This window comes from Cuculus canorus, chromosome 23 (genome assembly GCF_017976375.1).
Source record: "Cuculus canorus isolate bCucCan1 chromosome 23, bCucCan1.pri, whole genome shotgun sequence".
In the NCBI taxonomy this organism is placed as follows: Eukaryota; Metazoa; Chordata; class Aves; order Cuculiformes; family Cuculidae; genus Cuculus; species Cuculus canorus.
Genome location: NC_071423.1, coordinates 1,216,312 through 1,357,835, shown reverse-complemented (window position 1 = coordinate 1,357,835; position 141,524 = coordinate 1,216,312). Strand labels below are relative to the sequence as shown.

At 50.3% G+C, this 141,524-nt stretch overlaps 1 protein-coding gene across 2 annotated transcripts; it reads left to right on the top strand.

The window, feature by feature from the left end:
* Positions 1-25,997: 25,997 nt before the first annotated feature.
* On the top strand, positions 25,998-104,698 carry ETS1 (ETS proto-oncogene 1, transcription factor). 2 transcript variants are annotated; one of them, XM_054086856.1, is made up of 9 exons: positions 25,998-26,080; positions 28,602-28,743; positions 77,096-77,215; positions 77,824-78,024; positions 82,782-82,859; positions 83,908-84,156; positions 87,805-88,065; positions 98,000-98,118; positions 99,752-104,698. In XM_054086856.1, exons 1-9 carry the CDS (start codon positions 26,009-26,011, stop codon positions 99,965-99,967), a joined length of 1,458 nt encoding a protein of 485 aa, XP_053942831.1. In that variant the 5' UTR covers positions 25,998-26,008; the 3' UTR covers positions 99,968-104,698. The 2 variants fall into 2 exon arrangements, with proteins under 2 accessions (XP_053942831.1, XP_053942830.1); XM_054086855.1 differs by lacking the exons at positions 25,998-26,080; positions 28,602-28,743 and adding an exon at positions 51,835-52,054 and having other exon boundaries at positions 99,752-104,697.
* The last annotated feature ends 36,826 nt before the right edge of the window (positions 104,699-141,524 follow it).

The window sequence follows — 141,524 nt, the reverse complement described above, 5'->3', positions numbered from 1 at the left end:
CACAAACCTCCCAACAGTGCAGGGATTTTTGCCAGAACAAGGATTTGCCTGTGCACAATAACCTTTTTTTTTTTTTTTTTTATCAGAAGATGTGGGTCCCCGTGCTCTGCGCCTCGAGATGCTCATGGGGCTGTGGGGGACCCCGGGTGATGACTGCCTTCAGGAGGCGTGCTTGTGCTTTCTTAGGCGAGAAGGGAGAGGCAAAGCAGAGATAAAATCCCTCCTGTTCATAGCCAAGTGTCTCTTGAAAACAGAAAGCCTTCACTGCAGGAGATGCCGCTTTCTGGGAAGGTGCTGGAGATGCGGCTTTCTGGGAAGGTCCTGGAGATGTGGCTTTCTGGGAAGGTGCTGCTTGCCACCACCATGAATTGAAAAAAGAAAACAAACCGCTTTTAATGGTGAGCTACAAAGGTTTGGAGTTTTGAAGAAGAAAAACCAACTTCTTGGATGCTGAAGTGTGGGGAAACTATGGGTTTTGGTGTTACAAATAATTGCATTGATGAAGAGGCTTGTTGCCTGTAAGATGTGGAGACACTATGAACCCCAGCGTGGGTCTTAGGTGGGAAGGTGTCCCTTGATAGGCGCTCCTTTCTAGGTCGGGTGGAGGCTGCTGTCATCTCTGCTTCCCATGTGGGGTAGTTTGCCAGTGCTCTTGGTCACACTGTGTGTGCCCCAGAAGTGGCTGCCCTGTCCTAACCTGTGCCGTGGCCTCCGCAGAGGAAGAAATACAGTGGTCTGAGTGGTGGGAGTGGGAATGGGGAGTTCCTGAGCAGAACTAGAGGAAAAATAAAAATAATCTGCTGAAAATAAAGTCTCAGTTGCAAATCCTCTTATTCCTCCCCACCAGGGGTTGCATCCCTACTTTGTATATCCTTCTCCAGTTGGGAACTGGCTCCAACAGCGCTTGCTCCCTGCTTAAGCCTGGCAAACCTAGGTGGTTCAGAGCAGGATCACCATAAAAGCACGCAGACGAAGGCAAGGGGATGCGGCTTCTTGTTGAGAGTCTCCTCTTGATGAAAGCCAGTGGAGTTTTTCACCAACAAGGCAGGAGCAAAAGCAGGGCCTCAGCATTTGGCTCCTTGTTATTAAATTGCTTGTAATTCTAGGCAGTGTCCCAAGCCTTGGTGCAAGGGCTGTGTTCATCATACAACAAAATAATAGCCATCATAATTAATAAACTCTAATGGGAAAACACAGAAGCCAGAGCGCAGGTAGATGATGGGGCAGAGGATTCTTTTAATAGCCTACAGGACCAATCCTTTGTGCTTCCCTCACCACCAAATGCCCTTCAAGTATTTTCCAATTATTCTTTGTTTATAACTCTCATCACATCCCTTCCCAAACACAACAGCTGAAGTTTCCAGGGCTGCAGTGCTTGGGGCACCCATGGGTTTGCTGTTCCTGGTTAGCCTGGAGCGGACTACAACTCACTGTGGTCCCAGTTGTCCTCTCCTTTCCCTGCCAGCCCTGAGAACATCTGGCCTCTGTGGGAGAAGACGGAGAAGATGGGAAGGTTGGCAGGTGCTGGGGCTGGGAGAAAAATTAGGGAGCACGGGTGCTTAAAATAAACCCAATCTGCACGAGTGGTATTGCAGCTGTGCCGGGTAAGGCAGGGCTGTGTCCTCCCGCGAGGAGTGCTGGTGGCCAGCAGAAATCCTCTTAACAACAATTAATGGCATCTAATTACTCTTTCTTTTGTCTTCTATTTAGCAATGGGGCTCAGCCCAGGAAGTCCTGGCTTCCACTGTTGGAGTGTTTTCACTCTAGGACTGCAAATGGCCTCATTTCTTCGACAAACATGACCATGAAGGTCTCCCCAAACTCCTGCTGTTTCTCTCCCACCCACCCTGTATGCCTGAAGGACCCGGGTGTGATGGGGAGAAGACTGCACCATCATCGTCCCCTCCACTCTGTCACATCTGAGCATGGCTTGAGATGGAAAAATATCCCTGCTTCCCTCCTTGAGTCCCTTTTTCTCCACCGTCCACTTGGGGCTGTGTCTGTCCTGGGGAAGAAAGCCACCAGCTTGGAGGTGTGTGATTAAACAGTTGCATTTAACTAGATCAATTACCCCACTGTTGGCTCCTACTGGCAGCCAGGAGGGGAAGTAGAAGAAAAGTGCCTGATCCTTCCCCGGTATCCTCTCTGAGAGCCACAGCGCTGGGATTTCCTGACCCAAAAGTGGTTTCTTTAGTGGCCCTCAATGGATTTTCCTTGAATTTCTTGAGCTGGTTCTTGACCCCGTGTCAGCCTTTCATCTCTTCTGGCACTTTCTGATGGCATCCATTTCATTGTCCTCCTGAGGCGGACAAAGGGGCTGGAAGGTAGGATGTAGGAGCACTCGGGTCCTGGCCCAGCATCTCCACAGATGCAGGAGATCAAAGAGTGGGACCATTTCCGCAGGGGGACAGGCGAGTTTGAGGGACCACAGGGATCAATTTGAACTGCTTGAAAAGAGCATCCCTCTGCTGAGCGGTGCTGAGTATAGCTGGCATGAGTGGCCATTGGTGTCTGGGATGCAGAAGCAGCTCATGAAGACAGGGACCTTTTGGGACATGGTGGGGGATAACCACAAGCCAGTCCCTGCAGGAGTAAAAGGCAGCAGAGACTCCTGTGCATGCGTCGAGGCAGGTTCAGATCAGACATAAGGAAATATTTCTTCAGAAAAAGGGTTCTCAGGCACTCACAAAGGCTGCTCAGGGCAGTGGTGGAGTCTCCGTCCCTGGAAGCATCTAAAAGATGGGAAGATGAAGTGCTTAGGGACATGATTTAGTAGTGAAGAGGTACAGTTGAGCTTGATGATCTCAAAGGTCTTTTCCAGCCTAGTGATTCTGTATGAAAGGGGACAGGAGGTTCTGTTCCTGAATAGGGATGTTGGAGTGAAGCCACCTTTGGGGACAAAGGGATGCAGCAGGATGGCAGGCTGGGGATTCACCTCTATTGTTTGAAAGGCATGAAAATGGGGCAAAACTCTGCCCCTGAGCTGAGGGAGGGGAGTGAACCCTTTCTTCCACAGAAGGGGCATGGGAGGGACCAGCTCAGGGCAGTAGCTACTGGTGTGGGCAGGAAGAGGCAGCTAAAATAAGCAGCTGGGTGGAAAAGGGAGGAGAAAGCATTAAGGAGATAACATAAAGGTTAGAGAGGAAAGTCAGGAAGTGAGCCAAAACCAGCCTGAATGTCATGAAAAGGTGACACTGAGCCTCACGACCGGCACAGAGCAGCGAGATTAGCAAAGTCGTGTCGTGATGCACAAGGCTGTGTCGAGATAGACTGAAAGCTGCTTCCCTGCATCCTCCTCCCTCCAGTACCGACCCAGGGGTCACTAAGAAACCATCCCTAAGGTCCTGTGTGGGCTCCCGTGGGCAGCGTGCAGGCAGTGGCATCCTGGATGGTTTGTAACGTGCAATACATCACTGGCTTTTGGGAATGAAGCCCGAAGAAATGATCAGCGCTGATCATTTCTATCATAGGATGGTTTTTATCTCAATGGCTTGTCCCTATGTGGGAACAGAGCCGCCGTAACACTTTGCTGCTGCTTCAACCTTATCGTGAGCCAGACTGAAATACTCGGGGGCTTTGTGCTTTCCAAATGCAGAGCGAGTTTACGACTAAGCCCCCAGGTGCCATTACCTCATGTTTGTTTGCACAGGCTGGGAATAACACCAGCAGCATTTGGTGTCAAAGCCCTGCCAGACACCTTTTTGCTTGATGTAATTCCTGCGGCAGCCACCCCAGCACCGAGGATGCTCTTTGGCCCTTACAGTTTACTCCCATTTCCTGACTGCCAATCTTCATTTAACTCCTTGAGCTCCACATCACGACACAGCCAAAAGGATGAGCCCCGTGGCCTCAGCAGAGGAGCTGAGCTGTGGCAGCTGGAGAAATAGGAAGAGGAGAGGACTGGGGAGATAAAGCCCCCTCTCCAGCAAGCCTGCACTGCAGCTGATAAGAGCCCTCACGGGTTGTAATAGGAGCCTTGGCTGCCTGTTTCCTCACAAAGTCATGACTCAGGGATAATGTTCACATCCTCTGAACGGCGAGGGAGCTAAAAATACAGCCAGGAAAATGAGAATGAGTGAGCGAGCATGAATGAGAGCGTGAGTGAGAAATGCACTGGGGAAAAGAGAGAGGAAGCATGAATGAAAGAGCCTGGGAGAGAGAGTGAAAATAACCGGACCCTTCCAAGTTTCCAAGCTGCAAATCTTTGCTTGCAATCAACGCTCTGGCAAAGGCATGCTTGCAAGAATATAAACCTGTCCCATGACTTTGTCTTAGCAAGCATCTCTCCTGGCATCACCCCTGAGAGCAGGAGGACAGGATGCCCTGTTCTGGAGGGGCTGCAGCCCTTAGGGCACCACGGGGGCTTCCCCAATGCCACCCACTGTCTGCAAAGGAGGGCACCCTGCCTACGTGGGCAAACACGAAGCCGTGCTTGTGCCTGCCCACACACAGACCCAAACGCACAATGCTGTGTCTGCCCACATCTTTGCAGGCTCCCATGGAAGGAGGGATGTGCCTCTGCTCTTGGTGTGGTTCCTCGCCAGGGTGGAGTGGGTTTGGGGACCCATTCCGCTTCTTCAGGCTCCATTTCCCCTGAATTTCCCAGCGTTACTTTTAATGGGCTGGGAGTTACTGCCTTCCCCCTCTCCGAGCCCCAGGCACCTGCATGTACACAAGAGCTCATTCTGCTGAAAAGACAAATGTTTTCTACCTCCCTTGTTTCACAAACACCCTCTGGAGCTGAAATATGTTTTACGCGTTTATCACAGTGCCGAGATTGCGCCTGCAGCCCTCTTGGCTCTGGGTGCTGTACCAGCACATGGGAAAGGATGCTTCTTGTCCTTCATCCTCTACAGCTCCTCTTCTGCAAAGCCTGGGTCGATAAATGGAATTTAGAGCAGGTCTCTAAGGTTAGGAGACTCTCTCTGCCCTGGGTAGAAGGTGTATCCCAGAACAAGATTTTAAGAAGTGGATCTGGGTGCTTAGGAAGCTTCAACGACATTTTCTTTCTGGGTTTGGCAAGATTGAAGGGAACCTCCTGTAGAAAGCAAAGCCCCTTTTGTGCAGACTGCAGGAGTTCAATTACAGAGAGGTTTTTCTACCAAAATGCCATTTTCTGATGTCTCTTGTCTCTCTATCTCTACTGGCAATGCCAAACACATTGGGTAAGGCCAGTAAGCGACTGGTCCCTGCCCGCAGCACCCAGAGAGGGCTGGTGAGGAGCAATCTCCCGGACACATCCCATCTCCGGGCACGTGCCAGAGCCTTGTTTCAATTATTTCCTCCTGGGGATCCAGCTGATCTGACATAGGTCCTCGCCTGCCACATCCTGGCTCCTGGTTTTTGTTCCAAATTGCTTTTGAACCAGGTTTCCTCCAAGGGGTTGGATGGGAAGAGGGATGCTGCTGCGTGGAGCAGGGAGCAGTGAGTCTGTGCAGCCCCTGGGGAGCCTGTAAGAGCCATTAGATAAGCACTGATCGCGTTTAATGCATCCCCTGGAGCAGTTCTGGAGAATGCAGGTGCTGTGGGGGTGCTGGGATCAGGGGGATGCCAGGGCCAAGCCATGGGATAAAGGAAGGAGAAGGAGGTTCATGGCTGGATTTGGACACATCATCATCTCAGCCCTTGGTGCTCACAGCAGGGCCTTTGTGGCAGAAGACCCTGCTGCCGAGGAGCAAAGGTGCTGAGAAACCCCTCCAAGCAGGACGATCCCTACCACTGCCTAACCACGATTTACCTAAAGAACAAACCCGGCTCAGCATGTGCTAAAGCTGTAAAATAGAGAAATTCTTGGACCCCCACGCTCCCTACACCAGGGAAGCGATTGTGCCCCTGGACTCAGCATTGGGGAGGCTGCACCTTGAATCCTGGGTTCAGTTTTGGGCCCTTCATCATAAGAAGGACATTGAGGTCCTGGACTGTGTTCAGAGAAGAGCAGCGGAGCTGGTGAAGGGGCTGGAGAACAAGTTTTTTGGGAAGCAGCTGAGGAGCCTGGGGTTGTTTTGCCCGGAGAAGAGGAAGCTGACGGGAAACCTCATCACTGTCTACAACTGCCTGAAAGGAGGGTGTAGTGAGGTGGGTGCTGGGCTCTTCTCTGACAGGTGATAGGATGAGTGGAAATGGCTTCAAGTTGTTCCAGGGTAGGTTCAGGTTGGACATTAAGAAAAATTTCTTCACTGAAAGGCTTCTCGGTCAGCGGCAGAGGCTGTGCAGGGAGGTGGTGGAGTCTCCATCCCTGGAGGTGTTTAAAAAGCTGATAGATGAGGAGCTTAGGGATATGAGTTAGTAGTTGGCAGGTACGGTTGGGCTCGGTGATCTCAAAGATCTTTTCCAACCTAGTGATTCTATGGTTCTATGATTCTCCAGAGCTGCAAGGGAATCGGGCTGCAGAGAGGACACAGGTTCCTAAGCAACGTTCAGGGGGAAATAAATAAAAAAGGGTTGCTGACTCCTCATTCATGTATGTCCTATCGGCACCGCAGGGTTCCTGACAGCGGGAAGTCGGTCCCGGCCCCGCCGCCGTGGCCAGCTGCTGTCTGGGTGCTTGGATGCCAGCGGGTCACAGAGGGACGAGAACAGCCGGCAAAGCAGGGCTAAATTTTACCCGTATCACAGATAGGAAGAGAGATTAGATCCTTCTCCGTCATCACCGCTGAGCCCAGCTCTCTTGACAAAGGCCCCAGGGGTGAGCCTGGTGCTAATCCAAGGAGCCAATTTTAGAGCCCTCTCTCCGCAGACAATCTCTGATTGTTTGGGCTGTTTTGAAGTTTTCCCAGCCGCACCGTCATCGCATCCTGTGACTTGGCAGGAAAGGCTTTTGCGCAGGCACCGCTGCCAAGAAGCCCAAGAGGTGTGACAGTGTGGGCTGCATGTCCCCTCGGGTCCCTCCCCGGTGTCAGGGATGCGGCTCGGTGGCCTGGGTGGAAAAATGGGTGGCTCTGGGCTGGGAATTGCCTGCAAGGTGCCAGCTGTGCCAATGGCACCGAGCACAGATGTGGCGGCTCGAGGCCACCCACCCTGGGGGCAGGGGATCCCTCCTGTGGGTGGAGGTGGCTGCAGATGAGAGGAGCCCTGAGGAGCTTGAACAGGGCCAGGAGATGCTGAAAGGAGCAGGGGATTTTCTCCTGCGCTTAGGAAAAAGTCGTTACAGGGGCAGGATGTCTCCTCCCTTTCTTTGTCCTGCTAAAAATCCTTTTTCTTCTCAGCAAACTCCCTACTCCACATGCCTTCTTGTGCACCCCAGCACCACCGAACCCCCTTTTCATCTCCCTCTTCACCCTCAGCCCAGCATCCTCTGGGCATGATCCAGCTCTTTGCCTTTTGGCTGTCAGCGGTTCTGCCAACTCCCTCTCTCTCTCACTGGGAAGCGGCCAAAGCAAGCAGAGATACCTGAACCTGCCATCCACCCACTTCTGGTCTGGATTCAAGATGTTTCAAAGCTCTCCCCTTTCTATTTCTATCCTTATTGTCATCCTGCTTTGAGAGGAAGGCCTATTATTCCCCCCCTCCTTTTCTCTCTACAAAAATGGGGCATTGTTTCTTCTTTCTTTGATTTAAAAGCCAAAAACAGTTATAGGAAACTGTTCAGCAGATGTTTTACAGTACAAACCTAGAAAAAAAGTTACAAAAAAAAAAATAAAAGCTCTCCAATTTTGCTTGCGGATCTATATTTAGCCTAATGCTTCCTCCGATTCAGGGTTTGTGTTGGCATAGGCGAGGCGTAGGTTTAAGCACTTTGATTGTAGTATTTATTTTATTTCTCTCATTTGCTGCATCCATTAAAATCTGGAACTAACTGCGTGAGCTAATGAAATGCATTCAGGGAGGAGGTAAATCCAGCTCGCTCTGTTGCAGCAAGGTTCCTTTCAGCCCACAGATGCTCAGGGCGGAGTTGAAGAAAAATGTGTTATTTCTCATCCTATTTGCGTTGGGAAAAGCAAATAGGCTGCGTCCGTGCTCCTGGCAGCGCCCAGTGCTTGTGCCCAGGGTGGCCAAAAATGAAACAAAACTCCTGGCTGAGATTTACAAAGCATCGGAGATTTATGGGCACTGAACGAACCAATGCTGTGAACCTCAGTTCCTTGTGATGCGCTGAAAATGGCACTCGCGGGCTTTTTGGAAACAGCTTCAATCAGGACAGCCAAAACTCATCCCATAAACCTTCCCCAGGCCAGACTCCTGCTGACTTCAAAAACCCAAGGACTCAGAACCAGCTGAGCGAGACCTTCCGGATAAGGACAAGGGTTAACGTCACCAGTTGTTCCTCCCTCAACCAGAAGCAACAGGAGAACTTTGTGAGATTATAATGAGGGTGGGAATAAAAGAGCCATCTGCTACCTGCAGGTCTGGGAAAGGCTGGGCAAGGATGGCAACTCTGTGTGACAACTGGTCCCATCACCGTGGGTACCCCAGTCCACACTTGCAGTGCCACTCGACGAAGCAGACAGAGGAGATCTTTGCTGGGGGAAAATTGAGGCTTGGAGCTTGCCCAAGTGCCTGAGAGGAAGCCAACGCCACATTAGGGCTGCCTGGGGAACGCTGAGGTGTTCCCTACCTGGGAAAAACTTCTGGAACTGGAGTGCAGCCCCATGATGCTCCTCTGTGGTGCTCTCCATCAGCCCTTCCTGTGAGCCAGGCTCATCTTCTCTCCTGAGCCAAAATTTCCATATCCTGATGTCTGGCTGGAGCTGCTTGTTCACTGCAGCTGATCCAGCAGCTGGCCCAGAGATCCTTTGCAAACCTCTTTATCCTAGTGGACAGCCAAATCCAGAACCAAAAGTAAAGCCCGTACTTGTTCACCCTAAGAAGTTCTCAAGCAGAAGAAACCACGGCGTGATCTTCTTTCCAGGGCTGTAAATCCAGAGCATCTCCACTGAGACGGGAGGTGCGCGTTGGCACCCAGGTACAAGAGCAGGGAGGAAGAATCTGCCCTGGGACATGGGCTGGCCTTAAGTGTGGCACTGGGCATGGCTGGCAGTGCTCTGGGCTCTGGTTTCCAAGTTGAAATCAAAGCTCTGTTTCCAGACATTAATGACTTGTTTGTTGTCTAAGATAGTGGAAAACCAGATAAAAAACATAGCCCAAAAGACCTGTTTGATTTCCAATAGAGCATTGTTTGTGCCGATTCTAAATAGCCTGCATTAGAGAGACAGAGCAATTAAAAAGGCAAACTCACCCAAATTCATGCGCGGAGCTCTGGGATGCTGGAAGGATAAAGGTCTAATTCATAGGAACATCTTTGGCGTCTTTATTTAGGATTTCTCTATATTATATATGCAGACAACCAGGAATGTCATTTTTTCCGCACAGCTTTTTGCATAAATTAGGATTGTTTGCTGTCCGTCAGCTGACCTCACCACGACCCTCCCTTCCCTCCATCCTCCTGGCTCTGCTTGAACCCCACAGGCCCACGCTGGGTCCCACAGACCTCAGCGAGTGCTGGGAAGGCAGGAGGCAGGCTGGGGCATCCTTGGTGGAAAACTGTGGAGTTGCAGTAGGGATGGGCACCTAAAGCAGGGCGTAGGGCACTGGGGAAGGTCTCCTCTATCCAGGCTCAGCCATTATTGGAGGATGGATGCTGGGATGCGGTCATGCCCTTGGGGTCATGAGAAGTGCTGTATGGGAGATGTGAAGCACAAATACAGGCTGGGTGGAGAATGGATTGGGAGCAGCCCTGAGGAGAAGGATTTGAAGTGCTGGGGGATGAGAAGCTCGACATAGCAATGAGTGCTCACAGCCTAGAAACCAACCGTGTCCTGGGCTGCATCCAGAGCCGTGGGACCAGCAGGGAGGAAGGAGATTCTGCCCCTCTGCTCTGCTCTGGTGAGACCCCACCTTGAGCCCTGCGTCCTCAGCACCTCAAGCCCTGGGGTCCTCAGCACAGGAAGGACATGGAGCTGCTGGAACAGGTCCAGAGGAGGCCACGGAGATGATCCGAAGACTGGAGCACCTCCTGTACAAGGACAGGCTGAGAGTTGGGGTTGTTCACCCTGGAGAAGAGAAGGCTCTGGAGAGACCTTAGAGCAACTTCCAGTGCTGAAAGGGGCTCCAGGAAAGCTGGGGAGGGGCTCTGGATCAGGGAGGGCAGGGAGAGGATGAGGGGAATGGTTTGAAGCTGAAAGAGGTGAGATTGAGATGAGATCTTAGGCAGAAATGTTATGCTGTGAGGGTGGGGAGGCCCTGGCCCAGGTTGCCCAGAGCAGTGGTGGCTGCCCCATCCCTGGAGGGGTTCCAGGCCAGGTTGGATGGGGCTTGGAGCCCCTGATCCAGTGGGAGGTGTCCCTGCCCATGGTAGGGTGTGGAACTGGATGGGCTTTGAGGTTCCTTCCAACTCAAACCATTCCATGATTCTATGATTCCTGAACACAGCCTGAGTCTGGGTGGAAATCTGCTTGCCCGGGAGTGCTGATAAATGGGATGATGCTGCTTCCCCTCCCACCCACACACTTCCACTTTCACTTCACATGTGGGACCCAGCACTGCAATCCCCAGCCTGGCCATAAATAACCCCTCCATCGCCAGGCAGGCTGGTGACAGTATGTATTAAACCTGCTGGTGCAAGCCTCATTTTCCCTCTTTCTTCTTCCTGGAGCTCTTGGCATCCTTCACAGAGGGGAACACCACATCTCCTGTGGGATGTCACCTGTGTCCTGTTATCCTGCCTGAGCTCCTGAAAATCAATAGAGGATAAAAAAAACCACTCTGTCCAAACATGCTTATGGGGCTCAGGAATTAAATATGAAAAGCTACAGCTATTCCAAAAGCCTAATCTCTGTCACAGACAAACTTTCCTTGACCTGGAACCATGTGGAAAATAAGCAGAGAGGTAAAGGACATGTTAAGAACTCATTTCCACACAACCAAGTGTTGTGAGTGTTCCTCACATTTGGGCTACTGTATTTTCCCCTCCTTCTGCTCGGTCTGTAGCAAAAAGTATTTAGCAAGATAAACCATTTTTGCATTGGTTTAGAGCTCCATGCTGAAATGTCTCCAGCCTACGTTGAGCCACTGGGCACATCCCACAACTTCTCGGCCCCACGTTTCTTCAGACTGAAACACAGGATCAGAACGTTTTCTTCAGTGAGCACATAACCCCTGTTTCTCTCTGGATGGCGGTGACCAAGAGAGCCCAGATTTCATCTTGGACCTCTTGGGTTTGTTGTAAAAACACTGAACCCTTGTTGCCCTCTGCTGTGTGTCTGTCAGCTGATGAAGAACAAAAAGGTCCATTTGATATTGGAAAAAGCCTCAAGAAAAAGAATTCCCTAGGTCTATCAGACAGCCAAAGAACCCGATGCAAAGAAATCTCTTAATCCTATGTCATCCGAGTTTTTGCTCCTCCTCACCCACAACACAGTGGCATTTCTGACATTGAAAAGATGTGAGCCATGAAAGGAGAAACCCAATGACTTCAAAGGATGTGCTGTTGGGTCTGAGTCAAGTGATGAGTCATGAAACGGCGCTGATTGAAAGCTAACCGCTCCTCTCTCCTGGCCTGGGATCACGCACGGGGACCACGAGCTGATTTATGGATGCAGCTGAAATGCTGTGCTTGATAGTGCTGCTGCAGTGTCCCTCTCTCAGGGGAAAACAGACCTCTTGAGGTCTGCAGGACCACTGTGAGTGGACCCAAATGGAAAACTTGGGCTCTCTTTTCACAGCCCGTTCTTCAGATGCTGCTTCAGCCCTGCTGACAACCCTTAGAGGCAGAGCAGGAGCTTTTTCACCACTCAATCCTTCCTCAACAGTCTTAAGGGCACTGCTTGCCAGGAGGGACGTCTTCCAAGGACATCAAAGCCACAACACCCTGTTCTCCAGGCAAAGTCACCTAAACCTGCATCTAAAGAGAACAGGCAGCACCAGGGGACCCAGTTTTCAGATCTCGGCTGGTGTCCTCAGACCACAGCAACAGCAGTAACGATAACGACAGCTTCCTGTTCATTATCATCATTGTTTGGCCATAATAAGCTACTTATTATTGTCAGAATGGGGTTTATACGACGTTTTCACTGTGGTGCTAATCTTATTTTTTGAAAAGAAGATGCAAAGGGAAGCAGTTAAATGAAACCGTTCTGCAATTCCATGATCTCAACTCACTTTCTGTATTTTTAAACTGGCTCGAGAAGTGGTTGACTCTATAAAATGTCAACATTTTTATCAACGTTCTGAATTTCACCACAGCAAAATGCCGGGGGATATTTGAAGAGATAAAAGAAAATAAAAATATCTCTCTTTTTTTACCCCCGTGCTAATAGAAGTTAAGTAATAAAGAGGGAGTGATTAACTGGCTGCTGAATTCGTTTGGAAATCTGGCCAGATGTGTTCGAGCAGGAATTGTTAGCTGAGAGGAGTTTTGTAAGTCTGATTTTTATTTATATGCTTGCCTGGGAAGAGAACACTTCTGAAATCTGGTTTTATAGTGCTAGACTGAATGATTTTGGATGAGGATTTTAATTTACACATTTGAAGAGGGCATGTGTGACTGAATCTTATCTGTTTTTTTTCAGAGTATATCAGATAGTCAAATAAAAGATGACCCTCCCCTCCCCAGCAACCAGCCTGATTCTTGTAGAGGCAGAACTGGTAAATGGTAACTGATCTTCCGCCTCATGTTTTCAGAAATGATAAGTGATTTACCCTTTTATTACAGCTCTCAGGAGTCCCTGAGCATCCTTCCCTTGTGTTGTTAACGTTGTGAGTGGGGCAGGCACCAGCACAAAGGAGAGGACGATGATCATAACATAGAATCATAGACTCATAGAATCATAGAATTGTAGAATCATAGAATCATGGAATGATGGAACAGTTGGGGTTAGAAGGGACCTCAAAGCCCATCCAGTGCCACCCCCTGCCATGGGCAGGGACACCTCCCACTGGATCAGGGGCTCCAAGCCCCATCCAACCTGGCCTGGAACCCCTCCAGGGATGGGGCAGCCCCCACTGCTCTGGGCAACCTGGGCCAGAGCCTCCCCACCCTCACAGCAAAACATTTCTTGCCTAAGATCTCATCTCATCTCCATCTCCCCTCTTTCAGCTTCAAACCATTCCCCTCATCCTCTCCCTGATCCAGAGCCCCTTCCCAGCCCTCCTGGAGCCCCTCTCAGCGCTGGAAGCTGCTCTAAAGTCTCCCTGGAGCCTTCTCTTCTTCAGGTTGAATCCAGCTCTCTCAGCCTGTCCTTGTACAGCCCTCAGATCATCTCCATGGTCTCCTCTGGACTAGTTCCAATGGCTCCATGTCCTTCCTGTGCTGAGGACTCCAGAACAGTTATGTTGACTTTAAAAAAGTGATTATTCCTTGTAAGCAATATTATTATTGCTTACAAGGCAAAATTTACAAATTTGCATCTTCAGGTCTCAGAAGGGTGATGTTATGGCTAGAACTTCCCCAGAGATGTTGCCTAACATCACAGTTACAGCTGAGTGGAAATTTCTCACTTCCTCTTCCAGAATGAAAATATGGATGGGGCCTGGTGTTATTTTTGGGTTTATGACATACACACACGTTTATGTATTTATAGGCTGAAAATGAGAACTCAGAGTTGAAAGATTATTCTGCACGTTGTGTCACACCCAAACCATCTTCAGAAACCAATGTTATTTCCCTCCCCTTTCTACCAGCTCCTCGTACCCCTTCCAGAACTGAGATAATCCATGTATGTGCAAGTTTATAGCAATGAACACGATCCATAGGAAGGAGGTTTAGCTATAGCAGCTTCTAACCTAATACAGCCTCACGTAAGTCATGTGTAGACCACTTTTAAACATCCAGGATGCTCTCTCACACTCTGAACTTCTTTTTTAGTCTGTATCCTGTACCCATCACATCGTTTTGGAGATGAGGGTTGTGAGCTACTGCCTGAATCCAGGATGGAAAAACTTACTCTCCTGCTTTTGAGGATAGATGTTTCATAGAATCATACAATGGTCTGGGTTGGAAGGGACAATGAAGGTCTTCTAGTTCACCCCCCCTGCCATGGGCAGGGACACCTCCCACTGGATCAGGGGCTCCAAGCCCCATCCAACCTGGCCTGGAACCCCTCCAGGGATGGGGCAGCCACCACTGCTCTGGGCGACCTGGGCCAGAGCCTCCCCACCCTCAGCGTGAAGAATTTCTTCCTAATGTCTAATCTAAATCTTTCCCCCTCCAATTTAAAGCCATTATGAGTGCTGGTGATGCCTCTGGTTTGCTTTCGAGGCCAGCCAGCGACGGAAAGCCTCAGCACCTGGAGACCAGATGTGCACGACTCTCGGCCGATCACTCCTGAAGCATCTGGGGCACAGCCTGTGTGTCATTGCCTTGATTTTGAGGAGGGGCAGAAGGGAATGCTGCTGCAATCTGGGCAATCCCGCTGCAATATTTCAAGCACAGTCAGCTCCTTGACCTGGCTCTATCACCTCTCCCAGGGCAAAGAGTGATTGCAAAGGTCACCCTCCAAAATCCCTTTTCTTTGCTCCCTCCTACTGGGATCAGCACATAACACCAACCAAAAGCAGGCTCAGGGACTCTGGGTCGTTTTATCAGTTCCTGCTCTGTTCTTCCAATGGAATATGGAAATGATGATACTTACAGATCCATAAAGAAATGTGGACCTCTATTACATGCAGTTTCTCACCTACAGTGACATGTGATTCTCAAACAGGACCACAAGTCTGCAGGATCTGTCCCTGGAAAGTAGTGTTGGGGCTGCAAGGGACTGGATTGTGGTAGGTGACAGTTGGTGGCACTCAGAGCACTTTGGCTGTAATGAATTTTTGCCCAGATGATGTATGTTCACTCCCCAGCTCCAGGAAACAAAGTGTGACCCTCTCCAGTGGTAGCTACCTTCAATTTGATGCTACTCTCATTTTCCACCCATTCCTCTAACTGCAAAATCATAGAAACATAGAATGGTTTAGGTTGGAGACCTTAAAGCCCAACCCTACCATGGGCAGGGACACTCCCCCTGGATCAGGGGCTCCAAGCCCCATCCAACCTGGCCTGGAACCCCTCCAGGGATGGGGCAGCCACCACTGCTCTGGGCACCCTGGGCCAGGGCCTCCCCACCCTCAGAAAAAAAATTCTTCCTAATGTCTAATCTAAATCTTCCCCCTTCCAATTTAAAGTCATTCCCACTCATCCCATCACTCCAGGTCCTTGTAAAAAGTCCCTCCCCAGCTTCCCTGGAGCTGCTTTCTGTACTGGAAGCTGCTCTAAGGTCTCCCTGCAGCCTTCTCTTCTCCAGGCTGAACAACCCCAACTCTCCCAGCCTGCCCTCATAGCAGAGGTGCTCCAGCCCTCGCATCATCTCAGTGGTCTCCTTTGGACTTGTTCCAACGGTTCCATGCCCTCCTTACATTGAGGACTCCAGGTTGGGTCTCACCAGAGCGGAGCAGAGGGGCAGAATCCCCTCCCTGACCCCGCTGGTCCCACTGCTTTGGGTGCAGCCCAGGAAATGGCTATTAGGATTTATTAGGTTGTTGGGAAAGGGGCTGTTTCTGCCAATACCCACATCCAGTGCCTTCCAGAAGGAGCCTGTGTGCCCGTGCGCCCCTGGATTTCAGCAGCCTATCAGCGTGCAAGCCCTGAAACATCCATGAGACAACTCAGATTCACTAAAAACATTAATAATAACTGCTTCAGCTAAACATTAAGGAATCATTTTCTTTTTTACGAGCACAAAGAAAATCCAAACCATCTGAAATGGAAAGTACTTCTCGACACACAATGGCTCTATGATAAATTCCATGAGCTACCCGAAATTTAACCCAACTGTTTGCTGCTAACTGAAGCAACCGGCTTCGGTGACTGATGTGACTGCAGTGACCCCGAAACCGGGCGGCCACGTGTAAGCCGAGCGAGGTGGTCTGCACGCAGCAGACATCGTGCTGCCTTGTGAGAAAGAGCCGAAACCAGAAGCCTCTCCATTTTGCAGACACACAGTCGATTGGACAGCCAGAATACAGAGGCTATTAATATATAGATTACAGTATCGGAAGAACTGTCTGCTGCAGAGCGAAGCATCCAGCCCGGGGAAAGACATCTTGTTTGCAGCTGCCAGCGGGGTTATCCGGCAGCCTTGCGAAGAGTTGCCCAGATAAAAATTGATTGCTGGATGCATTCCACTCCTTTGGCGTTCAGACGTGACCGAGCCTTTGTACCAAAGCCCAGGAGGCTGGAAACCTTCTTGAGAAGATGGGAACCCTGTGAATAATTTCCTGCGTTAAAATAGCAACAAGAGCGATCTGTGCCTTGCTGCTGCGAGTTCAACAGGTAATGTATATTCGGGCCACCTGTAGCTGTGTGTTTGTAAGTTAAGGCAAGGGTTAAAGGAGATTTGTTCTTCATTTAGGTGCTCAAGAAAATCCTGGAAGGACTTGCTAATAGTTTTATGTGCATAAATGTCGGAGTTTTCTTGTTATTCGCCACTACGTGAGCCTGAGCAATCTCCTGGGCTGTGGGGTGAAGAACAGGGGGGACTTTTATGCCTGTGAGCGCTATAGTTTTGCACATTTGGGAAGCACTGAGCAGCAACAGATGCCACAAAAGCCCTGTGCAGGCAGAAATTATCCATGTCATAGCAAACACAGTTTCAGTCTACCCTTTGCAAATGTCTGCTTAGCTGAGAGTACCCAAAATACTCATTTTTTGGATTGGAAAAGGACATTTGTGTCCCCGGATGGGGTTTCCTGTGCCAGTACTCAGATGTACGCACTGCATTTTACTGTGAGGATGCTGCAAACCTCCCTGAAAACCAACCACTGCTGCGAACATTCTGGCAAGGAGAATATTCCGGTGGCAGCACATTGAGGGAGTAAGAGCTGAGTCCCATGGCTGTGTCCTCATTTTTGCTATTATATTGCAATTCTCTAGCAGGTTTTCTAGGGAAAATCGCAGCTGCTGTGCCCAGCCTCCCATTTAACCCATAAATGAAGCATCCCACATAGGTAACCCCTGGGGTCTGGGTTTGCCCCGCTCCTGGGGCCGCTGGCAAGGGCTCAGCCTGAGCAGTTGCTCACGAAGGTGCTGTGATGGGTTTCTGTGCTGCAGTTGGAAAGGATTTTTAGCCTGGAGCCCTCTCCTGGAGGAAAAGGCAGCTTTGCTGCCCGGAGAGTGAGAGCAGGAGAAGCAGGATGGGCACGTCCTCCTGCATGCAGGATCTGGGGGTAGCACTGGGGCTTCAGAGGTCCCTGGACAGGCTGCCAGTCTGGGCAGGAAGGTTAGGAGAGGGCAGCCCAGTGTCGTGCTCTCCCAGAGCAGCGAGGGTTATTTGCACTGAGTTCTTCAGAATGAACCCACTGCAACCGGTGTTTCTGCCCCTTTCCCTTTTCCTGCCCAGCCAGGAAAGCACTCGCCTGCCTTTCTGGTCTCTGCAGCCTTCTCCTCTCCGGAGAGCCCTTGGCCTCCTTTAGTATAGGCATTAAAAGTATGTGTTGGGGCGATGGCTTGGTGTGATGGGGTGAGGATGGGACCATCCACCTCTGTCAGAGGAAAGGACTGAACCAGTGGCTCGCGGTGCTGCTTGGGCGTCTCCTCTCACTCGTGTGGGATATAAGGAGAGATGGGTACAGCTGTTATGCTTCCAAACACAAGCAGCAGCTACTGTGGCTTTTCTACGTGAGAGGCACATGATAAGGGGTTTTGGGGCATGCTCGTTGTCTGTGTTGGCAACGGGGGTGCCCGATGGCTGGGTCCTGCCCAGCCTTGGGGTAAGGCAGGCACCAGAAAGCACAGTGCTCTGGAACCAGCGATGCCTTGGGATAAACACAGGAGAAGAAAAGAATGAAGCGCCCCAGGAACCTTTCAGAAACAAGCAGTGGTTTCTGCCTTCGGGCACCTCCAGGCAGAGCTGGCAGCTGAGCTGAGGTTTGGTGATCCAGGCTGGAAAACACTCACCCTGGCTCTGCACTGCGTGCCTGCTTTCCAGTCACCATCCAAGAATAAACTGCACCTTGGGGAGCCTGAGTAACACTTGCAAAGCTCGCTGAAGCCCTTGGATCACTTTAGAGGATGCAGGAGCTATGTGGACCCAAAGGCCACCACAGCAGCCCAAGCTCCCAGCACCGGTGGGGCTGGCAGGAGACAGCCCCCCCCATCACCATCCCAAACAACATCTGGGGTTTTTTTTCCTCCACCGGTGTGACATCTGCCAGGGGTGGATTTTTCCTGGCTGGAAGTGACCGCTGCAGCGTGAGCGGCGTGAAGTTTGCCTTTCCCACCGCCCTGGATGCGGGGCTGACCACTCCCCCTCCCTTTGAATAGGCAGCTCTGCTGCAAACACTATGGTATTTCCATCCTCTCCAGCTCCAGCGCAGAGGATAGCACCAGGTAGTTGGAAAGAGATCGGAGACAAGTGTGGGAAGCCGTGGAGGACATAAGCTTTTCCCCAGGTCTTTCAGCTAAGTAGTAAGTGGCGGTGGGGAGAGAGTCGCTTTAAACTCTTTGGTGGGTTGTAGGTACCTGTGTTCGTTTTCAGCACATCTGAGATTCATTTTGCCGGTGATTTACCCTCCAGTTCCAGTTTCACCCAGTAACCGATTCATGTGTTTGCTAACAGCGTGGCAGGATCTTATCTGAGCTGATGCTTCCCTTTAAAAATCCCTTTTTTTTATTTTAATATAGAGAATATGAATTCTGTATGTACATTTAGGAGAACACTATTGTTTTCCTCATCTAGGTAGAGGGTTGAGTGCTGGCATTGTTACAGTGAATTAAATTTGCAGTTCTTTTTGTGTTCTGGGTTGAATTCAGGTTTGGATGGGGGTTGGTTTGTTTTCGTTGGGAGGTAGGGAGAGAAGCAGAGGTCCCAGGATGGGATGTTCACTCGACTGCTTCCAGCCGTGGGTTCAGACAGGCAGAGAAGGAGCGAAACCCTCGGAGCGGAGCTGATTCCTGGTTTTGGAGGGATGCTGCGAGGGGTTCGCTGCTGCACCTCTGTGTGTTTTCAATGGCAATGCAATCCTCTCAAAGGGCAGAAAGTGTCACAGGTGCCAGTGTTTGCTTTTAAGAGGAATTGGAGCCCTGAGTGCGACAGCTGCAGGGATGTGCTGCTGTGCTGCTGTCAGTCCTTGGGGAGGGTACAATCCTGCACCCCTCACCCAGCCGAAAAGAGCCAGTGGGTGTTAGAAGTCCCTGAGGAGCCAGCCAAGGCCTTCCCCCTTCCCATTAATCTCTAAATCATTGCTTTGCATGTGGCCAATCTTTTGGTAATACAGTTACCATCAACTTCCCATCCCGTGCTGTCAACTGACAGCTTTGGGGGCTGTGGGCTGTGTCCAGAGTGGTTTCCTGCTCACGGGCTATTCATGCTGCCCCTAATTCCACTGCATTTTTAAGCTCACCTCTGCCTGTCATGTAAAGAACTCTCTGGCAAGCGAGTTTTTGGGGCTGCTTAGACATTCCCACCTTGGGCAGAAGCGGATGGCACCACTCACCCAGTGGCTGGGATTTTTTGTGGAAGCTCCCCGTGCATTTTGCGCATCAGGACTTTACCGCTGAGCTTTGGGGTACCACATGCACCTCCAAGAAAAAAATCATCCCAATGCTATTTTCCTGTTTTATGCATTTGGCAAGTTGAGGCACAGAGAAATCAAAGGTAACCTGACTTTCTGCAGCTGCTTGGGTACCTGCTGAGGAGAGTACCTTGGTGGTACTCTCCACCACTTTCTCAAGAGAGAAAATCTTGGTGGGATTTTCAGGGCAGATCTGGGCAGCAGAGCATCCTGCTGCCGATCACACAGGGGGTCTGGAGTAGAACGTAGACCTAAAGCTGGGCTGTCAGTCCCTGACAAAGTCCCCTTTGCCACAGGGTCAATTGGGCTCTCTGAGACAGGAACCATGTGCTCCTTGTGGGGCCAGATCCTTCCCTGGTGCAGGGGTTCCCTGCAGTTATCCATTCCTTTCCCCTTTGCTTTGTCCCAGCTGAGGATCTGGCCCGTGACGTTGTGCTGTAAGTCTATTATTTCAGGGAGGGAAATTCATGAGTGCAACAACAGATGACCTAATTAACCCCCCCCCCCCCACCCATTCACATCTTCCTGCCATTGCAAGTAGCTGCAGGATCCAGGAGAGAGCAGCAGGACTTGACGCCAACGGCCTCTATGCTTTAGCGTTCCACCCAACCCCTCCCCTTGCCGTGAGCTGCGCTGTCGACTCGCTGTAGATTTGGTGATGCTGTTGGTAGGGCCACTATTTTAGCTTAATTATCAAATAGCAGCTGAGTCATGAAAGAACGAGGAGGGTAAAGGACAACTGGAAAGCAGAAAGCAGTTTAATTCCAAACGCAGAGAACAAGGGCTCATGAGTGCACCTGTAAGAGACTGGGCCAGACTTTAACTGTCTCAACACTACCTCGCGACTGCTCTCCTCCATCCCAGCTAGAGCTTCTCCAGCCAAATGGGAGGGTTCTGAAGGTACCACCACATCTCCTTCAGACCTGAGAGCTACTAGAAAAGAAATAACATAGCGTTAAAGCAGAAAGTCATGTGCTGATAGGCAACCCACCCCTCCCCTGCCAGCCCCGTTCTTCCCAGAAACAGCGTGGACAACCTTCTTACGGCAACGCTAATCCGACTGCAATCACCCGTGCAGTTAAGATAGTGGCTCAGGGGGGCAGATACTCGGCTCTCACCCTCACTTTCTCTGTGTGACCTCAGCTAAGTCATTTAATCCCTTAGAGTATTTACTGAGGGTGCAGAAGGGCAATTGCTACATTGCTCTGTTTACCGCAGCATCATTATTTATTGTGCTTCCTGACTTCCCTTCTGAAAATCAGCTTTGACAACGCTGCTAAGTTTTAAAATCATAACAAACGTGGGATCCACTGATAGGAAACAGAGACAGGAGGTGACTGATCTGTTAAAAAGCATGGTTTGTAAATAAATTGCAAGAGAAACGTCCTCATTTCTTTGCTCGTATCCCTGCAGTAGGGGTGCTCCTTTTATTTTAAGCTGGTGCCAGAGTTTGATGAATTGAATGAGGTTTTTAACATGCCAACAGATCAACAAACACTCGTTCCCCTGAGAACAGAATTGGCAGGCGGCCTGGAAAGTGCCAGGATTTCAAGGGTTAAAGCCTTGAGGAAAAAATGTCATTTCCACGAGCTGTTTTCCCCACCCCCTCAAAGATGATAAATTATTACTCCATGCAAAAATAAAATGGCTATCACCGAGCAGCTTTGGGTCGGCGAGCTGCCGGCACTGCAGCCCGTGCTGGATGGTCCTGTCGAAGGGGCTGCTTCTCTTCTCCAAAGTCTTCGTTCATGTTCTTGAAGCCAGAAATGTTTTGAGGGGGTTGTTGATGCTGCCCCATTCTTCTGGCTTCCCACTTAACCCCGTGGATAGGGAATTTTAGGGGCTTATTGGGATGAAGAAGAGCACCCAAATCCTGTTTGGCGCCTGTGCCACCCTGCAGGGACACCTTGACCGGGTTGGTAGTCTGGGGTTGAGGGATCTGTTTAGTCGTGGACAGGTACAGTTGGGCTTGATGATCTTAAAGGTCTTTTCCAACCTAATGAGTCTATGGTTCTATATGGGATGGGCAGAAGCCAAGCATGATCCTACAACTCGGAAACTGGAAAGCAATCTGGGCCACAGGATTTTACAACAGGCAGAGGAGTCCTGTCTAAACTGGGAAACAGAGATGGGAGTTGCTGGTTTTGGCTCTGCCGCGGGAAAGCCACTGTGGTCTCACTCCACTTCCCTTTCCCCATCCTTCGAACAATGCGATACTTGGATGATATGGGAATACTGCAAAGGGTCTTCAGACATCCAACAGACAAAGTTTGCTTTGTTTTAATACATATTTCTAACTCCTTCCTAACTTCTGCATGGCTGCGTGTGTTAATCGTGAGGACAAACAGCTTTTTCTCCTCTAAAACTAAGCTTGGTAATTCGTTTTAAGACAATAATCTTTTGTAAAAGAGGATGGATGGATGCTGAAATGAAATTAAAGTTTTAATTTAGTTTAGAAATGACCCAAGACTCTAATAGCTTTGGCTGGTACTTGATTAAGTCCTAAAATAAATGCTGTTTCTCCCACACATGTTTTCACAATAAAAGAGGAATAATAAGAGCAAACAATAAGACTGAAGTCAAGCTGTTAAGTCGTTAAGGTTTTTACCAAATGGCTGTGATTCCCCTCTATTTATTAACAGCCCTTAGCAAGCTGTGGATCTTGATTATCTTAGAGTAAATCTGCAGTGATTTCCTTAATATTGGCCAAGTTACCTGCTCCGAAGAGGGCTGTCATTGAATTCCGTTCAGCTGCAAGCTCCCGAGCGGTCATTAAAGCTCTCTAACGGCATCCAGGAGGAGGGGAGGAACTATTTAGGCCCTTATTAGAGGAAGTTCAAGAGAAGAAAAATATCGCTCAAACATCAGGGAAACTTGCTGACAGTGAGAGATGTATTGGGCTGTGAAGTAGTTTCCTATGGGAAGTGGTGGAAGTTCTGTTAAAATTAGCCTGGACAAAGCACTCCAGAGCTGCCTTTCTGCTGTCATCTTGTCTCCTGTTGCTGGTCTTGCATGTGTGTTTTTTCCAGAGCGCCCTTATTTTGTGCACAGAATCTGCTCTGCTGCCTTTTCCTAGCAGAGCTCGCCTTTCAGGTGCCTTTGGCAGCCTAAAGCCTCTGTCTCTGCTGTTAACTGTTGCTACCTACAAAATCCGCATCAGGTTAGGGGACTGATTTAACTTGCATTTAAGTTGAGTTTGCCTCGAGGAGATGGGGGTGCAAATGGTTGCAGAGGTTTGCACTGGATTTGCACAGTGCTGAAAGCGGCTCCAGGAAAGCTGGGGGAGGGGTGCAGGGAGAGGAGGAGAGGAGTGGTTTTCAGCTGCAAGAGGGGAGATTGAGATGAGATCTTAGGGAGAAATGTTTTGCTGTGAGGGTGGGGAGGCCCTGGCCCAGGGTGCCCAGAGCAGTGGTGGCTGCCCCATCCCTGGAGGGGTTCACGGCCAGGTTGGATGGGGCTTGGAGCCCCTGATCCAGTGGGAGGTGTCCCTGCCCATGGCAGGGGGTGAGACTGTGTGTTCTTTGAGGTCCCTTCCAACCCAAACCATTCTATAATTCTCTGTATTTCTGATCCCCAGTTGTGCTTTTTAACAGCACAGCTTGCAGGGGAAGAGAAACTAAAAAGCAAATTTGCTATGAACCTCTCAGAGCCGCTGTCTAGAGATGGTAATTCCCCTTTTCCAGCCCACGGCACGAGAGGATGTTGCTGCTGGCAATCTTATTGATATTCTTTATCGCATGAAGCCTTGTCCTGGATGTCAGGATGGGTTTAGTGCTTCTCCTGTGACCGAAGCACATGCTACTTGGAGCAGCAGCGTGTGGTACTTTGCTGGAAGGTTCAGCTGACAACAGCATCCTGAGAAAGATGCAAACAACATTCAACAAGGCATGAAAGCAGTTCTCGAGAACCGGTGCGGCTGAGGTGTCTGATCAAAGGGGAAAAAACCCAACCCCAACTGCCTACTTCACAAGCTGCAAAGCAGGAAAAGAGCTGCTCGTGGGGAGTGCTGGTTTAACTGCTGTGTTAACATGGGAACTTCTTGTTCCTGGACGCGTGTGTGTCATTGAAATAGGTGAATCAGCCTGGAGATTTCTCTGTCCCCGTTCTGCAGTGTTTGTCTTGCTTTGGTACAGCTTTGCAGTCTTTACTCCAGACCAAGAGAGACATAGGATTGTGTGTATGTGTGAGGGTTTACACTTGTTTAAGGTCCGGATCAGGGTTCAGGTGTGTGACTGCCCAGGACTGAGCATCCTGCTGGATGGCAGAAATGAGCTCTGTGTTCCTTCTTTGTTTCACCCAGCTGCCAGCTGAGCCAGATGAGAGGAGCGTGAAGCCAACGTGTTTTAACACCTCGCTAGAGCAAGCTGGTAGGTGTGCACAGATGCTGAGATCGGTTAAGGCTTCTCAGCCACAACAACCTGCAATGTGTGTGCTTTTGGGTTGCTCTAAGAGAAACAGGCTCGTTGTTCTTTCACCACATAGGGAGTTTTCAGTTTTGTGCATTAAAAAGAGAAGTTTTGTTTGAAAAAGAAAAAAAACCACCACTGCTGTTAGAGCAAAATTAATAAGAGCAAACAGGAAATGATGATAATAATATGCATACAGATGCAGGTGTTTCGCATTTGGCCATTAGTCACAGAGCCAGTGGGAGACACTATCCCGAGTCCCTGTGTGCTGAGGTGGTGAGTGAGGCACAGCTGAGGCAGGAGCTGCCCTTCGCCTGGATGTTTGCTGACTGCGGGCTGGCCCTTGGCCCGGAGAGCAGGGAAGATGCGGAGGGGAGGCCAGGAGCAGGTCCAAGAAGGCCAACAGCATCTCAGCCTGTATCAGAAACAGTGGCCCAACAGGAGCGGAGAAGTGATTGTGCCCCTGCATTCAGCATCAGTGAGGCCACACCTTGAATCTTGTGTACGGTTGTGGGCTCCTCATTATGAGAAAGACATTGAGGGGCTGGAGCGTGTCCAGAGAAGGGAACGGAGCTGGGGAAGGGGCTGGAGAACAAGGGTTATGAGAGCAGCTGATGGAACAGGGGTTGTTTTGCCTGGAGAGAAGGAGGCTGAGGGGAGACCTCATCACTGTCTACAACTGCCTGAAAGGAGGGTGTAGTGAGGCGGGTGCTGGGCTCTACTCGCTAGTGACAAGTGATAAGAGGAGAGGGAATAGCCTCAAGTTGCACCAGGGCAGGTTCAGATTGGACATTAGGAAAAGTTTCTTCACTGAAAGGGTTCTCAGGCCCTGGCAGAGGCTGCCCAGGGAGGTGGTGGAGTCCCCATCCCTGGAGGTTTTTAATAGATGGGCAGGTGAAGTGCTTAGGGATATGGTTTAGTAGTGGACGGGTATGGTTGAATTTGATCTCAAAGATCTTTTCCAGCTTAGTGATTCTATGATTCTATTTGAGAGTGCAAGGCAGAAGTGGAGGCTGCAGGTGACGTGGTTGCGCTGGCTCTGCCTAGATGATGGCTCTGACAAAGTTTTACCTCTGTTGCATTACAGCCGTTAGCACAGGGCGTCTGCGGAAACCAAAGGGAGGTATTCCAGAGGGGACAGAGCTGCTGTGTCCTCAGAGAGGTTACAGAAGTGGCAGTGCTTCCATCTCATCAGCGGGATGAAAATAGCTGTTCCCCTTGGCTCTCAATCACATCCTGCCCGAGTGAGCCCTTCTGAGCCCACGCTACTCCCCTGTGCTCTTCCCTCCCATTGGCATTCCGCAAAACGCCAGAAGTGCGTTGGCCCCGCATTTTCCACTGTGCATTCAGAGGAGAGGGGGAGAAACATCTGTGTATTTGAAAACAGATCCAGGTTGCAGCTCCGTCACTTCAGCCACACAAATGAGCTGATCAGTGACTAAAAATCACATCTAATGAACAGCGCTGGTGGAAAGGCTTTATCAAAGGAGTGCATCCTGTGCTAGGAATGATACGCGAAGCTGTGCTGTGCTCCTGCAGGCTGAGATGGTTGTTTGGGGTACTGTAAATTACTCAGGAATGTAAGTCTCAGCAAAGAAAGGGAGACCTTTAACAATAGGAACGCAATATGGGAACCCAGAAGATATCTCTTGGAAACAGAAGAGTTCTTTGTCAAGCAGATTGTTTTTGACAAAACTTTTACAGGAAAGGTGTTGATCTCAACAAACTGGCAGGTTTTTTTTTTTGACAAAAGAAAAAAATTGGCAACACTTTCCCACCGATTCTACAGCAAAGGAAATGTGATCTCATCGGCCCACAGAGTAGCTCCATCAGCTTCCAGGTGATAATTCATTCGCCATTGTCAGGCTCTCATCAGTTTACACTAAGGGCTCTGTGTGTTTGCGTTGTTGATACAACACATCTAATCACCGTATCTGCTATTAATACAGATATTTTTCCTCTTAACTTTTCCAGCTTAAACTCATTAAGATGACAGTCGGGTCCTCAGCTTCATAAGACTGTGAGGAAGCAGAGGTTCAGCTGATCTATCGATTTCTATGCCTTTTGCAGCAGGGCATCTAACGTCCTTCTCCATTTCCACAGGCACCTCTGAGATGATGAGTTACTATATGGACACAACCATTGGGAACGCAGCCCCTTATCCTTTGCCTCGCCCTGGACTGATGGTAAGAAAGGACTTTGGGTTGTTTTTCCATCGCTAGCAGTGGGTTTTCTCTTTGGTTGCTGCAACTTTGCCAGCCCATTCATTGACGTGGCTTGGTGTCGACCACTAAATATTTCCAAGGTTTTACATAGTTCAGAGCAGTGCCCAAATGCCGAATGTTTACCCAGAGCTTATCTGAACCTCTCAAGTTTGCAGCCCTCAACTGGAAACGGGATCACTGCATCGGATTTCCTGTGCTTGTGTTTGGAGGAGGATTGTTAGGGGAACCATTGTCCTGGTGCCTCCACTCCCTGAGCTGACCTTCACCTGCTGTGGATGAGTGCGATGGGATCGTAGAATTGTAGAATCAGATAATAGTTTGGGCTGGAAGGGACCATGAAGATCATCTAGCTCCAACCCCCCTGCCATGGGCAGGGACATCTCCCACTGGATCAGGCTGCCCAAGGCCCATCCAACCTGGCCTTGAACCCCTCCAGGGATGGGACATCCATAACTTCCCTGGGCAACCTGGGCCAGTGCCTCCCCACTCTCATCGTGAAGAAATCTCTCCTTATGTCTAGTCTAAGGGATCAGCAACATTTTCACCAAATCAGGAAGAAAAGATCAATCTGACATGTGAAATATTTCTCACACAGCTTGATTTTTTTTTCCTTTAAATGGTTTCAAGCATGCATTGGGCTTTTAACTATTGACTGGAAATGAAGTAAAACTATTTCCTTGCAGGGAAATAATAATAATAACAATAATAGTACTAGTACTAGCAATAGTAATAGCAATAATAATAATGATAATAATAACAACAACAACAATAATAATAGTAATAAAAACAGCAACAATGATGATAATAATATAAATTAAAACATGCTGATCGTATCTATATGTACGTATATGTTGTTACCCTCTTATATAGTCATACACATATATATACCATATACGTTACACATGTAACACAGAATGCATCTGTTGTAAATATAGGGTATATACCTATACGTACACAATATACATACATCCATATTTATAAGTATATATGTATAAAATAGGTGCATGTATGATAAAATGAAGATTATATCCTGCAACTATTTCCATGTATCCATGTGCTTATGTATATAATACATATATTTTATTTATAAAGTCTATAATGAACTATAACTTCATATACAATAAAAACAGATGCATAATGTGTGATAGCTATAACCTAGGATTACACGTGTGTGTGTGTACATTGTAATACGTATAATCAATGTGTGTAAGCATATAAAAATACAGTTTATTATGTAATATATATATGCAATAATATGTAAGTTTACGTAAATATATGCTTGTATATGTGCTTCACGTGCGCATACTATATATGAAGGATGAAGGGCAATGGGTAGAAACTGGAGAGGGGCAGATTTAGACTGGACATTAGGAAGATTTTCTTCATGATGAGAGTGGGGAGACCCTGGCCCAGGTTGCCCAGGGAAGCTGTGGTTGCCCCATCCCTGGAGCAAGGCCAGGTTGGATGGGGCTTGGAGCCCCTGATCCAGTGGGAGGTGTCCCTGCCCATGGCAGGGGGTGGAATTGAATGATCTTTAAGTTCCCTTCCAACCCAAACCATTCTGTGTATATAAACCTATATGTATACACACACTTATATGCCTACAGACATGTAAATATTAATACAAAGAATGCAAATATAAATATAGATGCATTAAACAAATAATATCAATATAAATAGGAACATATCCCTAAGTGATGGGACAGAGCTGTGACCCATGGCCGTGGCCTCTCCACCCCCTCACAGGACCGCACACGCTGGGGAGCTGGGGGACCCCTGTCCCATGTTGCCAGAGAGCAGCCGATCCTGCTGGTGTGGCTGGGACGAGCCCCTCAGGGAGAGCATCCTCCCTGCCACCATCTCCCTAAGTGCAGCCTTACCATAGGCCTTCAGTATTTTCCCTCATGTTTGATTGGAAAAAAAGCCTTTTTGGCCTCTCAGCCAGGTGAGCTCGATCTTACGAGGAGCAGCTGAGGAACCTGGGGTTGTTTAGCCTGGAGAAGAGGAGGCTGAGGGGAGACCTTATTGCTCTCTACAACTCCCTGAAAGGAGGTTGTGGAGAGGAGGGAGCTGGGCTCTTCTCCCAAGTGACAGGGGACAGGACAAGGGGGAATGGCCTCAAGCTGAGCCAGGGGAGGGTCAGACTGGATATCAGGGGAAAAAAAATTCGCAGAAAGAGTCATGGGGCCCTGGCAGAGGCTGCCCAGGGAGGGGGTGGAGTCCCCATCCCTGGAGATGTTTAAAAAATGGGTAGATGAGGTGCTCTAGGACATGGTTTAGTGGCAGACAGGAATGGTTGGACTCGATGATCCAAGAGGTCTTTTCCAGCCTAGTGATTGTATCTATGATTCTCCTGAGCCAACCCCACCAGCCTGGGCCGTTGTGCCTGATTTGGGGGGTGAAGGTGCCACCTTGCATGGGGCAGCTGGTTTGTGTCCCTCTCTCACTCCCATCATGCTTTTCTTTCTCCTGCTCCTAGAAGCAAGGTCCTGCCGGCCCCTGCGAGGAACCCTGGGTGACCTGCGGCTTCCAATCCGCCTGCTACCAGCCAAGGACGTGTTGCCCTCTCTGGGATGAGCCTGCCACACAAGAAGTGCCCACTGGCCTGGAGCACTACGGCACGGGTAGGACAGTCATTTGTGAGATGTGATGGTGTCTGTCTCGGGTCAAAAGATGAGGCATAAAGTGATGCTGTGCTCTTGTTGGTTGTCCAGTGTGTCCCCCTTGCCTTCTTCCTCCTATATTTGCTTTCTGCTCCAATTCTGACTTGGATTATTGGAGAGTTTGCTCTTAATGCTGCCACAGGGCACATACCACAGCGTCACCAGGTTGATGTCTGCCTTGCTGGACCCCAAGAATCTCCCTCAAGGGAGATGCGCTAGGAAGTAGATAAAAACCTTAAACTTGCTTTGGTTAATTTTCTCCTCCTTTCAGGATGATGCTGAAAGGTGGGAACTTCCTTCTTCCCCGTCATTTCTATACAATCATAGAATGTCCAGAGTTGGAAGAGACCCACAAGGACAGTCGAGTCCAACTCCTGGCCCGGCATAGGACAGCCTCAATATTCACAACTTGGGGCTGAGATTGTTGGCTAAATAGTTCTGGAATATTGTCAGGCTCGGTGACAGGATTGCTTCTCTGGGAGCTGTTTCAGTGCTCTACTAGACTCTGGGGGAAGAACCTTTCCCCGTTGTCCAACTTAACCCTCCCCTGGCATCTTCCTGACAGTCCTTTGGTTCCTATTGTTGGTTGCCAGAGAGAAGAACTCAGTGACTGCTCCTCCTCCTCCCTTTGTGAGGAAGCTGTAGACCATCACGAGGTCTCCCCTCAATCCACACTCCTCTTTCGCAGAGTGATTTTGATGCCCTACGTGCGCCACCTTTGCACTTAGGGACTGCCATTATGGTTGCTTGCTCCCAGAGGTCTAGGTATCTCCAGGAGGGCACTGTGGACCTGCCAACCTGCTGGCTGCCTCTTCAGCATCTTTCATAGTCTTTGCAGTAGTGATGTCCTAAGTGGCCTTGGAAAGGCAATGTACCTTTCCAAAAGCCCTCTATGGAGGGCTGCAAGCAGCTGGAAGCTTCTGAGTTTTAATTCCACTGTGGTGGCAAATTTGAGTCTCTTGCTCCTGTAGCTCATTGCTTTGCTCTTTGGGAGGGTGGTGGCACCATTGTCAGGTGACTGCATCTGGAGATCTGTGGTCACACTGTGCTGCCAGGGCTGTGTGGCTGCAATGTGCTGCACAGCTGAAGCAACTCACTGGTTTGGCCTGGACCATCATCTTTGCTAACACATTCATAATTTGAAAGTCGTTCGTTACCAAGTCGCCGGTGACTAATTCTTGCCCCGCATGTTGTTCAACCTGTGAATCTTCAAGCTGAGCTTGCAGTTTGGGCTGCTGCTTGTGTAACTAACTGGCAGCGCAGATGTTGGGCAGGCAGTTGGTCCTCCTGCCTGCGGGATGGGTGATGAGGCATCAGCAAAGAGCCTGGTTGTGCTGCGGTGGAGGAGAGGGCTCAGGTATGCCGTGGCACAGCCCGGCCTCAGGGACTAAGCAAAAGAGCTCCAGTTGCACAAATGTGACCTTTGCGAAGGGCCAATATGAAGTTTATGTTTCACTTAAGTCCCACATAAGCCTATCATGAAGAACTTAAATCCCGTGTAAGCTTTTGCATGCCATGTGCTGGTCTTCTGTGGCTTGTTCCCGGCTCGTTAGTTATGCACATTGGCCCCTCGGGAGGGGAAAAGCCCTGATGTTTAGAGACTTCTTGCAGCTAAAGAGTTCAGCAGAACCAGTGCCTGTTGCGGTCAAATGTACAGTTTGAAATGTCTCCTTGGCAATTATTCAGGCATTTTGATTCATTTTTTTCCCCCCTCCTTTGGTGAGTGCCTCTGTGTGAGCAGGAGATGGACACAGAGTGCTGTGCCTGTGGCTGGAGAAAAGCTCTGCTGCCTATTCCCAGCCGTTTCTATTTCAGCTATTTGCTCAACTCCTGTGGGTGACCTCTCTCAGCGTGATGTCAGCTCAGCTCTGATGAAATCTGCCCTTGCAGCATTTGGATTTACTCAAACATTTTGCAAATCTGTGCCTGGAAAGTTTGCTTTGTGTTTCTTTCCCTACCCTCTCCTCTTTTCTATGAAAGCTCTGTCTCCAGGGACCAACATATCTGCAACCCAGATCTTCATTACCCCATGCTGGCTCTGTGAAATTTCTTGCTGTAGAGACCAGAGCCTGGTTCAAACCTCAGTGAAGGAGTTAAAAAAACCCTATCGTTGTCTTCAACAGGTTTTGACCAAACTTTCCATACGTTGGGACGGGTAGGACACGCCTCTGATTCTCTTGCAGTACCTAAGAATTACTTTTCAGTTCTTCCTGTTGCAATGCAAGGTACTCTTTCTCTGATTTTTTTTTTATATGCTGCTGTTTCTTCAGTCTAGAGCAGTTTCTAATTTTAAACGAGAGGAAACTCTCATTTGTATAGACCGTCTTTCATTTCTCCTTTGTGTTTCAGGCGCGCATTAAAACCATTTGTCATCTATTCTTCTGGCCTGCTAGAGGCTATTTTGGTTTTCATGGTCTTGATGTTGGTGAAAGAAACAAGTCAATAAGGAAAATGCAAGTGTGAATGTAACCTCTTGCAATAGAAACCCACAACGTTTCTAAAAGTTTTAGAGCCTCTTGCGTTTAGAGAAGATAATTTGCCTTTGTAGCTTGGCTGAGTTTATTTACATTGTGCTTGAAGTCTGATTAGATTATTCAGTGATACGGATAAAGGAAAGCCTGATGTGGATTTAGCTTGTTGATAAACCCAAGAAGGAGTGGTGATAGCTTTGGGGGTTTTGTTTAAAAAGCAAAACTTTGGAAACAGTCTCGAGGCAGTTTGATTTGTTAGCTTGCTACCACAGTCTGCGGCGCATGTGCTAGGACTCTTACTGCCCAACTGAACTGGATCCACAGCAAGCACAGGGCACATCCCAGAGGTGGGAGGGAATAATTAGCAAGAAGGAAGCTGCTCCTGGTTTGTGGAGAGCGGCTCTGCTCCTTGGACAACGGGAACAGGAGCGCAGAGGCCATTGCACCTCAGCTGAACCATCTGGTAGCCCAAAATTCAGAGTGCAATGTGTCTGCCCGAAGCAGCAGGGCTGCTGAAAGGATGCTGCAAGCCCCACTTAGCACCGTATGCTTAATTCCTAAGGTAATAATATCCTAATAGTAGCCTCTGGTAATGTTTTTTTGGCTGATACAAAGCTAGGCACAAAACCAGAGCAGAGGAAAAGGTTTGATAGCGGTGTTATAAATTCAGCACGGACACAGCCCTGGCTACGCTGCCTTTTCGAGCCAAGGCCACTCTGACAACCTCTTCCACTCTGATCAGGTTTGTTTTCCTTAGTGATAGGGGAGATAAAACTGTTGTTAATGGCAAGCGAGGGATGAAACAACTCTGGCTGAAGAAGCTTCTATGAGTGCTGTGCTTGGACTGAAGGTGCTACCAGTCTTTTGGGCACTACAGGAGCACTTTCGGGGGTGATCTTGCTTTCACTGAAGCAAATGGGATTGGCTTGGGGAATTTGCAGGGCGAGAAATGAAATGAAAGCCTTTTCTGGAGGAGAAATTAGAGCTGCAGGTCTGGTGCTGTTTTCCAGGCTGATGAAAGCAATCCTGCTGATCTTGCACCGCGACACTGTCAAAAATAAAAGACATCGCCTTAAGTTCATCCCCAGCACCCAGTGTGGTTCAGGTCAGTGTGGTGCAAACAGACCAGCATTACCCCATCCGTGACCAATCCTGTTTGGCCACATGAGCTTGGTGGCTCCTCTCAGCACAGAATATTTTGGGTTTATTAGCTTTAGGGATGGCATGTCCCAAATCAGCATTCAACCCCCTGGTTATTCATGGATGTGGAGTCCCTGCACCATAGCAGTGTTGTTCTGGCTTTGGTTGGAAAGCAAAGCCCTTGGAGCTGGAGCAACGTATTGCAGCGTCCCGACAAAATAGAGATGCGCTTCCTTTGCCCCCACGCTGCTCACTCTGGTTATGATCGTCCTTCAAGCCCGGCTCTCAGCGCCTGCATCTGTGGTGAACTCTCCCTGCTTTTCCCCACGTCGCTCCCTCCTTCGCTGCGAGACCTGCTCCTTCCCTGGTGGAGCTCCCCGGAGGAAAGCTCTTTCTGTGAGCGGTTTCTGGGCTCCCTTCCAGACCTACGCTCAGAGGAAGGGGGCTTGGGGAGGAGGTGAAAGCTGACCAGGCTCAGCCCGATGGCTTCTCCAGCTGCAGCACATTTTCCAAGCAAAGCTTTTTTTTTTTTTAAGGAAAAAAAAAAAAAGAAAAAAAATCTGCATTTTTTTCATGTCCTTTTATCCTATTTTTAACTGCGGCCTCCTTCCTTTTCTCAGCCTCCTCCAACACTTCCCCCCTCCCCTGCGCCGCTGCCGCCTCCCCCGCACGCTCTCCGCAGAGATGAATGGGCGTCTTTTCACAGGGCACGCACATCTGCTTGCGGCTGTGGGACCGAGCAGGACTTCTCAGGCAGTTCTGGACCCGCCAGCCCGTCCGCTCCTTCCTTAATAAACGAGGAGCTTGTAAGGGAGGATGGAGAGGAAGGCGAAGGGAAAAAGAACGGGGGGAGAAAAAATAGGGTGAGCCATTATGAGCGAGAGCCAAGGCGATGGATGCTAAGGCTCAACAAAAGCCGTGCACAAAATACCGCCTCTGCCCAACCTGCTGCTCATTCCCGCAACCCCGCAGCCCTCCCCGGCGTCTGCTCCAGCCCAGGGGATGAATGAGCCCTTTCTGCTGGGCGCTGTTGTCATGTTCTGGCTGGGGAAGCGGCTCAGCCTCTTGCAAGCCCTGGGGTCTGGCGCTGCTTGCAGCCTGTTTGGAATGGGGTTTTCTTTGACCCTTTTTCTTCCTGGCAGTCTTTGGGTGTTTCATTGGCTCCGGTTAAAAGCGCGTCACACCTACTGTACTGGGTTTCTTGAAGGACATGCATAATTTTCTCCATTAAGAGCATTTACTCCAATCCGTCAGTGGAGAGAAAAGACCCTTCTCTCCCTCGTGAATGAATTGCAGAGCTGTGAGCTGCCTGTGGTGCTTCAGACTCTCCTGGCCTTTCAGCAAGGGTCCTGTGCGGGATGCTGAGCAGTTACTGGTTTGCTCTTCAGCTCGAGTTGGGCTCAGGGTCTGATTGGTGTGGATCCCTGTTGTCTCACAGGTGATGAAAACACATGCAGGTGACCCTATGATATCTAGTGATGTTTTCTCTGCATCCCCCACCATAACCTGCTGCTATGCAGCACTCGGAGGGGGTTATTTGCACTGAAACAACAGAATGACAAAAATCCAGGTTTCGCTTTTCCATTTGTTTCCTGCCTGACTCTGGAAAAATCCCTGTCTCGCCTCTTGAAGACAAATCCTGAGGGAGCTCCCTGCGTGCCTGGTCATCACCAGAGAACGAGCGCTGAGCTCTTTTCCCACTTGAGCTGCAGCCCGGTGTCAGCTGGGGATCAGCTGCAGCGCAAGGAGGAATCGTGCTCTGAGCAGGGCGTTGGTTCCCTGGATGAGAGCTGGAAGGTTGTTGCTTGGTTTTTGGGTGATGCCTGCAGATTCGGATGAGAGCTGGAATGTTGTTGCTTGGTTTTTGGGTGATGCCTGCAGATTCACTGAGTTCCTCAAGTGCAACAGGGGAATGGGAGCTCAGCAAAAAGATGAAACTCAAGTTTTAGCATTCAGGATTGTCCCAAAAGTGAGCAGCAGTTCAGGCAGCTTTGGTTTGCTGTGGGGAAGGAGTAACCTGATGCAGAGTCAAGGAGGAAAGGGACAAAGCAACAGGCTGTTCAGGGCCTCTGTAGTGCCTTAAGGATGTCTGCAGAAGGTGTATTGTTTTGGCTTAATGCTGGAGTAGGATTGATCCCTCTGTCGGGATGGATGGAGTGTGGCGGAGGTACCAGTTTCCTTTCCTGAAGGAGGCAGACATCCTGAGCCACCAAACACTTGCTTCACACAGGCCACACAAAGCACAGCTGCTTTATTTGAGCTTCCCAACCTTCTTTGCCTACAGAACCGTCCTTGGAACCCCAAACACTTGCCTCTGGGGGTACTGAGCAGCTGAGCGCCCTCTCCAGAGGGTTCGGGTTGCGCGTGGTCAGCCTCTCTTGCACTTGGTGGCCTTTGTTGTGCTGTTATGGGGCAGACAGGGCAATGTGAAGCCAGTCACTCCTTTCCCTCTGGATGGACAGGGCTGGCTGGGTGATGCTGGGAGAGCAGCGTGCCTGTGTGCAGGGCAGGCAGAGGGGGACGTGAGGAGGGACCCTGAAAACAGCCTGTTTCCTTCAGCTCCTGGCAGCATGAAGCACCTCTCTCTCCCTCCAGATGTTCACTGTGTTTATAGCTGCTGAAGCAAGAGACTGAACTCTCTCATTAATACGTTTCTCTCTCCCTTTCTCTCGCTCTCTCTCACATTGAAGCCAGAAGTCTCAGCTCAGAGGCTGCAGCTGGAAAGGAGCTGAGGGTGAGGGGTGGGAGAGAAGAAGGGAGGTGTATGCAAGCCTCCCATCCCATTCAACTCCCCCTCTCCACTTTCCTCCCCCTAAATCCTCCCAAAATACACATGCCCTGAAAAAAGAAAAACACTAGCAGATTTTTTATTTCAGAAAGTAAACACTTAGGCCATGGGGGTCTGGAGGTTATGGGAAAAGAGGAAACCATTGGGCTAATCAGCCCGGGACACACTTCCCCTGCTGAAATAAACCAGAAATCATTGCATTACAGGGCACTGCCGCGGTTAACCCTGGTGCTGCCAACACACTGAGCGCTGGGAGCTGCACGGAGCACTTCGCCTGCCCACGCATTTTCCCCAGCTCCCTGGTTTTTAGCCAGGGCGAAGTGCTGGTGCAGAAGGGGAGCCAGCACTCCGCAGCAGCCCTTAGGCACGCCGGCCCTTTGGGAATGAGCCGCTGGGAATTTTTTAGTAGGAAATGAAACCTTTTTTTTCTTTCCTATGGTTTATGAGCCATCCTATAGAATTTCATAGCTGCTCTTGCCTGAGAACTCTGCCTGACGGTTGCAAACCTCTACGGAGAGGAAATCTTTCCCTGCTTGAATCAGCGAGACTTGGGGGTGATTTCTGCAGACCTGTGAATGGTTTTCAGAAAGCTCTTTTGTTCATCCTTGCTAGGCTTGCATGAGGTGTATAAATGATTTGATTACTGATTATTTGGTTGTAAATCCTCTGGAGAAGAATCCTTCCCACTGTCTTTCACTCCTGTGTTCATAGGGAGCTCACCGTAAAAGATTTGGTTGTGCGATGGGACGCCCTTGGTGCTCTCGCAGGACAAAGAATAACTCCTAGTCCAGGTGTAAGCAAACTAATGGGCCCTTTGAACCAACTTGACAAAGAGATCTCAATTTAGCCTCTCTGAGCCTGGCCTTGGGCTTCCCCTGGCTCCTTTCATGGTCTGAGTTACACGGTAAAGTGATGCTCACCACCAGCTCTCACTCATTTCGAGGCCGCTGCAGCTTTCTGTGTTTCAGAAAGATGGCATCTCTAAGCAGGAATGGTTACCCCCATAAATGAATACTAGAGATTGTCCATCATTAGGATCCCTGGTCTGTTTGATCAGAGCTCCTCACCACGATTGTTGACTCCCCTTACGTTCCGCCAGGGAGAGATTTTCAGAGGAGCCCAGCTGGGGTTTGCACCCAGCCCCTTGTTGCATCCAGGCTGCTTTGGAACCCCAAATCTTAGCTCGATGCCTATGCTGACATGGTCTGTGATGGAGTTCATGGCACAGCACCCCGAGCTGGTGCTCTGCTACCACTTACTGCGAGGAAATAGGGCTGAAAGCAAAAGCCAGCATGGAGCACTTTGTAGCCAAGGGAAAGTGATCTTTGCATTGACGCCGCCGAAGAAGGGCTTACCTCATCTGTTACCGTGTAAGCGCTGGCGGTGAAAGGTGCCGTCACCGGTTCCTTGAGCCGTCAGCCCAGCTCTTGCAACATTCCCACCAGAAGGCAAATCCCCAGATAGCGCACGGTAGGGGAGCTGCAGACCTGCCGTGTCCCAGCCCGCTATCTCAAGAATGCATTTAAACAGTAGCTGTTACTGCAGCCTCTGGAAGTCCAGGCTTCAGATGGAAATCAAGCTCCACCGAGACAGTCCCACAGGGCAAATTTCAGAATTTTTGGAGTTGGTGTTCAGCTCAGATAAGCCCTTGAGAGCTCAGATACTTTATCTGAACCTTATCTGAGCTATTTGCATCACTTCAGTCTGAGAAACCAGGCTGTCAGACGTTCGGGGAGGGGGACAAGTTGTCTTAGGATGGTCTGTCTTTTTCTCTTATTGTTATTTCTTGCTCACGGACACCTCAGGAAGGGCTGGGCTGTCTTGTGCTCAGTGCAGCACAAGGAGCTTAAATACAGGCTGGGTAGGTGAGGAGTAGGAAGGAGAAATAGCACACTCGGAGCCACACAAGCAGTAAGGACAGGATTAGTGCTAATATTCCTTGAAAGCCATGTAAGGATTGCATCTCTGCTCTCTCTCGAAAGCTGAATAGAAATAAGCTCCTGCTTCTGCTGCTGGTGATTGTGGATGGAAATAATTCCTTCTTTTCAGAGCAGACACAGGTCTGAGCTTTCTCAAATGCCGTGTGCTTTCTGTGCCGTGTTTACTGGACCCTCCCTTGGGCACACAAAGTTTCTCACTTATTCTGGAGCTCCTGTTGGGGCCATGGGGTCTGTGCTGTTTCCCTGCTCTCTTAGCATCCCTCTTCTTCGTTCCTGCTTTCCAGCAATCAACTGTTTGAAAGGACCCTGCAGTGCCTGGTCTGTACAATGCAACATGCTCTTCCCAGACCCTGGGATGGTTTTCTTTACCTGAGTTCATGGTCCTGGTGGCTCTTCCCCAGGCGTAAGAACTGCAGATTTAGGAGATCTGACTGGCATTATGGGGTCTTACAGCTGGGGTTTGGAAGATCTTGGCTACATCACTTAACAGAAAGTCTTCAGGCATCCAAACCCCACTGACTTCCATTGGAGTGAGATGCCTGAAACATTCAGAATTCTGCCTGCGAGCCACCACGTAGCAGTTTCTCACATTGGAGATGCAGATGATGAATTCATTGTACATTTTATTGTGGTGCTTAATTCATTGACGTTGGGTGAGTGGCTGGAAGTCCCTGGAGAACGGTGTCCTACAAGTGCTCGATATTGCAAACAAAAAATAGACGTGAAGCACCACGGAGCTGCCAGCGTGGCTGAGCCCTTGAAGTGCTGAACACGTGCTGAAGTTTACACAGCCCACCGGATGGACCTTCCCCCGTTGGGTTTTGTATCAATAGCCTTTGAAAAAGTTGCAGCGGGTCAATTGTTGGCTGTTTCACAATAGATGAAATACAGTTTCTCTCCCTGCAGCTGGTTCCTGGGAAGGGAGGCTGCCTCGCCGGCAGAGACAGGGCTAACGAGGTTGTCTGTACATGTTAGGACCATGGTTTCCATGCAGAAGAGCCATGGGAGAGGTGCAGCGGGTGGCTTGCTGGCCTCGAAATGACTTGAGTGAGGTGTGGGAAAGCATGAGATGGAGGGTGGAATTTGTGTGCTGGATTATTTTCAGTGTTGGGCTTATGAAAGGAGGTTCTCAGCCAGCATAACTGGTTCAGGTCCAACCTTTGGTAAATGCCTTCAGAGACTAATCCTGCACCTGGATCAGGGCAATCCCTGTTTTCAGTGCATGATGGGGGATGATGTGATTGAGAGCAGCCCTCAGGAGAAGGACTTGGGGTGCTGGTCAATAAGAAGGTTGACATGAGGCAGCAATGTGCGCTCACAGCCCAGAAGGCTAAATGTGTCCTGGGCTGCATCCAAAGCAGTGTGGCCAGCAGGGAAAGGGAGGGGATTCTGCCCCTCTATTCCTCTCTTGGGAGACCTCATCTGGAGTTCTGTGTCCAGTTCTGGAATCCTCAATGTAAGAAGGAGATGGAGCTGTTGGGATGGGCCCAGAGGAGGCTACAAAGATGATCAGAGGGCTGGAGAACCTCCCATATGAGGACAGGCTGAGAGAGTTGGGGTTGTTCAGCCTGGAGAAGAGAAGGCTCTGAGGAGATCTTATAGCGACCTTCCAGTACCTGAAGGGAAATCCACAGAGGGACTATTCATAAAGGCTTGTGGTGATAGGATGAGGGGAAACAAGCATAAAATGGAGAGGGGTAGATTTAGACTGGACATTAGGAAGAATTTCTTCACCATGCGAGCGGTGAGGCCCTGGCCCAGGTTGCCCAGGGAAGCTGTGGCTGCCCCATCCCTGGAGGTGTTCAAGGCCAGGTTGGATGGGCCTTGGGCAGCCTGATCCAGTGGGAGGTGTCCCTGCCCATGGCAGGAGGGTTGGAACTAGATGATCTTTACGGTCCCTTCCAACCCGAACTATTCTATGATTCTATGATTCTATCCCCTCTAAGGCAGGGTTCCTCTTTCAGTGTTTGTTCTCCCCTCACAATGCTCCAAGGGCAGGTCAGGATTCAAGGCCAGATCCAGCTTCTAAACCCCCAAAGCTGCCTTGGCCAGCCTGCAGGAGAACAGGGTTGGCTTCAACCCGCTCAGTGGGAACGCTGCCATTGATCTTCGTGATGGAGGTGGGTGTGTGTACGCCAAAAAGCAATACAATAAAGTTCATGACAGAACTTCCCTTCCTGGAAAGGGCAACAAGGCCGCTGACATGGCATGTGCTGCGTGAGCAGGGGCACGCAAAGTGGCAAGAACGCTTGCAGGTCTTTGTGCTTCCAGTATACAAACGGGATGGCGCAAAAGAGACTGCTCCACAGAAGAGGAGATTTGATTTCTAAAGAGAGCTGGCCCAAAGTACTGCTCCTTAACTCATCAGCAACTCTTTTTCAGGAGTCAGGAATGCCTTTTCCCCCTAATTTACGTGATTCACTCTCCACATCCTAGAGTTCAAGGCGGGCCAGGCACTTGTTTTGGTCAAACTGATGTCAGCATTGAGGTAGAATGGGAAAAAAAAGGAGGAGACGCCCCAAGGGAGCCTGTTCGTGGAAAATGTCTAATATGGTCAGTTCCAGACGTCTTAGTGAAGAGCCTGCTCTTGGGAGATTTCAACCCAGTTCTGCAGGCTCAAGAGGCATGAATAATTGTGAGAGGTAGTGATGGAAATAAAGTTGGCATCTAAGCCCTGCCCCAGACCAGCTCTTTGCCATGCTGCAGCCTTGGGGTAGCTGCATCTGTGAGACATCTCCAGAGATGATCGGACCTTCTCTTCCTCTGCTTTGCATTTATTTACTGCCTAACCCCAAGAGACCAGATGCTTCCTTTGTCTGGCAGCTTTGGTTGTGTTTCTTTCTAGGCAAAGAGCTACTACGTGAAAGTAGTAGCAGTTTCCCTTGCTTTACAGTAATCAAAATGACAGGATAACGAGGCAACCCAGTAGCTTGCTTTGCCTTCCACTTCTGCTAAGTTCCAGGCTGGGTGTCAGCTCCATCCCCTATCTAGATCAAATACAGCTTTTTGACTTTTCTCCTTGTTGCTGCCAAAAGTGACGGATTGGTCTGCGGAAATCATCAATATTTTGTCAAAACGAAATCCAAACATTTCCAGCCAAAACTCAGCATTTTCTGGTGCTGGCTGTGTTGATGCAAAAACAAATCTCTGTGGGAAACGCCAACATGGCAAGAAAACGGAGAATTAAGTTGAAGTGTTCTGCAGAATCCTTCTCCTGGCTCTGTGATTCAGATGTGGCTTAGGGGCTGCAAGGCAGAGGGTGGTTGAACCCAAGAGCTTAATCTGGACCGCTGCTGTGTTTATTTAGACCACATCAGTGTAAACAGATGTGCCCTGTTGACCTGCGCAAGGAGCCTGGTCTGTGCAGTTTGTGCCACAAAGTATGTGTGCACAGCAAATACCGATCCTCGCTCCCTGCTTTGCAACATCAGGACGCGATGTTCCATCTGAGGTGCAGCGTCCAACTAAGGGAACTGATTTTTAAGGTTTCATCCATTTGCTTGTCCCTTGCTGCGTGTCTCCCTGTCTTCCTTCCTTCCACATTTGCACCTAGTGAGGTTGTCGGTCTGCCTCTGTTTAGCGTAGCAGATACTTCCATAACCATCCATCTTCCCAAATCCTTCCCTGGGGGCCTCGCAGCGCTGCAGTCAGCAGCTCCAGTGGCACTGGCCCGCGGTGGGAGGACTTTCCGCTCCACACCCACCTGAGACGGAAAGGTTTTATCAGGGCTCTCCCACGCCTGCCAAGTGCATCCCAGCCCTCCCATCCCCGTCGCTGCAGCTCCTCACTTCATTAGCGCCGGAGATGTTTATAAATGGAAGAGATAATATTTTTCGTTTCCAGTTTGGGTTTCCAGGGCAGCCACTTTCTAAAGCACTTAGGAAGTTTAGAGAAGACGAGGTTATATAAACGATTTCCCCCCCTGGGCTCTTATTAATCAAGTGGCTTGTGGAGCCATTCCCATAGCTTTGGGATCAAGGGCGCTGGCTGGGTGAGGGGAGGCAGACGGTTAGCACAAGACATCTTTTTCTTGGCTCTTACCCTTTTTTGGTAGGTTTGTGATGAATGAAGCAGTCAGACCTGGCTGCGGGGATTTGAAAGCAGTCAGGGATAGGTTGCTCCTAGGTTACATTCAAACTGTGGTTTGGGCTTGACTCCTGTACCTGTCCCTTGTAGGCCTTTGAGTGAGTCACGTAGCATCTTCTAATGATGATTCACCTGGCCCTGTTGATAAGTCCCTGTAAAACATCATTATTTGATGTAAAAGGTTTCATTGCCTGAGCGTAGGGATCATGTGACTCCAATAGCAATGGACAAGGAGTTGATCCTTGCACATTTGCACTAAAACCCTATGGACATGCATACGCACATGCCAATTAATGTTTCCTCGCAAACCATGATGCATTTCTGAAGCTTCCCAGCATTTTCCCATCCATACTCCAAGGGTGGCTGCTTCTCAGGATGGCTGCGAGCAGCACGGGCAGCTGGTGGGTTTGGAACACAGGAGCAAGCTTCATGTCAGAATCCCCCTATTCCCATCAGAATGAAACCAAGCTCTGCCTCCTCCTCCTCCGTGTCCTTCCTCCCTCTGTCCCCCACTGTGAGAGCTGAGGAATGGGATCTTTCTGCTTTCCTCAGGTGGAAAGAGCTCTGGCTGCTGCTGCAGGTCCAGCTGTTTCAAGCCTGGAACCAAAGGTCCACAGGAAATGCGCTCATTAGTCTGTTGACCCACCTTCCCAGTTTTCCAGCCATGCTTTCTCAGTGTGAAAATCATGATTTAAATAGCCAAGGATGGAAAAAAATGATTTAAAGGGGGTGAAGGGAATATTTGCAACTCTTGCTGACTGTAGACTTGGCAGAAGGAAAGTGTATTTCTTCTGTATGTGGGAACCACGTTGAGAAAAAATATTTAACATGTAGAGCAATTTAGCAGTTTGGGGCTGTTGTGTGAGGCCGTACTCTTATGGTGTTGCAATGGTAGCTCATCCCAAACAGCCACCAAAGATGGTAGCTCATCCCAAAGAGCTAACGAAGACGGTAGCTCGTCCTGAAGATCCTGGAGATGGGCTGATGGAGAGAAAAGCCACTGACAGTGTTTGGCTTGAGTAGGCGTAGGCTGGGCATTGCTGAAGAGCCTTTTTGGTGTCCTCCAGGGATGGGAGATGGGTTGTGGTGGCACCTGGTCTCATTGCTCAGGACGCTTCAAACACACCCTGTGATGTCTGGGGTATCGACTGAATGACTTTACTTCATGGACCAGAACTAGCGCTCAGATTGGAAGGGAACATCAAGAACAAGAGGTGTATTTTGTTTCTTCTCACTTGTGATTCTAAAACACCGATTGGCCGTCTTAGATAAAAAGGCAGATTCATTTCAGTGCACCCTTACCTGAGACTTTCCTTTCCCCAGAAACCTCCTCAGAGTCAGGAACTAACTGGGTGAAAAGGGGATTTTTTAACAGTTTAATTTTAATCGACTTCCTCCCCCCCATTTTGAAATTTCTTCGCATTTTAAAAGTGCAAAAGTAGACAGATTTAGCTCAGGTTGGATGACATACCATTTTCCTTGTTTATTTTCTTTTCTCTGTTTTAGCCCAATGAAAAATGTGTGTAAAAAACCCCAAACTGGTTTGCATCAACCTGGAATATATTTAGAAAAAACATTTACGTTGTTTTTTTCCCTCAGACTATGAGCAAAGCACAAAAAAAATATTGAATAAATCAGCTTTCCCCCCACTTTTACTGCAGGAGGGGGAAGGTGGACAGAGAAATGAAGCAGTTTGCGTGCTGAACCCCTTGTAACTCAGGATCGCTGTTCAACAGCTTCCTGAAGATAATTAAACCCCGCGATAACTGGCGATGATGAGGATGGCTACGGATGCGTGACCACACTCCCACCGGAGTCCAAAGCCCCTGCTGCCCAGCTGTCTCTTCTCCATTGACACCAGCAAGGATTTAGGACCTGGGCACACTAATCAGGAGACCTTCATGGGGAGAGAGGCGTGTTATTTAATTAGCTTTACAATGGGCCGACTGGGAGGCACGTGGTGGCTCTAATGGAAGGAGATAGATGTCCTTTTAGCTGGGCTAATTGTTAGAAAAGAGCAGAGTCTTTGTTCAGCCCCAGCATGTGGCTTGTGATCTCTAAGAGCCCAGGGGCTGCCCGCTTATAATTTTAGACAGATCTATTCAAGCCTGCTCTGTAGCGCAGGAGGAACAAGACGGGCATTGTTGGAGAGCCAACATCGCCGTCCAAGAAAACCACCCCGAAAAACCCAAACACGTGTAGAGCGGAATATTTCTCTGTCGTTTATGCACTGTTGGGCTGGGTTGCCAAGCGGAGACAATTGCAAGTGAGGAGGTTTCCAGTGCTGGGTGAGGGCTTTTCCTATTTGAAACACACAAGAGAGCGAGTCCTTCATCCCAGGAGTGGTGGCACGGATGGAAGGTGTGTTTCCTCCAGCAGAACCTGTATGGAGCAGGCAGCTCTAGGGCTCCAGTTGCTAGTGAGGGTCTCATCCTGTGATTCCCAGTGCTGTGGGCAAGGTCTACGTGCCCATCACCAAATTATCCCTACGGGCTTTATGCATCTGTCATCTCATGATCATGGTGGGACAGTGGTTTGGGTTGGAAGGAGTGGCTCTTGATCAGGGAGTGCAGGAATGGGATGAGGGAAATGTTTTTCAGCTGCAAGAGGAGAGATTGAAATGAGATCTTGAGAAAAAATATTTTGCGGTGAGGGAGGCCCTGGCCCAGGTTGCCCAGAGCAGTGGTGGCTGCCCCATCCCTGGAGGGGTTCCAGGCCAGGTTGGATGGGGCTTGGAGCCCCTGATCCAGTGGGAGGTGTCCCTGCCCATGGCAGGGGGTGGCACTGGATGGGCTTTGAGGTCCTTTCTGACCCAAACCATTCCATGACTCTGTGATGAGTGTTTGTGCCTCTGGGAGTACTGTGCAACCAGGAATAGGAATCCCAGTTCTTTTTCCTGAGCTGTCCTCCAAAACCTCTTTCCAGTGAGTCCCCATCCCCTGAGCTTTTCCTTTGGGACTGACAAGCTGAGGAGCTCCCGGCCCCTTGCAAAGTGAGAAAGTGTCATTTCATTAAAGAAAGGGGTGGCGGCACAGAGGTTTGTAAGAGGCCGTGTGGAAATACTGACCAGGAATTCAACTTCCTTCTCTCGAACCCCTCTTCCCTGGACACAACCATTGACCTGGGGCCCATGGCACTTCGATGTTCTATCTCCCCACACTGACTGCTTCAACCCAGCTGTGCACGAGTGTGTTTTCTCCGTTTCTGAAGCTGTGAATTTGCACTGGAGATTGATACAGGAGGTTGGACTTTGGGAGGTACTTGTGTGGCCGCTGGTGCCTTCACGAATGTGAAACGTGGCTGTTACTTGGTGTTCCTTGAAGCAGTGGGTCTTCTTTCATTGGTCATGGGATTTCTTTAGAAGATTGAAAGAGCAAATAAATGTTAGTGAAGATAATGTATATATCCAGATCATTAGCAATGATCCCATTGCTTCTTCTTTGTGATCCCTCTCCCTGGTCCCAGGGAAGGGGATCTCAAGGACCACCAGAAATCAGTGCAGTAACCTCTGTCTGCTAAAACCAATGAACGCCAAGGGTGAAGTCGCAAGCGGAGATGTGTTCCTTAAGTCTAAGCTGGCTGCATTTGTTTCTGCTGTTAAGGAGGATGCCCAAGAGACCTGGGCAAAGACAAGAGGTCCTACAGGTGGGGTTTGATGTGCATGGTCTGTGTGTGCTCAGAGTAATTGTGAATATCAAGAGTTAAACAGCAAAAATCCTTTGGTTCTGTTTACCAAGAACTCAGTGCTGTTACTTGAGGAGGAAAGGGAAAATGTACCAAGAGCAAACAGCGCTGCAGAACAGCTTACGAGGATTTTCCATCCAGCCAGTTCTTCCAGCAGGGTAACAAGTGAGTGACAGCACCCCCCGCCAACGAAACTCAAGGCAGAATCACATTGCTCGAGCCCAGATTAGCTAATCAAGTTATGAATCAGCGTGAGCCTGCTGGGAAACCAATAGCAGGAGGTACTTGAAGATGCTCCAGCAGCTTGCGGGACTGTTGATTGAGGTACCTACGGTGTGTGGACGGGCGCAGCCGAGCGGGGATGTGTGTGCGCCGGAGTCCTGACGCCTAGATGGCCACAAAGATGCTTTTGTGAGCCATCTCTGCTGGGAAGTTAATGAGAGCAGGAGTCGGGGAGGCTTGGAGACGGCTTTCTCTGCTCTCCCCTAAAGGGCAATCAGAGGACGGTATTGTGGCAGAGCTGAGTTGGAGCCTGAAGGCTGGATCTTGACAGCGTGAACAGAAACTTGCTTTTAAATGCAGAGGATGGGGACTCTCCAGCCATGGAGCAGCGAGGGGACCCCAGAGGCCACAGCCATCTGGGTCACAGAGGAGCCAACTTTTGTGATGGTTGTCACCTCCTGGCCAGAAATGCCGGCTGTGGGAGCAGCGAGCCTTGCCCACAGCCAGCCTTGGGGCACGGGCAGCGCTGCTGACTAACCCACTGTTTTTCCATGCCTGCTTGGCCAAAAAGGGGAGGTTGTAGTCACCAGGACTAACCCAGCCTCCTTTTACCAGCATACAACAACTCACTCAAATACTTCCCAGCTTTTACGGCGCTTGAAAGAACTTCTCATATCATTTTAAATTCCAGGAAAGGTATCTCCCTGGGGACCACTCATGGCAGCTGCTGGCTCTTTCCTCTCATTGCAGCAGGCCACCTCCCCACCCAGATCCACCTTCCTGCTCTTTCCTTTCTTAGAGCGGTGCTCGCTGCTCTTTCCAACAATGTCCCCCTTGCGATAAATTCTTTCATGTCTCCTTTTCTCCTTGGAATTGCATGGCATGGATTTCCCCCTCCCTCCCCCCTCCGCCCTTCCCCTTTGCTCCTGCTTTGTACCTCATGCCCTCTGGATAGTGTTTACTCTACATCAAAACGAAGCCCGGACCGCTTGCGGTCATTAAAAATCCCAAGGCAGTTTTGGGGAAGGCTCCAATTTGACTAATTAGATTCTGTCATAAATATCCCCCTGTAGTTTTGATTGGATATGGTGTTCTTCATTTCCTGTCCTAACAGCTGGGTGGTTGCTCTGCGTCGTTACGTAGCTGTTGTATTTCCCCCCAGAGGTGGCTGCGTTTTGGTAGCAGCGGTGTTAGGAAAAGCTCCTTCTCCTGATCACTGAATCCTGAGCCTGAGTGGGTAAATCCAAGAGAGAGGAGAAGCTGTTCCAGCCCCACAACATCTGGAGGAGACCCAGGAGCTGCAAAGGGGCTGTGACAGGAGCAAAGGCGAAGAGCCGACCCCAGCTGGGAGAGGTCGTGAAAGAGCAGTCCAAGGAAATCACAGCAAAGGCTCTGGTCTCCTAATACCTTTCCTTGTTGTGAAATGAATACTCATTATTATTCTTTTAAACCAAGGTTAGTCAGCGTCCCTGGGAACAATGTGGCATTACTGCCCATCCTTTCTTTGTTCCAACTGTTGAAAAACAGGCTGCGGTGTGGATGGAGGGCAGATGGTTATCTCCTGTAAGACAAAATCTTTTGGCTATGCTAATGGCAGGAGGGCTGTTCTCCGCAGCTCAGCATCCTCCCTCGACAGGAGAGAGCCTGGATGGATATTAATGTTAAGTAACGACAAAATGGAAAAGGAGGGTGAGACTTGGAAGTGGAAAGATATTTCTAAAGCCTGTAAGCAGCAAATAGGAACCAGTTGCTGAGGCGAAGTCATGTCTGGCAGGTCTTGGACTCCAAACGGTCACATCCCAGCTGAAGAAACTAATCAATGGATTCCTTCCATGCCTTCTGCGAACACTGAGCCATTGAGCGGCTCAGCTGGAGTTCAGAGCCAGGGCTTTCATGTTGCAGGCTCTGAAGTGAACACAAATTAAGGCCGCTGCTAGGATGGAGTCGAGTTTGAAGGAGAGATTCAGCTGCCCTGGGAGGAAATCTCTGTTCGCAGCCTCTGTGTTCTTTTCCTCCACTTTGGAGTTCTTTCCCCAGTGCTGCTTTTGGAAGTGTTTCTGGTTTCCCTGCACTAAGGGGCTGCTGTTTATTGCATGAGCAAAGTGGAACAGAAATTGGGGGGAGCTAAAAGAGGGGTGAGGCAGGGGAGCAGAGGAGCTCAGAGCTTCCCTGCAGCCACGCTGCACCGAGCTGTGGTTTAATGTCATCAGCTTTGTGGGATCCGGGATGAGCTGGGATGCCAAGAGCATGTGGAGCTTTCCTAATAAAAAAAACACACAAGCTGTGAGAAAGAGCTTTATTAGAGCTTTTGTACTGGCCCAGAAGAGAAGGAGCCCCATTACAGGTGCGCTGGAGCTCAGCCAGTCCTTAAGACCGTAACGCTTGCAGGAGAGGCCGAGCCAAATGCGTTGGCCCGTGGGAGCAAGGCTAAAGCACAGAGACCACAGGGGCAGCCGCTGCTGCTTTTTAATGCCACTGGCAGCTCCATCCAGGACCATCCCTGCTCACGAAAGCCTTCTCTGTGGTGTCAACAGCCCATCCCCATCAGCGTCCGTTTGGGCGAGCCCTGGCAACCTGACCTCGCACCTCCTCTTTGCTTTCATCCTGGGGATTGTGGTTGCTGCAGGAGGCTGTGCTTGCTCCGAGCACGGTGGATTATTGAGCATCGCCGAATCGTGGGGGGAACGCTCAGGTCATTTCAATACGGTTGGGACTGCAGGTGCTTTCTGATGGCTTCATCGCCGCGGCCGAGAGCCCGCAGCCAGCTGCGTCAACCGGTCCCTTCCCCGGCACTGGCGTACACACACACGCACACACTCCCCCACACTCACCCGCCACAGGATCGCAGCCTGCCTGGGAGCTTGAGCACGCTGAGCCAAGTGTAGGAAGGAAAGATTGTCAGGTTGAGATAACTGCATCAGGTTGAGATAACTGCATCAGGTTTCTCTTCCCAAGCCTGCTCTGGAGGGGGTCAGGCAGAAAGGCAGCTCTTTCTCCTGAATCTCCTTTTCATCATCATAGAATCATAGAATCATAGAACAGTTTGGGTCGGAAGGGACCTTAAAGCCCATCCAGTCCCACCCCCTGCCATGGGCAGGGACACCTCCACTGGATCAGGGGCTCCAAGCGCCATCCAACCTGGCCTGGAACACCTCCAGGGATGGGGCAGCCACCACTGCTCTGGGCAACCTGGGCCAGGGCCTCCCCACCCTCAGCATGAAGAATTTCATCCTAATGTCTGGTTTACATCTTCCCCCTTCCAATTTAAAGTCATTCCCTCTTGTGCTATCACTCCAGCCCTTGTAACAAGTCGCTCCTCAGCTTTCTCATAGCCACTTTCAGCACTAGAAGCTGCTCTATGTTCTCCCCAGAGTCTTCTCTTCTCCAGGCTGAATAACTCCAACTCTCTCAGCCTGTCCTCGTAGCAGAGGTGCTCCATCCCTTGCATCATCTCCATGGCCTCCTCTGGACCTGTTCCAACAATTCCATATCCTTCTTATGTTTGGGATTCCAGAAGTGGACACAGAACTCCAGGTGGGGTCTCACGAGAGCAGATTTTCAACTGGAAACATTTCGCTAAATCTCCTCTCTAGAGTTGCTTCCTTCAATCCTTGCTGTCCATCTCCTATGAGGAAGAGCGGAAAGAAACCTGGAACCAAAGGCAGATATAAACACATTGTTCTGTATGGGGAGATGCAATGGTAAATTTTATCCTTACCGCCTCCCTCTTTTGGATTTTTAGGTTCATTCCTATGGTAGATTTCAAGTTAAGGAGCCACCACCTGAGGTTTCAAACCTTGTGCCCTGCCTGAGCACAGCTCGGTTTCTCCAAAGCATGTGGGAATCATTGGAGGGAGGTTATATATTGATCACAGAGCACATTGCGGCTGCTGCGGGAATAGGTTGCCCATCTCTGAACTTGCAAGTCAATCGGCAAGACAATTGCCTGTAAAATTGGAAACGTGGGTGCTTGTCAATGAGTGAGGCACCTGAAAGATGAACTTTGGGCTGGAGCTAACTGCCTCCCCGCTTTGTTAGCTCTCAAACTTCCTGCTGGCTGCGTCTTGAGCTCTGTGCCTGGGTGAAACCGGCTGCTCGTGCAAGCCAGAATCAGGCTCTGCATTTGTGGCCCCGGCACCTCACAGCTTCTTTTAGTCACATAAATAAAAACACGCATTAGGTGACTGAGAAAGGCAGTGCTGAAGAAGCTAGCAGTGATCCTGAGCTGTAACATTTGCAACTGCAGCTGCTCTTTCAGTGCTTTTAAAGGTTTCAGTGGTGGCTGCGAGCAGGACTCTGGTTCATCCATGGGTTGTCGGGCAGCCTTGGACCCTGGACACTGGCTCCCGTGGCTGCTTTCTCCTGCCCGTTTCAGCCGGGATGCTCGTTTGAGCCCAGCTTTGATCAGAGCAGCCCGGGCTCTGCCAGCGTGTCAGAGATTGTTAAGACTTTCGGAGTGAGAGAACCACAAAAGCTAGTTGCTAATGACTTTTTTTTTTTAAAACACACTTATACCGGTAAATTGACATCTGTGAGTCATAATCTCCCTTCTGCTCTGCCGTTTGTGGTCTGAAGTTTGTGCTACTTAAATATAATAAAACACATTTCATGTGAAAAACCATGTTCTTCTGTTAAATTCATGCCATGCTGGCATGATACTCATCTTGCATCTTTAAGGTGTTTTTTTATCCAGCCAGTCCCCAAACTGGGTATCCCACCTGCATGAAGCACATCCTGAACAACCACCTCTGGCCGTCACCCATCGCCACACGATTGAGCCCCGATTGTACCCACACTTTCGGATGGGTTCAGGGGTGGGAGTAGCCCAGGCTGAGTGGGCAGCAGCGTCAGTGATGTGAGCGTGAAAGGCAGTGGTTTGTGTTGAGACAAGCAGGGTGATGGCAACTGGCCTGGTTTCAAGAGACACCAGTTTTCAGCAGCACACTGCAGCTCCAGCTTGGGGCTGTGTGCAGCCAGTGGCATTTTCCTCTGCTAAAACTGCAAGTCCTTGTGTTTTGGGGCTGGGATTGCGAGTAGAGGCTGTGGCAGAGGTGCAGCAGCACCCAGCTTTGTGCTAGACGCACTGAGATCCCCCCCCCAGCTTTCATCACACTGTATCCCCCATCATCCCGCACTATCACCCCTCATCACCCTTTTTTCTTCATCCCCCTGCATCCCTCATCACCCCACAACCTCATGCCCCTGTGCTCCCCATCACCCCACACTCCCATCACCCTCATCTCCCCGCTTATCACCCCCACCCCCCATCACCCTGCATCCCCCATCCTCCCTCACTCCTCATCCCCCTGCACTCCCCATCACCCCCTATCCTCCCGTACCCTTATTCCCTTGCATTCCCTGTCCCCTCACACCCCCATCACCCCACATTCCCTATCCCCCTGTACCCACATTCCTCATTCCCCCCATCCTCCCACACCCTTACCCCCTGCATTCCTCATCCCCCATCCCCATCTCCCCACCCCACCCCATCTCCCCCCTCTCCCCATCTCCCCATCCCCTCTGCCCCCCACCCCCTGCCCCCTCCCCATCTCCCCCCTCTCCCCAAACCCTCTCACTCCTTGCCCCCTCATCTCCCCATCTCCTCTGCTCCCGCCCCTTCTCCCCCTCTGCCTCCCCCCTCCCATCTCCCCCCTCCCCATCTCCTTTCCTTGCCCCCTCCCCATCCCCCATCTCCCCATCTCCTCTGCCCCCTGGCCCTCTGCCCCACACCCCCTGTCCCCATCTCCTGTTCCTCATCCCCCCTTGCCCCCATCTTCCCCCTCTCCCCACCCTCTCTGCGATCTCCCAATCTCCCCTCTCCCCCCTCTTCCCCATCTACTGTTCCCCATCTTCCCTCTCCTCCCTCCGCATCTCCCCAGCCCCATCTCCCCCATCCCCCTCTCTCCACCCCTGCTCCCCGTCTCCCCCCTCTCCCCCACCCCTCCTGCCCCCCTTCCCCATGCCCCCCTCCCTCCTCACCCCCATCTCCCCCATCCCGTTCCCCATCTCCTACTCCCCTCTCTTCCCCGTCTCTCTCCCGCCTCCCCCTCCCCCCTCCCCCCCTTCCCACCCCTTCTGCCCCCTTCTTTCCCACACCCCCGTCTCTCCCCTCTCTCCCTTCTCCCCCTCTGCCCCCCCTCTCCCCCTTTCTCCCCATCTTCCCCCTCTCCCCACCTCTTCTGCCCCCTCTTCCTCATGTCCCCCTCTCCCTCTCTCCCCATCTCTCCTCCCCCCCGCCTCCTCTCCCCTCTCCCCACCCCCTCTGCCCACTCTTTCCCACACACCCCCTCCCCTCTCTCCCTTTCTCCCCCTCTCTCTGCCCCCTTTCTGCTCCTCTCCCCACCCCTTCTGCCTCCCCTCTTTCCCACACCCCCCTCTCCCCTCTCCACTCTCCCCCTCTCCTTGTCTCCCCTCTCCCCCTTCTCCCCTCTCTCCCCTCTCCTCTCCCGTCTCCCCCTCTCCCCTCTCCTCTCCTCTCCTCTCCTCTCCTCTCCTCTCCTCTCCTCTCCTCTCCTCTCCTCTCCTCTCCTCTCCTCTCCTCTCTTTCCCCTCTCCCTCCCCTCTCTCCCCCCTCTCCTCTCTCCCCCTCTCCTCTCCTCTCTCCCCGCTCTCCCCTCTCCCCCCTTTCCCCGCTCGGTGCCGCCCCGGGGCGGGGGCACAGATCCCTCCCCTGCGCTGTCAGCTCTGGGTCCGCCCTCTCGCCCTCCCCTCGGCGGCTCAGCCCGGGCCGGGGCGGCGGCGGCGGGTGAGGCGGAGCGGGGCTGGAGCCGAGCGGGGTGGGAGCGAGGCGAGAGGAGAGCGAGAAAGAGAGGAGGAGGAGGAGGAGGAGGAAGGCACCGGGCGCCCCGCGGGGCTCAGCATCCGCCGCACCATGAAGGCGGCGGTGGATCTGACCATCATCAAGACGGAGAAGGTGGACATGGAGCTCTTCCCGTCCCCCGGTGAGCGCTCTGCCCGTGTGCCCCCTCCGGAGCTCTTCTCCTTCTTTTCTCCGGCCCTGGGGAGGGTTGGGGGTTGTGTTTTTTTTTCTCGGGAAGGGGTGGCGAAGGGAGGTGGAAGCGCAGCCCCGAGCGGCGCCGCCCGGCTCTGCCCGCACACAACTTACTTCCCGAGCGCTTCCAAGACTTTGCAGCAGCCCCTCCACCCTTCTCTTCCCGTATTCCCCATCACCCCGCATCCCCTTGCACCCCATCACCCCTCCTTCCCCATCACCCCGCATCCCCCATCTCCCCACACACCCACCCCCCTGCACCCCATCTCCTCCATCCCCCCATCATCCCACACCCCCAAACCCCTGCATCCCCAACCCCTTGCGCCCGCATCCCCCCATACCCTTATCCCCCTGCATTCCCCATCATCCCACAGCCCCAAAACCCCTGCATCCCCATCCCCTTGCACCCCCATCCTCCCGTACCCTCATGTCTCTGCATTCCTCATCATCACCCAACCCCAAACCCCTGCATCCCCATCCCCTTGGACCACTATGACCCCTCATTCCCCCTGCACCCCTGTCCCCTTGCACCCCACATGACACCCCATTCTCCCGTATCCTTATCCCTTTGCATTCCTCATTATCCCACATCCCCAAACCCGTGCATCCCCATCCCCTCGCACCCCAATAACCCCCCATCCTCCTGTACCCTTATCCCTCTGCGTTCCCCATCATTCCCCACCCCAAACCTCTGCATCCCCATCCCCTTGGACCACAATGACCCCTCATTCCCCATCACCCCCATCTTCCCGTACCCTTATCCCTCTGCATTCTCCATCATCCCACACCCCCAAAACCCTGCCTTCCCTCCCCTTGTACCCTCATAACACCCCATCCTCCTGTACCCTCATCCCTCTGCGTTCCCCGTCATTCCCCACCCCAAACCCCTGCATCCCCCTCCCCTTGGACCACAATGACCCCTCATTCCCCATCGCCCCCATCATCCGGTACCCTTATCCCCCTGCATTCCCCATCATCCCACACCCCCAAAACCCCGCACCCCCCCCCCCCCACCTTTCACCCCCATCACCGCAGCCTCCTCTTCCTCTCAGGGATGCGGGCAGCACATCCAGCGGGGAGGCAGGAGGGATGCGCTCGGGGTTCCGAGCTCTCCAGAGCATCCCGACCCTTTCCCGAGCGGATGAGCTGGCAGCTCTGCACAAACTCCCCTCTGGGATGCTCGTTCTCCCCATCCCGCAGTGGAAATGCTTGGTCCGAGCGCTTAGGAAACAAAACTCCAGCGGTGCCTCCTCTGCATTTGCCGCTTTTAAACCAGGAAAACCGTCTGCTTGGATTTTTTTTCCCCCTCCTCGCTGGAGCTGGGAAATGGGTGGAGGAAGGAGCTATCAGGGAAGCTAGAAACATGTTAATGAAACGAGGCGTGAGGGTTTTTTCTGCTGTAGCGTTAAGCTCAGCTGCTGCTGCCTGTGGGTAACAGGAGTTTTTACCATCTCAAAAGCCGTTGTTCACATACTACTGCCCCGCTGCCTTCCTCAGCAGAGGATGGGGCAAAAACTTCTTTCTCTGGGTGCGAGAGAGAGCGAAACGAGTCCTGTTGCTTCGCCTCTCCCTGCTGTGGTTCCCACTAAGTGGACGTCGGTTGGATTTTGCTGCAGAAAAAATCATATTAAAGGTGGAGTTGTGCATTTCTTTGCCAGTTAGCAACTTTCAGCTAAAGTTTCCTGCTGATTTATCCTCCTGGTATGATTTTAGGCTGCCTGTGGGAAATAAACTGACAGCTGAATGCCAGAGTGCAAGAAGGGCTGGAGCAGCACAGGGGTTGGACTTAAAATAGGTGCTTGTGTGGAATCAGCTTGTGTGCAGGGAACTCCAGTAAGTCACTCAGTCCGATGCGGGGCGAGTGGCTTTGGCACGAACCATCTTTCTGCTCTACCTGCTCGTAGAGGACCCGCTTGCTGGTTATAGCTCTTGTATTTTGGTGCTCTGTGCCTCTGACGCAAGGCTGAGCCCAGCTTTCAGGTGGGGTCTTGGAAAGGACCAGGCTTCCGTACTCAGTAGGGATGCTGAGGATGGTTTTCCGAAGCACCTATGTAGGTTAAAATGAGAGGCTCGAGTGGAGCTGAGGACTTGTTTGTGCCTATTTCCTAAAGCTTTGGTTAAAAGAACATTTGGAAACTCATTCCTGCGCTTCAGATCGGGACAGCTGTATGTTTGCTTGCCGGGGAAGAAAATAGGGATGGAGGAAGCACCTGGACCATTCAGGCAGGGCTGTGGGATGTTTGGTTTGTTTTTCAGTTCAGACCAAAGTATCTGTTCAAGTTTACACCCGCTGGCATGGGTGGGAGCACAGAGACTGTGTTGTTGAGGTGTTTGAGCATTGGAGCATTTAATTGCCTTGTGCCTGAGGTCAGGTCTTCTCTCCATGGAAGTTCTTTTGCAGCGTGTCAGCCAGCAATATTTAGAGTTGACCCAAAGTTTAAGCTTTGTCAGGAAGAGCATTGAGAAACAAACCCCCAAAAGGTAAAAAAAGAGCTGACTCCTTGTCGGCTTCAGCTGCAGTCGCTTCTGTTTTGGTGTGTTACTATCAGCCAAAAAGGTCACTGTTGTCAATTAGCTGGCTTAACCTCATTTCCCCTTGAACTTCTTCGAGAATGCTGAAGCTTTCTTGCTTGGTTGGATTGATGTTGAGAGAGGGAGCGTGGATGCTGCTAGTTTATATTTCTGGGATCCAGCAATGCCCTGCGTAGGGGACATCACTTTTCTGTACTCTTGCCTGGTTTGGGCTGTGTCTGAGGACTTTACTTCTCCCTGGTTCAGCCCTTGGTCTTCTGAATGTGCCACTAAATGTGCCCATTGCCCTTCTGTTCGAAATAAGCATCAGCCTCACTCAGAAGGAGCCCAGCTCCATTTTTCTTTACGTGCCAGCAAGCAGCAAAGTATCTGTAGGGTTAACTTCATGCAGGGAGAGCCGTTACAGATGTAGATTTTCAATTGTGCAAGATGTTTAATGTGCCAGGTGCTTGATGCCCCATAAAAGTGCGGAGATGCATTGGCCTCTCAGTATCCTCCCCTTCTCATCCCCCCCTGAAATTAAACCCTGCTCCAACCCACGCGTGCGGGCAGCCTCCTCGGGTAACGGTGAGGTGGGATTTGTAGCGTATCCAGAAGGTTTAAAAATAACCTGAAAGGGATGCGAAGTTGTACAAAGCTTTCAAAGCCAAATTCCCTCCTGCTGTTGGCAGCAAGAATGTGTGAGTGAGACGTATAGGTCAGGAGCCAAAAAAACACGGTGATGGGCTTCGCTTTTCATGTACAAGTTGTATGTGCGTGAGTTTTTGTTATGAGGATTTGACAGAGTGGATGCATTCACTTTTGGTTGCAGATCTGTGACTGATCCACCAGTGGGTTGGTGGGACTGAGTTTATCGTCTTTTTTTTTTTCAGACAATAAAAACCCAAACCATGCAGATATCAACCCTAATGGGAACTTAACCTTGCAACTGGCAAACGCTGCCCTCCGCAAGTTGATTTGTTTCCTCCAGTTGTGTTTGCTCTCTGAGGTCAGGGTTAGAAGCAGCTCTGCAACCCTTGCTGGAAGCTGGCAGTGTTTAATTGTGACTCCCAAATACTGAGAGATAATGGCATTATCTGGTGAAGCTACTGCCTTGCGGCATCCCACGAGGGATCCCGCAGCCCAGGGCGTCCCACGAGGGATCCCGCAGCCCAGGGCGTCCCACGAGGGATCCCGCAGCCCAGGGCATCCCACGAGGGATCCTGCAGCCCAGGGCATCCCACGAGGGATCCCGCAGCCCAGGGCGTCCCACGAGGGATCCCGCAGCCCAGGGCATCCCACGAGGGATCCCGCAGCCCAGGGTGTCCCACGAGGGATCCCGCAGCCCAGGGTGTCCCACGAGGGATCCCGCAGCCCAGGGCGTCCCACGAGGGATCCCGCAGCCCAGGGCTTCCCACGAGGGATCCCGCAGCCCAGGGCATCCCACGAGGGATCCCACAGCCCAGGGCGTCCCACGAGGGATCCCGCAGCCCAGGGCATCCCATGAGGGATCCCGCAGTCCAGGGCGTCCCATGAGGGATCCCGCAGCCCAGGGCGTCCCACGAGGGATCCCGCAGCCCAGGGCTTCCCATCACAGTAGTGGTGATGTTGAGCAGCATGGGTGAGGCACCCCCATCCTCCTCCTTCCACTCCCCCTTTTGCTTCCTTTCTCTGGAGATGTGATACGGAAGCGGTGGTGGATTTGTTGCTGCTTGGCAGAAAAGAGGAATTGGCTTGTGCACATGCAGCGTAGAAATCCTGACTGCGGGGAGATGGAAGGACCCCACGTTTCGGCGCTTCCCATGCATACCCTAAGGACAGCTGGCTGACAGACGTGTTGTTTCCATTGGCCTGTGTGTGGGTGGCATCCCAGGGGGGTGTTTTTATTAGGCAAGAGCTTTTCCCTCTCTTTAGGGTTTGGGACAAACTCAGGTCAGGGCCGCAGGAAGATTTCTCCTCCTGTGGTTGCTGCAGGGTACAGGGAAGCAGCGAGCTTCTCCAGTGTGTTCAGATGGAGGACTGCCTGAACCAGCCTCTTCCCCTTCCCATAGCCAGGTCAATCTTTGCTTTTAGCCCTTTGCTTTCACTTTCAATACAGACAAATAAGGGATTTGGCATCTAAAGCGACTCTTCTGGCAAGTGCAGACCCTCCTCCAGAGTGCCTTTCTGCAGGGAAATGGCAAAGCGCTTTGTGAGTCTGAATGCATCTTCATCATGGTCTTAGGATGGGATCTTTATGGTCTTAGGATGGGATCCTTCATCTCTTATCGAGAGAGGGCAAGTTTCCAACCATACCTTCACTCCCAGGTCTCTACGGAGTGGAGTCTCAGCAGGATTGTCCCATGCAAGGGAGTTTGCTGAGCTGGTTGGGGATACGAGAGTTGTAGGACACAGGGACTTTGAACACCTTTTCCAGAAAGGAAGATTTGATCCTGCGTTGTCCTTGCACAGCACTCAGACTCCAGTTTGGTCTCAGCCCCTGGGTGACTCAGTTTCCCTGCTGCTGCTAAGAGATCCATCTTGGTGTGGCCACGTTTTCGCATGTGGGATGAAACACAGCAGCAGAGCACCAGCATTTTACTCTGTTTTGAGATGTCCTCTGTCCCTTCCTTTGTGTGAGTTGGACTGGAAAAGCGAGTACCTGTCCTCCCTGGTGGACTGTGCACACACGAAATGCCTCTGTGTTTGCCTGGGAGCCCAGCAAAGCCTGGGAAAAGGAAACAAGCTGCGAGAGGTGATTTCAGGGATGCAGAGAGTCGCATCCCACGCTGACAGCAAAGGTGAGAGCTCTGCTTTGGCCCGGATTGTTCTGTGTGGGCATGAATCATCAGCCAAGGAGGGTGAGAGTCTTATAAATGTAAGGCTTTGGGCTCCTCTGGCATTTTCGATGCTGATTGCCTGTGGAGGAGGTGAGAATTTGAACTGAAAAAGAGCAATTATCTTTCTATGCACTCACAAAATGCCCATTACTGTGGTATCCAGCTAGGATGGGGGAATGATAGTTACAGGGAGGGAGGGGACTGTCTGCACCTGGCTGCCACCCCCTCCAGCTTCTTTAGTGCCAGCTCTGTCTGCTTAAGGGCAAAGCTGTGAAAAGGGGTGGAAAGAGCAGCTTCATGGACCTTTCCTTCAGGGAGCCATGGACTCAAGCACATTTTTAACCTGGGTACAAGGAGTGAGATTTCCAGGGAAAAGGAGCAAAGCCCATTCCTTCCACTTTTTCATCATAAACCCCCCCAAAGCATGTCACAACTGTGTAATTACAGTGTTGTTACACGAAGTGGCCGCTAATTTGCCATGTAATTACAGCGTGCCATGCTTTGATAGACCTTATAAAATGAAGGGATAACACAACCTCACGCGGGAATGCTATGCATTCTCTCCAAAGGGAGCTGACGAACACGTCGGATGCAATCCCGCTCTCCCAAATCCATAGCAGATTGCTGGCAGGCAGCAAGGAGCTGGGAGCGTGTGCTCTCTCCTGTGGGACTGGGACATACCGAGTTGTACCAGGATTGCTGGCTTTACAGTGCGTAGCTGTGAAAAAGCGGTGTCTGCATCTTTCTGAACGTAGGATCCTTGCTGGGGGTCCACAGGGATCAAGTTCAGGCTATGAAGGTTGTCCTGTGGTTTGACCCTGGGATTCCAGTTGATGCTGGAGGCAAAATGGAAAGTGGCTTGATGTTCTTGGTGTTTGGGTGAGAGCAGATGCATCTCAGGCACTCTGAATAGATAGGTGTGGGTAAGACCACGCTTTTGTCTGGTTTAGGGGTGTAAATGTTTAGATGTGTCATCCCAAATGGCTGTTTGCAGTTGTGGTACCAGTATCAGCTGGGATTTGGGGCAAGAAAGGGAAAAATCCAGGTGGATTTGTCTCAAACAAGGTAAGAGGGTGTTTGCCTTTTTGCACTGTCAGCTGGTCCTTGCATAGGCATGAAGCAAACAAATTATATCTTAGGAGAGCAAGTGTCACTACTGTCCCTGGAATGGATCCAAAGCTGCTGGCATCTTCCAGGCTGACAGATCTTGATGGAGAGAAGACCTGTGCTTGGTAGGATGGTGCCAATGGCCTGATCGAAGCCAAGGAGATGATGTCCCTTCATAGAGCATCACAATGCCCCTGGAGCCAGGGGCTGACTCTTCATTGTGCTGTGAGTTTGGGGATCCTCAAGGAAACTGTGGTCGTCCTTTTGGGTGCAGGATTGTGCCTCCAGAGGCTGAGACCCGAATCTCTAGATCTGCTCCTCAGCTGTGAGTTACGGGCCAGTTTGCAGCTTGTCCAAATCAGCGCAGCTCCACCAAGGCCAGGGATAATATATGCTCTGATCCACCGTAAAGCCTCATTGCTGCAGAAGCCAGTGGGACAAATCTGTAGCTGATATAAACTCCACAGCTGTCTCTCAGCCAAAAACTGGGCTTGCATCCCTCTTTTATTTTAAAACCCACGACATAGTTATGTATCTCTGCTCTTTTGTTCATTTTCCGTGACTAAGCTGCTCACTGCCTGTGTTTTCTTTTCCCCCTTCATTGTGTAGTTTATAATCTTCCAACTAGATACAGAAAAAAAGTTGTTTGCCGTGCTGGCCAAGAGGCTCTGGTTTCGCTGGCCTGGGGCCATGCTTACATCTCCGGTCAAAATACTGCTAGTTAAACAATAAATATTTATTGATTCTCCTACAAGCTCCTACATTTTTCCCAGGTGCGGTGGAATTTGAGGGGGGGCCACTTGAGTTCTGCCCATCGCTAGATTGTGCGATGGCTCCGGAGATACTGGGTTGGTGACCCACGTAGCGCTGGGTTCCAGTCCGGCTCTACGGCTCTGCACGTCCCACCCGTAGATCAGCTCTCTCTGTCCATCTCCGCTTCTTCAGGTTGGAGGATTTGTGCGACTGCTGCAGGCTTTGGGGGTGATTACGTGAAAATGTGTAAATCCACAAGTGGCTTTGTCTCTCCTTGAGCAGGGGAGGGGCTCACATCCAGAGGGAATGCAGAGTTTGATGGTCCAGAGAGGTGGCAGAAAAACCCCCAGTTCAGAGTGGTTTTGGTTTGTCATTTGGTTAAAAAGCTCAGCCTTCGTATCTCGATCGTAGTGCCCGCTGGTCTAAGCGCGTGTAACATTAACGACTGTATTTGCATGCAGAGCCTGAGCTTCTGCAGGGCTGTGCGTGTTTAGATGGAGGCGAAGCTTTTGATGCTGGTGTTCAGAAGTGCTCTGAGCTGTTCTGTTCCCTTCTCCAATGTGATAGAATAACTTCTGGCTTATTTAGCCCTTAATGGGAGGCAAACCCGGACCTCTGCACTGTTACTCACCTCTTTCTCCACTGTGAGATGAACCTGCACAGTTTTGGGTTGAGGTTTTGATCTGAGACCTGCTTTGCTCTTCTGCCCCGTGAACATCGTCGAGCCCATGAGGCAATATCCATATGCGCAGGACCTACCGAGCAGTCAATATATTTTCCCCTATCGCCTCCCCTGACCTTGCTGACCACCCTCAATTTTCCAACACGCCTGGAATTGCTGTCGATGCTCCCTCCGTCCAGCGGCCGGCTCTGTGCACCGTGCAGGTGGACCTGTTGTTTGCGAGATGCCAGGGGGCTGGTGTGTCAGTGCAGTCCCACGTCGCGTTCCCGGAGCCACACAGGCTGTGGATTAATATAACTCACCCCAAAAATATTACAAATGCAAGGAAGAAAGAGCAACTTTCTTTCCCAGCAGGGAAAATCCTCGTGTTTCTGTGGTTCCCTCTGATTTGGGAATGAGAGCTGAAGAGCAGAGGTCATGGTGAGCCCTCAGCTATTTGCCGTGTGCTGGCGGCTGCCCCAGTTGTGGATTGGGATGTGCAAAACTGCAGAGCTCTGTCTGCGTCTGAGCTGCTTGAGCTCTGGGGCTATAATTCCCATCCGCACCATCTCATGGCTGGGCACAGCTACAATCCCCCCGCTCCAGCAATCCTCTGCTTTCCAGCCTTTTTGTGCCTGTTAAACCTTTCCTATAAAGCCCAAAGTGGCAAAGACCTGCATTTTAAGTGGTTGGTGCAGAAAACTCAGCATTATTCCAACTGCAAGAAAAGTCCAGTGGGCTGATCCTCAGCATCCGCTGGGTGGGTTTGCTCTCCAGTAGGACATCGCTGTGGGCCAGGCAGGCGTAGGAAACCTTGGCTGCTGAAAGACCCTGGTGCTGGGCTGGCTGTGGAGCTGTAGGCTGGCTCCTAACCCCAGCTCAGCGTTCAGAGCTTGTTAATGAACGAAATGCATTTTCTTACACGGAGGGGGATTTTAAATTGGCTCCACATGGATTATGTACGTTGTCGCACTTTCCCGGAGGGTGATGGCATGAGTAGGAATGTGGGTTTGATGAAAGAAGCCAGACACTGAGTCAAAAGCTGAGCGGCTCCCCCCGTGCTCCCCTCCTCATGCCCCCTCTCCCCCCATCTCGTTTCAAATACTTGACGTGATTCCAAGGCATTCTTGAGATGGCTGGTGGGGAGTGAGGAGAAGCCAGCCAGTGGGACTTGGCTTTTTTGAACATGCAGCATGCTTTTGGGTCCTCTCATCCTAAAAGATGGTGAAGAAAGGCTTGATCAGACCTGGTTTAAGGGGAAACTGAGGCATGATTAAGCTGCAGCATAGACATGGGGGCATCCGCAGCCTCTGCTTGTGGTATTTAGCTTTTATGATCTGCATTAGGCTGCACTGCACCTCTCTGTCTCCTGTGCAGCACCAGCACCAATCTGCTCCTTGGGATTTCCAGTTTGGATGTACTGATTGACTCTGATTTGTGATGGAGCTAAACGGGGGGTGCGAACGCCTTGGTCCCGTGTCCCTCCAGGAACCAAGTGCCTCTCACAGGAGGATGAGGGTTGCGTGTCCTCGTGGTGGCTGGAGTCCTGGGTTGGGATTTCCACTGCAATACTGCCTCTCTTGGGATGTGCTTGATGTCCCCAGATGAAAACTGCTGACTAAGGGAGAGCTGCTGCTCCTGTTGCAGCCGCTGAACCCCAGGAACTGGAGTTGGACACTGGGAAGCACTTCGGGGCTTGGTTTCTGTTGCTTCCCCCCCAAAGCCCCATCAGCACATCCATCACAATAATGTGGCTTTTTGACCCACACGAAAGTTTTGGGTTTTTTTTAGATATCTGCATGTGTTTGTGCAAAACCACTTAATTTTGGTCAGTGTTCTGGAAGCAGCAAAGGTTTTGTTTCTTTTTTTTTCTTTTTTACCTTTTAGTTTTCACAAATTGTTTACTGAAACCTGAACCGTCAGAAGAAACAACTTGCAAAAGCTGAGTACTCCTGGCTTTTTCCACTGGCAAATTAAAAAAAGATGTAGTGGAACACGTGAAATTTGGTCTTTTTTTTTTTTTTTTTTTTTTTGGTCTTTTTTTTCACATTATTGTTAGAAGCGGTTTTAAAGTACAATGCCAAGTGCTTTCTCTTTTAAAATGCTCAAGGCATGTTACCCAACTGCTCCACACCACTTTGTGAGGTCAGTAAACGCAATTCCTCTTCATTTGCAGCCATAGGTGGGGGGAAAAAGTCATTTAAGTCATTTGCTTGGTCCCCAGCATCAGTCTGGCCGGTTACTTATAGCATTGCTCGGGGATCTGGTTTAGTAGAAGACAGGTATGGTTGCACTCGATGATCTCAAAGGTCTTTTCCAACCCAACAATTCTATGATTGTGGCTCCTCATCCTTTACCCCCACATCCTTCCTAAAGGATGGGGAAAAATTTGGGGTTGATGTCAGAGGGTTCTGCCCGGTTCTGGGAAGCCCGGTGCCACCGAGGCGCTGGGAAAGTTTTACTTTCCAGCGTCAGCAGTGGGGTTTCGGAGCTGTCACGGTAGCTGTGGCCCAGCGGGGTGGTTCGTCACTGGGGCTGCTTTCCATCCCTTTAAGCAGCTCCAGATTTGAAGCTTGCAACTTGAAAGGCCCCGGCCGTGCGCCTGTTTTGCCTTCGAGCTGGATGACTCTCGCGTTCCTGCTTTCAAACGGCTGAGCCTGGAGCAGCCGGAGCCATATGGATCCTGGGGAGGAACCTGGCTGCTTGTTGGACTGGTGTCACGGCGAGGGAGCGGGGAGATGCTCCTGTTCTCAGGCTGGACCAGCCCTCTCACCACTAGCCCAAGCCACTTGGTATCTTCAGAGGGATGATCCAAGGGCTGGAGGACCTCTGCTCTGAGGACAGGCTGAGAGAGTTGGGGTTGCTCAGCCTGGAGAGGAGGCGGCTCTGGGAATCCTTAGAGCAGCTTCCAGTGCTGAAAGGGGCTGCAGGAAAGCCGAGGAAGGACTTTTTACACGGGCATGGAGTGACAGGACAAGGGGAAATGGCATTAAATTAGAGGGGGGAAGATTCAGACTAGACATTAAGAAGAAATTCTTCACGCTGAGGGTGGGGAGGCCCTGGCCCAGGTTGCCCAGAGCAGTGGTGGCTGCCCCATCCCTGGAGGGGTTCCAGGCCAGGTTGGATGGGGCTTGGAGCCCCTGATCCAGTGGGAGGTGTCCCTGCCCGTGGCAGGGGGTGGGACTGGATGGGCTTTGAGGTTCCTTCCAACCCAAACCATTCTGTGATTCAGGCTGTGACCGAGGGCTGCATCTTCCTTGGCTTCCCCAGGAGTTTGCTGGCTGCCAGTCCCAAGCATTTATTGAAAGCTGGAATTAGGCCTAAAAAAATTAATATAAATTAAAAAAAAATAAAAAAGGAAGAAAGAAGGGAGGAAAAAAACAGATAAAAGGAATCAAAGTGAAGGGGAGGGAGAATGTGCCTTTAAACAGCTGTGTGTAACTGTGCTCGCTAATCTGGTGACTAACTCGATGCGTACAAAGCGGCAGCGATGCCGGCTGCCAAGGCAGGCTGCATCTCCAACCTAAGGCTGGAGGAGTCATCAGGTCCCCTCCCTCCTTTCATCCCACACCCTGCCTGGGCTCTATCCCCCCCCTTTCCCCAAGCCACCCCACCACTCCCCATGGCAATTTATTTACTCATCTGGAGGGCACAGCCCCAGCGGTCTCTTGACTCAGCAGTCCGGGGCCGATGGGAGCCGCAGGAGCAAATTCCAGGCAAGAAATAATCTCATGACTTGTCTCGGAAAAGATTGCTCTGGAAAAGATCCCCTTAAGGTCACGGAGCACTCTGTGCCCGCCCCTCCAGCAGAGCCTGACGAGGCTCCCGATTTCCCAACCTCAAGGAGCCGGGGCAAGGAGCCAAAGCGACCCGTAGGGAGTCATTGGATCTTTCTGCCTTGGAAAAAGAGGGATAGATTTGGCGACAGGGGTGACACGGGGTTGCCTGGTGCCTGTCCCCACCCTGGGGCGCAGGGGTGTGGGGAACTGACTTGCCAGGGTAGAGAGCCCAGAACTTGGGGTTGTGTCCGTGCTTGGGTCATTCCTACTTCTTCCTCAACTTCCCAGGGAGGGGTTTAAACCCTTCCTTCACCCTCAGGCAATGTCAGTTCTTCCGTCAGTGTTTTGCTCAATCAGCATTACCTTCAGTAGGGCTGTCACTGTGGATGACAAGGTTTACGAATCCTATTTATGCCTTTTTCCCCTGTTGGCTTTTATCCATCCTACATGTCTCCCCCACCTCCTCTCCATCCCTCCTGAGTCCCATTCCCCGTCTTTAGTCCCATTCCCCTCTTGAGTCCCATTTCCCTGTCTTTAGTCCCATTTCCCCGTCTTTAGTCCCATTCCCCGTCTTTAGTCCCACTCCCCTCCTTGAGTCCTGCTCCCCTTCTTGAGTCCCACTCCCCTTCTTGGGTCCCATTCTCCAACTGAGTTCCATTCCCCTCCTCTTTGGGAGGTCTGGTCCCATGCCCAGTGCCTGCCCACGGGCACATGGGATGGGGTGGGATTGGATCAGGTTGGGAATCAAGTGGCTTTGCAAACCTGCGTGTTTCTGGGAGGAAGGCTGGCCCCGTGGGCAGGCAACGCTGCTGAGCTGACACCTCCTTCTCCACCAGGATCAAGGCTTGGGAGTGCACAGCTCCTGGGACTGGGACCACTGGGACCTGTAGGTCCTGTATCCTGGGAGGGTGCCCTTCCACCGCAGAGGGGCCGTGCTGCCTTTTGAGTTGAAGATGCCTGGGGAGAGGAGCCAGCACCCCTGAGCCACCCATCTAGGACCTTGCCAAAGCTCCTCCGGGCTTGTTACAGTCGGTGGAGGATTCCCAGAGTTCTTAGCAAGGGCTTCCAGCTCCTGAGTGGCCAAATGACACCCCCTCCTCCATTTACGTCTCCTCCTAATAGACTCTTGGCCTGAGCAGCCGAATTCAATCAGCCCTTTCACCATCTGCTCCCAGGCACTTCTGCTGGGGAAGGCTCGGGGCCAGAGAGGCTGTAATTCCTTAATAGCTTCCGGATGCTGCACTCGGGGTGGATGCGAGGGCTGCGAGTGTCTCAGCCTCTCTCCCCAAGCCTTTGCTCAGGTTTCCAAGCTCGGGCTTCCTCTGAGCAAATCTGAGCACCTCCAGCCGCTCTGATTTATCCCCGCTCGCCCTTAGCTCTCCCATCTCTCCGGGCTCAGGCCAATAGGTGACATAATCCCCATCCTGGACAGCCCTTGGCTCTGGGATGGGGATGACTGAAGCTAATGGGGCAGCCCAGCTTGTCTTTGGCTGTCTTTCTCAGCTCACTCCTACCTTCTTCATCTTCCCAGGGCTCTGTTTGGCCCAACGTTTTCCTGGTGGGAAGTTTCCTAGAAGTAGGAGCTGGAAAAGACCTGCCAGGGGTTGATTGGGAAAGCCCTTGCTCTCATGCATGGGGGCACCTGGTAACCTGGAGGTTGCATGGTGTAACCTCAAAAGGACAAAGCCCAGGAGCTCCATCTCACCCAGGTTTTTGGGAGAGCGGTGCTGCTCCCCAACCCAGTGTCTGAAACACAACTCGGGGAGAGGTGGAGGAGGCTTAAATCTTGGAGCTCTTTTTGTGCTTGGAAAATCCTCGTGTCCTCTACCATTGTTTCCTTGTCTGCTTAAAAATAAATTATACCTGGAGAACCGTTCCTGGGATGTTGTGAAATGAAGTTGGTTTGGAGTGTTCCTGAGGCTGCATGGTTTTGGTTGCCAGATTTGGTTGCCTGTGGGGTGATGGGAAACTGAAGAGATGGGGCTCACTCAGGCAGCGAAGCGAAGCAACGTCCTTTGCTTTGAGCACCTTTTGACTCTTCTGTTCAGTTGGTTCTTTCTCCTCTCCTGTTAAGTGGTGCTGTGCTGGGAGATGCAGCCAGCGTGAGGAAGATGCTTGGTGTGTGCAGTGAATATTGCCATCTACTCTGCTTTTGATTTGAGCTGCAGCGAGCTGTTGCGTGTGTTTTGTGAGCCACAGAGAAGGAGGAAGGATGCCTTCAGAGAGAAGGGGTCAAGGTAGTTGCATGTTTAAGTCTTCAGTGGCAGTAAATCCAGTGATGCATAGAACTAAATCCGTATCTAGCGCAGGGGAATTAGAGGTATGTGGATCGTTACGCTACCTGCCATCTCTTGGCAGCTGCTAGCTGAGTTGACTATTTGCTCTAAAGACTTATAAATAATTTTGTTGATTAAAATGATTGATTATCCTTGGTCTAATATTATTTAGTCAGAGCAAACACTGCAATTTACCAGCTGCGCTCTGACCTCCCAACCCTGATCTGTTTGTAAAAGCCTGTGCACTTATTTGTTTGATTTCAAAGCTAAATACCCTAATCGTTTCTCTTCTCCTTTGGCAACTGCAAAGATACCCGGACAGCTCGGCCTGATAAGGGAGGACAGATCCAGAGTCCTCGTGTGTGGTGGTAGAAAAGGATGGGGTAATGAGATGGGGGCTTGATGGTCATTGGGTGAGGACAAGCTCTTGGGCTCCTTCTTGTCCTTGCCTTGCTCATCAATCGCTGCCTGTGCTTGTGGGCAGAGCTGAAACACTCCGTGCTGCACGGAAAAGCAGAAGATGTTATCGAAAGGCCAGTATTAGAAGCAGGGCTTTCTCTAGCAGCGGCAACCCCTCTGCAATCCACGTGGGATGTGATCCGCTGCAACTTGCACCTTCGCGTTGAGCAATCGGCCGCGGTTTATCGACGGCTTGGCTGTACATCTGGTTGGCGTTGCCCTGGAGGGAAGGGTTGGCCGGGGAGGCTGCGGAGGTGGGGGTGGGATGGGCGGCAGGAATCTGCAGCTGCAGAGCGATGTGGCAAGCTTCGTCCCCCTACCCTGCTGCCTCGGGGCAGCGTGCGTGCTCGGGAGTTGACCCGGAGCTGCCGAGCCTCCCTTTCTCGTCATCGGGTCAGGCTCTTCTGCATCACTGGCTTCATGGTCTCTGTATCATGCAAAGATGTCCTGGGCTTGAGGAATGATGTGGGAACATCCATGGGGACCTTCCACTCATGATTAATAGACACTTTTATTGTTTGGACTCCACCAGTGTGTTCTCCACAGCAGGTCTGGCCCTTCCAGCTCTAACAAACATTCTTGGTTTATGAATGAGAGAGCTGGTGAGTGGAGAGAGAGATTCTGGGGCTGAGCTTGAGGGCCTTTGAGACTGTGTCCTGCCATGTGGTACCCTCGTGAATGGCATGACGTGGCGTTGGCTCAGCCTCGGGCAAGGCCGGGACACAGAGAGATCAGTTTATGAAGGATTTGGGCTGAAAATCAAGTGAACGTTGGGGAATTCCTTGAGACAGATTGGAGGCTTTTGGCTGAGTGTCTGCGTCTAAATCTCTTCTTCACTCAGGCAAGGAGAAATGAGGTTCCTTTTTCGAAGCAGTAGGCTCCCAGTGGCATCTGCAGAGTCCATCTACATTGGGACTGTGTCGTATTGTGCTGATAGTTGTTTTTTCCTTCTGGGCATGGAGTCATTTCATGTGGCTGTGGGTATGCAATGACACCATCCCAAGCTGTGAGGTCATGCGTAGCTGCTTACCAAGTGCACTGGCACAAAGTGTTACTCAGGTGCATTTGAGCCGACTCAGAGGGGCTGAGATCTCTTTGTGGGGTGATGAAAGAGCTCAACATGCCTGAAGGTTCCTTGGCCCTGATCCCTGCTGCAAGGGGACAGCCCTGCCAAGAGCTCTCAGCCTTCCCTTTTCACACTTCCGATCCTGACAGCATCTTCCTCACACAATGTACTGCTGATTAACCTCAACCCGGCCTTGCAAAATCTCTGCTCTCCCTTTTCTGGGAGACTATCACGCGTGGTTTGGCAGCCGTGTCCTCCTCCGGAACAAGCAGCTGTGGGTGTTGGAGCTGAATCCCCATTAAGTTCCTGTCCGCATCCCTCCGTGATGAAGAAGAAGGAGATTTCCTATCTGGAGGAGAGAGTGAGGGGTTGTTTGGATAGAGAAATGCTCAATCTGAACTGCTTGGGTGTGTAGCACCTTGGTAGCATCCCGTGTGAGCTTTTGCACGCCAGGGTCAGGGTGCTGGGATGTATCTTTTTCTAGGGACAAATCCTCTGGTCACATCACTTCATTGAAGATGCCAGAAATGGCATCTCAGATCTCAGGCTGACAATGCCATGGGTGCTCTCACGGATGGTTGGAAGCACTGAGTGTGGACAACCTGGACCGCTGTCTCCTCCTTGGAGCACTGCAGCCTGCGGGTTTGCTTTGGGAGGGCTCAGGCTATGCTTTGTGGCTGTGGAACCTCCAGAGCAGTGAAGCTGGCACGGATGGCCTTACAGGGCTCCCAGCCCAGCCCAAAGAGAGCGAGGAATTTCAAGAGGCTTCTGATCCCAGGCGTGAGCCATTTGAATACCTCAGGCACCCTGCCAAGAAGCAAATGAATGTCTAGTTGTTTGTTTGGTGGGGTTTTGTAGGTTTTATTTCTTTTTTTTTTTTTTTTTTTTTTAATTCTCATTGCTGTTGAGCAATTTGAGCTTTGCTGCTGGGTCTTGGGGTGTGAGGAGCTGGGTTTTAGCCACTTGTTTGCAGAGAAGCATCTCCCAGAGCTGGAGCAGTGGTGCGGGGCGGCTGACACGGGCATGACCTGGACTCGCTCTTTACACTTGACCTGCTTTCTGTTGGGGCTGGGTGTCCGTTACAGGCTTTGCTGAGCCCACCCTGCGCTCCCATTAGTGCGTGTGTGCCTCTGCATGGGGATTAGAGCTCTTTAGCAGCGCGGTTAGCAGGGATTAGAGCGAATTATCACAGGGAAAACACGTCTCATAGGTTTACAAGAGGCAGGGAGGGTCTTCCCTGTCCTACTGAGGAAGGATTGAAGGCAAACAAGCCTGATAGCGAGATGCTAATCCTGTCTTCAGAGGGGATGCCCGGGCTCGTGTGATGTTCTGTCAGGAAAGTGAGAGGGTGAAGGGCTATAGGAATCATAGAATGGTAAAATGAATGGTTTGGATTGGAAGAAACATTAATGATCATCTAATTCCACCCCCTGCCATGGGCAGGGACACCTCCCACTGGATCAGGGGCTCCAAGCCCCATCCAACCTGGCCTGGAACCCCTCCAGGGATGGAGCAGCCACCACTGCTCTGGGCACCCTGGGCCTGACTGCTGCAAGAAGAGGCTTCGACGCCCGAGCAGGAGTGGTTTGGGCACGTGGAGGTTGTTCCTGGCTGCAGCCCCCAGTCTGGCTTTCTCCGAGCACTGACCTGTGAGCTCAGCCTCTGCAGGCATTTTGCATGGGTTTAATTAACCCCAGACTTCGTCGTCAGGCCGGAGGGCTCAGCAAAGGCTTGTGCAAGTTTTTTAGTTGAGATGCTGTTAAATCTAAAGTGATGGAAGCTGTTTCAAAGCTGATTCAAGAGTGTTTGCCTTTGCGGGGGGCACTTGTGTCGGGTGAACGTCGGTGCTGGAGCTGAACCCCACCGGCCTCATAGCACAGCCTCTGCCCTTGCTTCGTCTTGATGGAAAAAACCTTTTTGCTGCCTGCTTTGCATGCTTTTCACCAGGGTTCTTAAACTGTGGCCACGTTCCCCAAACTCAGAGGTGGCCACATCTCCCCATTGCTAGCTTTTATCTATCCGCGCTCCTTCCAGAGGCCGAGATGGGGAGGATGGAGCGTAGCAGGGGCGGCGGGAAGATGAGCTGTAGGTCCTGTCCCTGCTTGCTGAGGCCGGGGAAACTTTCCCGAGGTGGCAGCCAGTGTTGACTCAAGCCCTGTGGTTTTGCTTAGCTTCGATCCGGGGGTTTCTCCAACACTTCTTTCCCTCCTCTCCCCCACAAAAGCCAGGGAGGACCAAGCAAGCTGCTGTTCCCCTGCGAGCTCCTGGGACTGCAGGGGATGCCGCGTTCCCAGGATCTTGTCCAACACCCACATTATAAAGCCAGGAGAGAGAGGGGGAGCGGAAAGGAGCCTGGAGGAGGGCAGCAGGCAGGCTCAGAGCGTGAGCCTGTGACTTCGGGATAGTGGGTGAAGCATCCCATCACCTGCTGGTGCTGCTGCCTGGTTCCTTGCCAGCTGCAAGATACCCAGAGCCAAAACAAACCCTCCCTCACCTTTTGGTTGCTCTGATTCTAGTTTTTCTTTAGTGCTGCCCCGAGCATCCTCTTCTAGCCAGCTTGCACCCATGTGACGTTGTCTCCCTTTTACCATTTACCCCAACGCCAGAGCATCCTGACGTCTCACCCTCATCTTTAACCTTTCCCTTTCCTCGCTCCCTGTGATGCTGTAAGTACTGAGAGCCCAAACTTGGAAGAAATGCCTTTATCTGCGTTTAGGGAAGACAGTTTTCAGGCCCTTTATTTAGGGGAAGAGCTCACCCCCATGACACACTGCATCTCCATAAGAAAGCTGCTGAATGCCGGAAGAAAGCGGGCTTTGTTGTGCTTTCTGCAGCGCTAAGCAGTGTGGGCTTTCGGTTTCCTCTCTTGTCTTTCTCTTGAAGCCTAGCTTTCATCTCTGAGTATTTATTTTTCACTGCTTGCAGGACAAAAAAAAACTTATTTTTCTTTTTGCTGGTTTTAAAAAAAAGAAATATATTTATTTTAAATTAAAATAGCAAATGTCTGTGCCTTTTGTGCTGTTCCTTGCAGAGGGAAGCAGGGACAGTCTCTGAGTTGCTGCAAGAAGGGGAATCAAATCTCCCCTCTGTACTGCCCAGTCCTCTGCCTCTCCCATCTCATCCCATCCTATCTCATCTATCCCATCTTCCCCCATCCCGTCCCATCCTATCCCATCTGCCCCCATCTCATCGCCATCCCCATCCCCTTGCAGTTCCTATCCCATCCCATCCCATCTTATCCCAGCCCATCTCATCCCTACATCCCCAGCAAACGCCTCGCCCTGTGCTCCCCCATTCTCCCCATCTATCCTTGCTTCCCAGTTTTCCCTCTGCTCCTTTTTTCCCAGCTTGCTTTTCCCAGTCCTTGCTTTCCTTTTCCCCCTCCTGAATTTCACTGCCCTTTTGGTCCGAGGAGCCCTAATTGGAACAGGCCGGCTCTTCTCCTGCTTCCTGCGTGGGAGTGAGAGGCAACGCTTGTGAAAACAGTTCAAAAGTGCAGACAAATTTTTGCCTAATCCTGCCTAAATAACAGGGGGCTCAGCCAGGGTTATTTGCCCGGGTGTCCTTGCTCCAGAGCCGGGGGCACCTGGGAAAGGTGAAGCTGCCCCAGGGGGAGTGGAGGTGCCTGGTGGTGGTGGAAACCTGAGCTGGGGAGATGATGCCTCCATGGTGCCCGCGCTGCTTCCTCGCGTTGGGGAGCGTGGGAAGGGTCTCAGCTCCCGGCCCCCCTCTCTCCAGCCTCCTCTTATCCTGAGAAAGGTTTCTCTCTGCTGAACCCTGCCTGCTGGGGGACGCTGGGAAATCTTCTGTGTTTCAGCTTCTCCCGTCACTAACTCTGCCCTGGTCTTGGACCTTGGGAAGACTGGGATAGAGAAGGGTTGGAGCAGTGAAGGGACAAGCTCGGGCAGCGTTGGGCTTGGAGATGGGGGATCTTGGAGCTTGATGGGGACGGGCTTAACCGTGGGGACACAAGAAGAGGGTAGGAGAGCAAACCCGTGTTTGCAGAACCTCTGAGAAACTGCTGTTCCTTGGCAGACATCCAGGGTGGGGATGACCTGGACCATGGACACCCTGAGGTGGGGCAGTGCTGGGGTCTCAGAGAAGGAGCTCAGCTGACTCAGACCTCAAGGGCTGAGGTCTTTTGAGGGAGACAGGCACAAATTCATGCAACACTTGGACGCACAGTCCAAGAGAGATGATTTTTCTTGACTCTCTGCAAATAATCTTGTTTGAAAGCAACGCCACATTTGTCCCTACGCCTCTTTCAAGCCACTGAAGGGCCCAGAATCCTCATGGCATCAGCATGTGGTGGGGTTACCCTCAGGCCTGGGAAGGGGAGGGCGAGGGGGCTGAGCAGGGAGGGGGCTTTTACCTGAGACAACAGCGCGTTGGGTTCCTGACCTCAGTGTCCATCCATCAGAGTGAGGGCAGGAGGAGGCTGCCGGGTCAGCTGGCTCCACTCTGACCCGCCGTACATCCATTTACACGCAGGCTACCGGGTAAAAGAGCAGAGACCAGACAAGGACACACTGGGGCTTTTGATGGGAAAAAAAGTGAGTGGCCGAGGGGAGCTTTAAAGAGGCACTGACCCCAAGTGGAAACTCGGGTGAAAAATGACTTTGCTCCCATCCTCCCGCTCAGGGCATCTCTTTTTGCCTTTACTGCCATTTATTTTGCTTATGCAATCAGATGCTAATGCTTTGGCGTGCAGCACTGTCGCTTGCATTTTAAGGTCAAAATCCCTAAAGTTAGTAAATCATAGTCCTTCAAAAAGATCAGATGCGTAGAAATAGTTTATACATGCGGAGCCTGGGGAGAGCAGAGTGGGAATTTGGCTGGGGGATGAACTCTGTGATCTTGGCCTCTGTCTGTTTGCTGGCTGCTTTTCTGCCAGACTCCACATCTCTTGGTGCAATACCTACCAGGAGGGTTGTGGGGAGGTTCGGGCAGTTCCTCCGTAGTATAAAACCCTTGACGGTGGCAAGGTTGTTGTCTTTCTGAAGTCCCTTTGCTTGTGTGAAGTTCTTTTGTCTTTCAAAGCCCCATCCTTAGGGATGTCAAGGAGCTACTGTGGTTCTGAGAAGCCTCTGGGCTCTCAAGCTGAGCCTCCAGGTCCCTTCTTGCTTTGAAAAGCTCCAAGCAGATGAGTAGATGGTCCCCCTCTGCCTTCCCACCATGCAAGGCACGTTACTTATCTCTGCTCTACAGATGCTGGAGATGCTGGTGACATAATTTTCCAGAGTGACTGCAACTCCTGTTAGTACTTAAAATATCAAACCATAACACCCTGCCTGGTCTCCCAGGAGGAAAATCAAACACAGTTCCTTGTCAGTGCGGCTGCAGCAAGAGGACGACATGGCATCTAGGCATCTAACTGCACGTGGCAGCCGTGTCGATGAGTCTTTAATGGGCGTCATAAAAACCATGCAGCAAACCAAGTCTGGGGTGCAGCGCCACGGTCGCTTGGCCCCCGCTGCTGCGCTTGCTTTGGATTAAACCCCTGAAGCTTCTAAACTGAGCTTAGGTTGAGCAGCTGGGGTTGGCGCTGGCCAATGCTCCTTCCCACACATTTCTTTCGAGCCTCTGTGTGTGCGCGAATGCATGCGTGTGTGCTTTGTGGACAGCGGGAGGTACACAAAAGGGGACATTTTATTTGTGCAAGATTTGATTAAAATCTTGGGAAGAGGTTTCAGATGGCAGTGAAAGCTGAAACCGGAGGAGCTAAACCCGGGTTGCTTTTGTTACCGACATTCTGCTTGGCTCCAGCCTTTGGGCATCCCAGTGGAAGGCGAAGGACTTGTCTGTAGGACATCACCAGGGCTTGATTCTCCTCTCTGGCTTTGCCTCCCTGCACCTAAGAAAGCTGCGTCAGGCAGAGCCAGGTGAAGCTCGTTGCGCTGCCCGGCCACTCAAATATTAACAAAGAAAATGCTGTTCAAATAAATTCAGTATCTCAGACCCAGCAGAGGCAGAATTTAGATTAAAAACTGTCCATCCGTCCCTGTCCCCCCCATCTTTTTCGGATCACATGGCTCAGCCTTGTCCACAAACACGTATGCGGAGCTTTACAAACACGTTCAGTTTTACAGGTGTGAGCTTTTCTATAGATGTGGGACGCTGCTGACTAAAATAAGGCTTCTGCAAGCGTTAGCAGGCTCAGGGCTTTTGGGTTGTTTTCTCTTCTGAAGAAATTGTAGCTGGTAGCTACAGTCTAACAGGAAAAAAAGGAGATGATGTTTCAATGCTGAATGTGCTGAGTGCAAGGTATTTTGAAGGAGAAGCCTTGAAATGCACATTTTGGTTTATTTTAGTGTTTAAATAAAAGCCCTTCTCTGACACTTTGCTCTTTTAAAGGTTTTTTAAAGTTGAAAATAGACTGTTTGCTTCTTCGATGACCTCTCCCTGGGAATCACTTTTAAGTCTTCCCTGTTTTGACACGTTGTTTGTGCAGAGCTCAGCGTTCACCTTACTAAACCGAAACCTTATCCCCCGCTACTGAAAAATTGATTCTCTGGGTGTGTGCAAACCCAACCTGACGAATCCCGCAGGAGAGCACGGGGGGAACGATTGGCAGATGCTTGTATGCAGAGATTAACAACTCTGCATGCACCTCACCTTGCTGCTCTTGGTGGCTCGCCTAAGGAGGTCATCTTCACACAGGCTTTTGCGAGTGATTCAGTGTAAAAATTGGGGTTAGAACCGTTTTCTTAGCCTAACTCTGACTCATCTTCCCATAGCGCTCGGGAGCAACGAGCTGCCGTTTAACCAGCCGGCGGAGGGGAGCGGATTCCTGGGTGGTCCCTGTAACCACAGAGCACAGAAAGCAAAGCATTAAAATGTAACATGAGGATGAAGGGAAAGGGGCACTGAACCACTTTCTCCCAGTGTTATCTCAAAGCAGCAGATGGGGAACTGAGATAATGAGAGTGGCTGCTCCTTTTCTGTGCCCTCTCCAGCCAAATCCAGTAAATAATGAAGTGTAATTTGCCAAATAGCCTCTGAGTGTATTATTTGCTTTCGAAGGTCCTGATGCTTCCACTGTGGCCGTCAACCCTTGACTTACGCGGTAAGGTTAGGAGGAAGAATTGAATCCCGAGAGGCTCGATGTCAGGAATTTTACTGGTCCTACCAAATCCCGACTTGAGCGCCTTGGTGACTGACATTAGAGGGAGCTGCAAACAGAGGGGGTGACTTTGCGTGGTGTCTTTTATTTGGAGGCAATAGGGGGAAGGTGCAAAGGTAGTGACAGAGAAATGGTTCTGTTTGGTTTGGTGGTGGAAATGCATCTGGTGCATCCAGCTGGTGACTTAAGGATGCTTTGCAGCATGGTCAACCTCACCCTGTGCTGCAGAGTTGCACGTGGATGCTTATTGATTTAACTCCCAGATTCCTACATGCAAAAAAACCCTCAACATTGTGTTCTTTGGACTTTGTCATAGAGTCATAGAGTCATGGAATCACCTTAAAGCCCATCCAGTTCCACCTGTTGCTATGGGCAGGGACACCTCCCACTGGATCAGGGGCTCCAAGCCCCATCCAACCTGTTCTTGAACACCTGAAGGGATGGAGCAGCCACAACTTCTCTGGGCAACCTGGGCCAGGGCCTCCCCACCCTCATGGTGAAGAATTTCTTCCTAATGTCTAATCTAAATCTTTCCGTCTCCAATTTAAAGCCATTCCTCCTCATCCTATTGTTCCATGTCCTTGTAAAGAGTCTCTCCTTGGAGCCCCTTTCAGTACTAGAACCTGCTCTAAGATCTCTCTGGAGTCTTCTCCAGGCTGAACAACCCCAACTCTCTCAGCCTGTCCTTGGATGGTAGATGCTCCAGCCCTCGGATGATGTCTGCGAGTTCGGTCGTGGAGAACTTGAGCAGAGCAGGAACCCTGGACTGGGTCAGACTGGAAGCAGCGGTGTTGCATCGCATGCCTGTGCTTGGTAGCTGCAGCACTGTCTCCCACCCTGACTCGCTGTTGTGTTAGGGACGCGCTCAACCCTCTTTGAAATGAGGACTCGCATTTTGTAGGTAGAAGGGCTTATTAAATCAGAGCTTTAATTAACTTAGAGTAACGGTAGGCTGAGGTGGCTGAGATTTCTACCAAACAGAGAATTCTTTGACTTTTGAAGTCTACATCCAGACATTCATGAAAACACCAAAAAAGCTGCTAATGTTGTCATTTTTCCACTGAGAACAGTTTTCATTGAACAATTTCCAATAGTGCTAAACGAGCTGTGGGTGGAAGCTCTACATATGAGACCGATGAAGTTCAGCCGTTTGAGGTGGCGGTTGCATGACACTTTCCTTCTCCACGAAAGATGTTTTTCAGGAATCCTTCAAATATATGAAAAAGAGCCAAACCTTTATTCAGATTGAGGAGTTTGGTTTTGTTTTTTAAACGGTTGCTTTGTTTATGGAACTCTTTGGCTACAAATACCCGCCTCCTTCCAAATAAATTAGAAAAAGGGGGGAAAAAAAAAAAGGAAAGGAAGAGCTTGGCTTCTCATCAGGATTTGCTCCAAGACCAGGCTCTTGGCTTGGCCCCGCGCTCTCCCGAGGGGTCGGCTGCGCATTGTTCAGTGACTCACCCTGAGTCGCGTCGCTCCATGCTATGGGCTGCACATGACGTAACTCTGGGCTAATGTGGGATTTTCCAGCTCTTTGTTTTCCCTCCCTCCTCAAGTGGGTTTTCTACTGGTTCTTCATCCTGCCTCAGCCTGATGTCAGTTTACTTTTTCCAGGATTGCCCGTGATTCTTTAAAATTATTTTTCCCCTTACTCTTCTTACACTCTCTACAACTGCCTAAAAGGAGGTTGTGGTGAGGTAGGTCTTGGTCTCTTTTCCCTGGTAGCGAGTCACAGGCCAAGGGCAAATGGCCTCAAGATGCTCCAAGGGAGATTTAGGTTGGATATTAGGAGGAATTTCTTTACTGAAAGGATTGTCAAGCATTGGAAGGGGTTGCCCAGGGAGGTGGTAGAGTCTTCATCCCTGGAGGTGTTCAAAAGAGTAGATGTCATACCTGGCAACGTGGTCTAGTGGTGGACTTAGCAGGGCTGGGTTAATGATTGGACTTGATCCTAAAGATCTTTTCCAACCAAAACCATTCTGTGATTCTATGACTTGGCTGCCTGGAGGAGGAGTGGTAATTCAGAGATCTTTTCTCCCTGCTTTCTTGTTCACCCTGGTGTAGGTCACTCCAGATGCCAGCCACACTGGGTGCTGAAGCCCGGCAGGCTGATGTCTGGAGAGGTCTTTGATAGCACCATCAAATTTCCAGTAGCACATTCATGTTGGCTTGTGGGGAAACCATGTGCACCTTCTAACCAACCTTACCAGACCTGATGTGTCCATGGCCTTCAAGCAGAGCTTACTATAAAAACACTGATTTTCCTTTTCTGCATAGGGACTCACAGGGTATGGATTTATAGGTCTAGATATAAAAATTTCAGAAGAAATGGATTGCTCTGTTCTTCTGACAATTCAACATCGGCTGCATTACAAGGACTTCTGTTGTCTTTCCCAGTCCCATGTGCTTATGGCTGTTGTTCTCCTGCTTCTTTCAGATATGGAGTGTGCGGATGTGCCTTTATTAACTCCCAGCAGCAAAGAAATGATGTCTCAGGCATTGAAAGCCACCTTCAGCGGCTTCGCCAAAGAGCAACAACGGCTGGGAATCCCCAAAGGTAGGACTTGGTTGCCCAGTTAGTAGCCACAGAGGCTGTGTCCTCCCACCAGGCTGCCCTTCTCTGCATCTTCCAGATTGTTGGTTTGGGTGGAATTGCCTTGTTTCTGACGTTTCCAAATCTGGCCATTCAGGCAAAACCTTTCAGTATCACTTGCAAACTGTACCTGTCTGGCAGGTTGTTCCTCTGTCATACTAACCTCTGCTGGGCCACTGCTCTTGCTCCTTTGGGGACCTGCTGCTTTGGAAGCAGCTCCAGGACTTCTATTTGCAAGTCATCTCCACTGTGTGGAGCAGAGACCGTTTGCAAGAGTCTGATGACTGGGAGAAACCAAGCCAGATGGAGAAATCGGTGGGAGAAGGCATCAGAAAACTGGTGGGGGTTTTAAATGTCCCAAACAAATCCAAAGCTCATTCCTTGTGTGCAATTTGTCTGCGTATGAAGCCAATCCAAACTGTAGGCATGGTGTTCCCCCATCATGTTTGACCCCTATGCCAGTCTCTATGGGATGAAGCTGTGCAGGGGCAGCACAGCTGTAGCACTGTTTTTCTGGGACAACAGCTTCTGGTTGCCCCCTAATGGATCTCTTCTACACCCCCTTGGTGTAGATCCCCAGCAGTGGACGGAGACGCACGTGCGGGACTGGGTGATGTGGGCGGTGAATGAGTTCAGCCTGAAGGGAGTGGATTTCCAGAAGTTCTGCATGAACGGAGCTGCCCTCTGTGCTCTGGGCAAGGAGTGTTTCCTGGAGCTTGCGCCTGACTTTGTGGGAGACATCCTTTGGGAACATCTGGAGATCTTGCAGAAAGGTGAGTCCTAAAGTCTCCAGGGTGAATGGCTCACGCCATCCCGGCCAGCCTGATTATGGGCTTTTCCAAACAGCTTGGCTTGGATCCAGTGAGGTGTTCACCTTGGGCTTTAATCCCAATTAAAGCAGCTTTCAAAACACAACTTTCCAGCAGGATTTGAAATGGTTCATTCGGTAGTGGGCAATGCAAATCCTGGCCCTGCTTGAAAGAGGAAGGGTGTTTGCACTGGCTGCTTGGCAGGAATTCGCAGCGGGCAGGAACGCTCTGCCTGGATGGAAACGATGGTGGGATTTTCCAAAGCATTCTTCCACAGCTCGTTCAGCTTCCATTGTGGATTTTACTGCTTCCTCTGGTGAAATGGGGTGCAACAATATCACAAAAATCCCACCCTAATTTCCCAATTGCTACTGGAATCTGCTTTGCTTTATTGTATGTCCCGAAAGATGTAATGCGATTTTCTTGAGAGTGGCTGTGTCCCCCACAGGAGAGGTCATCTCTGCCAGTTCCTGCATGTCTGGGAGGGGATTCTCCACCTCTGGGAGGGGATTTTTCCTCTCTGCTCTGCTCTCGTGAGACCCCAGCTGGAGTCTTGTGTCCAGTTCTGGAGTCCTCGGCACAGGAAGGACATGGAGCTATTGGAACAAGTTTGCAGGAAGCCAAGGAGGTGATCCGAGGGCTGGAGCACCTTCTGTATGAGGACAGGCTAAGAGAGGTGGGGTTGTTCAGCCTGGAGAAGAGAAGGCTCCAGGGAGACCTTAGAGCATTTTCCAGTCCTGAAAGGGGCTCCAGGAAAGCTGGGGAGGGGTTCTCAATCAGGGAGTGCAGGGAGAGGATGAGGGGGAACGATTTTCAGCTGCAAGAGGGGAGATTGAGATGAGCTCTTAGGCAGAAATGTTCTTCTGTGAGGGTGGGGAGGCCCTGGCCCAGGTTGCCCAGAGCAGTGGTGGCTTCCCCATCCCTTGAGGGGTTCCAGGCCAGGTTGGACAAGGGTTTGAGCGACCTGATCCAGTGGGAGGTGTCCCTGCCCTTATCAGGGATGATATTTGAGGTCTCTTGTAACCCAAATGATTCTCTGATACTGTCACAATAGATAAGGGCTTCAATTTTCATTGCCTGGAGGCACACATTGAGTTTGAGTGTTGGTTTTCGTAGTCTGTCAATGCCTAAGCCAGTTTTAGCCTCCGATGGTTCCTAAAGAGAGGGCGAAGAGCTGAACACCTTTAACTGAGTCAGGAGCCGAAGCAACAACGAATCTGTGCTCTGTCTCTGTCTCGTTTTTAAACAGAGCTATTTGCTTTCCTGGAATATCCCTTGCGCTGTCATACCAACCCTGTGTGCTTGTCAGCGGGTCTGTGCCGGGAGTGGGAAGGGGAGGGGGAGCAAACTTATGCCTTCCAGGAAACCATTGACAAATGGATGTTAATTGCTGATTACTAATTTTACTGCTACCTGTGGTTTGCAAAAGGTAAACACAGCTCTTCCCAGGGGCTGCATTCGACAGGCTGTTTTTCTGCTCAGTGACTCTGTATCTGTTCTGTTCCCCTCATTTGACATAATTTTTATGGAGTGCTTATATCAGCAGCGAGCAGTTTAACCAAACAAAGCTAAACATTACGGTCAGCCCAATTTCTTCACTTGTAACACAGCTCTGCCTTCCCGCAACCCTTCTCTGTTTATTGGTGCTGTAACGCTCTGGAGAGGGGTAGGAGGAGGCATCAGAGCTGGGTTTGCAGCTCATTCCTGCAGGTTCCCCAAGATTTGGAGATGAACTCGGTGCTGTGGCTCCACAATAAAGTAGGGATCATGTTTCCTTATTGCATTGGCACGTGAAGGTGTTCAGGTGCTGCAGTCGTGAGGCTGCAAAAGGTCTGAGATAGAGAGGGGCTTTGAGAAAGAAACTAGAAATCTTTGAATTATAGAATCAGAGAATGCTGGCTTGGAAGGGACCTCAAGGATCATCTGGTCCAGCCCTCTAGGTGATCTGTGGTTTAAATGAGATGGCCCAGCACCCTGTCAGGCTCAGCCTTTAAAGTGTCCAGTGTCAAGGAAACCACCGCTCCCCTGGGGATATTATTCCAATGTTTCACTATTCTAACAGGGCAAAATTTTCTTCTGGGATCCAATCGGAATCTCCCCAGGAGCGTCTTGTCCCCATTGCCCCTTGTCTTTTCCATGTGGCTCCTTGTAAAATGGGAGTCTCCATCCTCTTGGCAGAAACCCTTTATGGACAGGTAATAAGATCTCCCCTAAGCCTTCTCCTCTCAAGTCTGGACAAACTTTGTGCCTATTGCAGCTTTTATTCCAAAAGAAGAAAAGCTGAATTTCTTTGTCTCAATGCTGCCGGCACAGCTCTGGGAGCAAAGAAATCTCCATTCTGTGTCCAGTTTTACTGGTGACTTTGTCACGTCTTGCATAAGCTCCCTGAGCCGTAGCTTTTATGGTGAGTTCTCAACGTGTTTCCCAGAAGGGCAATATCTGTGAAATATTTGGAGAGCAACCAAGAAGAGCCTCCAAGAAATAACCAGCTTCACCCCCAGGACTAATTTCTGTTCCCTGTAAGTCATGGGACTTATCTTACTGGTAGTACATCTCCAAACCCCTGAGAAGATCTGGGTTCTATTGTGCTGGTGCTGTGGAAACGTAACGTGCAAAAGTGTCCCTGCCACATCTCTCCCCATGCAAGAGGAGATGATCGTCTCTACTTTGCCGCTGGAGATGTGAAGAGATGAAGATTTCCCCAGACTCACCCATGGACGCGGGGTCCAACTTGGCAGTCCCCATCTCTTCCATCTTCCCCAGCCACCCATCCTCATCGCTTTGGGGTGTTGATGCTGGGAGTGGTAGTTAACCCTAAAATGTTTGGCTTTACCTATAGCTGCGCGACTGCCGGCATTGGGTCGTGCTGGGACAGGCTCTGACCTTGCTGTCCCTTCTGCTAAGATGCCTCCCTTGTGAGCGCTTTCTGAGAGTGACTCATGTACCACAGGCTGTTGAGGGTTTAAAAAAGGCAGCAGATGGGTGACTTTTCCCTGCATGGATTTGGGTATTTTCAGGCATATTTTCCTAAATTTCTTCCTAAAATAACCTCTTCGCTTACCAGCAGCCAACAGTGCCCTCCGCGTGGCTGCAAGCAGAGCTGGAGGTTGCCTTCTTTCTCTGTGGTCACCTACCCTGCCCCTTGGCAGACACCGTGGGGAGAGGAAAAGCGCCTTTCTCATTAGCTCTCTCTGTTTGTACAAACCCTCCTTTTGTTAGAGAATATTTTCCACCCTGCAATCCCCAGGAGAGAGGGCCAAAATTAGGCTCTGTGCAAGCGAACACGCGTTATCTTCAATTCACTTCTCTTTAGCCTCAGCAGTAATAAACATAACCTGGAGTTGTCTGGGTGGGTTTTTTTTTGTTTGTTTTGGTTACCCTCTGCAAAGAAAATAAAATCTCCCATGCCGGTATCTCTGCCCACATGCCGTGCTGGAATGGGTAAGGTGTTAATGGAAAAACTGGGCAGGGTACGAGTAGTGTGGCTTTTACATGGGAAAGCAAATTCAGCGCCAAGCTCCGGGTGCCAAAGTGAACAGAAAAAGCAATGGAAAGCAGAGAATTTATGCTTTGAGATGATACCTGCTCAGTGGATTAGTCCAGAGAAGGGCAACGAAGCTGGTGAAGGGTTTAGGGCGCAAGCCTTATGAGGAGCGGCTGAGAGGGCTACGCTTGTTTAATCTGGAGAAAAGGAGACTGAGGGGAGACCTCATTGTTCTCTGCAGCTCCCTGAAAGGAGGTTTTAGTGAAGTGGATGTTGTTGGTCTGTTCTCCCTGGTAGCGAGTCACAGGTCAAGGATAAATGGCCTGAAGATGCGCCAGGGGAGATTTAGGGTGGATATTAGGAGAAATACCTTTACTGAAAGGGTTCTCAGGCACTAGCAGAGGCTGCCAGGGAAGTGGTAGAGTCGCCATCCTGGAGGTGTTCAAAAGATGAGTAGATGTCGTACTTGGGGACATGGTGTAGAACAGACTCAGCGGGGCTGGATTGATGATTGGACTCGATGATCTTAAAGATCTTTTCCAACCATCCCCGTTCTATGATTCTATGAATTATGCCTACAGAAAGGCTAAGATCTTGCTGGCTGCCCATATGTACACCATGGAGTCCATACTGGGTGTTGGGTGATGGACAGTGTGACAAAGCTTTTCTGAGCACGGGATCTTCTGCCTGCATCAGGTGTAAAGTAAAAGTTGCCGTGTAGTCTGGGAATGAGCATTAATTTGAGGTTGTAGGAGCTGGGTTTGGTATGTGCCACCCACTCACTTGCACACACCTACTGCTGAGCTAAAAATAGGGGCGTTTTCAGGAAAACAGCTGTCCTGGTGTGGTGGGGTTTTTTTGAAGAGCTCATATGTGTAAGCATGGTAAGCACGCCTGAAAAGAATGAAAGATGACAAAAATTAAGGCAAGCAAGGAAATTGTGCAACTGGTATTTCAGAACCACCTGAAGCCTCTGATTGAGAAAGTTCTTGTTCTTCTCTTCTGTTGGTTTCAAGTTAAGCATGCTTGTAGTAAGAATTCCCAAAGGGCCTCAAGAGCATCAAGCGCTCCTTTCAGTGGGGTTTCTTCTCCTATTGCATTTCTCTTCCTTTGATTGTCTCTGTTTAACCTGGAGAGGAGCATTTTGGGAAGTTCAGACCTCTCACCGTTACAGCAAGTCTTGCGAAGCCCGATGTGCCAATGAACATGTGACATTTCCTTCCCTTTCTCTTTGCAGAAGAGGTAAAACCGTACCCAGCAAATGGAGTGAACACACCATATCCAGAGTCCCGCTATACTTCAGACTACTTCATTAGTAAGTCTCAATTAGCAGAATCATCACGGTGCTTCCAGGCATGAAAGTGCCACTCATTAGAGATTTGTCTGCTTCACGCGAGGACAGCATCATGTAGTTGTTGCTCCGTCATGGCAGAGCATCTAAAGGGTGTGATTTTTTTTGTCTTTCCTAGTGTTTTGGGTTTATTGAGAAGTCACATATATTTTTAGTGACTGCCTTAAGATGCCATAATCTGACTTCACAAGCACTGTTTGTTTGAAGCTGTAGCTCAGCAGACCTGAAAAGTGACCTCAACACTCCAGAATATTGGGAATTTAAAAAAAACTTATTAAACAAGGAAGGGAATGGGGGCAGAAGGCTTAATTCTGGATTACTAGGTAGGAACCTAGCAAGGAAAGGAGTCAGTCATCAGTCTGGACTCCTGCGTTTCCCATGGCCATTGGTCTGGAGATGTTCTTTATGGGCATTTGAAATCTCTGATGTATTTCGTGAATCAGCAAAAAAGCCCATTTCCCCTGAGTTTGGATTCCAGGCTCTGGCCAGTGAGGATTGGTGACCGTGGAAGTGACTTTATCTATTACTTCTGCTTCATCAATGAAACTTCTTTTCCTGAGACTACACTCTTCATGATCAGAATCAGAATAGTTTGGGTTGGAAGGGACCTTAAAGATCATCTAATTCCACCCCCCCTGCCATGGGCAGGAACATCCCACTGGATCAGGCTGCCCGAGGCCCATCCAATGCTACCCAGCCCACGATACCCAGCATGTTCCCACTAGCAGCTTGCTTGAGAGGAGATTGGCATAATGCACACTGGTGACAGCTGAGGTTGTCTTATTTCTTTAAATTGCTGCAATTATAGGACTCTCTGTAGCGTTTGGAAACCTTACTCAAAATTACTTCCCAATTGCGCCAGGTATTTTATATCCAAAGGCAATCTCTTCTTGCACTTCAGGCCCCAAATCTCACCGAGATGGGGGAGACTGAAGGGCAAGTGAGCCGCACACTGGTTTCTTTGTGTTGTTGGTGTCTGGGTTGCTTTCTGACGCTCCTGTTCTCCTGGCAGGTTATGGCATCGAGCACGCACAGTGTGTGCCTCCCTCCGAGTTCTCTGAGCCCAGCTTCATCACAGAGTCCTACCAGACCCTCCATCCCATCAGCTCAGAAGAGCTCCTGTCCCTCAAATATGAGAACGACTATCCTTCGGTCATCCTGCGTGACCCGGTCCAGACGGACTCCCTGCAGACAGACTACTTCACGATCAAGCAAGAAGTAGTAACGCCGGATAACATGTGCATGGGACGTGCCAGTCGAGGTAAAGTTGTGAATCTCCCAGGGTTTGCTTGGGCTTTTGCCACCTCTACCTGTATCAACATAGGTGATAGGATGAGGGGTAGTGGTTTTAAGGTGAAAAAAAGGAGATTTTGATGACATCTTGGAAAGAAATGTTTCCCTGTGAGGGTGGGGAGGCCCTGGCCGAGGTTGCTCAGAGCAGTGGTGGCTGCCCCATCCCTGGAGGGGTTCAAGGCCAGGTTGGGTGGGTCTTGGAGCAACTGGATCCAGTGGGAGGTGTCCCTGCCCATGGCAGGGGATTGGAACTGGGTGCGCTTTGAGGTCCCTTCCAACCTAAACCATTCCATGACTGATCCTATGAACATAAGCATCTCCCACAGCTCTGTGGGAGGTGTACTTTGTTGGGGACCAAGGCTGTAAGGGCATCGTGCAAGGATAGTAACAAAGACATATATATTAGGAGGTTGAACTCCCAGAGCCATCCTTGCCTTTCTGTCTGGGCAAAACATGAAAAAGGTCTTTCTTTTCTCTACTCTGCTGCCTGTCTTTACAACATCTGCCAAAATGTAGCATTTCTGGCTCTGTACTTTGATGTCAAACTTGAGTGAAGTTGAAATCAGCTTCGAGGTTATTGGGGAGGACAGATTGCTATGCGGTTGTATAAATCTAATTTTCCTACGAGGCCAGCCAAAACCCCGCACATCCTTCACAAGTTCTCATCAGGAATTACTGTCCAAGGCTGTAAGGGTTTTACACTCGATGATCCAAAGTCTTTATCCATTATCTCCGCTGATTTTGATGTCTGTTTGCTTGAACTGAAAATCTGTTCTGACGAACCCAAACCCTGGGCTCTGTTAGGAGATGCAGATGTCATGCGTTGAGTAAGCGACAGAGCCTAAGAACCCCCCGAATCCTTGTGCTACAACCCTACATCACCAGAGTTATAGATACATGATTCCTGCTTGAGATGATGGGATTTAAACACCTAAACACTTTTGAGGATCTGATCCCAGATGCCTTTTCAATTAATATTATTGGATTCTGAACACATGGGGCCCAGATGCCCGACTACTTTGTAATTACATTGCTTAACGCAAGGCTGAGGATCTGGCTCACGGTGTGTATTCAAAACAAAGGTTTAATCCGTAGAGCTCAAAGTCAGTTATAAAGGCGTGCCATTATCTCCTGATTCCAGGTAGGGAACCTGAGGCACAAGGAAGAGATCTGAGCTGCCTGTGATCACGCCCTGAATAGAATCCAGGTGTCCTTGTGCCTAAAATTCATTATAGTAACGTGTTACTGTGAGCCGGCTTTGATGTTGAACGTTTAAACCCATTCATCCAGCGATGAAGATGTACTGGTTCCCTCTGAAAGCCGCGGCCCTCGTGCAGGTCTGTGTCGCGTGTGTGTTGCTCATTGAAGCTCGTGTTTTATTTCTCCTTCTTTTTCCAAGCTGGGAGAGGTAATGACAGGAAAGTTATTGTTTATATTATCACCTCTGCTTCTGCTGCCGGCCGAGTGTTAATACAAGAGGGGTGAATTGGATGATATGGAGAGGCAAAAGGGCAGCAGTGGTAGAGTTTTAGGTAAGCCTCTCTTCCTGGCATTGTTTTTCTGGCCATCTTTTCAGAGTCTTTCCCTTTTTTTGACCTTTTCTTTACGATAGGTGATTTCGTAATAATCCTTATTGAAATGCAAAGATTTGGACATGCTTTTGCAATTGCACCTTGAGCCTGTTCGCACTGGTAAAACCTAGAAAGCCTCCAGAGGAGGGAGGAAAGAGCCCTTAACTCAGCGCTGGGGACCAAGGGCCCCTGGTGTTAGCAAACACTTGCTTGTGATTGAAGAAATGCAGCCGTGCTTACGCTAACGCTACATTTCAGCCATGTAGAAGGGCCTTTGGGTGGCATAAATCCTCCTGGAGTGGTATAAAGAAGCCTTAATATAAAGCAGAGTCCAGTTAATTTATGTTTATGTAGATCTTTCCCTTCCGCTGCGTTAAAAGTTTGGTCTGCGGCAAAGTCAAGCACTTCAGCAGTGGGAAATTCAGGATGAAGGTTTCCCCGACCTTCAAAACTCTAACCTTCAAAACTCACCTTTGTGATGGCTTTAGGAGTTAATTTTGTGGTCCCATGGGTGTTATTTCACTTTGCTTTATCAGTGAGGGCGCCTGGGTGCACAGTGTAGTTGCCAAATGCTTAATAAGCTTATCCTGAGTAGGTGCAAGGGTTGGTTTTTCAAAAGACTCACATTTAGGTCAAATTGAGGTGGATTTTCAATGCAATGACCCAAGCCAATGACACTGAGCTGTTCATCTGGCAGGTTTTTAATTCCTGTTTTAAACAAGCTTGTGCTGCAGGACTTTGCAGGGAAGTGGTTCTGCCAGTTAATGATTGTGCACAAAGCGGTGTTGATGTTCCCTTTGCAGGCTTCAGGAAGTGGATGCTGTGAAATTCTCCAAAAACTGAAAGAAAATACTAAAATGAATTTGAAGCAGGGATATTACCAGAATATCCCTGGCAGAATCGATCCAATGGATCCAAACTTCAAGCCGATCTGAGCCAGCAGTCGAGGCAGAGCCCATTGTAGTCGAGTCTTTCTTAGCAAGTGCTCTTCAAACTCCAACACAACAAAATCTTGTGGGACCGTGCCAGCGTTCTTCCACATTCCCGTTCCCCTGTGATTTACGATCTGGGCCCAAGCTGCGGGTGACTCTGCCAGTGGAAATTTCTCCAGGAGTTCTTGCACAATCCCAGCAGCTGTTTTTAGCCTGGTTTGGGAAATTAGTGAACTCGAATGATCCTATTACGCTCTTAGTTTGTCAGTAAAGATGTTGAGCAATCAGCAGGGTAGGGGAGATCAGAGAGAGCAATTTCAGTTTGTTCTTTGGATCCTTTTTTAGCTCTCTGTTTTAAGTACAGAAGGGTTACTTACGCTGTCTCTAGTGGGTGTAAATTGGCGTTGCACTGCTGAGGATCAAGCCTCTCATGTTCTGGTCTTTACTAAAAATACCCCAGAGAGTAGCCTTGATACAACCCAGCTGTGTTCACCTTACCAGGACTGGAAAAATAGCTGAAAAAAAGCTCTCAGCCTTGTGCTTTCCATTGAATCTGCTGCTGTTTGGGGATTTGGGGGTGGAAGCTGATTGTAACATATGGCAATAAAAGGCTGCTGTATAGTTTTGCAGGAAACATCAAAAGTAGAGAAGCTGGGTGTCCCATGCCTTGAGCAGAATTTGTATTATTGCACTTACTGGACACTCATATCTTTCAGCAGCGAGAGCAGGAAGTCCTGGCACCTGAACTGAGCCTTGTCTGTCTGTTTAAAGTGGATTATTTCTCTGCCATTGCCTTTTTGAAAGCAAGGACAATTCCCAGTTAGCCCCAAGCGTCAGTCGTGGGAAGGGAGTTTGGACTTTGGGTTCTTCCCTTGGTTCTCTCTGCCTTGCTGTGCTGCCTGACCACCTCCAGGGCTCAGATATCCCGGCTCTGAATTATGACTATAACAAAAGGTTCCTAGTTTCAGGCTGTGATTTTGAGTTTCTTTGGGGATGAGGTGTAGCGGGACAGCACCATTTGCCTGGTTGCCTCCCGCCTCCACAGTGGGCCAGCAAAGCATCCTTCAGGGCAAGCTAGAGCATCCTCTCTCACGTGCCCTTCCTTCTCGCCAGGTAAACTGGGTGGCCAGGACTCCTTCGAGAGCATAGAGAGCTACGATAGCTGCGACCGGCTGACGCAGTCCTGGAGCAGCCAGTCCTCCTTCCAGAGCCTCCAGCGCGTCCCCTCCTACGACAGCTTCGACTCGGAGGACTACCCCGCTGCCCTGCCCAACCACAAGCCCAAAGGCACCTTCAAGGACTATGTTCGAGATCGGGCCGATATGAACAAGGACAAGCCTGTCATTCCTGCTGCTGCCCTTGCTGGCTACACAGGTAGGGTCATGCTCTCAGGAAGCTGCCTCTCCTGAATGTCCTGGGGACAGCCTCTCTATCGGTGGAGGGCAGAGCCTCCAGGTTCTCTGGCTGTTGGTGTGGCTGGTTCCACGGTCTGTGAGTGAAGGGTTTTGGGGTCTCCTGGGGTCAGCCCCACACATGCAGGTGTACCTGAGAGCATATACCCCTCCATGGCTGCACATCCTTCAGGTGTGGGCACTCCACACTTCAAGGAGGACGTAGGACCTGCTGAGTGGAGGGCATTTGCAGATCCTGTGGGAGGTGTCTCTGCCCATGGCAGAGGGCTTGGAACTGAATGATCTCTTAAGGTCCATTCTAACCCCAACCATTCTATGATTCTGTGATTTGATGCCTTGTGTTTTCATTTACACTTGGGTGCCTCCTGCTCAGGTCTGGTAGGAACTGGTGTCTGGTGTGGATTGCTGAGAACACAAGGAAGTAGAGAGCTCCTGCTGCTCCCTCCAGCACTTTTATACAACGTGCTGGCCACTTGGTTGTGGTCTCCCACCTTGGGCAGGAGTGGCTGCATTTCCAGCCTTGTTGTGTGTGATGTGAGATGATCTTCTCCTCTTTTGGCATGGAGGAAGCGCTTAGTTTTGCTCTTTACTTTGGTGAGAGGCAGGGATGGGATGATGCCAAAGCAGACCCAGGCATTTTCCATTCCCTGCACTGGGAGAGATGAGAAGGTGATAGGACATGGAAACTCTGCCTTTTCATATGACAGCCCTCCAGCAATCTGGCATCTCCATGGAGAGAAACCTGGTGGGTTGGGGCTTACAGCTAAAACTGAGATAATCCTTTCCAGTCCTTCTGTGCCATATCTGTTCCTCGTGCTACAAGTCAAATTGGCAGAAGAGCCTCCTGCCAGTTCCCCTTTCCCTCGTCCATGTCGATCTCTCCTGTCCCAGCCCAGAGCAGCTGTGGCCCCAAGGAGCAAAGCGGTGGAAATTGTTTCTGCAGATAAAGATCATGAAAAGGTTCAGAGCTGATCCCGAGGTGCGACAGTCCCTGAAATCGCCTCCTACGCATAGCTCATCTTAGGGCTGATATCTAGTTTTTTGTAAGGGTGGGAGAGAGGCAGAGGGGAGGAGAGGTGGAGAGATAATTTTAGGAGCTATGTGTAAAAAAGGAAGTGGTTTGTTGCCATAGCTTTAGTTAGAAAGAAAGCTCAGCCCTGCCTGCTGAATGAGCCTGTTTCGACCAAGTCTATGCAAAAGAAAAGTGAGCTTTTCTATTCCTGAATGGTTTTCAAGTCGGGGATGCGGTGGGGAGAAGCACCAGCGGTAGGAGGGACTGTGCCCCCAGGACCCAATCCTCTGCCATGCCACGGAGACTGTGTTTCTAAGAAAAGACGCTCAGGAGCACAACTTGCAATTTTTATCCTTGTTTCCTCTTGATAATGCCTTTCACTATGGCCCGTGGAAGTGTTTTGGGTCCCCAGTGCACGGGCAGGAGCACTGGTTGTATTTTATCAGCTGGGGAAAGTGAGGCACAGAGGCACTGGCAACGCTAGGAGCTTTATTTTCCAAGCTGGATGTTTCCCTGCACGTTTGCTGTAGCTCATGGAAAAGAGAGGCAGCATTCCCAGTTCCCTCCACAAGTGAGGAGCTAAAGTCGGTGGCTGGACCCAGTGTTTTGCCAAGGAGTATTCGCACCCCAAAGAGTGTCCAAGCTCTTGCCGCCAGGAAGGGGAGACTCAGAGTAATTCAATGCCAGAGCCCACTTCCAAACGCTTTGCGCTGCGCAACATTTTCCTTTGCCTCATTTCAAACCCCGTTTTGAGCTGGGAAGATAATCCCTTGGCCGAGGCATTTTGGTGGGATCAATAAGTGGCAGTGCTTGCTTTTCTTTCGCATTGCTTCACTTGAGAAACTTTAAACGGAGAGAGGAAAATCAGAGGTTTCCAAAATCAGCAATCCTTGGAAATCCTTGAGTTGGAGGGCTGCTTGCTTGCTCTGGAGGCTGCTGAGCAATTATTTAGTACTTGAACTGCCATGGCCCACGTTTGCTGTTGGGAAGGATCTTTGGCCAGATGAACTTTGTGGCTGCAGAGCTGTCCTGTGTCCCTTTTGAAAGCCTACTGACCTGTTGGCACCATAAGTTTTCTCTGCAAAGGGAGCCCAGCATGGGTGCAAAGCGAAGCTAGGTTGCTGTGAAAGCAGGTCACAGCGAGAGCAAGTGAGAACACGTTGCTTTACAAACTGTAGAACTGTGCCCTGAAAAGTTGCTTTGTATTTGTGTATTTCTGCAAATAAACAAAGCAGTGCAGGCTGGCCACGGAGAAATGCTGGACCTCGCTCTTGGACGAGATGAGCGAGGAGGACTCAGGCAGAACTCGCAGGTTGTTTCCTTGCTTTGCTTTACATTACTTTTACTTCACTGGGGGAGGAAGTGCTGTCTGGCAGCTAGAGCAGAGGAACTTGAAGTCTGGGCTCTTGTTTGCAGCTCTGATGAGAAGGTGGAGCCTCCACAAGAGCAGAGCAGGGAATGACCAGCCCACGTCCCAAAGCACTGGGACCCCTGCTGTCCCCTTCTCCCTCAGATGCCTTTAGCCCATGGCCAACACCGGTCATCAGCCCCCAGTAGACATGCGACAGACCTTCTAGAGCTGGAAGAGCGAAGCCTGGTACATCATGTCCTTCCATCGCCAATTTAAGAACTTGACGATATTGTTCAGGTTTTGTTACCAAGGGCCTGTTTAGCCCGTTGCCCAGGGAGGTGGCACAACGCTTTATCACAGCCGCGGCAGATCTCTGATGATATCGGCCCTGGGAGGCGCAGGCTTTGGTGAGAAGGTGCATTTTGGCGGAAGCTCCATTTGCGTTTGATGTGTTCTTCACCCAGCTCGCAAGCAGCTTTTCAAAGCTGCGTTATCTGCCCCCACATCTTGACCTAATTTAGGTCATGGTTGCTCAGATAGAGGTTGATGCAATTTTCTTATCTTTTTTTGAAGGAGAAGTGTAACTGCTCAGGAGTTGAACTTCAGTTTCCATAGCTGCAGGGAGGGCCATCTCTGGACACCCTTGGGTTTTGGGCCAACTCTCTCAAGCTTGGCCAGCTCCAGTCTTACGTTAAGCCAGATTTTATTTTATTTGACGTGACCTAGGAAACGGAGGCGCAGTGCATCTATTAAACTTAGGCAAGCAGTGTGTTGAGATGTGTCTTCTCTGCAGGCAGACGTGCTAAACCTCACGTTGGCATCTCTGAGCTCAGTTTAAGCTCCCTCCTCCATGTAGCAGCGCAGTGTTTGGTGTGGCCAGGTGGCTCGTGCTGGCACATGGGCACAGATCCCTCTGTGCCTGAGCCCAGCTGAGTTAAATTGACCTCCGTTTTGCCTCCGTGCCACCTGCAGCCCTGCCTGTGGCTGTGCCGTAGCTGAATCCTGCAAGCCACTGCCTGCGACGGGTGCCATGGCCACCCACATCCTTCGTGAGACCCAACATCGTATGAATAAACACGGCCAATCTGCAGCAGAGAAGCATGCAGCCTGTGGAGAGGGCAGGGGGTGTGGGTCTGACCACACTGCTCTTTCGCCTTTTTGCCCTATATTCGTTTTTTCCACTATTCTGTCCTACTTGTGCTGCTGCTCTCTCGGTGCTGCAGGTCCAGCAGAGGCTCACACCCTCCCTCTGCCCCTGTGCTTGGCAGTAGCCGCTCAGGGTTGAATAGTTTTGGGCTACTCTTGAGTGTCCCAAAGCACCTGTGTGGGTTTATAGCCAAGTTGTGTTGTTTGTTTGCTCTCTGCAGGATGGGGCTTTCCGTCTCTTGGTGTTGCCACACCACCAGAGCTGTGATATGCCGAGCTGCTGCTCCTCATAGCTGAGCAGACAGAGCAGAGCGGTTCCCCTCGTGTTTGAGAGGCAAGAGGAGGAAAGAGGGACAAGAAGGGTGAAGCGAGTGCACATTTGACGTTCATGCCTTATCTCAAGGCTGAGTTTGCATTTGTGCTACCGTCCTTTCTTATGGACCTGGTTAGGAAGTTGCTGATGTCTTTGTAGACCATCTCAGCACCTAAAGAGTTAATGTCCCCTTCCCAGCTAATATCACACATGACCTGTGTGTCTCTCTTAGCAACAGATTGATGCTATCTTCATTGTCATGTTGCCCTTCAAGAAGACAGAAGAAAGCAGTGCAGGGAGTAGCCACCTCTGCAGATTCTATCTTGCCTGAGCACCCAGGACCTCTTCTCTCTACCAAACCATTTTGCCCAGGCCAGATCCAGCCCTGACCCTTGCTATCAGCATTCGCAGTACCCTGTCAATAGGACTCAAATTTGCCTGCTAAACCCGTCTGCCCCATCTAAATCATCTGCAGTGCAGAGCCTGAAGCCTTCGACAAACCTCTGTCTCTGTGCGATGCTTATCTGTGACACAGAAGTGAAAGCAGGCAGCTGCTGTTTTGCAAGAAAGTCAAGTTAGTGCCAAAGAAAGTGGATCTCTTTCAAGAGACCTTGTGTGCTGCTTCCCCTCTTCTTGCTGCCTGTGCTGCTGGCCTGAAGCTTCCACCAGTGAGCTTCGCAGATGTGCTGTGGTCATCAGCATCCAAAAAATCCACCGGTAGCTGCCTTCCCAGTCCCTCACCTGCCACGGTCCAGTGATCCGGCTGCCCTTGACATCCAGAGTCTGTGTCGTTGCTTTCCTAGAAGCATCAGTATCCTTCCTGCCTGCTTGCCTGCACTTCTGGGGAAGTGTGTGTGGACATCCACTTGTGTCTGAGGTTAAGGGAATCTGGAGATCAGAAGCAGCACAACAGCACCTCTGTCCTCTGGGCGACGCAGGGGATGCTGTTACCTTGCTCATTCTGGGTCGTACCTTCTACTTGCCCTTGCAGGATGCCTTCAGGTGGGACCAGCCACTGGGTCCTGTTCACTTTCTGCCTTTGGTGCAGACCCTGCATGAGGTCAGCAGCTCTTTTTGCACCCCTGAGGTGGGGAGGTCGAGGGTGGGGCTCAGGGCTGGTTCAGTGGCTCCTGCCCCACCTGCCAGACACGTGCAAATGACAGTGAAATCAGCCCCATGCAACGCTGCCCAACCATGAAGGCAGCTCAGCTCTCACCAGAGCTGCTGCAGCCACTTCTCAGCAGCTTGGAGACAATGGCAAAGCAGCAATGGTGGCTTAGTCCCTCCTTCAAGCAACACTCTGCAGCATTGCGTGACAGCTCTTGACCTGCAGGGCCATCTTCAGGGGGGGAATGTGAAGCTCACCAAGGCCCTTGTGCTTTTGCCAGGTGCCTCGAGAGTCAGACCAGTCCTCCCTGCACATTCTTCAGCAGAGGAGATGCAAAGCAGAGCTGGTTGAGTGGCTCATCTGGCTGCTCTCCTGCCTGTAAACGTGGCCAAAAGCTCCCCAAGGAAGGTCCTTCTGGGTCTTTCCCTGCATTCTTCATGACTGCTCTCTGGAGATGCTTCCCTCTGAGCTTCACTGCTGTCCTCCCACCCATACAGTTTGTGGTGGCATGACTACCTGAAGCAGTCTGGGCAAGAGCTGGGGAGAAGATTGTTGCCTTGGTCTTACAAGGGAGAGGTGGGGACAGGCTTTGCCGTGACCAACTCCAAAGTGGGGAGCTTTGGGGACCTTCAGCACCCAATGTCATGCAAGCGGACCCAAGGAGGGCAGACACGTGAGCAAGGCAAAAGCTGTTTTGGAGATGTTGCTATGCCCAATTGTTTTGTTGGGTTGGAACCACAAACCACAGAACAAAAAGCATAGGTGCGCCCATTTTTTTTTTTCTTTAGTAGGGTTTTTTTTTTCTTCTTGTTGTTTGAAAGAAGGAAAACAAAACGGAGGCCGTTGAGAGGGGTGGGGGTGTGAAACCATCTCGAGAGAGAGTGGAGATGACGTGTTTTGGGCTGTACCCGTCTGCCCCAGCTGGGTGGTACCACCATCACCACACCAGTGAAAGCGGCTGTCGTGCATAGTTTGGTTTCAAACCCCTCCAGGGCAGGTGGTAGGGCACCTCCAGTCCTGGCCAAGGGAGGGTGGCATGGGGATGACACCAAACTGCTCTGGGGACACCCGCGGGTGCTGATGGAGGACCGGTGCTGAGGAGGCACCGCTCAGCTAGCAGTTCCTGCTGGAGCAGCTGGCCATCATCCGGCATAAGAAGCATATTTTCCCACTGACGTGGGAGAATTCTTGCGATGTGACTCTCCCCGCTGAAGGACCCCGTTCAGAGCCACCGAGGCCAGACAGGGCGCCCATTGTGGCCCTGTCGGGCAGGCGAGCCCCTCCGGCGGGCGCTATTCTTAGCAGCCTCCACGGGTGCCAGAGGTCGTGGCGGGGCAGGAGGACATCCCACCACCCTCTGAGTCCTTGCCTTGTCTTTTGGGGAGCAGGGTCTGCCTCCGTTCCCCCACCAGGGCCGGGCATGCTCTGGGAAGCCCCTGGATGTGTGTGATAGGACTGGTGCCATAAAGGGTGGCTTGTGTCCCTCCACCCCACACTTGGGGCTGTGTCTCAAAACAGGTTTCAAAAGCATCGCAGTGGTGGTTGGTTTTGGGGATCTTGTGTGGTGGGATGGGGTGGTCGGTGCGGCTGTGTGTGCTTGTGCCATGGAGGGATCTGGACCAGGCGCTGCAGTGGGGAATTCCAGCCCTGTCTGGGGATGAGCGGAAGGGTTGATGCAAAAGGGATGGAAAATGGGCGCAGCTCCCAGTTCCTGCGGGGGTGGAAGTTTGGGGTGCGGAGACAAGCCCAGCAGCTTCATGCTTGCCTTGATAGCTTTGGAGATGCCATATGTGTGGGGATGGGCATCTCTGTGTGAGCCAAGGGTTGCCTTGAAATCCTTTTAGGTGTTGGGAATAATAACTTTCTGCTCAGGTAAAAGAGCAGGTAAAAGAAGCTCATTTCTGAAGATAGACCCCCAACACCAATCACAACTGTCCTGGTCCACCAGACGATGCATGGATCTCCCAGAAAGCCAACCATGTCCTGGGCTACATCAAAAGGGCGTGGAGGCACCCTGAGCATTTTCTACCCTGTGCTCTCCCCAGAGGTGGTTTTGGGCACGCAGGCTCAGGCATGTGCCGGGCTTTGGTTCCTGCCACCTCGCGCATCGCCCGCCTCGCTGACATCTCGGAGCTGTGCCCCGGCAGCAGCAGCAGCACATCTGCAGGGCTCTGGCAGGGCATGTGTTTGTAGGAGCTGAGACATGCCTGCGAGCCCTGCAGTAAACACATTCTTGACATAATTGCTTGTCCAACACAGCGGAATTAGGGGTTTTACACACGTCCCGCAGACAGCTCGGAATAGACCTTGGGAATCCCTATTCCAAGGATGACAGCGCTTCCTTCGAAATCCCAAAATACTCAGCAAAGCGGCACCCAGGGCAGCGACAGGAGCCCAGCCTCGCTCGCTAGAGAGAGGGCAAGAGATTGCTGGGTTTCCCAACACCTCTCCGTGCCAGCTGGCAGCCACGCCACAAGCACCAAGTGTGAACTGTGCTGGCCGCTTGGCTCGGGGTTAATGATGCTTGTTGAAAGGCTCCTGCAGAGCCAGGGTGGCCCAGGGCTATTTTGAGGGCAGTTGCTTCCCCAAAAACCTGATGCCTAGGTGATGGGTTTCATCCGTCTTATTTTAGTGATGGAATGAAAAAATATCCTTGTTCTTTCGTTGGGCAGGAGAAGACTCAGAGCAAAGTGATGAACCTGGTCTTCCTTTGATCTTCTCTGCTAGGGCTGTTTCTCTGTTAACCTGGTTGGGGCTGTTCTCCTTATGCCTAAAGAGAATTGGTGGAAAGTTGGGTGGACCAAGAGAAACTGTCCCCATTCTTCCTGTGGAAGACCTCAGGCACCTGAAATCACCTTTTTTCTTGGTATCGTCTCTGTATTTAAAGCTCTTTGCTATAAATAGGTCTAAGCTTTGGGATGTGGTGGCATTTCAGGCCAGGGTTTTGGCTCTTCCTTTCGGATGAGGGGCAAAGGCGTCATCTGCTTTTCCTCCCTCATTCTGGCACAGATAACCCAACTCCATCCCTACCGGAGAGCGCAGTTGCGGAGTCAATGTCTTGGCAAGCTCCTGCTGAGGATGATGGACTGGAGCCTTTTGCCACTGAGTGCCTTCCCGTGTCCAAGCAGAAGGATGCTGTAAGCCCTCTGCTTCGCCTCTGGCTGTGTGATAACCCCTGGGGCTTGGTGGAGGACCTGGTGCCTGCAAAACCCTGGAGCGATTCCTTCGGGATAACAGGAGGGAAACAATTTGGGGAGGGCTGGACTCACACAGCGATTCCCCTGTCCCGGAGCCAGCTCTCTCATTTCCTCCTCCTCAGCAGCTCGTCTGCTTTTGAGTCATTTTAAACCTTGTGGAAAAGGGGGAGCAGCTCTCCCTTCCCGCGGCGGGTTGTCCCGCAGCCACAGCTCTGACAGCCTTCATTGTCATTCGTGGAAATCGGCTGTTCTCCATCCCTGCTTCTCTTTTTTTCCCTGCTTGAAGCTTGTGCTCATTGCTGTCAGCAGGCGGGTTCACCCCAGCCTGACGTCCTCATCCAGCCCGTGCAATTCTTTTGGTGATAAATCATTTCCTCTAACCTCTGGCTGTGTTTAGTATTTATTTGTCATTCTTAGTATTACTGATCTATTCTAAGCTGTGTTTAAAACATGGCAAAATCTCTCCCGAAACATTTTGCCCCGAGCTAAGTGCAATATTTTGGGTGCGGCCGCATTTGGAAGTTGCTCATCAAAGCGGGTTTGGCTTGAGGGCTTCTCCTCTACCTTTGATTGGGACACAAGCGCAAAGAAGAGAGGAGTATTTTGAAATCCCTCCACGTACACCATTGACCCGGCCAAAACCAGGCTGCAAAGCTGCAGGCTCTCAGTGGAGTGCAATGGGCACTGCAGGTTGGGTGGGTTGGGCTCAGGATCCTGTGGCGAATTGCTGTTGGCCCAAAGTTAGCACCCAAGGGAAAGACAGAGACCGCGGTGTTGGAAGGAGAGGCTTAGAGTATGTGGCATGGGATGCCGTGTGTTGCCTTGTGCCTCTCCAGCTGGATTAGCAGCACCAGCAGCTGCAGGGAGGTTTGCTGAGAGTATGATGGGGAGATACACTGGTCCTGAGCTGGAGAGATCCACCAATCCTAAGCTGGTGAGATCCACCAGTCCTGGGCTAGTGAGATCCACTGGTCCCAAGCCGGAGAGATCCACCAGTCCCAAACTGGAGAGATCCACCAGTCTTGAGCTGGAGAGATCCACCAGTCCCAAATCTGGAGGGACCCACCGGTCCTGAGCTGGTGAGATCCACCAGTTCCAAACTGGAGAGATCCACTGGTCCCGAACTGGAGAGATCCACCAGTCCTGAGCCAGTGAGATCCATTGATCCTGAGCTGGAGAGACCCACCCGTTCCTAACTGGAAAGATCCACTGGTCCCGAGCTGGAGAGCTCTGCCTGCCGAGCCAGCCATCCTGTGCCTTTTCCGCGCTGAGCTCTGTCAGCCGGCAAAGCCTGTTCCTGCAGCAACACGCTCTGGAGAGAAGCCAAATAATTTTCATACCTGGGTCCCCCCTTATCTTGGTAAACAGCGACGGAGCAAAGAGTCAAGGTCGGGAAGCGAGAGTCTGCTGGAGTTCATGCGATGGCCAGGAGCTTTTTGGCACGGAGGACTCGGTGGTGCTCTTGTGCCAAGACAATGACTCCTCGCTGTTCGGATGCCAGAAAAATAATCCTATTTATGTAACTCAAAGTGAAGCATTCCAGTGCATGAATATTCAGCTCTTACTGCAAATAGGAAGTTCTTTTACCTGCAGGATTTAACTCAAGCTGTCATCTCAGCCCACATCTTGCCCTGTGGCTGCTGATGGGGTCTTTGATAGCAGAAGGTTTTGAGCTCCGCTTACCTGTGTTTCCCGCTCCTATCCCCACAGGATAGAAGGGACCGTGCTTTTCCTGGCATTAATGTCTCCTGTTCCCTTTGTCTTTCTAGGCAGTGGACCCATCCAACTGTGGCAATTCCTGCTGGAACTGCTCACTGACAAGTCCTGTCAGTCCTTCATCAGCTGGACGGGGGATGGCTGGGAATTCAAGCTTTCTGACCCAGACGAGGTAGGCAGCCCTGAAAACAAGCTGTGCGCTGCAATATTGCTATGGATACCCCTCCCCACCTCCCTTCAGGGCTGGGATTCAGGCAGTCACATTTTGATTTTGGGTATGTGTCGGGAAAAACAATGATTTACAACCCAGCTGAAAACCTATAGAATCATTAAGCTCATCCCCACCAACCATCAGCCCAGCCCCACCGTGCCTACTAAACCATTTCCTGAAGCACCACATCTACACATGTTTTGAACCCCTCCAGGGATGCAGACTCCACCCCTGCCCTGGGCTGCCTCTGCCAGGGCTTCACCACTCTGTCAGTGAAGAAATTTTTCCTGATATCCAGTCTAAACCTCCTCTGGAGCAGCTTGAGGCCATTTCCTGTGGTCCTGTCACTTGGGAGAAGAGCCCAGCACCCACCTCACCACAACTTCCTTTCAGGCGATTGTAGAGAGTGATGAGGGTTCCCCTCAGCCTCAGGAAGTAGTAATTTTTGCCCAAAGTTGGTGGGAAGTTGCTGAAACACCATGGAGAGCCATAGTGCCTAACCACTTCAGATAGGATGTGTACAGGTGAGAGGGAGGGAATTCCCACTGGTCATGGGGAACAGGTGGGACTTCCGTTCCCTTTTCTGGGTTATATATCCTCATACTTCAACAAGGCCAAGTGTAAGGTCCTGCACCTGGTTCGGGGCAATCGCAAGCACAAGTACAGATTGGATGGAGAATGGATTGAGAGCAGCCCAGAGGAAAAAGACTTGGGATGCTGGTAAAGGAGAGAAGCTTGACATGAGCTGCAACATGTGCTTGCATCCCAGAAACCAACCGTGTCCTGGTCTGCATCCAAAGCAGTGGGACCAGCAGGCGAGGGAGGGGATTCTGCCCCTCTGCTCTGCTCTGGTGAGACCCAACCTGGAGCCCTGTGTCCAGTTCTGGAGTCCTCAGCACAGGAAGGACATGGAGCTGTTGGAGCGAGTCCAGAGGAGGCCACGGAGATGATCCGAGGGCTGGAGAACCTCCTGTATGAGGACAGGCTGAGAGAGTTGGAGTTTTTCTGCCTAGAGAAGAGAAGGCTCTGAGGAGAACTTTGAGCATCTTCCAGTGCTGAAAGGGGCTCCAGGAAAGCTGGGGAGGAGCTCTGGATCAGGGAGGGCAGGGAGAGGATGAGAGGAATGGTTTTCAGCTGCAAGAGGGGAGATTGAGTTGAGATCTTAGGAAGAAATTCTTCATGATGAGGGTGGGGAGGCCCTGGCCCAGGGTGCCCAGAGCAGTGGTGGCTGCCCCATCCCTGGAGGGGTTCCAGGCCAGGTTGGATGGGGCGTGGAGCCCCTGATCCAGTGGGAGGTGTCCCTGCCCATAGCAGGGGGTGGAACAGAATGGGCTTTGAGGTTCCTTCCAGCCCAGACCATTCTGGGATTCTGTAGAGCCCTCCACAATGTTCTGCTCTTGTATGGAGGTTGTTTTTCCCAAACTTTAATGCTTGTGACTCACCATGTCCACCTGAAAGCTGCAGAAAGTCCTCTCCCATCCCTCCTATCTGGCACTACTGCTTGCTGATGGCTGTCTGGCCAAGCCAGACTGATTTTTCCTTCGTTTCTCTGCGACGTGCATCCCCTCCTTGACTCTCCTCACCCCTCTCCTAGGTGGCCAGGCGATGGGGCAAGAGGAAAAACAAACCCAAGATGAACTACGAGAAGCTGAGCCGTGGCTTGCGCTACTACTACGACAAGAACATCATCCACAAGACGGCTGGGAAACGCTACGTCTACCGTTTCGTCTGCGACCTGCAGAGCCTGCTGGGCTACACGCCCGAGGAGCTCCACGCCATGCTAGACGTCAAGCCAGATGCTGATGAGTGAAGACGGCCAGCCGGGGTGGAGGATCACCCCGTAACGTTTTGGAGAGTCAATGGGACTTTTTCTGTTGGTTCTTTTTTAATTTTTGTTGTTATTTTTATTGTTCGTTATTTTTTTGTTTTCAAGAGCAACTCAGATTTGATGCTTTGAGGATGTTGGGAGAGAGGGTGGTGGAAGAGGCAATCTTTTGGCCAAAGCCTAAAAAGTTTGGTTCAGAGAAGGATGGGCCTTTTTTTTTTTTGAAAGCCCCAAGACAGGCTTTTTTGGGGGTGAAATTCTGAGTTTTAAGAAAGCCAGAAAAATGTAGCTCACTTAAAAACCAAACCCCTCCCCACCCCTTGCTGTTTAGAAAAACTCTTATTAAATGGATCCCTTCGGTTTTTGTGTTGTTCGCACACAAACATGTTCAGGAAATAACAAAATTCCCGAGGATTTGAGGATTTAAACCTTTTTTTTGGGGAGGGAAAGCCAAAGGGGGTGAATATTCCTGCTTCGGGGAGGGGCAATATAAGGAAAAAACCAAGAACTGTTTGTCGTTCTTGTTACATCGCCTTTCTGTCAGTTGTCTCCTGTTCTACGAAAGGCAGAATTTTTGGGATCAAGAGGGAGGGATCACGTCTTTTGTTTTTTTAAATTTGTTAAAGTTTTATTTTATTAAATTTTGTGCCAGTATTTTTTTTTTTAATTTTTTAAATAGTCTTAAGCTCTAAGGTGGTCTCAGTATTGCAATATTGTGTGTGTTTGTTTCTGTTACGCCAGCAGAGAGTTTTATACAGTGAGGAAAAAAGGAAAATAAACCCCAACAGAGGAGTTTATGTAGACCCTGCTGGAGAAGCGAAGCGCTACGACTCGGCATCTCCGACTCGTATGTGAAGGAAAATCAACTCCAAGCTGGCTCCTAGTGATGCTGGCCAGGGGTGCCGGTCATGCTTCCAGTCCCACATGCTTCGCTTCACCGTTTACTGATAAAGCTGGTTGAAATTACTGCTTTTCATGTTGTTAAAAAAGGGGCCTTTCTGGATGGCTGTGTTTTGTGCACGAAACCTGTCGAGATTTGCAGGGAAAAAAAAAAGGGTTTTTGCATTTTCCAAATCACTTCTGTATTGCTCAAGGGACGCTTTGGTGCTTCGAGAAAATGGGGTTGGTTTAATTTTTGAGGGGAAAAAGGAGAAATTCCTGTGTTTGAATGTGATAAATGGAAAATGCCCAAGTTGATTGGTGGGGGAAAAATCAGGTTGAAGTTGAAAACCCAAAGGGAAGTGTTTTCTCCTTCCTCTTTCGACCAGATCTGTCTGTGTTGCTGTATGTCTTGACCAACTTGGGCACACTCAGAAAGGAAATTGTCCTTGCAAATGGGTTCTTTCCTGCTCGTTGGAAGCCTGATCCCGCAAACCCTGTCGGGGTGTGATTAGCATGAAGCATATGACTGGGGGAAACGGAGGTCTGGTGAGCTTGCCCGAGGCGGGTGCGGGATCAGTCCTGAGAGGAGCTGCTCCGTCTGTCCTCCCAACCTTGGGCAGCGTGGTTTGTGCTCAGAGGGGTAAATCCTGCTGCTCCCAGCGCTGCCCGGGATGCTCTGAGCAGGCTGAAGCTGATGGGTTCAGCGTGAGTTAGAGGATCGGGTGCTGAGTGTTTCTGATACAACCCTGCAGCTGGATCCGTGCGGATCCGGTTGCCAAAACGGGACTTTTGACCCCTGAAAGCCACTGGGTGTTTTCTTTTTAAAGGCAGTATTAATGCGTTTGAACCAAAAGTACCTTCTTTTTGTGATGTTTGTCTGTCCGTCTGTGTGTTGTAGGTAGCTGTGTTCGTTACAGAGGCGCTGTGGGACAGCAGCGGGGTCAAGGTGGGCAGGGGCTGTCGGAGATGCTCGCCAGGTGATGCCTAGTCTGGGTTGATAGGTCAGGGCAGCAGGATCCGGCTCCACATGCTAAGAGCTGAAATATTCAGGCAAGAAACCTGCCTTGTGCAAGGATGGGGAGCTCAACGCTGGGGCAAGGTGATGCTCAGAGGTGCTGGACTCTCCTCTGCTTCGTCCTGAGCTGGGGGCACCCAACACCTCCATCCTGATTGGTCGTTTTGGGGTGATTTGGCCCCCAAACTGCTTTTTGCTTAAAAAAAAAAAACGATGATGGAGGAGGAATGAGCAGGACGAGAGGGAGCTCCAGCTGACGGGGTTGAAGCAGATGGTGGTTTAGGTAAGGGAGGGTCTTAGATTTGCTGTTAGCTCATGGGGCTGGGGCTGCGCATCATCCCACTGAGCACACGGAAAGAAAAGAGTGAGATGGGTGGAAAAGACGGAAAAAGGATGGAAGGAAGGTGAAAGGAGCACACACCAAAGGGCGAAAGGGACGCAGCCCACTGGGAAGTTAAACTTCAGCTTGGCTCCTTGGGCAGACTGGGCAAGGGCAGAAAACAGCTTGGCTGAGCTGGAGAGAGGAAAGGAAAAAATGGATAATGTGGATGAGGTCCCCCCACCAATGAGACACCAGTACAGAGCTCTGCTGCAGAGCCAGGCTCGCTGCAAGGCTGGAAAGGGCGTGGAGCAAGGTGTGACAGCACAGAAATGTGCCAGGGAGGAGTAGTTAAAGAGCATCCCAATACGACGCTTCGCCTGGGTAGGATTTTCAGTGATTGGATGGTTTTTTTAAGGTGTTCAGGACTGCTGTTCTGCATGCAGTTACCCTTCATGGGCTGCTTCTAGCAGTGCTTTGAAAAATATGCCTTGTAAGGGATGCTGCCAGGAGGACGGGAGTCCATCTCCTGTTGTCAGCACCACTCCGTGCCCCAGGATGTGTCTCCTGCTTTTATTGGATGCTCCACTGCAGCTGAAGTGCCTTTTTCAAGCAGAAAACAGGGATAAAATTTCCTGCTGACAGAAGGAACCGCAGGTTCGGGTACCAGCCCCATCCTTCTGCCAGGCAAAATCCCTCATCCGCTCTGCCGTGCTTGTTTTTCCAAGTTTCCAAGCCAAACCTGTGCATGCCCAGTGATTTTGGGAGGATGGTTTAAAGGTTAGAAAGGGCGAGTCATGGAAAGCAGCTCTGGTTTTTGGAAGTAGCCCCTGGTTGGAGCTTCTCTGTCATTTCTCCCGGCTGTTTGCCCTGCCAGCTTGCAGCCTGTGTGCAAGTTCAGCAGCAGAAGGGCACTTTGGTCCAAGGGACAGCAGGTTCATCATTTTCTGTGCTCCTCTTTATTGTTTATTCCCAATCTAGAGCCCATCCCGGACAGGGCTGTGTGCTGTTTATACACTGGAAATTTGCAAATTTGGATTTTTTTTTTTTTGTTCTTTTTCTTTCTGCTTTTTAATTGCCTGTTGACTTACGGTGAGGGATGTGCTGGGATCCAAACCCTCTGACCTCTTATGTTTCAAGGCCATGACAGCTTGGTTAACCCCCTGGCACACATGGCTGGACCAGAAGGCTAGGTTGGAGAGGGTTGATGGAGGTCTGCCAGGGATGGGGCTCGCTCCGGTGCTGGTTTCTTTGCCTGGAGCTGAGCTTCAGCCTCGGCAGGTGAAGGTGGCTTCTGGGAATTGGGTAATTTTTGGAACGTGTCAGGTGTGTTTGATGGTTTTTTGGGGGTATTTTGTGTGTTCTCCTTCTTATCTGCTGTTATCTCCATGTGGGGATGTGTCTCCTTGACCTCACTGGTAGAGCTTCAGCCCTCCGTTGGGAGTGTAGTGCTTCCAAACAGCTTTCCAGGGGCTTGGCAGCCGGGATTTGGGACCTCAGTAAATGGAAAAAAACCCGATGAGAAATACAAGCACTTTTCCTGCTGCCTGTCTCTCTCTGTGACCGCAACCCATGGACACCGGTGTGTGGGCAAGTGTAGATCCATTGTCTTTCCACACTACCACCATCCCGCTCCAAGCAGGGTCTTTCACGTGGAGAAACAGCCAAGAAGGGAGAGAAATAGATACTGTAAGGTTTAACCTTCTCGCGTCTTTCCAAACTGACATCTTCTCCATAAAAACGGTCCCTGGAATCACCGATTAATTCCGATGCTGCAGGAAACATCTCCATCTTCTGCCTCTTGATCTTCTGGAGGGGTTTCTGCGAGGCTTTAGGGCTTAAGTTCTTGTTCCTCATTAACGTCACAAACTCTGGATGCCTTGGCTTGCTCTGCTCTCTGGTAGGGTCTATATAACATCCGTGAGCTGTTGTCTACATTCCAAAGAGGTTTAAAGAAATGATAAATCTATGTATACATATATGTTATAACGGAATATCTCCAGGAATTAACTGCCTCAGTAAAAAAAAAGAAAAAAAAAAAAGTATTTTTTGGTTTTGTTTTGTTTTTACACATGGGATTTTTTTTTTAAGCTGATAAACATAGAAGAAGAAGAAAAAAAGAGATTGTTATATTGTGCTGTTCGACTATTTTCCAACTTGTATTTTCATATAATTTATATTTTTTAAAAGTGGAAAAAAATTTTAAAAGCGAGATTTAAAAAAAAAAAAGGAAAAAGCAGGTGCTTTTTACAAAAACTGAGCTGAGGTAGCTTAGAGATGTAGCGATGTGTGTGTGTGTGTGTCCGTGTGTGGTGTTTTGTTTTGTTTTGTTTCGTTTTGTTTTGTTTTTTAAAGGATACAAAAAAACAAAAGTCCCTCCTGCATTGAATTCTTAAAGAAGGAGGGGATTGGTTTTGTTTTAATTGCTGATGCTGGCACATCATTTTGCTGGAGAGTTTTTTATATACTGTAGCCTTATTTCATATCATATTTTAAACCATGTGAAATTAAAAGAAGAATAATTCATAACCCTCGGTGTCGGTGTGCTTGTTCCTTGCCTTTACTCTTTAAATTTGGGGAGCAAAATGGAAAAACAAATATTCCAGTACTGAGAGGAAGGATATCTTGATGAGGGAATGCGGGGCAGGATGAGGTGGAATGGTTTTGAGCTGAAAGAGGGGAGATTGAGATGAGATCTTAGAAGAAATGTTTTGCTGTGCGGGTGGGGAGGCCCTGGCCCAGGTTGCTCAGAGCAGTGGTGGCTGCCCCATCCCTGGAGGGGTTCCAGGCCAGGTTGGATGGGGCTTGGAGCCCCTGATCCAGTGGGAGTTGTCCCTGCCCATGGCAGGGGGTGGAACGGAATGGGCTTTGAGGTTCCTTCCAACCCAAACCATTCCATGTTTCTATGATTTTATTGAAAACTTAGAAAACCCAGCAATTTCTGTATTTTTTTTACATTATTAAACAAATTTTTGTGGTTGTAGGAAAGAAGGGTCTGGCTGGCGTCACAGCCTCTGGTCTCAGAGGGCCAGAGAAGGGAGATACTGCATCCCACCTCCTCCTTTCCATTTTGGGGGCACGGGTTGTCCTCTCCAGCTTTTGGAGACTGTAACCACTGCACATTACTGTCCCAGGGGCAATTCCAGGGTTTCGAAATGGTCTTTCATCTTGAATCAACACTGGGAGTTTGGGATATCTGTGGTTTACCACCCCGAATGACTTTTAAAGTAGTATTTTCTTCAGGAGGCTCTTGCGAAATAGGTGTAGGCAACTCGCAGAATACCATAGGCAACTCGCAGAGTACCGTAGCCACCAGCTCATCTTCACTGCAGTGTGAAGGTGCTGCTGAGCACCCGGTTTCCTGCTGGAGACATCAGGCTATGGTCCATCAAGAGGAGAAATCCATTGCCGGACTTCTAATAGATCAAATGAGACCGTTGTAGAATCAGAATGGGTTGGAGCAGACCTTAAAGCCCATCCAGTTCCAACACCTTGCCATGGCCAGGAACACCTCCACTGGCTGCTCAAAGCCCCATCCAACCTGCCCTTGAGAACCTGCAGGGATGGTCCAACCCATCCATTGCGCTTCAGATCTTTGAACAATATATTTTTATATATTACTTGAGTTTTATACTGGCTCAGGTATTCCCTCATCAAGCCTGGAGGAAAACTATGTTGTTCCTAATTGGACAGAGGTTTGGTTGGAGCCCGTTAACACATAGGTCTGGAAGTGCTGATTAATGAGGCCAGCATCTTGGAGAGGTTCATGGTCCAGGAGCCGTCGCTTATTCATAGACCTGGTGAGTTTGTATGATGGGAAATTCCCAGAGGGCAATGTCATTGACGCTTGTTTTCTTGAATCAGCATGAAGTGGACGAGACAAAGTGTTGAGAAATGTGCCGTCCAGGTTTATTGAATGCCAAGAAGAGCAGACTAGTCATCAGCGTGAAGAGGATGCGACAGATGAATCCAGAGTATTTATAAGAAGTCCATTTATAGTAATTTCACTTGAGTCCATTTATAGTAACTTCACTTGCAGCTGGGCAGGAAGCAAGAAGTCCTGGGGCAGGACTGAAGGAAGAGGTGTGGAGAACCACGATGGTCCTCACTGCAGCCATGGACACCTACAGGGCATCCCTGTGTTTCAAAAACTCAGTTAATCCTCAAGATTAGTAACACCAGGGTCTGGCACAGAGGCTGGGTGAGCTCCCAGTCGGGGAGAGCCCTGGGGACATCAGCCCCGACCCTGCTCCATCCTCAGCGTGGAGACGTGAAGCTCCAAGCAGGAGCGGAACCTGTCTTCGCTGCTGGCCACCATGGGATCTTGCCGTAGCTCCTTTCATCGCAGCTGGAGCTGCAGGACCAGGCGCTGTGGCCTCATGCTCGGCAGAGCCCGGCCACTCTGCGTAAATAAACAGTGATCACAGCTCTTTTCTCATCCGCTGCTTTCAAGTCTCTGTTGCAGCCGCCCCACGCCGGGGGTCTCTGGAATAAAAACCAAAGAGGTGACCATGCCGTGGCTCTTTGACGGCGTTTGGCCCCTCTTGCAAAAGCTCTGTGCGAGCAGGGGAGCTGCAGCCTTCGCAAAACCAGAGGATGCTGCTGGTCCTTGCAAGCGAGAGGGAAGGAGAGGAATTACAAACTGCAGCTGAGCCGTGGGCAGCCGGCAGCCCTCCTGCCCCAGCGATTGCAGATGAGTTCTTCAACGCTTGCACTAAAAATACCGGCTGGGAAAGCCCCCGCACACCTGGGGAACCCACTAGGGAAATGATGGGCAGCAGTTAACGGCCCCATCGGCCGAGCACCCCAACGCCCCACTCCCCTAAAGGGGAGCACCAGGGGTGGTGGATAAAGTGAATGCTCCCTCCTGGCTGCCCCTGTCCTCTCTCCCACCTCCTCTCCCCGCGCTGAGGCCCTCTGTGCCCACACCACGTATCGTAGAGTGCTCGGGATGGGACAGGGGAGTGGAGTTTGAGGAGGGAGCCAGGAAAGCATCAAGGCTGCACCCTGCACCCCTAAAACCAGCCGCTGGCAGTGCATCCTGCAAGCGAGGTGTTTGTTAAAGAGCATCGAAATCTATCTCAAAAGGAAGGGGGTTGCTGGGAGGGATGAGCTCCCCAGCTGGAAAAAACGTCCCTGCGTGCGGAATTGTGCCTTTAAGGAGGATTTTACACCTTTAGGAGGATTTTGCACCTTTCGGAGGATTTTGCACATCTTATTGACCCCAGGTGCTGCTGTGTGGCTGCTCAAGTGTGTGATAAACAAAGCCAGAGCAGCAAGCAGGGTGTTTCCAGACGCTGTGTCCAGGGATGTCTCCATCCAGCAACGAGCGGAGCAGCGTATCCCCTGGTGCCTGTGGGCTGGAGGAGGCTTTTCACGCTCGAAAGCAGCCACACGCACAGCGAGCTGCTGCTCTAAATAGAGGCTAGTGAGCAAACAGGTCTTTTTCAGGTCAGTGTCTTGAAATGAGACATCTAAACTGGTGCTTGAGGGGTATAAAGCGAGCTTGAAAGGAGAACTGAAATCAGTGATCTAAGGGAAGAGCTCTCTAGAAATCTCTGATACAGAGCAAGAGAGGCGGGAGGAGGCAGTGAAAGAGGAGGAAGGTGAATTTAGGAGAAGGCAGCAGAAGGATGGAGAGGGAGAGGTGTGAGGAGGTGGACTGGGGTGCTGCAGCAGCAGGGTGTGAGCTTTCTCCTTCCCTCGGTGATGTGGGGCATGGAGACGCGCGCACACCCATGCAGATTCGCACACGCACACCCTTGCACTCATGCTGCTCGTGGCTGAATGTTTTCTGCGGACAGCAAGGGCCTTTCACCGGAATAGCTGGAGATTTAGGGCTGCTGGAAGATATTTGGACACTTTGAGCATCCCGGGGCTCACCATGCGTGGGGTGGTGATGCCACAGGTGGTGCCGTGGGTGCCAGGGCTGCCCTTCGGAGTCAGCACTTTCCGCTCCACACACTGTTTGCTTTCCACGGCCGGCTCCCTCCCGCTGTGCTGAGGCCTCTGAACGCCATCCAACAGCAACTTTCCGGCTCCTCCAGCGGCCTTTCCCCCGCGCCGGCGAGCGCTGCCGTTCCCTGGCCTTGCTTGAAAGCCGGTGCCACAATGAGCTCTTGTGCCAGGGAGCTCTGGAGGGGACGCAGCGACCGGGGCCAAAACCCAGCAGCTGGGGAGGCTGAGTGCCTGCCAGCACCCAGATGCCTTGAGGGAGCTGATGGGATGCTCCGCAAGATCCTTGGGATGGGGATGCTGTACAAAATGCTGCATCCTTTGAGTGGGGATGCTCATCCTTAGGGTAGGGATGTCCTCCAAAACACAGCATCCCTGGGTTTCCTCCCCAAAATGCTGCACCTGCCTCTTGTCTGCAGCATCCTTTTGGGGTTTAGGGTGGAAGCAGGACCCTCGCAGCCCTGGCCAAGCTAAGCAGAGCTTATTTCTTCCTTAAGACAGCACTGCCTTTGCAAGGAGTACAATTGGGATGTCCTAATGCTCCTGAGCTTGAATTGCCCTTGATGGACCCCGAGGAAGGGGACCTGCAGCCTCCCACCCTGCAATGCCAGCCTACCTCTGCACTGTTCCGTAGCTGCCTTCCGACACCTCCTTCTCCATCCCATCCCCTTCTCCTTCCCCAGCATCCCAAATCCAGCATCTCCCACCACCCTGCCTGCCTGGGATCATCCCAGCTCTCATCCCTCCCATCTGCTCCTGCTCCAGCCCCAGCACCTCGGAAAAGGCATCGCTGAGATGGTGCCATGTATTTTCAGCTTCAATTAATGACATTTACCAGCTAGAAATGACGAGCTGAAGCCAGAGCCAGGCAACCCGCTGGCTCGGTGCCGACCACCAGCGTATCCACCACAGACCACCGGCGAGCCCTGGGCGCCGAGACCAAACCCAGGCAGCTCTGGGGCTCCTGGAGAGCTGGATGCAGGTGACTGTTTGGGCTGGAAAGGATGGAGAGGAGAGAAAAACGTTGCTGAGCTCAAACCCCAGCAGAGGAAGGGGTTTCTTTTGGAGGATGGAAAGCATCCTTTCCGGGACTAGACACGCCAAGGAAAACTTAACCTAAAAATCCCTGCAATGAATAGCAATTTTTTTTCTTTGGGTTTTTTTATGCTTCTCCCTTTCCACATCCCAGCTGCTCCTGCAAAAATCCCAGCTGTGGCTTTGTGCCAGCGATGGCATCACTGCCCTCGCACCAGGGGCTCTCTGGGCTGTTGCTAAAAGAGCTCAAGGAATCAGGCAGGGGGATTTGGCAGTGGGGAAGGGGTTTGCTGCCAGTCTGAAAGGGCAGGAGGGGCTGACAGGGATCCCACAGGGGTGGTTTAGGAGGCACAAGCTGTGACTTGTGGAGCTGTTGGCATCTGGCCTTTTTTTGCCCTCCCTGCCTCAGTTTCCCCAAGTGCAACCCTGTTTCCCAAGCATTCCCTGCCTAGGTTTAAAAGCCCACACGGGTGCCAGGGGTCCCTGTTTGGGAGTGGGATGGGATGGCTGCTCCTGCCAGCCCCACCACCACTGCTTTTTTTCACCAAAGTCTTCTTCTGATCTCCCATATTTACCCAGTGAGAATAAACCCAGTGCTGCAGAATAAAACCCACGCCTGCATCTCTGAGCTCCTTTCCCTGGCTCTACCCCAAATATCTCCCAGTGGGTGGGATGGGGGTCACTGGGGGATTCTGGATGGGGTTTCCCCGGGGACACTGCGCATGAAACCCAGGGTTGGGACCCTCTACGTGGGGCTGCGGGGATCAGAGAAGGTGGGTAGGTTGCTCTGAACAGCTCGAGGTGCCTCCTTCCCATGAACAGCTTTTGCAAATGATGTTTTTTCTTAATAGAACCATTCTAGTTCCCTGGAATTCTTTTCTGGAAAGAGGGAAGCCCTGCTGGGAGAGCAGAAACTTCACAATGGAGGATCAGCAATGAACCTGGGCTGTTTGGGACCTTAATGATGTGCAAAAGCCAAACCTCTGCAGAGCATCGCTTCGTCCACCTCGAACCCATCCTGCTACTTTGGGGTCTGGCAGGCTCAAGGATGGTCAAAGTGGTGGTGGTCGCACCTTGGTTAGGGTGAAAGCAGAAAGAGGCACCGTGTCCCCCCATGACTGCCCCAAACTCTGGGTGAAGGTGGCATCTTTTTGCCCTGGGCTGGAGGTCTTTTGCAACCCTTCATGTCAGTGCCACGAGCACCTGTTTCCAATGCTCCTGCCAGGTTTTACTCCTCTCCCCTAGAACCTCCACCAAAACCCTCTCTCCTCTGCACGACCCTTGGTCTGAGCAAGCAGAAAGCCCTCCTTGGAGCAGAATTCCCACTAATTCTGGGCTCTGTATCACTGAGGGTTCATTTTTCATCACAAGGGCACCGAAAAATAGCAAGTGGGGGAAATATTGCTCTTGGTATGAAAGTGGCACAGCCCCAGCTTGGCTTTTCCATCCCCTGTGAGAATCAGCCCTGGCTTGGCTGGTTGGTACAGGAGGAGACGTGTATTTATTTTTCCCTTTCCCCTTTTTGGGGTCGTGGTGCTGCTCCTGTGAGGTCCCACACGGTGGCTTTCATGGCAGATCCAATCCCTGCAGATAAAAATAGGAGCCAAGGGCTTCATGCCAGCAAGGGAATGAGGAGAAAGAGGAGATGGAATGCAAAATAAATCAATAAAGGCACTCGCTGGGCTGCAGGAGGGCTTGTGGCTGCAAGGAGCTGCTGGCTGCTGTGGGTATTAACACAGGGGAAGGTCTCAAGTGATGTGTTTGCCACCATCCTTGGGTGAAGCAAGAAACAAAACCCCTTTACTGGTGGAAAGCAATGGATCGTTGCTTTCGGACAATGGATATTTTCCCTTGAGTGTAAATCAAAATCCACAGCCCATTTCCAGTTGAATTTGGAAGTCTCTGGCACTGCTGACCTATTTAAAGGCAGTGCCAAGCTCTTGGCTGGGATGTGCCAAGGGGTTTAGATCCCATGGGGTCCAATCTGTTCTGGTTTCTCTGGGATGCCAGCAGCTTCAGCAGTGATTGTAGCCACCCAGCATGCCCTGAACCACCTTTATGACTCGCAGCACCCATGGGTGCCTTTGCCAAAGGTGTCTGTGGGTGTTGTGTGCTGGCTGGATAATTCAAAGTGGCTTCAGCATCTAAGAAAGAGCAACCCAGCTGCCAGGCTCAGGCGTTATAGAAAGGATGACTTTTTGTGAGATATTGTTCATGGCTTTTCTGTACAAGATTTTGCTTGGTGCTGCTGTGGGGTTTGATGGGTTTTCCTAACATATGTCCTCAATTTTAACATCTGTGCATCCTTATCTTCCAGTAAGATGAGGACAGCAACCAAAGACAAGCGCCCAATCCAATGGTTCTGCCAATATATGAATTGATTCAGGGGTGAATAATTGGCTTAGATGAACTTGGAGCTGGAAGTAACATCCCTACGATGTGAAAGTTTTGGGTTTCAGCAGCACCGATATTTACAGCCCGAGTGGGGGAGCCTCAAAACTGGCCGTGATTCAGGGGAGAGCAAGGAAAATGATTGGAAGGAGGCTCCAGGAGCTTCATTTCTCTCCCTATAGATAGGAAAGGGTTTATCCAACTCATGGGCTCCCTTCCTCCAGGGGGAAGAGAAAGTTGGCAGTGGAAGGCTCAGAGATCCAGAGGCAAAAACTGGGCAGTGAACACATTGAAAGTGGAAATGAAGAAGATGCATTTAGTGGTGAGTTTCAGTCACCAGTGGAAGGGCTTGCAAATGACAATCATGGCTTCAATGGAGCTGGGGGGGCTCTTGCTTTGCTTTTTTTTTTGCTTTGTATATTTGCTGCAGCTCAAAAAATGCATCCAAGCCTTGCAGCAGAGGAAAGAGAAACTCCTCATGGAGATGCCATCAAGCTGCCAAGGTGGAGTTGCTGATAAGAAGCCTGCGATTTTCACATGAGTTTTGGGAGAGTTTTTTGCAACTAAACCTCCTTTTTGACCTGAAACTTAGAATCATAAAATAGAATTATGGAACAGTTTGTATTGAAAGGGACTTCAAGGGGACTTCATTCAGTTCCACCCCCTGCCATGGACAGGGACACCTCCCACTGGATCAGGGGCTCCAAGCCCCATCCAACCTGGCCTGGAACCCCTCCAGGGATGGGGCAGCCACCGCTGCTCTGGGCAACCTGGGCCAGGGCCTCCCCACCTCACAGAAGAACATTTCTCCCTAGGATCTCATCTCAATCTCCCCTCTTTCAGCTCAAACCCATTCCCTCTCATCCTATCCCTGCACTCCCTGATTGAGAGCCCCTCCTCAGCTTTCCTGGAGCCCCTCTCAGGACTGGAAGCTGCTCTAAGGTCTCCCCACAGCCTTCTCTTCTCCAGGTGGAACAACCCAAACTCTGTCAGCCTGTCCCCACAGCAGAGTTGCTCCAGCCCTCAAATCATCTCCGTGGGTTCCTCTGGAGTCACTCCAATAGATCCATACCCTTCCCATGCTGAGGACTTGCTTGTACCTATGAGCACCTCACTAATACCAATGTTGCAGTGTTGTAGAAGCAGCAAAATGTGATTTTGCATCTTTTCCTTCCCAATCCGTAGGGGTGCGCCAACCCAGCGCAAAGCCGGTGCCAGCCCCAAAACCTCACAGCCCGTACCCCGAACAGGGGCTGCAATGAGACACGCAGCGAGAAAGCCAAAGCCGTGCGGCTGCCTTTGCCTGGTCAGGATGAGTCACCAGCAACCTCAAGACCGGCGAGGCCGTGCCAACTGCTTGCTCACCCTTCAGCAAAGGGGAAAAAAAACCCAAAACGAGCCCCAAAACTCACCATAAAGCCATTCACAAGGCTTCTCAGGAAAAGCCGCTGGTGGACACATGACGCACTGGCAGGAAAACACAATGCAGTTTCCATAGGAGCATTAGTGATGGCAGCCTGGGGATCTGTGCAATCCTTCTCTGTTAAAATTAGCAGCAAGGAATGTGCAATTCCTACCGGGATGGCTTATGGAAATGATCAACAGAAACAGAATAAATAAAGTTTTATGTGTGGATTTAGAAATCTCAGCAGCTGGAGCATTCGATTCCCCCACCGTGAGCTTGTAGGGTAGAGGGAAAAAAAACAGAGCAGAGGCTTCCAGAAGTTGCACATTGTAGCTAAATTAGTTTAATAAACAATTTGCTCTGTGATGCAAACTTGCTTAACCACACAAGCAAAACTGATACAAATCAGTCGTAGGCTGGTATGCGCTTGCTGGTGGGTTTGCACGAAGATGCAAGCTGGTGCTCACTCTTGAAGCTGCAAGCTGGTCCTCACTGTCTGTGTGTGGATGCGGAGGTGACCCATCACAGATCAGGGCTGGATCAGTTCAAGAAGGCGAATAGATGAAGGATTTGAAGAATTTTAGCCCAAATCCTGCCTTAACCTTGACCAAAATGAGGTGGCACAGGAAGAATGCTAGAACAGTGTTGATGATTGCCCCCCTGCCCTGTGTTGGGTCCTTTCCTCTTTGCTGAGCCCATCCCTCCCATCCCCAGATGGTCTTTTGGCCTCATCAGTTTTCACAGACATTCTTTTGAGGCCATAGAGATCTTCATTTTGGGTTGCTGTCACTACAGAAATAAACAGAGAAGTTTCTGGTGGTTGATAAAAATGACTCGTGGTTTTTCAGTGGCTGACTTCTGTGTGCCCAGCTTCCAGATGCTGTGAAGAGGGTGGCATTTTGAAGAGTGCTGGTGATGCTATCGGGGAAAAGCAAAGCTCTTGAAAGCCATTCGAAGTGGCGTCTCAAAATTTAGAGCCTGGTGTTATGAGCAGGAGCTGATGGAGCTACGCAGAGAGGGTCTAAGCTTAGAGACGTGCGTGAAGGTGCAACAGGAAAAATGCTGGTGCCTTCCCATGTGCACGTCTTACAAATGATGATGGTGGTCTGTAAGGGTTGACATGTGTGTGTGGACTGCTGGCAGATGTTAGAAATGCTGACAAATGAGAACTCAGGTCTTGTCTTCCCCGTTTTCCCCCTGAAACACCAAGAGTCATTGCAGAAGTACCCAGACTCTGTTGCCTATTTGCTTTTCTTGTCATGCTCTGGTGGCATGGAGAGGTCCAAGGCACGCATGTCCCCATTTCTGTTGGACAAGCTCCCCGTGAGTTTCATCTCACTCCACTGCAGGCACCAAAATCACTGTTATAGTTCTTGACTCAGTCTTGAAGCCCCAAGACACGGGTGTGATGGATGGTGACTGGGGGACTCCAGCCTTGCCTGCCCAGCTGAGAAGTCCCATGGTGTCCTCCTGCAGATGAAATCCCATCCATTGGAAGATGTGGTTTTTGAAATATCCTTTGGTAAATCAGCCGGGGAAGGGGCCATCAGATCTCCTTTGGGAAAAGCAAAGCCTGTAGCAGAAAAACTGGTGGTAAATGAATGAAAGTCCAGCAAAGGAACTGGGAGCTGTGAAGATCTCAGCCTACCAGTGGGGCTGCATAACATAAACCAGATTCTTGTAGGAAATAACTCTAGGACATTTCCACCACAAACTATGCACTGCTGCTGCTTGGATAAGTCCATACACCGTCATCCCAGCCTATTTTTTCCCCATCTTTGCTTCCAAGCATTGTTCCAAGCCTGAAGACACTGCCGCAGCTGGCAGGGTGCCCTGGAAAATAACTTTCCCACCACTTTCTCTCTCCCCATGAAGGACATGGGAGGAAGCAGACAAGAGGTCTCGCCGAAGTCAGCGGGAAGTATGCAGTTGTGCATGTGTGTTATTACTTAGGAGCATGGTTGGGAGGAGGCAATGCTGGCTCTTCATCCTCATCACCAGCAGAGCAAAGCTGGGGTTGAGTTGGTTGCTCAGGCTCCACTCAGGAGACTGTGGGATGGGTCAAAGGAGACTGGCTTGAAAGCCAGGATGAAGAAGAAAATATCCATCTACTTTCCAGGAATGGAGGATGAACACAGGGGACTGTGACCTCAAGTAGAGTTGGACAGACCAACACATCCCCAGCTTGCTCTCCTCTTCCGTGCCGGATGCTCAGACACGCAGGACATGTCTACCCTGCGGCTCCATGGCTCTGCCAGCTTCTTGGTTGCTTGAATTACTGACTGAAAGGGAAGCCTGAAAAGGGAATAATTTGCCTTCCTGGAAAATACAATGATTCTTCTAGACAATGTTCTAGGTGAAGAGTAGGATTTCTGATAGATTGGTGGGTTTTTTTAGAAAGATGTCTGTTGCATAGAAATTCTGGGGTTGACGTTATGCAAGAGGGGAAGGAATCAACACAGCCTTACAGGGGAATGCTCCCTGTGGGGGAGAAAACTGGGTAGAGTCTGACTTTTAGCTGAAAACCAACAATTTTCTGGGGGTGGAAAGGAACCAAATTAAATCAAAGCAAGTTTTGACCAGCTCTCAAAAGAGTCTCAGCACCTTTATCTCCTGAAGGGTTGCAAGTACTGGAGTCTGTAATCTAAGCAGCTTCTCAGCACAGCAGTGGGGCTCTTCCTTCCATCCTTTCCATATCTTGTAGCCCTCTCTGCCTGCAAAAGCAAGACCTGATGTTGCTTTAAGGACTGTAGCCCCACAGTAAGATGATTTCAAAAGCTGAACGCGGGCATGTATAAAGAGTTGCTTCTTCTGAGATGAAGCTGATAATGCAACATCTGTAAGATGTCCTGGGTTGCATCAAAAGAAATGTGTGGCCAAAGGAGATAATTCTACCACTCTACTCGACTCTCATGAGACGTCACCTGGAATCCTGTGTCCAGTTCTGCAGTCCTCAGCACAAGGAGGACATGGATCTGTTACAGTGAGTTCAGAGGAGGCCACAGAGATGATCCCAGTGGTGGAGCACCTCCCATATGAGGACACGCTGAGAGAGTTGGTGTTTTTCAGCCTGGAGAACGGAAAGTTCTGGGCAAACCTTAGAGCAGCTTCCAGTGCTGAAAGGGCTCCAGGAAAGCTGGGGAGGGGCTCTTGATCAGAGAGCAGGGAGAGGATGAGGGGGAGAATTTTTCAGCTGCAAGAGGGAAGATTGAGATGAGATCTTAGGGAGAAATGTTCTCCTGTGACGGTGGCGAGTTGCCCAGAGCAGTCCTGGCTGCCCCATCTTGGAGGTGTTTAAGGTCAGATTGGATGAGTCTTTGAGCAGCCTGATCCAGTGGGAGGTGTTCCTGCCCATTGCAGGAGGTGGAACTGGATAGGCTTTGGGGTCCCTTCCAACCCAAACCATTCTGATTCTAAGACTGAAGCGAGAGAGAAGTTGCCCACCAGTGGTAGGCAGAGAGGTAAGTGGATAGAGCAGTAAATGCTGACAGGGGAAGTAAGTTAGCTTGGATATGGTTGCTGGCTTCTCCCTCAGATCTGTAAGCAGTGTTGGGCTGATATTTTGCGTAGCAGAAATCTCTGTGTCCAAAGACAGCCCAGCATTAAGGATCCTTTGGGAAGAGCAGGGGATGAAGTTATGAAGGGAAATGTTCAGAAAAAAAATCACAGTCAGTAAAGTTTCTAAAGGGTTACGCACCCAATGCTATGGCTGTTGGAATCGGCACTGAGGGCTGGAGGTTTTGATGGCCATCCAAGGCTTTGGAGGCAATCAAGAAGGATGGGTACCTCCATCTGCTTTGGTGGAGAGAGGTGACCTAACCAACTCGCTGCAGTCTTACTGGTGCATGATGACGCCACCAATGTACCCCAAAACATTCATTCGCTTCCAATGCCACCTTGTTTTTCTGGGCAGGGAGAAGTCTTGTTTCCAAGAGCAGGAAATGGGGCAACTCCATGGGGTTTCGAGGCATTTAAGGGGTTTCTCCCTGCAGGTCCAGGCTGGCTGGTGTGAGGGCAGCAGGAACTAACTAGCCGAGTATCTATCAGCCTCTCAACATCGGCTGCCTTGGCCCGAAGCCCAAGAAAGGATTTATACCATCAAGAGCAAAAGGATAAACTTCACACGGCATCTCTGACAGGTAAAGCTACCTGGAAGAGGAAACTTTATTTTTTAATGAGGCATTGTTTGAACATCTGTTGGAGAAATGAATTTATGGAGCCTGGGCATTCCCTCCTGGGGTTAATCCTATTAAACCAATGCGAGGAGAGCTTTATGAGCACCCCTGGGATTGCCATGGTCCTGCTGGGAGAGGGGAATGTGGGGTGTAACCCTCCCAGGGGAGATGTGGCTTCACCTCTGAAGCTCAACAGCAGGAGTATGGAGGTTCCTAACCCTGAGCTTGGTTACCATGGACTGGACAGTGTTGCTTTCATCCCATGACCCTAAAGATATTCTCAGCTGTCCAGATTCCTCTTAACATTCCTCTATCATCTAGGAATTAGGAGTAGCCAGGTCTTTGCACTGAGTAAAGCAAATAAAACTGTAAGGAATAAAGTAAAATTGAATTTAATGATCCTTTTGATAGGGAAGAGGTGGAAGTTAGATGTGAATTGCTGAGACCGAAGAAGATGCTGATCCTGGAGGTTGATTTCTGTATGTCCCTAGGACTTTATTGGCAGCCAGTGGGACGAGGAAGGAGGAAAACTGCCCTGATCGGCTTTGGTTTGCGATCGTCATGGCAAACCTCTTACCTCTGCTCACTCCCATTTCCCCCAAATTTCTTCACTGCATTTCTCATGGAAGAAACCGGGACAAGATCACGGAGAAAACCTCTGTGGAGAGCAGGGAAAGAGGGGGTACCCCAGCAGCTGCCAGCACTCGGGGCACCCTGCTCCCACCCTCCTGGGGAGCCGACTTCAAACCAAGAGCCGGTAACATGAACCCGGCTGCGCTGTAGGAATGAAGGGTTCTGCCAGAGCGGGTACCAAAAATTCCCGAGTCCCCGAGCAGCGCGTAAGCCCTGGGAGTCTAAACATGTTCCCTGGCATTAATCACTGGTAATAGAAACCAGAGCTGGCTCTTGTCCCTGCTGAGTCAATGTAACCCTTGACAACGCGTTGGGAAATACGCACGCAAGCTGAGAACCGGGCATGAAAGAAATTCCAGGCAGGGCTTGTTTTCTTTTTTTTTTTTTTTTTTTTAAGTGGAATTTTGAAATTGGAAAAACATAAAGGGGGTAAAAATAGAAACAACAGGCAAAACCTCAGCGATCTGCTGGTCCTGAACCTCCCTTCTCTTCCACCCTTTTCTACCTCCCTGACCACCTCTTCCCATTCCTGAAACAAGGTTTAGCTGGGCTGGGAGGGGCCCCGTAGAGCCTTAAGGCAGAGGAAAGCCTCCTATGATCCAGCTGGAGAGTGGTTTCCTGGAACCCTGGAGCGAAGGGTGTCAAGGTGGCGTCAGAGCCACACCATGACCTCCTGAATCCCACTGTGATTTCAGGTGCTACTGCCTGACATTAAAGCATCTCATCCCAACCTTTTTTGCCATGAGGAACAGAGGTAGAGCTGGGGTTGTTTTGTACATATTCTGTAGAGCTGGGGTTGTTTAGCCTGGAGAAGAGGAGGCTGAGGGGAGACCTTATTGCTCTCTACAACTACCTGAAAGGAGGTTGTGGAGAGGAGGGAGCTGGGCTCTTCTCCCAAGGGACAGAGGACAGGACAAGAGGGAATGGCCTGAAGCTCCGTCAGGGGAGGTTCAGGTTGGATATCAGAAAAAAATTCTTCACAGTAAGAGTCATTGGGTACTGGAACAGGCTGCCCAGGGAGGGGGTCGAGTCACCTTCCCTGGAGGTGTTTAAGGAACGGGTGGATGAAGTGCTTAGGGACATGGTTTAGGGAGTGTTAGGAATGGTTGGACTCGATGATCCAATGGGTCCTTTCCAACCTGGTGATTCTGTGATTCTGTGATTCTGTAGAGGTGTCAACCAGGAGATCGGGTCTAAAACTTTGCTCCCAACCTTACTCCCTCTCCGGGAATCTCATGTTTGGATCTTTCTCCTTTCTCCAACTGTGTTATAAGGATGAGCTCAGCCAAAGATTGCTGTGGAACTAATTGCAGTCACAGGGACTGTACCAGCACTTAGCAGAGATGAACTCTGGAAACACTTAATGAGGTTTCACTGAAATGGCAGTTAAATGATTTCCTCTCCCTACTATTTAGGAAGCGATCGATAGAGGCTCCTGATGGGGCGATAAATCTCTCCATAATTTCATCGCATGGTGTCAAAAATTGAAAGCCTTGGTTTTGAGCAGCTGTCTGTCAGCCTCTGGAGGCACCGGGGTGTTTTGGAGCATCAGGACTTGATGCCCATGCAAAGAAAATTGCAATCAGCACAAAACCCACCCCAGGCTTCCTGAACAGCCACCCTCCCTCGCTGTAGATTTTCCCACCAGAAGAAAAATTGGATGTTCTATAGAAATGTTAAAAATGTGATGACAATCCCAGCCCCTGCTGTAGCCTCTTGCTGTTCCCTGGAGGGATGCTGAACTCAAAACATCTTCAAACACCTCTGGTCCCTTGTCTCGTAGGAGTTATTGCTCCAGCAGAGGTTTTGGTGCAGAGTGGGAGAATTTTTTTTTTAAATCTTAGCTGGTTTGATGCCTGCCCAGGGGAGGGATCGTCATGCCTGAGGAGGGCACATAGAGATGTTACTGTAAACATTGGGGTTTTCAGAGAAACATTGAATCGTGGAATGGTTTGAGTTTGAAGGGACCTCAAAGCCCATCCAGTCCCACCCCTGCCATGGGCAGGGACACCTCCCACTGGATCAGGGGCTCCAAGCCCCATCCAACCTGGCCTGGAACCCCTCCAGGGATGGGGCAGCCACCACTGCTCTGGGCAACCTGGGCCAGGGCCTCCCCACCCTCAGAGTGAAGAATTTCCTCCTAATGCCTAGAGTAAATCTTCACCTTTCCAATTTAAAACCATTCCCCCAAGTCCTATCACGCCAAGCATTTGTAAAAAGTCCCTCCCCAGGTTTCTTGTAGCCCCTTCAGGTACTGGAAGGTCACTATAAGGTCTCCTCAGAGTCTTCTCTTCTCCAGGTTGAACACTAACTCTCTCAGCCTGTCCTTGGGTGGGAGGTGCTCCAGCCCTCAGATCATCTTTGTAGCCTCCTCTGGACCCATTCCAACAGTTTCATGTCTTTCTTACGCTGAGGATTGCACAACTGGACACAAAACTCCAGGCTGGGTCTCTCTTTTGTCTAAGCTCACCTAGGTGTGAAGTTTTAGCATCTCTTTAAAATAAGTAGGGAAACTGAGGCACACCCAGGAACAGGAGTTGCCAGCAAGCACTTTTATCCCTAAGGCAAAATGAAACCGAGATGGCTTTCTCCCTTTAATCTTCACAATGCTGTTTCTAAAAACGTGAAGAAAAGAGAATGAAAACGAGCTATTTTGTAAAAAAATCTGCTTTCTTCAAGGCTCTGTTGAAAGCACCGTAAGAATAACGCCGCGTGTTTGCAGTAGAGGAGCATCTGAGAGCCTCTCCAAGGGAAGAGGTCATGTTTGTCTGCGCTCTGTGAGAAAAAATGGGGCAAAACCCGATGGCTCCTGCCCACGCACTGAGGCGTTGAAAGAGCTACGCCGTCCCAGATGGATGCAATTAGGGGGAAGGCAGCAAGAAAAAATATTATGCAGGTGCTGTGGGACGTTTCTGGAAACTTCAGACACTGCTTTTCCCAAAGCTTGAAATCCCTCTCCTATTTACTGAATTATTGCTGTTTTCCTGCGTGCACAGCCCGCTCTGGGAGGCTTAGGAAACACTTGGATGGTGCTGGGGGATATTTCACCTCTTTTCCTTTTGCTGCTTTTCCCAGTTTTATGCCCAACTCCATCGCAAAACTGTGATTCTCGCAGTCTCGCCGCTATCTGCAACGACATTGGAAGGGCTGGCTCTTGGCACAGGTTACTCTGCAGTGGGAATTGTGGCTTTGAAATAAACCCTTTTTTTTGCTCCAATTATCCCACATGGATGAAAACCCCCAAGTTTTTCCAATGAAAGCACCGTGGGGAGGCTCCTCGCTGCTGGCCGGTCACAGCCGACCGTGAGAACTTGGGCTTTTAGGAGGGATTTTGGTGACTCGGTTTGTTTGATTTATTTATTTTTCCTCCAGCAGAGAGAAAGGGGCTGTAAAGGGATCTGGGCAGTGCAGCAGCCGGTGGCATTGCTCCGGGTGGAGGGCATCCCACCGTCCGTAGGGAGCCAGGGAGCGGCTTTGATTTTCATGGAATCATGGAATCATGGAATGTTTTGGGTTGGAAGGGACCTCAAAGCCCATCCAGACCCACCATGTGCCATGGGCAGGGACACCTCCCTCTGGATCAGGGGCTCCAAGCCCCATCCAACTTGGCCTGGAACCCCTCCAGGGATGGGGCAGCCACCACTGCTCTGGGCAACCTGGGCCAGGGCCTCCCCACCCTCACAGCAAAACATTTCTCCCTAAGATCACTTCTCAATCTCCCCTCTTTCAGCTTAAAAGATGAAAGAAACCCGGATGATTTCCACCAAAGTCTTCTTAGTGTTGGCAGCAGATCGCTTTCTGCAAGGATTTTGGCCAGGATTGCATGAAAGCTTTCATGAAATACCCTATCTCATCCGTAGGATGTGAAGGGGAGGGCAAACCCCATCCCTGCTCTGTGCCTCAGTTTACTCATCTTAAAAATGATAAAGAAAAGTACTTATCTGTGGGGGTTTTTTTGGCAGAACGGATCCCCATGCTCGGCATTTTAGGTCCAGGACGTGGAGCTAAACGGCACCAGTGGAAAGGATGGAGGAATGGGAAAAAAATACAAACCTAAGGGAAAGTCTTCTTTCCACTGCCATGCAAAGACCACATTGAATTCCCAATGGCACCATTTTTGCCGGGACAGGAGGAGCCAGTTTTTCTGCTTCCTGGTATTTTTAGCAGCTGCCGCCCCTGGGAAGCTCATCCCAATCAGTTTGCTGCCAGCTCCTGTTTAGAAATTTCGGTGACAATGCATCTTACGCAGGGTCATTTCCTCCAGGGCAGGCTCCTGCTGGCCTCAGCAACACTGTGAGCTTCTGTTAAACATCTGGTCCGACTTCTCCTGTGGCCTTTTGGGTCAGTGGCACTGCCCAGCACATGTCCCCTTTCACCCCGGCTCGTTTGGCAGGGATGGGGAGCAGAGGCATCATTCCCTCCCCATGTCCCGCAGTCACTGCCTCCAACACCCCTGCAATGAGTTTTGGAATCTGGATGTGTTCCTCACCCCTGTGCGAGGTCATCCACGTGGGTCACATTTGGTGGCACTGGCCTTTGACCTGTTGGTCCCAGTGAAAGCCGCTTTCCCCATCAGATAACTGTCCACGTCAGTGGGGCACCATTTCTCAAGCGCAGTGCAGAGCCTGATGTTGTATGAACATGCTGCCTGCTCGGAAACCATCCTTCAACCCAGGATTTTATGTCTAGCAATCAAATTTATCTTAAGCATAGAAGTGCTGAGCTGCAGCACAAGCTCAATCCCTTATTAGCCAGCAGAGAATCTCCACTGCAGCTTCCATGAGACTGCTGGAAACTCTGAGGTTCCCGACTAGTGAAATGAAGGGTTTGGCTTCCCACCAGAAGGGATCAGTTCCCTGCTCTCCAATAAAATGGCTTTAGAAGTGACACAGGGGAACACGGTCCTCAAAGGAACTTCAGAGATGGAGGTTCAGCAGTAAAGTTTATTGCCCGAGAGCTTTGTTTCTTTACATGAAACCCCACCAAAATGCCAGTCGCGTTTCTTCCCTTCTAGTTTTATACGGCAGTGTCTCACCTGGGCAAATCATCACTCTCACCAGTGTACAGACATTGCCTCCTGACTTATTCAGATATCACCAGGTCAGGACTGGAAGGTCCCCAGGGCCACCTCTGTCCTTGGGCAAGAGGATGGGGCATCCCTGGGAAGCCAAACGCATGGTTTTAATTTTCTTCTCGGTCCGTAGAGAAAAGGGAAGCAAGAAGATTTATGGCCTCCTTACTCCTCCTCCAGGTTTATAAATAGGCTTTATCAGGTGCTGGGCACATGGAGGCTTTTGGGGGAATGATGGAGAGGGATCAAAAGCAGTGTTGGGTTCCTCCTCCTCTCCCGTTTCAACATGTCTGATCTCTGTTTCTATCTATAAATGGTTATATTAACATCTCCAGTTCAAAATGGAGATTCACTGGGGGCATTTTGCCTCTTGAAACCCTTGCCACCAGCACCAGGCTTCAGAGCAGCCCTGGCTCCCCATAGCTTTGATGTTTGCCCTGGGAAGCTCAGGTTATTACATTGATTGGACATTAGGAAAAATTTCTTCACTGAAAGGGTTCTCAACCACTGAAACAGGCTGCTCAGGAAGGTGGTTGAGTCCCCATCCCTGGAGGTCTTTAAAAAGTGGGGAGATGAAGTTCTTGGGGATATGGTTTAGTGGTAGACAGGTTCAGTTGGAGTTGATGATCTCTAAGGTCTTTTCCAACCTAATGATTCTATGATCTAGTGAGCAGCCTGATCCAGTGGGATATCTCTGCCTATGTCAGGGGGGTTGGAACTAGGTGATCCTTAAAGTCCCTTCCAACGCCAACTATTCTATGCTTCTATGGTTCTATGGTTCTATGGTTCTATGGTTCTATGGTTCTGTGATTCTATGATTCTATGATTCTACGATGCAGAGGAGAGGGAGAAGCTCCATGGGTTCATGTGAGGAGACCCTAATTCCTTGACCACTTCATGGTGCCCAACACCATTTAAAGGGTCCTTGAGGTGAAAGAAAGCAGGTGGGAAAGAAAAAAACAACCCCCAAAAATAAAATCAAGGAAGATGTTTGCAAATTGTCATCACACAGAAGGAGACCAATAAATGGACTGCCCATAACTTTGGATTTCACCTTTATTCACCTAAGGCAGAGATTTTTCTCTTTTTACTGTGCCACTCCATTAGAACAGGGGTTTTATTATGACTGAAAATTTTTACTTCTAAAATAAAAGTTCTATTTGAAAGTGAAAAGGTGAAGCATGCTCACAATCAATCGTTCCAAAAAAAGGGAAAGAAACAGATGAAAAAGGCAGAGATAGCCAAGAGTGGAACCAGGCTTTGAAAAAGAGAGGAAAAGAATTTCTGTATTTTTCCCTCTTTTGCCTAAATTTCATAGAATCATAAAATCATAGGATGGTTTGTGTTAGAAAGGGCATTAAAGCCCATCCAGTCCCACCCCCTGCCATGGGCAGGGATAATTCCCACTGGATCAGGGGCTCCAGTCCCCATCCAACCTGGCCTGGAACCCCTCCAGGGATGGGGCAGCCACCACTGCTCAGGGCAACCTGGGCCAGGGCCTCCCCACCCTCACAGCAAAACAGTTCTTCCTAAGATCTCATCTCAATCTCCCCTCTTGCAGCTCAAACCCCTTCCCCCTCATCCTCTCCCTGCACTCCCTGATCCAGAGCCCCTCCACAGCTTTCCTGGAGCCCCTTTCAGGACTGGACACTGCTCTAAGTTCTCCCCAGAGCCTTCTCTTCTCCAGGTGGAACAACCCCAACTCTCTCAGCCTGTCCTTGTACAGGAGGTATTCCAGCCCTCGGATCATCTCCGTGCCCTCTGCAATTTCTGCAAGCAAGAACCTAATGGCAGCAGCTGCGTTGCTCGGGACGCTGGAAGGGGAACGATTTGCTTTAACAAAGACCTATTAATGTGAATCACCAGGAAGGGGGAAAGCAGATTTTAGATGTCAAGAAGTAACAGCCTCTAAGGACACTGTATAGGAAGAAAAAAACCAGTTTAAAACCCGCAGAGCTCAGTTTCTATATCACCCTTCTAGCTAGAGTCGGCTTTGGAACAACACTATGATTCAACCACAACACTCCGGATCACTGGGCCAAAGCCAGTGGAGATGCCAGCATTTGCTGAAGCCTTCACCGCACACCACGGCGTGGTTCCCTGAAATGCAGCCCCATCCCAGAAATCTCAGCACTCGTGAGACCGCATCTTGAATACTGTATTCGGTTCTGGACCCCTCACCACAAGAAGGGTGTTGAGGCTCTGGAGCGTGTCCAGAGAAGAGCAACAAAGCTGGTGAGGGGCTGGAGAACGTCTGACGAGGAGCGGCTGAGAGAGCTGGGGGTGTTTAGCCTGGAGAAGAGGAGGCTGAGAGGAGACCTTATTACTCTCTACAACTACCTGAAAGGAGGTTGTGGAGAGGAGGGAGCTGGGCTCTTCTCCCAAGTGACAGGGGACAGGACAAGGGGGAATGGCCACAAGCTGTGCCAGGGGAGGTTCAGGTTGGATATCAGAAAAAAATTCTTCACAGAAAGAGTCATTGGGCACTGGAACAGCTGCCCAGGGAGGGGGTGGAGTCGCCTTCCCTGGAGGTGTTTAAGGAACGGGTGGATGAAGTGCTGAGGGACATGGTTTAGGGAGTGTTAGGAATGGTTGGACTCGATGATCCAATGGGTCCTTTCCAACCTGGTGATTCTGTGATTCTGTGATTCTGTGATAATGAGAAGAAAACGTCCCAAAATCCTCGTCGAGAGAAGCCATGGGCCCCTGGAAGGTAGCACATAAAAAAAATGACCCATGATGGTTTTTCCTTCAACTTTTTAAATGTTTTTTAGGGAAAAGAGAGTTTTTTCTGCAAGAGGCATTGGTGCATCTGGAGCTGTACAAGCAATGGCACAGAAACCATGAGCATTTATCTCTCCTTGCTTGGAGGCAATTATCACACGATCGTTATCTCTAACCATTAAAAGGAGTTACAGTGCAAACACAGCGCAGGGGCTAATCCTCACCCCTCCCTGGAGTGGAGCACCCACAGGCACTCCAAGACAAGCACAGATAATGAACCCAACCAGAGATAACCTGACTGGGATACAGCTTCCAGAAGGGCTAATGGCAAAGTTGTGCCGGGATTAACCTTTTCAGACCCCTCTCTGAGCCTGGAAAGTTGTTGGCTGTTTGGTTTTTTTGAGATGTCAGGCTGAGGAACAAATAGATGAGAGAAGTTTTCCAGCACTCGATGATTCAAATCTCCTTCCCCTTCCACTTACAAAGTGGTTTGTTTGGTTTTTTTTTTTTTTTCTTTTCAGATGTCTTTACTGATTTTGGTGCAGATTTGCATCAGAGGAGTAGTAAATGCAGGATTAAAAATCTGCCATAAACAATGCTGCCTGACACACATTTGGAGCACATCTCCAGGTGATAGAACTCCACAAACGTCAGCAGGAATGGACACGGGGTTGGAAAATCATTGTCAACAGAATTGCAAAACAACCAGCTGCTGGCTTAAAGTTGCTCTCTAAAAGCAAAATGATGAAACAATGGCTTTTTAACTGATGATTGTGTTTTAAATATGTTCTTTAAATGCTTTTTTTTGCCCAAGTGCTGGAGCCCCTTGTCTGATCCATCTTGGCAGCCCTCCCTTGCGTGCCCCATGCTCTCGGCTGACGCGCAGTGTTGATTTTGATGGGCAAAGGGCATCTTTTGGGCTGGCAAATAACTAAATCACAGATATTGCACTGCTGCTGTGTGCCCAGAGAAGACAGGCTTCATACATGTCCTGAGTTGTGGGACTTTCCAGGCCCTCTCATAGGTGACCTTCTGGCCAGCTGGATTTAAGGGATTTGAGACCATTCGCATGACTCTCCGCAAGTCCCTTGGCCTTTGCATCTGCAGTTTTGCACAGTGTCTTCCGTGTTTAGTTTAGATGTTTTCCAGACTGACATTATCTCCTGGGGCTGACCATTCCCATCATTATGGGTGCTCCCTTCCAGCCAGGACAGCTCTGTGTTCCTGCGGTGAAAGCAGTAGCTGAACTCTCTGCCCTTCTATTCCTCTCTTGTGAGACCTCATCTGGAATACTGTGTCCAGTTCTGGAATCCTTAACATAAGAAGGAGATGGAGCTGTTGGAATGGGTCCAGAGGAGTCTATGAAGATGATACGAGGGCTGAAGCACCTCTCATACGAGGACAGGCTGAGAGAATTGGGGTTATTCATCCTGGAGAAGAGAAGGCTCCGAGGAGATCTTATAGCGACCTTCCAATACCTGAAGGGGCTACAGGAAAGCTGGAGAGGGGCTGTTCACAAAGGCTTGTGGGGATAGGACGAGGGGTAATGGGTATAAACTGGAGAGGAGCAGATTTAGACTGGGCATTAGGAAGGATTTTCTTCACCATGAGAGTGGTGAGGCCCTGGCCCAGGTCGCCCAGGGAAGTTGTGGCTGCCCCATCCCTGGATGTATTCAAGGCCAGGTTGGATGGGCCTTGGGCAGCCTGATCCAGTGGGAGGTGTCCCTGCCCATGTCAGGGGTTTGGAACTGGATGGGCTTTAAGGTCCCTTCCAACCCAAACTATTCTATGAGTATGATCCCATGAACCCCGCTTCCTGACCCATCCATCCACAGCACAGGGGAAGAGCTCGGCCATGTGTTTGACATCACCTCAGTGGTCGACACAAGCCAGCAGATGCTGAATAAAAACTCCACTGAGCAGTTTCAATCCTTGTCTGTCCATCCAAGCAGTCCAAGGCATCCTGTCCAACAGCTTTGGGCTGTGCAATCTCAGGCCATCGCCCCCAACAAGCTCCTTTGAACTCCAGCCCACTGGGCCACGGCAGCCACGAGCGAGAACTGTCTGAACATGGTTTTAATCTGGTTGGATATATTTAACACATCGACATGTCTTAAACTGGAGGAGATCTAAGCCCTGCCTGGCAGGTGTGATGGAAAGCAGATGCCGTCTTCGTTGGCTCTCTGTCTTTGGAGGTCCTGGAGGGAAAAGCATGATCAGAAGCACTTGCCCAGACATTTGGCAGTGTGCAAGTATCCACAAAAGCTGGGTGAGGTGAGGGGGGAAGGTGAAAAAACACCCAAAGTGGAAAGGAAGCAGAGGAAGGGTGAGAGAAAAAGCCATGGAAGAACAAGGTGATGGGGATGAGGGACCAGGAGAAGACATCAGCTTCTCAACAGGAGATGAGGGTATGGAGGCAGCACTTTTCTGCTGACTTCTTGTTGAGAGAAAATATTTATGAAAGAAATTGGTATTTTCTTGCTCTTCTCTCTTCCTCTTAAAAAAAATGACTTCTTTTTCTCAGTGAAACCCAAAGTCAACTCCCTTTCCCACGTAGTGCAAACCATAAATGGTGCAATTTTAACATTAATTTCTATTTAACCTGAGCATCTTTTTTAAGTAAAAAAATCAATCTGACAAAAAAATGTGGTTTAGATGAATAAAAAACATCATGGCAAGGGTTGTATATTCTGCGTAATTTGTTGCATGGCTTTGTTGCCTTTCAGGAAAGACTACAGAGCCCATTTCTACCTCCTGGCTCTCTCCAGACCCAGTGAATTAGCACTGATTTATTCCGGCAGGAGACCCGGGTTGTGGCCTCGAAATGGGGGGAAGGAACAAGTCTGGCCCCTGCAAAGGTGAGCAAGGAAAATCTCGACTCCTTTTTCTGGCACTCCCACAGCTGCTGTTGTCTCTGCACAAAGTCTGTGTGATCTATTAAACATCTCAAATAAGGATTTAATTTAGTTTTAATAAGACAGTTTGGGAGATGTTAATTAAATTGAGTTATTAAAAACACATGGGCTGGACTTGGCTAATACATTTCCTCTTTTATTAAGTTCATTAAAAAATAAGGGAAGATAGAAGGGGGAGGGAAAGGGCAGAAACTCTTTCAAAAGGCTTCTTTCTTCTTTCCTAAATTAAACATGATTCCAGCATACCGGGAGATGAACAAATACCAGAAAAAAACAACCAGGTGAACTTGAATCCTCCCCGGCTCAGCAAGACTTTTTCTTCGGGATGAAGCCAAAATGATGAAACCCTTGAACCAAAGTGTCCTACATGCTCCAACCCAGAATTTCCTCACACCTCCAGCCCCACTGCTGCTCTGGGTTATGGACGGGAGCGATGCAGGAGCGATGCAGCCTTGCAGCATTTCCATCCGCCCCATTAGGCTCCAGCTGGGAAAACTACAGGAATGCAAGCTTTTTATCATCTCGCCTAATCAGATTTTTCCTACCTCTGGCAAAAATGCTGCTGGGAATCTCTTTAGTTCAAGGGATTGTCAGGGTGATTTGGTTAAGCTGAAGAAAAACTCCCACGTGCCTTAAAAATGACAAATATTTTATTAGCTGGAAGTGTAACCAGCTGTAATTAGCTTAGCAGTCCTGAGTTAATAGATCTGTAAGCTTTAGAGGATACACTGCACTGGTGAGACAGCCTGAACTGACCTGTGGAGGAAATTAATCCTGCGGTGCCCAAATTAACCTATTTTTTATGTCATGGCTGTGTATATGCCATACCTGGAGAGGCACGGGGTCCTGCTGCAAGGGCTGCAGAGGGTGAGGAGTCCACCGAGGCTTTGTCCCAGCTCTCTTCAGCCTGTGGGGACATTCAGGGCATTGCATTATCCTGCTTTGCTCCTGAATTTCTCTGGAATTTCTTCTTATTTTCAAAGCACCTTTTGCTATTATTAATGATGTATTGCTATCAGCAGGACATGTCTCCCAGCTGCAGATCAAGCTTGGCGGGTACACAGCCTTTCTACACCCTTTTCTGCTCAGCACGTGGATGGGATGAGATTAACACCACCGGGAAAAGATCTAAGGGAGTTGATTGTATTCACCAAAGCTTTGTAGTGCACTGGGAAAGAAAAGAAAACACTGGAACATAAGTCAAGACAACAATAGAATCATAAACGTTGGAAAAGACCTCTAAGATGATCCAGTTCAACTGTCAGCCCAATCCCACTGTATACTAAACCGTGTCCCAAAGTGCTACAGCTACATGTTTTTTGAACCCCTCCAGGAGAGGAAACTCCACCCCTGCCCTGGGCAGTCTCTGCCAGGGCTTTATCACGCTGTCAGTGAAGCAATTTTTCCTAATACCCAATCTAAACCTTCCCTGGCGCAACTTGAGGCCATTTCCTCTCATCCTATCACTTGTTACTTGGGAGAAGCGACCAGCACCAGCCTTCCTACAGTCTTCTTTTAGGGAGATGTAGACAGTGATGAGGTCTCCCCTCAGCCTTCTTTTCTCCAGGCTAAACAACCCCAGGTCCCTCAGCCGCTCCTCATAAGACTTGTGTTCCAGACCCTTCACCAGTCTTGTTGCTCCTCTCTGGACACAAGCTTCGCTCCGTGCCTGTCCCCCCTCAAAGAGCTTCATAGTGGGTATCTAATGGCTTGTGGTGCAGGGGTGTCTGTCTTCTGACTCCGTTGTTAGGAAGATTAAGATGTTAAATGCCAGAATGGCATTAAAAAAACGTATTTATTATGTGTATCCTTTGTGCCGTGCTGGCATTCACTGAGCTGGGGTGGGAAAGTTAATTAATCTTGACTGAATTGGGGTTGTTCAGCCTGGAGAAGAGATGGCTCAGAGGAGATCTTATAGTGACCTTCCAGTACCTGAAGGGGCTACAGGAAAGCTGGAGAGGGGCTGTTCATAAAGGTGATAGGATGAGGGGGAACGGAAATAAACTGGAGAGGGGCAGATTTAGGCTGGACATTAGGAAGACTTTCTTCACTGTGAGGGTGGGGAGGCCCTGGCCCAGGTTGCCCAGAGAAGCTGTGGCTGCCCCATCCCTGGAGGTGTTTATGGCCAGGTTGGATGGACCTTGGGCAGCCTGATCCAGTGGGAGGTGTCCCTGCCCATGGCAGGGTGTGGAACTGGATGATCTTTACTGTCCCTTCCAATCCAAATTATTCTATGATTCTGTGCTTCTATGACTCTATGAATTGCTGGGGAAACTGAGGCAGGACTGGGGCAAGCTTCTTCATGCCTAGTGGTAATGCAGTGATGCTGGTGTGAAGACTTTGATGAGTTTTTATTGCATGTGTCCCTGAGGAAGGTAGATTTAAGACAAACATCTCTGGAACCAGGTTTTGAAAGAGCTGTTGGGTTTCCATGGTCTGAAACTGGGCTTTTCTGCCCTGCCCAGAGGTACAGACTAAGGGTCCCATCCTGACGTCCCCGTGCCCATGGATGCAAATGGCGTGGTGAAGGCCCTGTACCAACCATGCACATCTCCTCACGGTGGTGTTTATTCTCTTTTACTTCTCCTGATTCCTTTTAGTCTGAATAATCCCTGAGGAAGCAAAGGAGCAAGGGATCAGGGCTTGAGAACTTTCTGGGAAGGCTGGTGGGGAAATGACTTTTATTTCCCTGGTGAGGGATATGTCGATGCAAATGGACGTGAGCCATTTTGCTGAACCTGAGGAGGGGCAGGGACCTGGTTTTCATTGAAATCTCATAAATTTCCAGGGGATTTATTTCCTTCCCCACCAGAACTAATGGTTAAGAAAAGGAAAAAAAGAAATTTTCAGCTTTTTGACCAAAAATTGTGAATTTCTTCCTAAAATCCCCACCTTGTAGGGCTGAACAGCTCTGCAATCCCTCCCCAGTCCATGCCTGCCAGCATCGTGGACCGTTTTCCTCCCCCTGACCCTCCTGCACTTCTTTCCCCATCCCGGGCACTGGGAGCCACAGCAACATCCACTTCAGAGTGAGGGAAAAAAGAGGTGTGTGTTTGTGGAATTTGTCACTTCCACTAATTTTCCAGCTTCTAAAGGTCCACGAATGTTCCTGCAAATCCTCATTATTGGCTTTTTCCCATCCCTACCTCTAAGATCTCCTGTTCGCCCTCACTTACTATCCCAGATCTCTCCTGCTCCTCTAAATCCCTTTTCCTATTGAATCCCTGCAATGTTCCTCTTTGCCCTGGAGCTTCATCCTGGGCTTGAAGGGCAGCAGAGCTGAGCTCAGGCTCTGTTTATAGGAAGGAAACCCCATCCTATAAACAGTATCACCTCCCTTGCCTTGGGGGAATTAAATCAACCACCAGGCAACTTTAAATTGCACTGGGTGAGGTGATCCTGGAAATGCTCTACAGAGACATCCTGTAGCATCTGCCACAGGTTCTCCAGGTCTGGAGTTTCCTCTGGTGTTTCTTGCCATTCCCATGTTGAAGCCATCTCTTCCCTGGAGAAGAAATTCAGCATTGTGAGCGTCCTAAACATCTATAATGTCATAGAAAAAGGAAATATGGGATCTCACGTAGCAGAAATTGCAGGGCCAAGTCTAGAGGAGGATGGGGACAGAGAGATGTGCCTCGCAGAGCCTTTGCACTCTGCTACACCGCGGTGAAGACCGCAGAGCCAGCAGCATCTCAGCGGCGTGAATGAGAGCACAGTGTGGTTAGGCATGAGCCAAATTGCTTCGAAAACCTACTTGCAGTCTGAAAAATAACCCCAACCAGCCTGTCTCTGGTGAGAGCCACCAGGCTGGACCAGAAATACAGAATTAATGTGGCTTTCTGAAATAAATTTGGGAGATTAGGCAGGTCGTTCAGGCTGTGGAGTCTCACTATGTTCCTGGTAATACTTTGCCTCATTTTCCCCATCTGTTCATTGGGTGGGTTTATGTGGGCAATGCCCCATCACACGGACTCAAGGATCCAGTTGTAGCTCGGGGACATTTCTTAATTCTCATGCCACCTCCTGCTTGCACAACAGAGCAGACTGTGTCCTCTCTCCTCCACCCTGCGCTGGGGCCCGGGCTCTGATAAAAGCTGCTGAGTTTACAAACAGGGAGGCTCAGGTTTCCTGAGTCCCAGCAGCAAGGAGAGGGGAGCACGCAGAGCGCTGCGATGTGGCTTTGTGCAGATGTGGGATGTGCACTGAGATGGACCTGGGAGACATGGCATCTTGGGGGGCTTTAGGGGATCCAAAAGGAATTGGACCCTACGGGTGTAACAGCCACAGAGCCGAGACTGATTTCTTCTTCGTCTCAGGAAATGCTGGGGGAAAACGAAACCTGCGTGGCCCAGCAGTTTTGTCCCCAGGTAGCCCAAACCCTGCTTCCTCAGTGTGGTGAGGACGTGGCACATGAGACCACCTCCACTTAATAGGCTTGGTGGCTGCAAAGCCAACATGGCAGGGTAGTTGGAGCTAGATGATCTTTAAGGTCCCTTCCAACCCTAACTATACACAATGAGGGATGATGTTTGAGAGCAGCCTGCAGAGAAGGACTTGGGGTGCAGGTTGATGAGAAGCTCGACAGGAGCCGGCAATGTGCGCTCACAGCCCAGAAACCAACCATGTCCTGGGCTGCATCCAAAGCAGCGTGGCCAGCAGGGAGGGAGGGGATTCTGCCCCTCTGTTCCTCTCTTGTGAGACCTCATCTGGAGTATTGTGTCCAGTTCTGAATACTGCCTGATTTAGTGGGATGTCCCTGCCCATGGCAGGGGGACTGGAACTAGATGATCTATAAGATCCCTTCCAACCATAATTATTCTATTATTCTATGATTCTATGATTCTATGATTCTATGATTCTATGATTCTAAAGCACTTTGAAACTACTCCAGTAATTTCAGGGCACTAATTTTGGAGCCATGCACATGTATCTCTATGGGATCCAGCCTTGCAGACATATCTCAACACCAAGTGACCTACACCAACCAAGATCCCACCCTCAGCAAACCAGCACACGTGTACACCTCACCAAGCACTCATCCACCCTTTCATTTAGATGACCGGAAGATAAAGGAAACCACAGTTTTGAGTGTTTCTTCCTAATGACCTGAATATAAAAAAAGGAGAATTCCACTTCCTGTAGCTGCCACCAACCAGGCAGCAGAAGAGCTTTTCCTTTCCAATCACTTTATATCAGATCTTCTTAGATATTTCTTATTAACCCAGCTGGGATTCATGTCCAATGGTGCATGAAGGCTTTGGGAAGTCTTCTCTGGACATAGAGGAAATGTGGGATTTTTTCTCTTACATCATCAATGTGTGACCTTGTTCTTCCACTTTGCTTCTCCTTACTACTTAGAAATGGGATTTACCTCCCCTCGCTGTAGGCTTCACAGCTAGGAATCTGCAAAGAGATCTGAACAGGCTGGACCGCTGGGCCGAGGCCAATGACATGAGGTTTAACAAGGCCAAATGCCGGGTCCTGCACTTGGGGCACAACAACCCTGTGCAGTGCTACAGACTGGGGGAAGAGTGGCTGGAGAGCTGCACGGAGGAGAAGGACCTGGGGGTGCTGGTTGACAGCGACTGAACATGAGCCAGCAGTGTGCCCAGGTGGCCAAGAAGGCCAACGGCATCTTGGGTTGGATCAGAAACGGTGTGACCAGCAGAGAAGAGCAACAAAGCTGCTGAGGGGCTGGAGAACGTCTGACGAGGAGCGGCTGAGAGAGCTGGGGTTGTTTAGCCTGGAGAAGAGGAGGCTGAGGGGAGACCTTATTGCTCTCTACAACCACCTGAAAGGAGGTTGTGGAGAGGAGGGAGTTGGGCTCTTCTCCCAAGGGACAGGGGACAGGACAAGGGGGAATGGCCTCAAGCTTCGCCGGGGAGGTTCAGGCAGGACATTAGGAAAAAAGTTTTCATGGAAAGAGTCATTGGGTGCTGGCAGAGGCTGTGCAGGGAGGAGGTGGAGTCACCTTCCCTGGAGGTATTAAGGGACAGGTGGACGAGGTGCTTAGGGACATGGTTTAGGGAGTGTTAGGAATGGTTGGACTCGATGATCCAGTGGGTCCCTTCCAGCCTGGTGATTCTATGATTCTGTAATTCTATGAATGTACTATATTTTTCCTTCAAATGAAGGAAAGAGCAGAAACTGTTGAGCCATCTCCAGACGCTTCATAAAGTAACAGTGTGAACATTGATGCAGCTGGGATTTATACAGGGAATCAGCCAAGGAAGTCCATTAATGAAGGGAGAAACTACTTGCTGTAAACCAATGGAAGGATCTCACAGCTCTTTCAGAATTGTCCTGGTTACCATGTGGAGGGAAGGTTTTTCTCCAACCAGGATTTGTCTCACCCGCTCCACCTTTGAGATGGTGGCATCCAGATGCAGGATTTCTATGGAAAACGTCTACACTGTTTTACTTTAGAACTAAAATAAAATTCAAACCCAATATATTGAAAATTTTAGATGAGATCTTAGGGAGAAATGTTTTGCTGTGAGGGTGGGGAGGCCCTGGCCCAGGTTGCCCAGAGCAGTGGTGGCTGCCCCATCCCTGGAGGGGTTCCAGGCCAGGTTGGATGGGGCTTGGAGCCCCTGATCCAGTGGGAGGTGTCCCTGCCCATGGCAGGGGGTGGGACTGGATGGGCTTTGAGGTCCCTTCCAACCCAAACCATTCCATAAGTCTATGATTCTAAAATCATGCTGGGATCTGCTTTGGTCCATTCTCTACCAGTGATGTAAGACACCTATGGAGTGCAAGCTTTCAGCTGGGTTTCCACTGTGTTATCATCCTCAGCAAAGAACATTTTTTTTTTACAAAAGCCAACTCTGATGAATAACATCACAATGCAAAGACATTTATACTGACTCCCTTACAGGGTATTATTCCTGTTATCTGTCTCTGGCCCATGTCCCAAACCCCAAACCTGAAATAGTGATATCAATGACCTAATAAATAAGAAAGAGCATGAGATTTTATTTTGATATTAAATGTTGATTAATAGGAGCTCTATGGAATATCTTTTTTCTTTTTCTTTTTTCTTTTTTCTTTTTTCTATTTTCTTTTTTCTTTTTTCTTTTTTCTTTTTTCTTTTTTCTTTTTTCTTTTTTCTTTTTTCTTTTTTCTTTTTTCTTTTTTCTTTTATTCTTTTTTCTTTTTTTTTTTTCTTTTTCCTTTTTCATTTTCCATTTTTTTTTTTCTTTTTTTTTCTTTTTCTTTTTTCTTTTTCTTTTTTTTTTTTGTGAAAAAAAAAAAATTGATGTTTGTAGGCATCTGCTCCCTCCCATAGATGAGCCCACCACCAGCCTGGCTGAGTACAATGTAAATGTATCTAAAATGAGGTTGTAGCGAGGTGGGTGCTGGGCTCTTCTCCCAAGTAAGGAGGGATAGGATGGGAGGAAATGGCCTTCCTCCAACAGAGAAGGCTTAGATTGGATATCAGGGAAAAATTCTTTACTGAAAGAGTGATGGAGCCCTGGCAGAGGCTGCCCAGATCAGTGGTGGAATCTCCATCCTTGGAGGTGGTCAAAAAGTATGTAGACTTGGCACTTCGGGACATGATTTAGTAGGGATGGTTGGGTTGAACTTAATGATCTTAGAGGCTTTTTCCAGCCTTAATGATTCTGTTCTATGAGTGGGCAGCCCTGCGCCAAAAAAGCCGAAAGCCTTGGGATGGGCTGCGGAGTAGGAAACATCTGGAAATACATTTGCCATGCCTGTTGTAACCAGATAAAGAATAAGTGTTAAGTGACAGCCATGGGCTCTGCACATCTGCCAGACCAGCCGGGGCTCCAGGTGGGATTTTTGAGGGGGAATTCTAGGTCAGCACCAGGAAAACAACACAAATATTGGAGCTTCAAGAGCCACGGTGGTGGGACCGGGGGCTGACGCAAAGCTATTGTTTTCACGCCACTGTTTGTATGTTGGCGGGGGAAAAAAATGACTCGTGTTCCTCCAGCGATGAGTAGACGTGGGGATTGACGTCCCCACCTGGACCCAGGGGTTGAGGGCTGGGGAACTGACAGCAAAGATAATCATTTATACAGCGTTTTGACTAATGAATGGCTTTGAATGAGAGTTTCCTGGAGTGCTCGCTCCACCCAGCTTTTGCAAGGGTTAGATTAACGTTGGGAGGGTCTGTGTTTGGCTTTGTTTAATTCCCGCTGCTGGGACCGCACTGGGGGTTTTGGGCAGCGGGAGGGGCCCATGTGAGCATGGATGTTGGATGGTTTACCCCTTGGGCAACCTTTGCAAACCATAGTTAGAAATATCACCATTTAGGCCAAAAGTAAGTGGAAAAAATGGAGATAAATCATCCCCCTGTGGAGCACATAGAGGATAATGGTGGGAATGGGCCAACCTTCTGCCCAACTACTCATCATAACCTATTTTGAGCAAAGCTAAGGGTTGTTTTTCCTCCTTTTCGCAATTTTACCCTCTTTCTAGCACAAGTAAAATGTCTTTTTTCTTTCCCTCTGCCAGGACAGCATCATGGTGATGGGCAGGGAACCCTTGCACTCATCCACCCACCCAAGCAAAAGCAATCCAAATTGAGGTCAAGAGCTCACATTTTCTTGACGCACATTTTCTCATTAAACACCTATTCCTTTTTTTTTTTTTTTTTTCAGCCCGAAACGTATCCGTGCAGCAGAGAGAAACCCAAACCCCTCCCTGGTTTGGCCCAGCTCTGTCGCAGAGGTCACTGACGGGAGGTGGAAATGCCTGTGAGCTCTCGGCAACACCCGCGCCCCAGCAAAGGTTCTTTGTCTACACAGTTAATTCACCTCCCTGAACAATCAAAGTTATTTGGGTAAAAGGTCTCTTTTGCTGTAATAAACTGTTTCGCACATGATACCAGGGCAGAGTGTAGGGTCTTTTTTTCCTAACACAGCACACACTAAAGACTTGCCTGCACCAAGGCATGGAGCACTGGGCAACAGCCCTCTGCCTACTCTAGGAGAGAAGAAAAAGCCTGGTTTTGGGCACAAATCTGAGCCTGGATGTTATTTTTGGATTACACAGCATTTCAGGAAGGTACAGGGACTTGAGATAGGCCAGATCTTATTGCTTGGTGCAGAAAGTGCATGTCCTGGAGGAGGGACAATGTGGAAACTGCTCTCCCATTGACAGCAGCCATTTTTCCTCTGCAATGGGTGATTGGATTCGGGACAAATCCATCAGAGTTTGTAAACTGGTTGTGTGCATGACTCATTCGCAACAGCGACAGGATGTCTTACAGCACATCCCAGCTCAATCCATCTTTTCCCAGATTTTGGAGGTCTTATGAATTGGCCAGACACATCCCAAGCCACTGTCCCTCTCTCTGCTGGAAGGATAAATAGGATTTTACGGAGGTCTCCAAGGAGTGGCCAGGAATGGCTCCTCCCGAGCCTAGTAAACAGGAAAGCGAGGAAGCGAGGAGTCAAGCCCCGGCTCATCCAGGACATGGGGTGCGCGTCGGGGCTGCCGGCACACAATGCCGTGCCGGAAAAGGGGGTTATAAATACCCAGGGTCAGGGCCGGGCTCTGGCAAACAATAGGGAGCTTGAGGATGGAAAACGGCGGTGAGGACGAGCCGCTTGCCCTGCAGGGCCAAGGCTGCAGAGCCGGGTGTAACACAGTGGTGCAGCGTGGCTCCTCAGGGCTGGAGAGGTGTAATTGGCCTCTGAAGGATGGCAGTTGTTGTGAGTTGTTGAGTGTTCCCCAAGAAGCACCGTGACTGCCATCAGAAGAGCTGTGCTGGTTTCTGTGCAGGGTTGTGTAATTTGGTGTGGGATGGATTCTGGTGTTGGCGGTTTGACAATTAGAGCTCTTCATTGCCGGCTCTGGGGTTTCCACTCCCCAGAAAAGGTGCATGCACCTCCACAGATGCCAGTTTGTCATGGTGGGGGTGGCAGGGGCCATTTGGGGTTGGGTGGGGTGATTTGAGGTAGAATCACAGAATCATTGAATAGTTTGGGTTGGAAGGGACCTTAAAGATAGTCCAGTTCCAACGTCCTGCCATGGGCAGGGACATCCCCCTGGATCAGGCTGCCCAAGGCCCATCCAACCTGGCCTTGAACACCTCCAGGGATGGGGCAGCCACATCTTCCCTGGGCAACCTGGGCCAGGGCCTCACCACTCTCATGATGAAGAAATTCTTCCTAATGCCCAGTCTAAATCTGCCCCTCTCCAGTTTATACCAATTTCCCTTTGTCCTATCCCCACAAGCCTTTGTGAACAGCCCCTCTCCAGCTTTCCTGTAGCCCCTTCAGGTACTGGAAGGTTGCTACAAGATGTCCTGGGAACCATCTCTTCTCCAAGCTGGACAACCCTAGCTCTCTCCGCCTGTCCTCCTACGGAAGGTTTTCCAGCACTTGGATCATCTTTGTAGCCTCCTCTGGACCCGTTCCAACAGTTTCGTCTCCTTTTTATGTTGAGTATTCCAGAACTGGACACAGGACTCCAGATGAGTTTCTCCATGGTTTCACACCAAGCATCCCAACAGCCCAGGGAGAAGAGGTCATACCTGCTGCACACCAAGGCTTGCAGAGTTTGCTGTGTAAGGACACCCTAAATCTACCCAGGATTATTTGGTAGTGAGGGAACTGCTCATGAATCATAGACTCATAGAACAGTCTGGGTTGGAAGAGACTTCAAAGCCCATCCAGTTCCCACCTTGCCATGGTCAGGGACACCTCCCACTGGATCCAGTTGCTTCAAGCCCCATCCAACCTGGCCTTGGACACCTCCAGGGATGGGACAGCCACCACTTCTCTGGGAAATGGGTGCCTCATCATCTTAGGTGTTTGTTCCAGAGCTGGCTGGAGGATTGCAGACTTTCCCGTCCTGCTTCAGAATCTCATGAGATTATCCATGTACATCACCGTGATTCCTGAGGACACTCCCCAGCTGTATAATCCACCCACGAAGCTGCCTTTGCTCCACGCTTAACCCAGAGACGTCAAAGGAAATGAGAAACATGGACAGATAAACCAGGGTAAAGGGGGATGCTGCAGCCCAGCCTGACTTCAGCAGGGAAGGTCAGTGACATCTTCTTGTTGTGGGTGAAGGGCATCAGGACTTTGCTTGATAATGAAAGCCAGGTCAGGGCTCGCAAGAATTGCAGGAAACATCTTGGCTGCTGGCAAGAGCATCGTGATGGTGCTGGAGAGGAGCCCAGCCCCTTCCTGCGCCCCAGACACAGCGTGGTCCCCTGGCACGGGGATGCTCTGCTGGGAGCTGCCTCCAGGACAGCAGCCTGTGGTTCAAATACCTTCGCATACGTCAATTTTCCATTCTGACCCTTCGGAGAGATGCGCTGGACATCAAAATGTTCTCTGGGACTTGCACTCTTGCCTGAAAGAGCTTTTTATCTGCTGATCATGAAGGTGCTTGAGCACCACAGCCCTGGATATCCCCTAATTTAGGTCAAGATGGGCTACGGTGATTGTTTGAGTCTCCAGTTGTCTTCCCCAAGACAGAGAAATCCCTCTTCACTCCCACTCCCGTCCAGCTCCCCCCTCATCACTGCCCCCTATTAAAGATCACATTTCCCTTCTCTCCTCCTTAATGGTGTCCCTGAGGAGACGCCGTTTGCTCTTAATGCCTCTGCGCACCCTCGGGAATCAGCTAAATGACAGGGTTAATTCAGGAGGGGGCAGAGGATGCTGGAGGAATAGATATCAATTAGAGATGACAGCTTGGAAATGGGTGGGGATAACATCTCTGCCTGCTTGGAAGCCCTCTTCAGGTCCTTATGGCAGGAACCGAAATACCCTCAGATCTGCTCCTGCGGGGCCTTTACCTCTGTAGTTTATAAATTGAAACCCAAATATGACAACGGAAGAATGCCAGGAAAAGCTGTTCCTTTTTTTTGCTTCATTGAGAAATGTGGGAAAGCAGTTTAAATACCCCAAGGGAAATAATTATCAATTCTCAGCCACAGCCGCCTGGAGCCAGTGAGGTCTCGCAGCCCATGGCAGGAGGGTCAGTGTGGGGCTGCTCCAGCCCAGGAGCTGAATTCATCCCTGAGGAGGAGAAATAGAATCATAGAAAGGATCACAGAATCATACAATGGTTTGGTTGGACCTCAAACCCATCCAGTTCCACCCCTGCCATGGGCAGGGACACCTCCCACTGGATCAGGGGCTCCAAGCCCCATCCAACCTGGCCTGGAACCCCTCCAGGGATGGGGCAGCCACCACTGCTCTGGGCAACCTGGGCCAGGGCCTCCCCACCCTCACAGCAAAACATTTCTTCACAAGATCTCATCTCAATCTCCCCTCTTTCAGCTGGAATCTGTTCCCCCTCATCCTCTCCCTGCACTCCCTGATCCAGAGGCCTTCCCCAGCTTTCCTGGAGCCCCTTTCAGCACTGGAAGCTGCTCTAAGGTCTCCGCATAGCCTTCTCTTCTCCAGGCTGAACAACCCCAACTCTCTCAGCCTGTCCTCATACAAGAGGTGCTACAGCCCTCGGATCATCTCCACGGCCTCCTCTGGACTCGCTCCAACAGCTCCATGCCCTTCCTGTGCTGAGGGCTCCAGAACCGGACACAGGGTTCCAGGTGGGTCTCACCAAAGCACAGCAGAGGGACAAAATCCCCTCCTTCCCCGCTGGTCCCACTGGTTTGGGTGCAGCCCAGGCTTTCTGGGATGCGAGCACACATTGCCGGCTCATGCTGGGCTTCTCATCCCTCAGCCTCCACTCAAGCTGTTCTGATATGAAACAATTTTTTACAAGCATAGATATACCCAAAATGCAGATTATGAATACATATAAATGTCCTGGAAATTACAAATGGGTCTAAAATGCACGAAAGATGGTGTTGCAAAGGACTCTGTAGCAAAATCCTTCCAAATAACTGCTGCTACCTTCTTAGTTTCAGCTTTTTCTTTGTTTGTTTGCTTGTTTTTAAGCTATATTATTTTCTGCAGTGGTTGGGAGATGCACAAGCAGCCCTGACAGTTTTGAGGCAGCGGTTGGGGAAAGCTCAAATAAGGAGGAACCAGCATCACTTCAAACACTTTTTGGGCCCTCTAGTG

Coding starts and splice junctions, on each gene's coding strand:
- ETS1 (XM_054086856.1), top strand. CDS start 26,009: ATGATGAGTTACTATATGGACACAACCATTGGGAACGCAGCCCCTTAT. Junction 28,744..77,095: donor CCTGGAGCACTACGGCACGG/GTAGGACAGTCA, acceptor TGCTTCTTTCAG/ATATGGAGTGTGCGGATGTG. Junction 82,860..83,907: donor TACTTCAGACTACTTCATTA/GTAAGTCTCAAT, acceptor TTCTCCTGGCAG/GTTATGGCATCGAGCACGCA.